Raw genomic sequence first — 144,179 nt, 5'->3', positions numbered from 1 at the left:
GCATGGTAGTAGGAAAATGTTTCTCAAACATGCACACAAGCTCCGCAGCATTTAGTTTGGCGAATGGTATGGAGTCTACGTTGATCTCCTTTTGTGAGATCCATTGCACCAGCTTTGCAAGTTTGTAGATTGTGTTACGGATGTCGAGAGACAAACATCCTTCAATGGCAACTGGTAAAATAAACTGTAAAGTATGTGCAGCAATGATATTAAAGTCCACATTTTATGCAATGATATTAAAGTCCACTATGAACGTACCTGACACATTTTATGCCAATCGTGTGACTTCAAACCGGTAAGCTTTCCTTCTTTAGTAAAATACGTTCGGAGCGAGTGTATTACGCCAGTGGGGGTCCGCAAAGATCGAATGGTCTCTTTTACTTTGCGTTCTTGGGCTCCTGTGAAAATCCATGGTGCTTTAGGGAGTTTTATCGATCCATCAGACGCTATTTGCGGCCAATATTGCTCCATACGATCCACATTTCTAAGGTCAACTCTGGCTCCCAAAGTATCTTTCTTGCCGGTCAGATGGTCCCATAGTAGATTACCCACTTTGTTGAATATGTGCATTGGATCGAACAAGTGATTGATCATGAGTCGGGGCCAGTATGGTAACTCGTACCATAGAGATAGTCTCTTCATCCCTGGAGGCAATCCGTCATCGCACATCTCCTTCTGCTCTAACCATGCTTGTGCAGACATCCTTGGTGGCTCTCTTTCCAAAAAGCCGTCGCGTAACACATGATTCTCTGGAAGATACGCTTGATGACCTTCATAGATTTGCTTCTTCAGTGAGGGCGCCCTACGTGCATTCAGTCTAGGTCCACATGTGACACATGCTCTGTATCCGCTTGTTTGAAGCCCTGCATGTATACACATGATAATAGATCAACTATGGGAAAAAACAAGATTTACAGTGTCTGAGTGAGGAGTGTCAATAGATCACCTGAGCATTCTGTTAGCGCGGGATAGTCATGCATGGTCCACATTAGAATGCCTCTGATCAAAGCATTCCGTCGTCCTGTGTGTCGGCTCATATCCACCACCTCTATGCCAATCCACAATTGTTGTAGCTCTTCCAATAGTGGACGAAGATACACATCCATATTCTCCACTTTATATCGCCCTGGCACAATCAAGCTTAGCCATAGGTGCCCCTTCTTCGTAGTCAACCATGGGGGAATGTTGTAGTTGACGATGACAACGGGCCATACACTGTAAGATGTTGATCTTTGACCAAATGGATTTACGCCATCCATAGCCAGGCCTAAGCGCAAATTTCGAGCTTCCCTGGAAAAATCCGACCATGTTCCATCTATATGTTTCCAGGCTGCGCAATCTGCAAGAATTCGTAGCACACCATCCGAAGATTTATTCTCCTCATGCCATGATGCTAGGGCGGCCATGGACTTACATTCAAAGAAATGCTTGATGAGAGGAAGCAGAGGAAAATGTCGCAAAACCTTTTGTGGAATTTTTGTCCCGTGGAGATCTACTCGATATCTTTCGGAATCACATTTCGGACACTTCTCCATGTCTATGTATTCCCCTCTGAAAAGAATGCAGTCATTAGGACAAGCGTGGGTAGAATTGTAATCCATCCCCAAGTTTCGCAAAATCTTTCTTGCTTCATCTCGGGAATCTGGCATCACATTGTCAGCTGGTAGTATGTGCTCTTTAAGCAATCTACACAACATAAAAATACGATACAGTCGTGTGAAAATCTATCAGATCATTATACATTTAGAGTTTTATTAAAGTAAACTAATTGTAATAGATCACCTGAAAAGCGCTGTGACGCTAGTGTCACTCCATCCAAACTTTGCCTGCATGTTGAGAAGAACCAGGAGTGCTTTCAATCTAGACATACGTGCTCCATTATACAATGGCGTATCGGCTTCACTTTTCATATCATCATAGATAAGCCTTTCTGAATCCATGATCGTCTCGATCATTTCATCAATCTCGGGCTCAAACATTGCCTCGTTGGGAATGTGCTCTGCATGATCATCCCCCGAGCTGTCAGAGGCTACATCTTGTGGCCTCACATATGCTGCTTGACCAAAGCGCCTACGAACACGTCTATTGGGTTGCAAGATTGCTGCTTGTTGGCCAGCGTCAGAGTCCGACGAGTTATAATTGGCAACAACTCGATCTATAATAGATGGATCGAACTCGCCAAATTCGCGAACGTGCTGCAAAGAAACACGTCTTGTCCGTCGCACAGCATGCTTGCATTGATTACAAGGACATACGACCCTCGTTGAGAGATAGGTGTTTCGGTTGGACGGTCCCACATCCTCGTCACTACTCATAATGAGGATAAAAATCTTATAACCTGGACAAAAAATTTAATATTCTATTGGCATTCTTCGTCTTATCTCTCTCTCTCTCTCTCTCTCTCTCTCTCTCTCTCTCTCTCTCTCTCTCTACCTCACATTCTCTAGTCATGTCCAATCCCCGCACACCTCGGTCTAGAGGTGAACGGAGATCAGAACCACCGGGTTATAATCTCGTCTTTATTGGTCAATACCTATATTTGTGGGTACAAGAAATCTACAGACCCACGTCTACATGATACTGCATGTAGTGGACAAAACCCCTTTGCCTCTTCTCTAGCTGTAGCACTTCACAGCATCTTAACATCTTTTCACAGTAGATCTTTTTACTGTTCGTCTAACTCTAAACCCTAAACCGTAAGTAATTCTTGTGTGGACTCGATCTAACGTAAATAAGCATAAATCTAAATAAACGTAAATCTAACTAAAAATAAACCTAAATCTAATTTAACGTAAGTCTACATCTAACCTAATCTTTAACGTCTTTTGGGATAGTTTCTTACGACGTTAAAACTCTCTTCTTCTTTTGTGTGTGTGTGTGTGTGTGTGTGTGTGTGTGTGTGTGTGTGTGTGTGTGTGTGTGTGTGTGTGTGGGTAAACCTAAATAAACCTAAGTCTAATCTAATATAACATAAATCTAAATCTAACGTAAATTATGTTATATTAAAAACAAAGAACTAAACTAACAGGGATTATAAGAACCTTAAAACTTATTTTTCACATAACTCGGCAAGAGTTGGCATTCTCATCACTAAAGATGTGAGAGTTAACTTCCGGCGGTGACGCTACCTCATCTCCATCCACATCTGACGACAGCAATTGGCCCTTTGGACCGTTCTTGCTCTTGTTACTAACTTTGAAGTTGCTGTTGAATGACTAGAGGTTGTCTAGATGGTCATTGTCGGGGATGTAGTGACTCTTGCCGCCCTGAAGATCCATCTTCTTCCCTATCTTCTGAAGACATTTCACCAGTACTTTTGGATCGACCGAGCCCACCATGAGTGAAGGCAGCAATACCCTATATTCCATTGAGGCTTTCTTCACCCGCTTCATGCAGGCATCGCAGTCTATGGAGACCTAAATCTAATCTAATATAACGTAAACCTAAATCTAGCGTAAATAAACGTAAATCTAACTAAAAATAAACCTAAATCTAATCTAATTTAACTTAAATAAACCTAAATCTAATTTAACGTAAGTCTACATCTAACCTAATCTTTAACGTCTTTTCGGATAGTTTCCTACGACGTTATAACTCTCTTCTTCTTGTGTGTGTGTGCGCGTGTGTGGATGTGTGTGCCAATAAAAAGAGATAAATGGTATAAACTTTCTATCACCCATGCCAAGTATGATAGATTGGTTATGCCATTTCCCTCTTGAATAATAGGTCTTGAGTTCAACTCCTCGTCGGCTAGATCTTTAGGTCTTTTAATTTTAATTAGTTTCCTACGACGTTAAATTAGTTTCTCTCTCTTTCTCTCTCAATGTGTGTGCGTTTTTTTGTTTATGCATGTTTTCTCTCTCTTTTCCTCTCTCAATGTGTGCGTTTTTTGTTTATGCATGTTCTCTCTCTTTTCCTCTCTCAATGTGTGCGTTTTTTGTTTATGCATGCTCTCTCTCTCTTTTCCTCTCTCAATGTGTGTGTGCATTCTTTGTTTATGTATGTGTGTGCATTTTTGTTTATATTTGTACTCTCTCTCTCTCTCTCTCTCTCTCTCTCTCTCTCTCTCTCTCTCTCTCTCTCTCTCAAAAACACTATGCGTGTGTGTGTGTGTGTGTGAGAGAGAGAGAGAGAGAGGGAGAGAGAAAGAGGGGAAGGGAACATGAGAGTGAGGAGAGGGAAGGAGCATACCTGGCTCTCCTTCCTCTCCTCGTGTGTGTGTGTGTGTGTGTGTGTGTGTGTGTGTGTGTGTGTGTGTGTGTGGTGAAGAAAGAGAGAGAGAGAGAGAGAGAGGGAGAGCGTTACCTGCTCTTACTTGAGGGCGCCGAAAAACTCAGATCTAAGATCTGAGTTTTTGGGCGCTCTTTGTTATTTTTTTAGCCCAGCCGGCGTCGCTATGAGCGTCGCAAATTTACAAGTAAATTTGCGACGCTCATAGCGACGCCGGAAATTTTTTTTTTGAGCGTCGCTGTGTGAGCATCGCTCATATGAATAGCCTCTTGTAGTGTAGATGGAGACTTATTTGGAGTCACCATAGAAGACTCCCCTCCTAAAGAAAAAAGTATGCATCCTCAAGCTTATGGAGGTTTCGAGCATGTTAAGTGAAGATTTGACCAAGGGTGAAAAGGAGGGATATGTTCAACTCTATGAGTCCTATCCAAATTTGTTTGCGATGGAATACAAGCATTTGCACGGTGCAAAGGGGTTAGAGCACAAGATTGTTCTCAAAGAGGGACATAGGCCTAAAGTGCAGAAGCTAAGAAGACTAGGGGGAATCCAAAAGGAGGCCCTTTGGCAAGAGATCAATAAGTTGTTGGATGCAGGCATCATATACCCTGTGAAAGAGTAAGAGTGGGCCTCACCAGTGGTTATAACCCCTAAAAACAATGGGAAAAGGAGAGTGCGTGTCGACTACAAGCCATTGAATGCAACGACCAAGAGGAATCACTATCCATTGCCATTTCAAGACAAAATCCTAAACCAGGTGGCTAGACACGAGAGTACTCGATTATGGATGTCTTTTCGAGGTATTTTCAAATAGGGATTGCACTCGAAGACCAGTTTAAGACCACATTCATATCTCCATGGGGTTGTTTCACTTATCGCAGGATGCCATTTGGATTGGTGAATGCATATGCCACCTTCCAAGTTGGATGAATAGGGTATTTGGTCCATACTTGGGCTGATTTATCAGGGAATTTATGGATGATATAGGCTACTACAGTTCAAGATTAGAGCGCCTATCAAAGCTGCAGTTATGCTTTCAAAGGCTTGATGAAGAAGGAGGTCAGCTAGACCCCAAGAAGTGCAAGCTAGCACAACCTCGTGCGCAGCTGTTGGGTCATGTGGTGTCACAAAACGATATAGAGTCTGATCCCGAGAAGGTGAAAGCGTTGTTGTTGATGGATCCACCATCAGATGCTCAAGGTTTGGCTTCGTTTGTTCATAAGATAAAGTATTTATCACTTTTCTTTCGGATGTTGTCTTAATATGTGCATCCTCTTCAAAAGAGAACTCAACAGGTGCATGGTTATGAGTGGGATGGGGAAGCTCATGAAGCTTTTGACAGGGTCAAGGAAATTTTGTGTCAGCTACGTGCAGTATGTCCTCCCAATCAAGAGGACGACTTTTATGTGTCTATGATAGTGTGCACACTTGGTATTGGAGCGATTCTACTGCAAAAGGTAGGGAGAAGCTACAAGCCAATATATTTTGAGAGTAGGGTGATTACCCTAGAAGAGTCTAACTACACCGAGGCAGAGCAATAGGTGATGGATCTCGTCTTCGCTGAAGTTTAAAGTGCATTAAATTGTGTGCAAGTTTTTTGTGTTGAGAGCTAATAATCTAGTGCCAGAGGTAGTATTGCATTTGAAGCCAGGAAGGAGGATTATGAAGTGGGTGTTGGAGCTACAAGAGTTTGAGTTTGAGTTCAAGGCAGATCACACGAGTCGGTCTCACTTGGTGGACATTCTTGTCAACAAGACCGTCCATTTACCAACCTATCCAAGGGTAGTGCAAGATGAAGCTAAGGAGGAGCCTGATTTAGAGGGTTCTTTTACAATGTGGTTTGACGGAGCGTATCAAAGGATAGTACAAAAAGCGGGAGGAGGTGTGGTGATACACGACCCACACGGTAAAGCTATGTTTTTGAAGGCGTATGATTTGGAGGATGTCCACACCAATAACGAGGCGAAGTATCTCACTCTGCATTTGGGTTTAAAGTAGTGCATAGAGTTTGCATTTCGAGGTTGGTGGTGAAAAGAGATGCATTGCTAGTCATCAGCAACTTTTAGGCCAATGGTAGGTAAAATGGGATTCTTTGAAGCATTGGTTCTTTTCCATCAAAAAAATGCTGAAGTCTTTTGAGGAGGTTCAATTCAAGCATGTGAGAAGAGAGAAGAACCAAGAGGTGGATCAGTTAGCAAGTAGCAAAGTACAAGTGCATGTTGAAGGTTTATATGTGGCCCCAGCCACTTATGCAAGTAGGGAGACTCTCAAAGAGATTGAAGGGTTTTTGAGTACAAGGAAATGTTCAGAGGGTTTGTCCAAGCTAAAGTGGTGCAAAAGGCCCGCAAATTCACAGTGATAGGTGAAGATCTCATGAACATTGGGTGTGATGGAGTGCGTAGAAGGGTGTCGTGCAAAGAAGAGATAGGAATGGTGTTGGACCAATGCCACAAAGAAAGTGGATATCAGGGCAAAGACCAGGTTCTATTTCGAGTGCTTAGAGTAGGCTTTTGGTGGCCTTCCCTAGTGAAGGATGTACATTACTGGTGCAAGATGTGCCATGAGTGTCAAACTATAGGTGAAAGACGATTGATAGCGTAGTCCCAAGGTGCCATTATCGCACAAAGCGGGGTCTGGATGCCATAGGCCCTCTCCCAAAGTCTAGGAGTGGTAAGAAGTACGTGGTGGCAGCCATTGACTACCTTACAAGATGGGTTGAGGCCAAGGCTGTGAAGGAAGTAAATGCTAATGTGGTGGCTCAGTTTGTGTCTGATAACATTTGTAACCGTTTTGGTGTTCCATGGGTGTTAGTTTTTGATAGGGGGCAGGGGTTTAGAAGAAATCTCATGAATGCATTACTGGAAAATCTAAGATTCAGCATCGGTTTTCCTCGCCCTATCACCCCCAATGCATTGGTCTAGTTGAGAGTGATAATGGGAAAATCGTCGAAATGTTAACAAAGTACATGTACAAGTAGGAAGCCGAGTGGGAACAAATCTAGAGAAGTGTCAGTGGGCATATAGAACATCCTATATAGTAGCTACAAATTTCACTCCATTCGAGCTAGCCTATGGTAAGGAGGCTGTCTTGCCGGTGCATGCGCAATTAGGTGCTTTGAAGGGTATGTGGCGTGTCAATGCCACTCAACAAGGAGTTCTATAGGGTCGGATAGCCAATTTGGAGGCTTTGCAGATGGATAGAGAGGCAGCGGCCGACTACTATGTGAACCAGGGAGAGAAGCGGGTTGCCAAGTTCAATCAGAACCTGCCAGACAAGAAGATAGAAGAAGGAGACTTGGTCATGAAATACAAAAGCTACCTGGATTTCACATTCCAGAAGAAGTTTAAGAAGAAGTGGGGAGGTTCATATAAAGTGCAAAAGGCCTTTCCAAATGGGCCCTATCAGCTGGTAAGAGAAAATGGCAAGCTTCTTAAGAACAGGGTAAACGGTGTGTGGCTCAAATTATACTTTGACAGAAATCTAGTGGCCGAGGTGCATCAGATTGTAGATGAGGGGGGTGGGCAACCCACCTAAAGCATGCGGTGTGCGAGAGAAAGGAGATGAAGCTTTTGTACATAACTTGTACATACAGGTATGGTTTTGCAAATGCTTTCAATCGTCAGTTTGGTATGCTAGTTTTAAGGTTCTATACATATGCTTTTACTCGAACATAAATGTTTGACGAGGGGCATGGGCAATGATGGTGCAACCAAAGTCGGTCCGAGCTAGAAAGTGGTCTATGCCAAGTAAATGCTACAGGCAGGTGCAGTGCAGAAGGCTAGGGCAGGTACCAAAGTCCTCGGCAACCAAAGGATAGCGGAAGTGTATGTTTAAAGCGGTTTTTTAGGCTAAAACAACTCCAAATTGTCTCAACTAGGATAGCAGATGAAGGTGTCCAAAATGCAAAGTCAATGCTCCGGACTGTGGTGTTCAATGTGCTCTAGAAGACAACTTGTAAAACAGATCCCCGGTGCTCAAGATATTTCTTTTCAAAGTTAGAAGGTGTTGCAGATCCCCGATGGGCAAGGCAGCTGGGGACAGTGGTCCAGGTTGATGTTACTGGATACATGCATAGAGCAAAAATTATGGAGCATGTCTATCTTCTTGGATTGCCAATCGGAGCCGTGATTAGCCAGTTATGGTCAGTCGAAGATTTTCAGGGGGCCAGGTCTATGCCCACTTGACCGCATCGGAGGGTATGCCATATGGCAGTTTTATGACGTCCCCAAGGTTCATAATGATAATGTGCATCATGTGGAGCTAGCACAAATCGGCGGCACATCAATCGCATACTCGGCCGATCGAGTACAGCAAAATGAAGTTGGGGGTATTTGGCGGTGGTGAGCTTACAAATGATTTTCTTTTGTCTTTAACGACCCCACTTGGCAACCCCAAGAATCCCGGAACGCGGCCAAGAATGTGTGATTTGAAGTCGGTATAATAAGGCTTTGGCCAGGATTTACGACGTGGGAATCCCCTCTTGATTCAGAATGTGACAGGCAAGGAAAGCAAGGCACAGATTTGAGTTGCAAAGGGGACTTTATATACAAAACAAAAGGTGTTTTGGGGTCTTTTGAAGGTTTGGAGGCTATAGGCCATAAGGCTGCCACGTGGAGCATGTTAATCCCATATGCGGAGAAGGGACCTAGCTTGACGGGATATATGAGCCACGGAGAGCCTCCATAAGAGGTATCGAGAAGAGAAGAGGGAGCTCTCCCTCTAGTTAGCTATGGCGCAAGCCTGCGTGGTGCTGTGCAAGCGGCCCGTAGGCAAAATGTGGTGGTTTTGGTCGGGCGTGCCCACGAGGGGAGTTGACGGGCGATGGAGAGCGCTGTTGTGGTAGCGCTGTTTGATGACGTGGAAGTGCCCGAACGGGCTCATTGTCGTGGCCTTAAGGGCCCCTTTTTTGAAAGCATAGGGGGAGAGCATTAGAGACCTCGCTAATGCCTTCCCAACATGTAAGAGGGCAATCCCATGAGGAATGAGAATGTAGAGGAAAGTGGTCGGCCAGAGCAGCCAGGTACGAATTTGGTCAAGGCAAGGAGCAATCCATGTCCAAGAGGACGAGCCCAAAGGAGCCGCTAGGTGTACAAATCAAAGCCAACCCAGCAAGGGCAAAGGCAAGAAAGGGAAGGCCGAGCACGTCGAGACCAAAAGGGCAAATGAGAAAAGAGGGAGAGAGAAGGCAGGTGGGAGCCGAACATAGTTGGTCAAAGAGAAGCAATGAGCAATACAAGGTTTGAGTAGCCCTAAAGGGGTAAAAAATAAAGTAAAAAAATAAACTAAAAATAAAAATAAAAAAGCCTAGGCAGCAACATCGCTAATGTCCCCCCCTCCAAGTGCAAGAAAAGCAAGAGAGCAGATAAAGCAAAGCGGTTCCCCCCTCTCCAAAGATGCTAAAATAAGATGCCAGATGGACCAATGAAAGGATAATTTCCAAAGTTGAAGTCCCCCCTATAAAAGTCAAATTTTAATCAAATTAGGGGCTTTTTTGGTGTCGTTTGAAGCCCGCAAAGCAGAGTTCTCTGGTAGATCAACCCCTTCATGTTTTTCTTAAAAACGACCATGGTGATGGCAGTGCAAGCTAGTGTACATGCATTTGAAGTGCAATTAAGCCATCTTTGCCCCCTCTTGCTATTGTTTCCCCCTCCCCCCTTCTCTTTCTTTTGCTTTCATGTTTCCCCTCGGTGCCGGTTGTGTGGAAGTGTGTACCCCCCTGGACGGATGGTGTTTTGTGTAAGAGAGTGAGATTGAGTGACTATGAGCATGTGTAATGGTGGAGACATACCGTGGCAGTAGGTGTGCGTTGTGTGGTAAATTTGTGGAGTGTGTGAGCAGTGGAAATTGAGTAGGTGGTGGTCTGCTAGTGTAAAGTGTGTTTTTGAATGTGTTTTTTGAGAGGATAGGGGTGCTCTGGATACCGTGAGCTATAGTAAGGCCCTTGTGTTTGTGTCGGGTGTGTTCCCACATTCCCCCTCTTCAACGGCAACATATGACCATGAAAAATTGCAAGCGTAGGGAAATAATACTAATATTTACCCCTAAAAATTTTCATGGCCATTGCAATCCGTCTCGATGGTCTATAGCGGCATAATGGCTAAATTTTGGCGATTCGGCCTTCCAAGGGCCCAAAGTCAAAAACTTGGCGAGTGTGTCACTTTCGATTGAAAAAATGACAATGGATATCCATGAAAGTTTGCACGAGCAAAGGAAGCACACTAATCCCTACCCTTGCAAATTTCATGGCCATCTCCTTTCGTCTTGACGCTCTAGGATGGCACAATCGCCAAATTTGGGTAATTGGGCCCATCCAAGGACCCAAATGTAGAGTGCGCAGGTGATGGAGAAGGTAGGAAAGAAGACTACACACACACACACCAACACACATCGAGACACACACACACAATTGTTACCCTGCAACAGCCATTCAACGAGCTGCTCTTCTCTTCTTCTCTTTTGAACTATTATCCAAAGTATATTTACAACATAGTATAGTCAGTGCCCAGCCGCCCATAGCACAATGGACATATTCTTTAACATCATATTCTTTAACACTCCCCCTCAAGCTCAGAGTGAGCTTGCATATGATGGATTCCCAATGCTTCACGAAAGTAGCAAAACTTCTCCTTTCCAAGAGCTTTTGTGAATATATCCGCAACTTGATCATTTGTCTTCACATACACCAAATCAATCTCATTTGCCAAAACTTTTTCTCTAATGAAGTGATAATGTACCTCAATGTGTTTAGTGCGAGCATGGTAGACTGGATTCTTTGCCAACATTATGCTGCTAATATTGTCACAATATATAATGACACTGTCAAGATAGTCAAAACCAAAGTCTACCATAAGTACTCTCAACCATGACTCTTCACATGCTGCCAAAGCTGCTCCACGATATTCAGCTTCTGTACTTGATAATGCTACAGTTGATTGCTTCTTGCTACTCCAACTTATCATACCATTGCCAATGGAAAATGCATAACCACTTGTAGATCTTCTATCCATAAAATTTCCTGCCCAATCTGCATCTGTGTAACCATAAAGACAAAGCTTCCCATTCTTTTCATAAAACATTCCATAACTGACAGTGGCTTTCACATATCTCATAATCCGTCTCACTGCATCAAGATGACTTTTACATGGATTTTGCATGAATTGACTCACAACACCCACTGCATAACTCAAATCTCGCCTTGTTATTGTCAAGTAAATAAGGCTTCCAACCATCTTGCGATACATAGTGACATCCTCGATGTAATGTCCATCATCAAACAACTTCACATTTTGATCAAGAGGTGTATCAACCGGTTTACACGTTGTCATTCCATACTTCTCAAGCATATCCAACGCGTATTGTCTTTGTATCATCCAAATTCTTGATAAAGTATTGACAATTTCAATTCCCAAGAAATATCTTAACTCACCAAGGTCCTTCATGTTGAATTCTCTCAACAAACTCTTCTTGACATGCAAAATTTGCTCAGCATGACTTCCAGTGAGAATCAAGTCATCAACATAGATAACAATAACGACGATCTCTCCATCAACATGCTTCAAAAATAATGAGTGATCAGTAGTAGATTGTTTAAATCCAATCTTCTTTAAGAATCTGGTTATCTTTTCACACCAAGCTCTAGATGCTTGCTTCAAACCATACAATGCTTTCTTCAACTTACACACATAATATGGAAACTCTGGATGTTGATAACCCTCTGGCTGTATCATATAAACTTCTTCTTCCAAGTCACCATTCAAGAATGCATTATCCACATCCATTTGCCGTAACTTCCAACCGAACATACTTGCCATTGCTATCACCAATCTGACTGTTGTCATCTTTGCAACTGGACTAAATGTCTCATCATAATCAAGACCTTTTGTTTGTGCATAACCTTTAGCAACAAGCCTTGCTTTGTATCTTTCCACACTACCATCTGACTTGCACTTGACTTTGTATACCCATTTTGAACCAATTGCTTTCTTTCCACTTGGCAAGCGAACCAAATCCCAAGTGTCATTCTGCACAAGAGCATCCATCTCATCATCCATAGCTGACTCCCATTCTGATTTTCCAATTTCCTCTTGAAAACATGTAGGCTCTTTATGTTGCACACGTGAAACCATGTATGCATAATGTGTACGCATGTAACCGTTGTATGTCAATCTATCAACTGGATAACGCACCCTCTCTGATCTTCTCAAGTGTGGTGCACTCTTCTCTTCAACTCTTGCATATGGGGGTACATATTTCTCAATATGCTTATTGCGAGGTGTCCTCAAATGTGGTAAACCATGCTCTTCATCGAGGCTTTCATCTCCAAAACTCTCTTCAACCACTTTCTTCTTGCCTTTCTCGTCTTGCTTCTTATCTCGCAAACGATCGCTCCATGGGTTGACACTTCCTGTACTCTCCTCTGCCATATGTGGTCCTGAAATAGTTCTTGTTGATGGTCCTGGCTTATCAACAACGTGACGCACATTCTCTTGCTCTTCATACTCATCTTCTATCATCACTGGCTTTGGTTTATACCATGGTTCATGCTCACAAAATCTGACATCTCTACTGACATAAACTTGTCTTGTCGTAGGATCATAGCACTTGTAACCTTTCTTTTCAACTGGGTAGCCCAAGAATATACACTTCATTGCCTTTGGCTCCATCTTCTTTCTTGCTTCATTTGGCACATGAGCATACAAACACATCCAAAAAGTTTCATGTAGGAAACTGTTGGCTTGATCCCATAAAGTCTCTCATAAGGTGAAATTTCATGAATGACAGTTGTTGGTGTTCGATTCATAATGTGTACTGATGTATAAACTGCTTCAGCTCAATATGTTAATGGCATATTCATCTCATTCATCACGGCTCTTGCAATCTCTGCTATGACTCTATTCTTTCATTCAGCAACTCCATTTTGTTGTGGTGTGTATCTGCAAGTAATCTGTCTTCTTATGCCTTGTTCACGTAAGTAATCATCAAAACTGTGTGACATGTACTCTCCCCCTCCATCTGTACGTAGGCATTTAATTTGACAACCATTCTCTTTCTCAACCATAACTTTGAACTCCAAAAATACTTCAAATGCCTCCGACTTTGCCTTTAGAAAGTAAACCCATGTCATTCTGTTGTAATCATCCGTAAATGTGATAAAATATCGACAACCATTTGGCGTAGCATGATCACAAGGTCCCCAAATATCTGAATGAACAATTTCCAAAGGACTTTGGCTAATTTTCCCCCTCTTTGGAAATGGTAAACGAGATTGCTTTCCAAATTGACAAGCTTCACAATTATGATCAAAATTCAATCTGCCAAACTTTGGTAATCCACGTACAATTTGATTTGATTGCATATGCTTTAATCTTCTAAAATTTACATGACCAATCCTCTTGTGCCATAACTCTGCCCAATCATCTTGAGTGGCTGATTTGTTTGCATACATACCACTGTGTAAACATGGATCTCCAGCTTCCAATGAGAACAAGCGACCTTCCTTTCTTCCACGTGCCAATATCTTGCCTGGTCTGCCGTTGTGAAACTCCTCTATGAAGCAGCCATAACGATTAAAACGGACTTGCAACCCTTGATCTGTCATCTGTCCAACTGATGTTAAATTCTTTGTGATTGAAGGCATATATAGAACATCTCCCAATGTGTTGTATGTCCCATCTTTTTCTAGCAATGGAACTGAACCAACATGTGTAATCCGATGCATAGTATCATCACCTGTAGCTACAAACTCATCCTCTTCTAACTTCTGTTTTCTGTCAAACCATTCACCATGATATGTCATATGATTTGTGGCACCACTATCTAAATACCAATCATCTGTATGATGTGGCTCCACCATGCTTCCAACAACATGCTCCATAGGAAATAAATGTCCACTCGACCTATTGTCATATATATTTTGATCATGAGGATTGTATCCAACAAAGTTTCCTCCATGTCTGCCATAACCTCGGCCTCTTCCACCACGATCACGATTTTGATTTAGCCTTGTATAACATTCTCTTTCAAAGTGACCATAAATGACACATCTGTTACAATATCCATCTCTTTGAGGATGTACAAATTTTCCACCTCCACGCCCACGAGTTCGGGCTCTCCCCCTGACTCTTTAGCTATAATCGTTGTAACTTTGACTTTGTTGGTTTTGCCATTGACCTCTTCCAACATTGTTTCCACGACCATAGTTTCCTCTTCCACCTCTATTGTTTCCACGACCTCTAGAGTAAAAAACCTGATCTCTGGAATTGTTATTTGATGTAGAAGGACCTAACTTGACTAACTTCACCTCTTCTTGCAAACAAAGGTTTAATAACTCTTCAAAATCAGGCATGTGTCCTCGAACAGATATAGATGTATCCAATGACTTGTATTCCGGTCCCAAACCATTCAATGTCACTGAAACTAAGTCATCATCTGGAACTTCAACATTAATGCTCGCAAGATCTTCCTGTATTTGCTTTATCTCTGTCACATAATCTGATATGGATCTATTTCCTCGCCATACACAATGTAACCTTTGCTTCAAGTGAACTTTTCGTGGTAGTGTATTGGAGCTGTTCATTCTTGCTAGTATCTCCCATGCTTCCTTTGGAGATTGAGCCTTCTTCACATGTGGTATAAAGAAGTCACTAATGTATAGTGAAATTCAATGCATCACTTTCCTTGAATTCTCGATCCACTTCTTGTAAGCTTCTACTCCTGCTTGCCATGTTTTATGTGCTTCAACATTCTCTCTATTTGGTTCCAAACCAACCTCAGGACACTCTTGTTCACCTGTAATATAATCCCATAAACTTTTGCCCATGATAAAGTTCTCCATCCTGTAAGACCATATGTTGTAGTTCTCTCTGGTCAGCTTCTCTCCAACAATCTGTGTGACTTGAGTTGAACTTTCTGCCATCTTCACTCTATCAATTTCTTTCAAAGGATTTTGATAAAATTTCGGCAGAGTTTCGTTTGTATTTGGACAATATCTCAAGTGACAATCTCAACCAAAGTGCTCATAAACACTGACAGAAAATCTCTCACTGCCAAGGGAAAATCCACTGACTCACTTTGCCGCAGACTGACTCAGTACTATGCATAAATACTCTAAAACAATGTCCACATGAACCTGTATGCAAATGCAATCTATACGTTGTCCTGTACCACATATCCATTCGTCCACCTTCTTCCCATAGTCGTAAACGACATATGAGGTCTTTCGCGGGGCTAGTCGGGGGTTCGCTCCAGTACCTATACCACCTTGCCAAGGTATCAAAGCTCCCAAGGCAAGGCTTCAAAAAACCTCACTCGACCCTCACAAAGGCTGCAGTTTTCCAAAATACATTGACCGCATATCCATACATAACCACAAAGTACTCAATCTGACAATATAACCATAACGGACCCACAACAACCAAACATAATCTTCGATAACACAATATCATGATGCGAAAGCTCTATCTCACTCTCCAAAACTTGTGTAAATGCTGAATTCTTCACCTGTAACCTGTAAATCTACTACCGAGTGCAAAACTTGACATCTTCTATGCTTGTGTGAACTGGATGTTTGCTGTAGAAAATTGCAGATTTTGGAAAATCTGAGCATGCCAATGCGTCCGGAACGCCCAAAAACATACAGATAGACTCCTGGATCACTGTATTCCCAGTTCGGGTGAGGGAGTTATGACCAAAAAACCTCTCTTTTTTGCTGTTTTCCAGAGCTGCGGAAACCTATGTATTGACCGTAGCTCCTTAAACTGAGCTCTGATACCACTTTGTAGAGTGCGCAGGTGATGGAGAAGGTAGGAAAGAAGACTACACACACACACCAACACACATCGAAACACACACACACAATCGTTACCCTGCAGCAGCCATTCAACGAGCTACTCTTCTCTTTTGAACTGTTATCCAAAGTATATTTACAACATAGTATAGTCAGTGTCCAGCCGCCCATAGCACAATGGACATATTCTTTAACATTATTCTTTAACACCAAAGCCAAAAAATTGGTGATTGTACCACCCTAGACCGACGAGACAAGAGAGAATGTCCATGAAACTTTGCGGGTTAGGGAAAGAATACTTATCCCTAACCTTGCAAAGTTTCATGATGAGACGAGAGAGAATGGCCATGAAACTTTGCAGGTCTAGGGGAAGAATACTTATCCTTATCCTTGCAAAGTTTCATGGACATCGCAATCCGTCTTGAGGGTCTAGGGTGGCACAATTATCAAACCTTGGTGATTGAAACCTTGGGGAGCCCAAAGCCAAAAAATTAGCAACTGTGCCATTCTGCACCAACGAGATGACAATGGATGGCCATGAAACTTTTCAAGGTTGGGGGAGGTATATTAAAACCTACCCCTAAAAAGTTTCATGGGCATCCCAATCATATCGATGGTTAAAGATGGCACAATCACCAAATTTTAGCGATCGGGTCCTTCAAAAGGCCCAAAGCCAACATTAGGGCCAATTTGGATGAAATAAGGACTGTTTAGGGTTTCTCTATTCTTGATCTAAGGGTCAAGGAGGAGCCACATTTCCAAAAGTATGGCATTTTTGTACACGTGTCAAGATCTCCTTCACTTGATTTTGGAATATTTTACACTGTTTTAGCCATAACTTTTACATATGAACTCCAAATTTAGTGTTCAAATGGTCCATGGGTGGCACTTGATGAGCTCTATCCAATGAGTACCCATGTTGAATAGTTTTGGTAAGATATTCATGGTCTTTTTTAGGCTGCCCCTTTTTAGATCCTTACACAGCCCTTTTTTCATCCAAATTGGCCCTAATGAATTGACGATTGTGTCACCCTTGATTGACGAGATGAGGGTAGATGAAAATGAAACTTTGCAAGGGTAGGGGAAGAATACTAATCCCTACCCTTGCAAAGTTTCATGGGCATCACAATCCGTCTCGATGGTTTAGAGTGGCACAATCGCCAAATTTAGGTGATTGGACCCTTTGAAGGGCCCAAAGTCAAAAAAATGGCGATTGTGCCACCCTAGACCGAGGAGACCGCAACAAATGGCCATTAAAGTTTTTGGGGGGGATGAGGAAAGCACATTTATCTCCACCTATACAATGTTTCATGGACATTGCAATCCGTCTCGACGGTCTAAGATGGCACAGTCACCAAATTTTGGCGATTGAGCGTTTGGTGAGCACAAGAACCAAAAATTGTCGATTATGTCACCTTGGTTCGACGAGACGTGAGCAGATGGCCATGAAAGTGTATGGGGCTAGGTAAGCGTAGGTATCCCTATCCATGCAAAGTTTTGTGGGTATCATAAGCTATTTCGACTGTCTAGGACGGAACAATCGCCAACTTTTGGTTGTTGGACCCAGAGCCAAGAAATTAGAAATGTTTTCCACCCTCGACCTATGAGACGACAACAGATGTCCATGAAACTTTGTAGGGGTGGTGGATGCACACTAATCTCCACCCCTGCAAAGTTTCATGGGCATTGCAATCCATTTTGGCGGTCTAATGCGACCCAATCACCAAACAAAGGCAATTGGGCCTTTCCAAGGGCCCAAAGCAAACAAATCGGCAAGCGGATGGCCATTCAACTTTACGAGGCTAGGGAAAGCATACTATTTTGTGCTCCTACAAATTATCATGGGCATTGCAATACGTCTCGATGGTCTAGGGTGGCATAGTCACCAACTTTTGTCCATTGGGGCCTTCATCAGCCGAAAGCCAAAAAATTGATGATTCTACCACCCTAGACCAACGAGACAGCAATGGATGGCCATGAAACTTTCTAGAGGTGGTAAAAGCATACTAATTTCCAACCCAACATAGTTTCATGGGCATCACAATCCGTATCGACGGTCTAGGGTGACAGAATCGCCAAATTTTGGTGATTAAGCCCTTCAAAGGGCTGGGAAAGCATACTAATCCTTGCCCATGCAAAGTTTCATGGGCATCACAATCCACTTCGATGTTTTAGGGAGGCACAAACACCAAATTTTGGCAATTCGGCCATTCCAAGAGACCAAAGCCAAATAATTAGCGATTGTGTCACCTTGGACCAACGAGACGACAATGGATGGCCATGATGTCGTCTCGTCGATCTAGGGTGGCACAATCGCCAAATTTTGGCCATTGGGCCTTTCCAAGTGCTCATAATAAAAAACGTGGCGGTTGTACCACCCAGGATCTATGAGACAAGAGCGGATGGCCACGAAACTTTGTGGATGTAGGGGAAGCACACTAACTCATGCCCCTTTTAAGTTTCATGGGCATTGCAATTTGTCTCAATTGTGTAGGTTGGCACAATCACCTAATTTTGGTCGATGTGCCCTTGACAAGCCCATAGCCAAACAATTGACGATTTCGCCACCCTAGACAATCGAGATGGCAATGGATGGCCATGAAACCTTTCATGGGCTAGAGAAGCATACTAATCCCCGTCCTGTAAAGTTTTATGGGCAATGCAATCCATCTCGATGGTCTAGGGCTTCATAATCGTCAAGTTTTTGCAATTGGGTCCTTCCAAGGGTGTGGGAAGCATACTAATCCCCACTCCTCCAAAGTTCCATGGGCATTGCAATTCGTCTTGATGGTCTATGGTGGAACAATCGCCAAGTTTGGGCGATTTGGTCCTTCAAAGCGCCCAAAGCCAAAAGATTGACGATTGTGTCACCCTGGATCAATGAGACGACAAGGGATGGCTGTGAAACTTTGCAAGGATAGGGGAAGCACACTAATCCCTACCTGAGAAAAGTTTCATGGCCATTGAGAGTCGTCTTGTCTCTCTAGGGTGGCATAATCACCAAATATTGGGAAATGGGCCCTTCCAAGTGCCAGAAACCAAAAAAATGGCCATGGTGCCACCCTCGATCATCCAGATGGGGATGCCAGGGCCATGCACTAATCCTGGCCCCTTCAAAGTTTTATGATCGTCACAATTTGTCTCCATTGTCTAGGACAACACAATCGGCAAATTTTGACCTTTGGGCCCTTGTCAAGCCCAAAGCCAAAAAATGAAAAAAAATTCCACCTTAGACTAATGAGATGGAAATGGATGGCCATGAAAATTTTTAGGGGCGGAAGAAGCATACTAATCTCCACCTTTGCAAAGTTTAATGGGAATTTCAACCTATCTCAATGGTGTAGAGGAGCACAATTGCCAAATTTTGGCTATTGGGCCCCTCCAAGGATCGAAAGCCAAAACATTGGTGATTGTGTCACCTCAGACTAACGAAAAGAAATCAATATCCATAAAACCTTTGTAGGGGTGGGAGAAGCACAGTAATCCTTCAAAGTCTCATGGGAATCACAATCGGTCTCGATGGTCTAGGGTGGCACAATCGCCAACTTTTGGCCATTCAGCGCTTGGCAAGCCAAAAGCTTAAAAAATGGTGATTGTGTCACCCTAGAACAACAAGACAACAAAGGATGGCCATGATACTTTCCAGAGGCAAGTAAAGCATACTAATCGCCGCCCCCTTAAAGTTTCATGGGCATCACAATCTGTCTCGACGGTTTAGAACAACACAATCACCAAATTTTAGAAATTGCACCCTTTGAAGTGCGGCAAAAGCAGAGTAATCCCCACCCTTGCAAAGTTTCATGGGCATCGCAATCTGTCTTGATGGTCTAGGATGGCACAATCACCAAATTTTGGCAATTCGGTCCTTCTAAGGGCCCAATGCAAAAAAATTAGCGATTGTGTCATCGTGGACCGAGGAGACAACAACGAATGGCTATCAAACTATACAGGAGACGAGGAAGGACACTAGTCCCCACCCTTGCAAAATTTCATGGCCATCCATTGTCATCTCATTGCTCCAAGGTGGAAAAGTTGCCAAACTTTGGTGATTGGAACCTTCCAAATAACCAAAACCAAAAATTGGTGATTGTGCCACCCTGGATTGTCGCGGATGACCATGAAAATCTGTGGGTGCAAGGGAAGCACACTAATCCTTGCCCTTTCAAAGTTTCATTATCATCGCAATCCATTTTGATTGTCTAGGGTGTTACAATCACTAAATTTTGGTCGTTGGGCCCTTGGCGGGTCCAAAGCCAAAATATTGGCAATTTTGCAACCCTGAATCAACGAGACGTTAATGGATGAACATGAAACTTTTCATGGGCAGGGAAGCATACTAATCCTTGTCCTCATAAAGTTTTCTGGGCATTGCTATCTGTCTCGATAGTCTAGGGCGGCATAATCGCCAAATTTTTGCAATCGGGTCACTACAAGGGTGGGGGAAGTATACTAATTCCCACCCTTGCAAAGTTTCACGGGAATTGAAAATCCATCTTGATGGTCTATGGTGGTAGAATCACCAAATTTTGATTTGGCGTTTGCAGCATCCTAACACAACAATTTAGCAATTGTGTCACCCTAGACCGACAAGACAATAACGGATGGCTGTGAAACTTTGCAAGGAGCAGGGGAAGCATAATTATCCCCACCCTTATAAAGTGGCATGGCCATCCACTATTGACACGTCGATCGAGGGTGGCGCAATCAACAAATTTTGGCAACTGGGCCCTTCCAAGTGCCCAAAACCAAAATTTGGCAATTGTTCCACCCTGGATCGTTGAGACGGGAGGTGATGGCCATGAAACTTTGTGAGTGTTGGGGAAGCACACTAATCCTTGCCCCTTCAAAGTTTCATGGTCATTTTGCAATCTATCTCCATTGTCTAGGGTAGCACGATTGGCAAATTTGGGCCGTTGGGCCTTGGCGAGCCCAAAGCCAAAAAAATGGCCATTTTACCATAATGGACTCATGAGACGGCAACAAATGGCCATCAAACTTTGCAAGGGAAAGAGAAGCATACTAATCCGCCCCCTTGCATTTTTTTTTCCAAGAAAAAGATCCTTCTATTAGTTGCTAAAACTGCCCATAGGGCTACAACAACCTCTACTAGAGAGGGCTACAACAAACATAAGGGGGAGACTCTCCCAATGAAAAACAACATATGTACAATGAGGCTAAATCAAGATATGGGAGGAGGTCAAATCCACACAGGTGGGTGGTAGTGCCATCTCAGCACACCATTGACCATGGTGAAGAAAGGCCTAGGGCGCCAAATTCAAAGGAAAGCCTTTCTACGCTCCCGCATGCGATTGGAGCTGCCTTGGAGTCTCTCAAATTGTCCTATGAGAGTGTGGATCATCTCTAGCCAAAGATCTTGAACAGTTTCTACTAGTGGTACAAGGCGAGCCTCAAAGATGCGAAAGCAATGGGCCCGCTAGATGAACCAAAGTGTCAAGCCGTAGATGAGCTCCCAACACTCCTCTCTCTCACTGCGCCACTCTTATGGAGTAACCTCTATAGCAAGGTGGATTGGAGGTCAACCCCCGTGCATCACTATCATTCTGTTGTGGAGGATAGCTCAAATTGAAATGTTGGGCCTATGAGAGTGGACCAAGCATTTTCCCCCAAAGTGTACTACCATGCCATGGAAAGAGTTGGCACTAGACAAAGGACACAAAGCCAAACTTGTTGTGCCAAAGGATAGTCCCAAAGACAATGGCAATGACTCTCCACAGGATGATCACAAGTTGTGCACACTGTCGAGAGACCATTATGTACTAGCCAGCTACCAACTGTTGTAGCTTGATGTGCAACCAGCCATTAGAGCAAAGTGACTCTCCATGGATGTTTGGAGTCCCACAACTTATCCCAAAAATCTGAAAAGAACTTAGGTGTGAGACCCTCCTGCCAAATTTGAGGTGATGCAACAATACGAGCCTCTCTCCGCACTGCTAGTATGTGACGTCCTAGTCAAACAGTGTACTAAAACAAAGGGACACTTGGATGGTCCACTGAGGAGAACGGGCCCCTCCAAAACCACTCTCCAGGATCCCAATGCACTCGTGCCAATGGTCATCACTCCCAAGCCCACAACCTCCAGTGGCCAGTCTCAAGAGCTGCAGGGTTGGGATCTATGATACAAGTACTCCCACAAATGCCCACAACTCGAAGCCTCTTAGAAAATCACTCTGCCACCTATGGCCCCTCTACTAAACTAGGTGTAAGATAACCTCACCATGTAGCTCGAAAAATAGGGAGGGTAAAATATTTGAGCAAGCCTGAACTGTGATGAGAACCTCCAATCGTGTGAAGGCCCCCGTCCATCTAGGTGCTGATGACTCGAGAGGTGTGAGTCACTCAGCAAGAACTGACTCTACGATGTCCTAACACATACTCTGCACCCCTCTCATGCCCTATAGCTGGATGCACTGAAGCTCCTCTGACAAACCTGAAAACTGTAGCCAATCACCTAAAGTGCGTGATGGAGCCTCTGCCATGGGACCCCAAGAAACATGTGGCCTAGTACCAACCAAGTGGCAGGTCGAGTGCTAACCATGGGGTTCCAAACCACGGGCTCTCTCAGGTGCTCCTCTGTGCATGTAAATTGATGTTGCTCCAGGCCTCTTCGCTGCTGCTCCCATGAATGGAGAAGACTCATAGCAAAACGGTCCTCCAATCTCCTGCTCAGGACAACTCTACACATCTCAGTGGAAATCCATCTGGTCGAAGGTCGCCAGAGGCCTCCAACGTGAGGTACTCTAGCACTAAGCCACTATAGCAAAAACTCCTTCCAAGGATCCTCCCATGGAAATAATCCTTTAACAACAAACTTCCCAAGAAGAGCTCTACTCTACTGTGTTCGGTCTATGATCCCCAGCCATCCCTGGGAACACGGAAGAGTGTTGACCTGCCAAGCCACTTTGGCCCGGGCTATCTGAGTGTCACACCCTGACCAAAGGAAGTTCCTAATCAGCCTCTCTACCTCGCTGATGCGGAAACTCAAAAAGATCCAACAAGTGTGTACCACCTAGTAGCCAAAAACACCTGGTTGGCCACTACAACTGTGCCTGCTAGAGAAAGGCGTGCTGAACTCCAATGTAACAACTTTCTCCTGATGGATAGGAGAAGGGGAGAAATCTGCTACTCAGGAGACAAGTTCAAGCCAACCTGACAGCCCAAGTATCAAACTGCATTCCCTGGGGGAATCCATCTGAAGCCCTCACCTGGAAGCCAATCAAGCATAGGAGCACTACCAACCGAGAAAGCCATTATCTTTCTCCAGTTGATCCGTGCGCTTGATGCACAACAAAAGATCTCAAGAGCCTGCTCACACCTGTGAAGGTTGGCCTCCTGGCCCTCCAAGTACAATTCTAAGTCGTCTGCAAACTCAACATTTAGTAGCTCTTCTCCCCAAATAGGGAGCCTAAGCCACGAAGATCAACCTGCTCATTGCCTCAACATAGAACAACAAGAGAAAGGGGTCAAGAGGGAAGCCCTATCTGTCTGAACGTATGAGCATGAAATGATCTTCTCTACCATCTGCCAAAAATACATGACTGTGTACCCATCTGTATAGAGCTGACACACCTCTGATCCATGCATCTGAGAAGCCCATCCTACATGAATCCAAAGACCTGCTCATTGCCTCAACATAGAACAACAAGAGAAAGGGGTCAAGAGGGAAGCCCTATCTGTCTGAACGTATGAGCATGAAATGATCTTCTCTACCATCTGCCAAAAATACATGAATGTGTACCCATCTGTATAGAGCTGACACACCTCTGATCCATGCATCTGAGAAGCCCATCCTGCATAAAGTGCCCTTCAAAAAGTCCCAGTCAACTTTATCATAGGCCTTCTCAAAATCGGGAAGAGGTATCACTAGATCCTCACCACAGAGGCGCGTGAGGGCAGATGCCTCCCTGAAAGTGAAGATGTTGTCGAGGATACTACGCTCCTTGACAAAACCTATTTGTGTCCCATGTATGATGCTCTCTAGATGTGTCTAAAACCTCAAACTCAGAGCCTTGGTGAGAATTTTGTAGGCTGAGTTGAGGATGGTGATAGGCGGCCACTGTGGAATCTCATCCAAGGAGCCACCCTCCTTGGGAATGAGGTAAATTAGGACCTCACTCAATCTGTCAAGCATATCTCTTGTGTGTATAATGTTAAAAAAAAACGCTCTAAAGATCTGAGCCAAGCAAGTCCCAATACTCTAAGAAGAAGTTGGGAGTCAAACCATCCTCACCTGGACAGCTACCAAAGAAGTTCTCTAAGGTCCGCGTGGAGCTCCTCTGAGTGAAGAGTAAACTCAAGCCTCTAGTGCATCTCCTTTGTCACAAGACAAGGCATCTATGACCACACCGTCTTTTTCCAAGCATCTTGACGCTCTGACTGAGGCTCTACTGTCAGCAGGTCATGATAAAATTCGGTGGCAACTGCACACATGCCCTCTGGATCTGAAGCAACTGACCTATCAGACCTCCCCAATTGGCTGATCTTGGCATGCCCATGTAGGGGCCCTACTGTCTCGAAGAAAGCCCCTGTGACTTTGTCACCCACCTGGGTCCACTGAGATGCCTGTCAATGAAAAGCAAACTCCTGGCACCTCTCCTCTATGTTGGCAAGCTCCTGGTGAGCCTGCTGCAAGTGCTCCTCCAATCAAGGATTGTCTAGATGCTACTTGTGCATCCTCTGCAAGGAAGAAACACCCCGTCAGAGTGCTCCTCCTCCTCTCTCACTGGCGACTGTAGACTCTTGGAGAAATAGCCAACTAAGTTGAGCAAGTCTAGAGGCCACACTGTCAGCAGGAGAGTCGTACAAGTCTAAGCCCTCTGTTCAAAGAACCACCACTCGCTCTCTGAGCGCAGAGTCTAAAAGACCCTCTGAGGAACCCAAGAATTGTTCTCCCCCTCCTTTGTCTACCCATCATTGTGAGATCATTGGTGCATGGTCCAAAAAAGAAGTCCTAGCTAGAATGCAAACTGACCCACCCAAGTCACAAAAATGGTCACTAGTGTAGCAGCGATCTATCTGAGATAGATTCACTCCTCCCACTTTGCGGTTTGAATGAGAGAAGTCCAAAGGCTAGCTCGAGGCCTCACAAAGGTAGAGTGCTACCAAACATCAGAAACCCGCATAGTCATACATAACCTCTCCCAAGCTGTCGGATCAACTCCATGCACAGAAGTATGGCTACCTCCAATTCTATCAGACGGGTCCTCCAACATGTTGAAGTCACCCCCAATGCACCATTGCTCTGCCTGCGGCAAAGACTCTACAATATGGGGCTAAAACTCTACACGTGCACCTACCACATTGTGTGCATAGATCTTCAGGAACCTACATGGTAGTCCATTGATCCCTACCTGGCACAATAATCCCTCTGCCCACAATGGCTTGCTCCAAAGAATCTACAATAGTCATACATACCCCACCCTGGATGCCTCCAGGTCCAAATGTAGTGGACCAAAAAGTCTCATAGCGACCACGCAAAAACTAACCACACTGTCTAATGCGACTCTCACAAATATGATGCTCCTATAGCAAAAGAATGTCAATCTCACTAGCCACAAGGAGTCTCTGGCTCCTGACAAAGTCGACCCCGTTGACACTGAAACTAGGGCCCTCCTAAACCCTGAACATTCCATGAGATGATCCTCATAGAGTCAGTGGGAGAAAACAACTACTCCACAACAGCCAACCTCGCTATCTTTCAGGCCGGTTTGGATGGAGAGTAATCGCATCCAAACAACCTCTCGATAAGCATGAAAGACGTGACTGTCCTGCCCATGCCCAAGCTGAGAAGCGTGCAGTCCAAAGGGCTACATACTATGTGTAAGAATCCTCATGTACAAATACATAACAAGGAGGGCTCTGAGCGTCAGCAAACAAGTGCACCATAATGTGCCTGCAACCCACTACATCCGGAGGCATCACACTGAACTTTGGCTAGAGGCCAAAGTGTTTGCACTAGATCTGTCACCCCTAAGTACCCTGTGTGGTGTGAGAACTCAATAGCCTCACTTTGGAGTCAGTCAAGAACTGTGTGCTGGGTCCACTCTATGTGATCCCTATCGCACAACCAGAAGGTGAAACCCACTACTATGTCCAAAGCCTGAATGCCTCTAACTGCAAGAAAGAGGACATCAACTTGAAAGCAAGCCTCCTCTAGGTTAGGAGAAGAGTCACACAGAAATGGAGTGAAATTGTAGTTGAAGAACTCCCAACATCTGTAAATGTCAAAGCCAGTCAAACCTCTAGGGATTGCTGCAAAAGCAGAAGTCTGCATCAAAAAAGGCAACCTCAAGTGGGTTTGTCCTTCTCGAGACAACAAGAGATCGCCTCGCGGTAGACGTGTGTCGAGGCCCGTGAGTCTCAGCAGGAGTGGTGGAGGGGTTGAAAGATGAGACTCTCGGCCCCACCGGGGAGGGGGGATGGGAGGCGGAGGTGGAGGTGGGGGAGGGGGAGGAGGCGGGGGAGGTAGCATCTGGGAGAGGAGGAGGTGGAGGTTGAGTAACTGAAGTGGACAGGGCCTCTCAGCCGGGTTGTTTGGAGGTGATAACAACATACAAGTGCCCACCTAGCCAAGGCGCCCGTTGAGTCCGCCGGCCAAAGTTTTGATGTGGTCACATTATTTTTCCGATGTTTAATACATCAAACCCTGTAAAAGTCTAATGGAAATCGCCTATGTCAAGTCTGAGTCAAAGATGTAATTTTTCCAATGATGTATGTAAAGGTCCATGAGAAGTTGGCCGTCGGCCACTTTAGAAAGCCCTAGGTATATAATACACTAAGGTTAGTGAGAAAGGGAGATCATTTTTTGTGAAGATAAGGGACTACTGCGTTACGTACAGAGAGCTACCTCTTTGCTCCAACTTGTAATCATCGCTTCTATGGCTACGGTAATCCAAATTCAGTTTTGTTTCTTGCATTGTGTTCCTTTTACTCTGCTCTTTCATTCAAGTGTAAGCATTCAAGATTCGGTGAAGGTTTCAAACGCGCTCGTTTAGGCCTTAAATCACTGTTTTGAGTGCTTATATGCGTATTTTATGTTGTTTTGACCCCAGGAGAGGCTTTAGGGACCTAAAAACAACCCTTTAGGATCATTCGTTTACTGTTTTTGCGTACTATGGGACAAACGATCGCGATCGTGTACCTCTCAAGAATGCTGTGGCAGTGATAGGATATGTTCCTGATAGTCCCCTGTAGCTTCCCTTCAAGTTTCGTATGATTCCGATATGATTTGCATGGTGAATGGGCGTGATGACTGTAGAGCTGTGTAGAAGGACATAGGCAGATTACTTGGCTTTCGTGCGTTTGATTTGCTTGTAGAGTTAGTATTTTCATCTCTTCGAGTTCACTTCATTAGGATTGACACCCTAGTGATTTTCCATGCCTCATCCGAGTCGCTTCCCCTGTATCGATAATTTTATGTTGATGCTTGAGAGCTATGATATGGACGTCCGTCGCGGCGACCCGCAAACATTGGCGCCGCTACACAGGCAATGATGGAGCCTGAAGCACGAATTCCACCTCCAGAAACAAAACCAAAAAGTGTTGGATTTGAAATGCCTAAGGCAAAGGTTGTTGAAACATTAACTCAAAGAAACATTGAGCTAGAATCACAAAAGGGTGTGCAAGCAAAGACTGCAACACAAGAAACCAACAACCTAGAAATTCAACTAGATGATCGAGTAGTGGCTAACACCACTAATGATGCAAGGTCAAAATCACAATTTATGGCACCTATCCAGAGATAGATGAGCCATGGCCAAATGAATTGTGGGAAGCAATTAGAAGTGCAAAAGATGGAAGTGCGACTTTCCAATCTGCACCCATAATTGAGGTCAATACAGGGAATGAAGTCTATCAGGGAGACATTCAATCTCTAAATGGATATGCAGGGATGGAAGTTTCAATTGAAAGCAAACCAGAGTCCTTGAAGACCTTACCCTCATACATAGGAGAACATGAGGCAGACTCAGAGACTAGAGTGGTGCCATCTCAGAGGAAACCCATATCCAAGATGATGGATACAAAGAGTATGCAAGAGTTGATGTCAGCTCCAATACAGTGCACCATTACTCTATCTGAACTGCTTAAGATTAGACCACTTGTATGGGATGAAGTAGGCAACAATTTGGGGAAGATGGGATTAAAGATACCTCTTCAAGATCTACCCTCAAATGAACAATCAAACAAAACTCAACAAGAAAGTGCAGATGCTAAACCTGTGCAAATAAACAAGGTGGGGGAATATTGCGAAGGAGAAGAAGGAAACACCACCTTACCTGTGGAATACAAAGGACTTAAAACATTGGTTGTACTTGATAGTGGGGCTGGAGTAGCCATAGCCACAAAAAACGTTTGGGAAAAATGGGGTAGACCAGCGCTTAAGAAAACTAGAATGAAGCTGCAACTTGCAGATGGATACACAGAAAAAGCTCTGGGTATCCTAGAGCAAATTATTGTGACTTCTTGTGGAATTGAATATGAACATACATTTGCAATAGTAGATTTTGGAAAAGGGAACAATTTTGATATCATTTTAGGAAGACCTTTCATGCGTCAACTTAAGATGGTTCAAGATTGGGGCTATGACTATATCTACTTGAGACATAAAAATATCACCACAAAAATAAGAATAAAAGACCATAGCTATAGAGATGTGAATAGAAATCCATTAGAAGAAATTGACTCTTCTATAGTCAATGGGAAAGAGATACCTGCGTGGCTACAAACCAAACAAGAACTTTGGATGTGTGGTGCTTCGAAGTGTGGAAGCTCAGTGAAGGAGGATTGCATCCTAGAAAGATCAATGGACAATGAAGCTTACATACCGGAACCCTTTCCAGAGGAGTTATTTGAGCCATTTGGATGGACTCAAATATTGGCAACCTTGGATGTGTGTGTGAATGAGGTGACCCCGACTAAATTTTGTGATGAGGAAGGGTATGATATAACTCCAGTATTTACGATAAAGGCGTTGAAGGAAGCTAACGAGATTTGTGAGTGTGAAGGCAAAAAATCCAAAAGCAACAAAGAATCTAATGACTTATGTAACATGGATCATGATGGGAAAGCCACCAATCAATGAGCTAGAAGAAACAGTTTACACAAGTTCAAAAATGCCGATTCCTAGCTTTGGAGTGGTAGAAGCTGCACTCAAATTGAGTACCGGGGAGTATAAAGATCCTTTCCACATAATCAACTCCCATCATATCAAAGAGAGCCTGGTCCTGACAGAAAGCTGGAGGAACATCTTCTTTCGACAACAATCAAAAGCTTCAACAACAACAACGGTAAGACTCCATGAAGCTTCTCAAATCCATGCAGAGAAGAAATCGCCAACCATCGTGGAAAAAGGTAAAGCAAAGGTAAACATTGAAGTATATCAACCTCGCCAAACGACTTTACCTTCAACGAGCTTCCATCAAATTTCCCACGAAGCCTCTACATCAAGAGCCACACCATCAACAATGCAATGGAAACCAAAGCAAAAAGTCTATCAACCAAAGTTTCCATCACAAAAAAGCATCCAGAAGAAGCCGAAGAATGTCAACCAAGTGTTGGTATCCAAAGAGCACATCCAAGTCAAAGACCCAGTTTGGATACATGAAACACGGGTTCAACCACAACAACAAAAGGTGACAGGGTGGATAGCATCAAACGAGTCAATCACTGCTCAAGGCTACTTCCAAGGAAACACTAATGTTTGGGCCAAAAAGCCTAAAGTAACAGCCTAGACCTACCCACCTCAACCAACGAGTTCTACAAGGAACAAGACGTGCTGTCAACGGAATACAAAATACTCAGGCAGGAGAAAGAACAACAAAAAAGGACAGAAGAAAAGACCTTCCAAGAAAGAAACACAACAAGTATGGGTACCAAAGTCAAACGTCAACGAAGCCACCCAACAAGGCCAAATGAAGACAAAGAATAGAATGGTTCCCGTCAAGCTACTTGAAGCACAAGGATTCTATGAAGGTAACACCCAAATATGGTTACCCAAAGTAGTTGCTCAACCTAGATCCACTAAGACCAACCAAGTAGCAAAGGACCCCACACAAAGACAATCAACAACAACAAAGAGCCAATGGAGACTAAGCGCAACCAAGGGAGAAACAACCTCAAAATGGATCCCTCATCTTCTACCACAAAAGCAAGGATTTTACAATGGTAATAGCCAAGTATGGATACGAAAGCCTAGTGTCCATCAAGTCAAGGGAGCAACTCATGAAGCAAGAACAAAGTGGGTCGCAAAACCAATGTTGAAAAATTGAGCTCCTCACAAAGAAGAAAAAGTAAAGGTACAACAATGCGGCCTCCTTACGGAACATCCCATGCAACAAAAGAAGCTCGAGGAGTCAAAATATGTCAACCTACTCGACAAAATGGTGGCATCCAAAGACCAACACAATGATAGAGGCCTTAATCTCAAGAACTTATGGCATTGGGTTTCAGGCCATGAACAGGTAAGTCCAAGTCGCCATTAAAAATACATGGCATAAAAGTCAACAGTCGGGCAGCTGAGCCACTAAATGAGCAAGTCATTAGTCCCAAAGCTTCAAGTAATATTATTTGTGGTCTAAGAGTCTTAGCTATTCTAGGTACTGCTCAAGGTGGAGGAGTTGAGCATATTTATGTTGTGTCGCTCATGCTGGTATAGGTGAGCATAAAGAGTCCAAGTCTATGTATTTTAAGTTTGGTAAAGTGAAGAAGAGAGTCCAAAAGACACTCACACACTATGCATAGTGAGGAATGAGTGGAGAAGCTTCTACATCGAAAACCCTTTTTGGAAACGTGCAAGCTATTGAGACGTCCTTTGATGTCACATGTGCTACATTTGTTCCTTGCAGCACCCATCAACTCCATCTTTTACACTACATGATTTTGTTTGAAAACTTCTCATAAGCATATAGAGTGTCCCATAATTGGCACTTACATTAGGCACTCTTCCTTTGTTTCTCCCAAGCACTCACCTTGCATGACAGGTACTTCCAGTCCAAATGCTCAACTCCAATAAGAGCGTATACCAAATGCACTTTTTTCCCACCGGGGTTTTTCCCTTTGTTCATCCAGGTTTTAAGACCCTAATATAGACCTCATCATCAACTTCTTGTATATATTCCTTCTACATCAACAATAAGGAAAGGGCTACCCAAATCAATCAACAACAACTTGGAGCAAAAACAACAAGTCTCCATATGCTTATCAAGAGCATCTTTTATCTTCAAGGGTGACAACAAATCTCCATCCAACAATGGCAAGTCAAAGAATGGCCTACAACATCAAGCAATGAGAAATTTAGCAAGCGAGCTATCCACAACAATCAAAAATAGCTCACACAGTGCTTCAACATTGGTGACCTATTACAAACAACTCAAATTACAGTGGACCTTGAAAGAATATCCATCATAAAGTCAACGCCACAAGGAGGATCATTTCTACATGATCAAACACTTCAACATCCATCTTTACGGTGGCTAAGATTGGCAACCAAGAGGCAAATGCACAACAAGAAAAAACGTTGCCTCGATAATCAAAGCTCAAATCAAGTATCAACAACATGACAGCTATGTGTCACTCAAGGAAGGGGGGAGCGTCATCAACGACAACGAGCTTCCCAAGATGAAGACCAACCTTGAAGACAAAGCTGAAGACAACCCTATGACAAGACTGCACAAGGTCGTGTCAAGGGACGACACGAGCTAGAAAGGGGGGAGTGTTTGGAGGTGATAACAACATACAAGTTCCCACCTAGCCAAGGCGCCCGTTGAGTCAGCCGGCCAAAGTTTTGATGTGGTCACATTATTTTTCCGATGTTTAATACATCAAACCCTGTAAAAGTCTAATGACAATCGCCTATGTCAACTCTGAGTCAAAGATGTAATTTTTCCAATGATGTATGTAAAGGTCCATGAGAAGTTGGCCGCCGGTCACTTTAGAAAGCCCTAGGTATATAATACACTAAGGTTAGTGGGAAAGGGAGATCATTTTTTGTGAAGATAAGGGACTACTGTGTTACGTACAGAGAGCTACCTCTTTGCTCCAACTTGTAATCATCGCTTCTGTGGCTACGATAATCCAAATTCAGTTTTGTTTCTTGCATTGTGTTCCTCTTACTCTGCTCTTTCATTCAAGTGTAAGCATTCAAGATTCGGTGAAGGTTTCAAACGCATCCGTTTAGGCCTTAAATCGCTGTTTTGAGTGTTTATATGCGTATTTTATGTTGTTTTGACCCTAGGAGAGGCTTTAGGGACCTAAAAACAATCCTTTAGGATCATTCGTTTATTGTTTCTGCGTACTGTGGGACGAACAATCGCGATCGTGTACCTCTCTAGAATGCTGTGACAGTGATAGGATATGTTCCTGATAGTCCCCTGTAGCTTCCCTTCAAGTTTTGTGCGATTCCGATATGATTTGCATGGTGAACGGGCGTGATGACTGTAGAGCTATGTAGAAGGACATAGGAAAATTACTTGGCTTTCGTGGGTTTGATTTTCTTGTAGAGTTAGTAGTTGCATCTCTTTGAGTTCACTTCATTAGGATTGACACCCTAGTGATTTTCCATGTCTCATCCGAGTCGCTTCCCCTGTATCGATAATTTTATGTTGATGCTTGAGAGCTATGCTATGGATGTCCGTCGCGGCGACCCGCAAACACGGGTCATCCTAAAGGGGGTCATAACGGCTCCCTGTCGGAACCCAGTGATCCTAAGCTGTAGAAGGTCAGCCACCAGAGGGAGCAATGGGGTGAGACCTCCTCTGTTGGCGGTAGCTAGGAACCTGCTGCCAACCGTTAGTTATCTCATCGTTGGTCTCAGGCAAGGTACAAGCCTGTGCATCCTGTGTGTGTGGCTGCTAGGTATGCTTAGCCTTGGTAGGCTGTGCCTGCATTGTGGATCATGGTCTCCTGCGAGAACATGCCTGAGCCAAATGGCCCATTTGTCTGCAAGTGAAACACATTAATCGGGAGGCCCAAATACTCCACGCTCTAACAGAACCAACCCCCACTCACCCTAGGGAGTAGGATGACATGCGAGAGAGTGTGGGTGTACCGAATGAGAACACGTACTGTGGGGATTCCGACCGCCTTTGCAGCTATAGATTCTACCATGCAAGGTGTCTCTAGGACAGCCCGAATCTATGAGCCTATCCTGGACAAAGGTGGCAGGTAGTCCCTCCTCAAATTGAGAAAGTAGACGGAGATGGGCAGGTTTGCCTCCTCTAACAAAACATCTATAGCTAGATTGAAACCATGCCTCCACTTTTGAAAGTGGGCTCAAACTGCTCTGATGGCCAACGGACTCATTGCAATGACCTTGGATGCCATCTTGAAGGTCTCGAACTCTCTGATAGTAGCCACGTTCCAGGAATTGAACATCCAAGATCTTGCCCACCTTGGCGAGGAGGCGGGTCTGGATAAGATCGCACACCTCTCCTTTGCTGGGTGTGGTGCTGAGAATGTTGCAAATGATGAGAGTCGCGTGCAAAGGCATTCCATCTCTACTGCGAGGCTTGCTTGCTCTATCAGTGAGAGAGCAAGTCGGATGGTGGCCTCTGCAGGGTCGGGAGAGGTGGCTTCCTAAGAGTCCCTCTGAGGTGGATCATGATCCTCCATTAGTGTTTGCAGACATGAAGGAAATGTCTATGATGAGTGGTCACCCTCTACCAACCAAGCAGGATGGAGATGTTGATGAAATTAGCCAAGCCACACCACGGGCTGGGGATGGGGGGGATGCGGTGTGCAAAAAACAGGAGTGCGAGGTTGGGGTGGGCGCTGAGGCAGGATGGGAGGGGGGTTGTGATGTGGCAGGCAGAGGCAGCAATGCTAAGGGCTGATTGTGTGATGTGGTTGATGCACGCTTGTGCTAAATGGAGGCAGCAAGCGGGCAAGACATGGCAGGGCATGCAATGTGAGGGAGGCAGGCTGCACACTAGTGCTGAGTGGAGGGAGTGGGAGGCAGGGTTGGGAGCACGAGGGAGGATGGGGGGGAGGGGAGAGTGATGGCGAGGAAGGGGGGTGTAGATCATACACACGGGAGAAGGCGAGAGCACTAGCGAGCATCCCAAGTGACCCCTGCAAATTTTTATGGGCATCATAATCTATCTTGGTGGCATAGAGCAACACAATTGCCAAATTTTGGCGATTGGGCCCCTCTAAGATCCGAAGCCAAAAAAATTGGTGATTGTGCCACCCTAGACCAACGAGATGACAACAATGGCCATAAAACTATGTAGGGTGGAGGAAGCATACTAATCCTATCCTTGCAAAGTCTCATGGGCATCACAATCGATCTTGATGGTCTATGGGGACAGCACAATCGCCAACATTTAGCCATTGGGCGCTTGCCGAGCCCAAAGCTAAAAAAATTGATGATTGTGCCACCCTAGACCGATGAGATGACAATGGATGGCCATCAAACTTTGTAGAGATGAGGGGAGCACTTTAATACCTACCCCTGCAAAGTTTCATGGACATTGCAATCCGTCTCAACGGTCTAGGGTGACACAATCACAAAATTTAGGAGATTGGGATGTTACTACGACCCAAAGCCAAAAAATTGTCCATCGTGCTACCTTGGACCGACGATACGAGAATGGATGGCCATGAAACTTTGTGGAGGTGGGTGATGCACACTAATCCCTACCTACGCAATGTTTCATGGGAATCGCAAGCCATCTCCATGGTGTAGGGAGAGAAAATTGCCAAGTTTTGGTGATTCTATCCTTGGCGGGTCCAAAGCCAAAAGATTGGCGATTGTGCCATCCTGGATGGAGGAGAGCCTTTGGAGGGGTTGAGGAAGGACATTAATTCTTTCCCTTGCAAAGTTTCATGAGCATTGCAATCCATAAAATGTTATGGATGTGGATGAAGAAGAAGAGGATGATGCGTTAGATTTTGTTGCAAGCGATGATGAAAGCGGCATATGTGGACTTAATAAACGAAGACTGAACCTGCTAAAAAACGATATATTTTGCACATGTTGGAGGATGTGTAGGTTTAGAGGGGGTGGATGTTGTGCCGTGGCACGTGCATAATGTAAAAGTAAGAATATCTACCTCACTCTTAATGTTGTTGATGTGTGGAGTGCTACAATGTACATAGTGTGATATATGTGAAAACGGATGCCATGGTTGCACATGTGTACATACCTTGCCGCGCAAGTGAGGCCAAGGATGTGGCACCGTGGTATGTTTTACCACATTAAAGAATTCTTAATTTGATTGTTTAGGATGGCACATTGCTAAATTTTGGCGATTAGGCCCTTCCAAGGACGGGGGACGCCAAAAATTGGCAATTGTTCCACCTTCAATTTATGTGACAGAAGAGGATGGACATGAAACCTTGTGGGGGTGGAGGAAGCATATTTATCCCTGCCCCTGCAAAGTTTCATGGGCGTCGTAATCTGTCTCAACAGTCTAGGGTGGCACAATCACCAAATTTTGGCTCCTTGGCGAGCAGAACGACCAAAAATTGGTGGTTGTGGCACCTTGGTTCAACAAGGCGTGAGTGGATAGCCATGAAACGTTATGAAAGTAGGGGAAGCACGATAATCCATGTCCCCCTACAAGTTTCATGGGCATTGCAATCCATCTTGGGCGGCACAATCGCCAAATTTTAGAGATTAAGTCCTTTTGAGGACTCAAAGCCTTTCATGGACATCGCAATCCATCTTGGGCGGCACAATCGCCACTTGCAAGTGGCCAATCACCAAAATCTGTCTTCTCTCATTACCCCTAAACTTTCACGGCCATCTGTTGTTTTCTTGTCGGTCCATAGTGGCACAATTGCCAATTGTTTTGGCTTTGAGCGCTTGGAAGGGCCCAACTGCCAAAATTTGGTGATTATGTTTCCCTAAACCGTCGAGACAAATTGCGATGCCCATGAAACTTTGAAAGAGCTAGGATAAGTATTCTTCTTCCACCCTTGCAAAGTTTTATGGCCATTGGTTTTCATCTCGTCGTTCCATGGTGATACAATCTCCATTTTTTGGCTTTGGGCTCGCCAAGGGCCAAATCGTCAAAACTTAGAGATTGTGCCGCCCTAGACCGTTGCAACGCATTGCAATGCCCATAAAAGTTTGGAAGGGTAGGGATAAGTCTGCTTCCCCTACTCTTACAAAGTTTCATGGACATCCGCTCTCATCTCGTTGGTCCACAGTGTCACAATCACCATTTTTTTTGGCTTTGGGCCGTTCGACGTGTTTAATTGCCAAAATTTGGCGATTGTGCCGCCCTAAACCATCGATACAGATTGCAATTTCCATGAAACTTTGCAAGAGCAAGCATTATTGTGCCTCTCTTGCACTGTACATTTTCATGGAAATCCGTTGCCTTCTTGTCGGTCCAAGGTGGCACAATCGCCCTTTTTTTTGCTTTGGACTCACGAAGGGTCCAATCACCAAAGTTTGGTGATTATGCCGCCTTATACCATGGAGACGGATTTTTATCCCCATGAAACTTTGTAGGAGAAAGGACTATGAGCTGTTGATTGTGTGGTATATACTCTTATTGACTAAGTGGTGAGTATTGCCTAGTTATTTCCAACCAATTGTTGCTCAATAGCTTTCAAGTAGATAGGCTATAATTGCTTCTCAGAAATCATTTTACTAGTTATTAATAGATGACTAATAGATAGCTCTAACCAACTAGTGGGTGATAGCCATTTTCTAGGTTTAGAGAGCTAGTAGCACGCAAATGCTACTTGATGCTTGTTAATCAGCTCCCTATAGCTGTTGACTGTGTGTGGTAAATCTTTTCTTGTTCACTATGCAGCAAGTATTTCTAGTTGTTAACAACCAAAAGCTATCCAATAATTTGTTGAAAAGTTTTACTTTGTTTCCAAAAGGTTGACTTCCTTTTTTAATTGTTGCTTGGCATCTTTTTGTAGCAATAGCTGATTGTGTTCCAATCACATGTATGTTCACACCAACAAAGACATCTGGTGGAGATACAATGCAGTCAACGAAGACATCTGGTGGAGATACAATGCAATCAGCAGGATTCACAGCCGGCTCTGATTGTTGGGGAGAATCCCCAGTGAAGTCTTCTTGTAGGCCCTTCAAGAATTCACAGCTACCAGTAATAGGAAAAAGTAGTACCTGTGACGTTGCTGCAGGCTGCTCCACAAGTCCATCTTCTATCAATAAAGATTGTGGAAACACTCTAGAGAACATGTTCGCAGAAGCTAAAAGAAAGAGCCAAGGGTCAGCAAAGCCATCATCCAAGAGGATGAAGAAAACTCTGTTCAGCAAAACTCCTCCAGATGTTAGGAGTGGCAGTGAAATCCCTTGCCCAGATTTTGAAATAGAAAGGCATGCAAAGGATGCTGGCAAAGACCCTACTCTTCCTTGGGAAATCGACCTAACAATGGTTGGTGTTGAAGGCCCTGCTCCTGATACAATTGCTGACGCAAGGCTAAACAGTGAAGTCCTTATTCATCGTGTGAGCATTGATGGTATCGTGCCTGCTCCTGATACAGTCGCTAATGCAAGCCTAAACAGTGAAGTCCCTAATCATCGTGTGAGCATTGATGGTAGTGTTGATGGAAATGTGCCTGCTCCATAGAAAGTTCATCAAGCAAGCCCTTTGGCTGATCACCCTAATACCACCATCCAAGATCATGGTGCTGGTCTATTGTCCCCTAATGCATCTTTGTAAACTTTTTTGTTTCAAGGACGTAATATGTATGCTATTCCAAGATGTTTTTGCAAATATTTTGTTGTTTTTCCTCACAATTAGTCAACTTATGTAGACATTCTTGTGTATGCAATAATTCATAAGGAATTATTATTTTCTCATTCACTATGCAGCAAGTATTTCTAGTTGTTAACAACCAAAAGCTGTCCAATAATTTGTTGAAAAGTTTGCTTTGTTTCCAAAAGGTTGACTTTCTTTTTTAATTGCTGCTTGGCATCTTTTTGTAACAGTAGCTGATTATGTTCCAACCACATGTATGTTCACACCAACAAAGACATCTACTAGAGATACAATGCTGTCAATGAAGACATCTGGTGGAGATACAATGCTGTCAGCAGGATTCACAATCGACTGTAAGTGTTGCGGAGAGTCCCCAGCAAAGCCTTCTTGCATCCCCTTCAAGAATTCCCAGCTACTAGTAATCGGAAAAAGTAGTACTTGTGACGTTGATGCGGGCTGCTCCACACGTCCAAAAGATGGTCTTCAAAGCAAAGGTGAGGTCCGAGAGTTTCTTGCTAAGTTTCAAGTTGTGTACCTCTCTAGCCATGCTATGGCTACATGTTGTTGGCAAAGTATTACAGAGTTTTAGGTGGTGTATGACAGCAGTTAGCCAGTTAATATTATGTTATTAGCTAGCTTCTAGATAGCTATTAAGTAGCTTTGAAGGTACTTCTAGTTTAATCACATTTTCCATTGCAGCTCCAGGGATCTCTGAGACACTTGATGATGTTCCAGAGGCAACGGTTGGAGACATAGAGGACAAGGTAGAACAGGGAAAGCTTGCAAGAGGTGGCAAGCATGGGAAAAGTATGTCTAGGAGGTTGACAAGAAGGTCTATAATTGCACACGGAGCTGACGATGAAGATAGAAATAGCGACACATTGATGCAGAAAGGTATGCCTTAGTAAATTTAGTGTGTCAGCCCACTTACACATGCTTGAGTTTTTTTGTCTTTTTGGAGCACTTATTGATGGCATAGCAACATGCAGAATCTCCTGTCAATAAAGATTCTGGAGAACATGTTGACAGAAACTAAAAGAAAGAGGCAAGGGTCAGCAAAGCAGAAAACTCTGTTCAGCAAAACTCCTCCAGATGTTAGGGGTGGCGGTGAAATCCCTTGCCCAAATGTTGAAATAGAAAGGCATGCAAAGTATGCTGGTGAAGACACTATTCTACCTCTGGTAATTGACCTAACAATGTTTGGTGTTGAAGGACCTGCTCCTGATAGAGTTGCTGATGCAAGCCTAAACAGTGAAGTCCTTGTTCATCATGTGAGCATTGATGGTACCGTGCCTGCTCCTGATACAGTTGTTGATGCAAGCCTAAACAGTGAAGTCCCTACTCATCGTTTGAGCATTGATGGTAGTGTGCCTGCTCCAAAGCAAGTTCATCAAGCAAGCCCTTTGGCTGATCACCCTAATTCCACCAGCCAAGATCATGGTGATAGTCTATTGTCCCCTGATGCATCTTTGTAAAATCTTCTGTTTCAAGGACATAATATGAATGCTATTCCAAGATGTTTTTGTAAATATTTTGTTGTTTTTCCTTGCAATTAGTCAACTTATGTAGACATTCTTGTGTATGCAGTAATTCATAAGGAATTAATGTTGATGCTAGTAGTATGTCCACCGTCAGAAACGAAGCCCAAGTCAAGGCCAAAAGAACTCGTGATAGATCACTCGTGTAAAAGGTGGAGATGGTACATGGCGCTCAAGCGGATGTACCACATTAGATTGGCACACGTGTATGCATCCAACTCATGTTCATGGGCCTTCCTATATTGCAACAATCTGAGCAGGATGCTTGCATCAGTTGAGGAGGATTATCACGTTGTCCCAAAAAGTGTGCAGAATGATCCTCGGGCTCTTATTTTGGATATGAATGGTCTTTTGATTCATAAAGTGGATTTGGAAGAAGATATGTTTTTCCCTACATGGAACCTACAATATGACCAGGTACTGGAGGAGAGGCAAAGAAGGATATACTTCCTTGAGCGGCCTGATGCAAGGCAGTTCTTATTGTGGGCAGCAACTCATTTCAATGTCTTCATTTGGAGCTCAGCCATGGAACATAATTTTGTAAAGAATTTCCATGACTGATTTCCTGGTTTTCAAGGACTCGTAGCAGGGTTCATTGCACAGACTTCCTGTGATGTGCTTCATAATCACAAAATCAAGGGCAAAAAACCCATTTTCTTCAAGCACCTTAATGATTTCTAGAACAAGTGTAATGGTCATTTTGGTCCACACAATAGGCTACTGGTTGATGACAATTTGTACAAGTGTATATTTAATTTTTATAGCAATTGTTGCTTTGTGCCAGCGTTTGGCTTGAAGGCCATTCCTTACACATAAGCTTGCCCCATGGATGTACAAGTACCTGAAGGCAGGGGATAAAACGCAGTTTGTTACCGGAGGAGGAGATGTGTTTGGCACTTGGGGCAGTGAAGAGGACTTGATTGTTAAGGATCTTATAGAGTTGCATGACAGAGAATCCTTGAGTGCTGTCATTGTGTTAGATGGGGTGAAATTGAAAAGAAGACCTCTGAGGAGATTCAATGGGATGCATCTGACAAAGTGGGGGATTGCCCAAAGCAAAAGGAGGCCTACAAGGTTGTGTGGGATACGGTTTTTCATAAATGGCCTATACAGACACGCTTGGGCACATTGGTGGATTGCCTTTGATGTTTGGACAACCTGCTTTTTGTAGCAGCTAGTGGATGTAGCTTTTGTGCAGATTTAGAGAATCCCCTTTGGTCATCCTAATTGTAACACCATAATTTTTTATGGTTCTTGCTCATTGCAAAAATCTGTAATATAATTCATCGCTCAAAGCGACCATGTACTGTTTTTTTTATGAGAAGGTTATTAAGTTCCACTCTTATGTTGAGTACATTATACAAAATCTGGCTTTATGCGACATTGCACTTTTTACTTTCGTGCAAAGCTTATTAAGTTCCGATCTTAAGTTCCAGTACATTAACATCATCTGTTTAGGATTTGCTCAATTTCCATGTTTTGGTGCCATGAGAGTTATATTGATAGAAATAGGACAAATTACTTGTAGATTTGGCAGCGAATGGTAAAAAATTGTACTTGTTAACCCTGCATAACTGACTAGCATTGCATGTAGACCATATGAATAGAATGACAAGATTGGGCCGAGTAGAGCCAGGCACAGATGCAGGAAGGCAGAAGTGCTAGGGATCGAAATGACAGAAATGTGATGCCTGACAGCATGGGTGAGGGCCTGATCTACCTCATTCCCAGGGAGGGTGGCTCCTTGGATGCGATTCGATAGTGGTGCCCCATCACCATCCTCAACTCAACCTACAAAATTCTTGCCAAGGCTCTGAGTTTGAGGATTCAACCACTTCTAGAGAGCCTTATACATGGGACTCAGACAGGTTTTGTCAAGGAACGCAGTATCCTTAACATCTTTACTTTTTGGGAGGCTTCTGCCTTAGCACGGCTCCGTGGTGAGGACCTGACCAAGAGGAAATTCGTGCAGTTGCTACTGACTTTTACTGTGAGTTACTGTCTGTAGAGCCTCAGTCAGAGCGTCAGGATGCATGCAGGGAGTAGGTGTGGGCATAGATGCCTTGCCTTGTGAGACTCTGGAGATGCATCAGAGGCTTGAGCTGCCTCTTCAGCTTGAGGAGTTGCACACAGCTCTTAGTGCACTCCACTGTGGTAACTGTCCTGGTAAGGATGGCTTGACTGCCAGTTTTTTCTTGGAGTACTGGGACTTGCTTGGCCCAGATCTCTATAGTGCTTTTCAGTACTTCTTGCATACAGGAGAGATGTTTGACAGCATGATTGAGGGTCTAATCTACCTCACTCCCAAGGAGGGTCGCTTCTTGATGAGATTAGACAGTGGTGCCCCATCACCATCCCCAACTCAGCCTACAAAATTCTTACCAAGGCTCTGAGTTTGAGGATACAACCACTTCTAGAGAGCCTTATACATGGGACTCAGACAGGTTTTGTCAAAGGAGCGCAGTATCCTTGACAACATCTATACTTTTTGGGAGGCTTCTGCCCTAGCGCGGCTTCCTAGTGAGGATCTGGTGATTCTCGATTTTGACAAGGCTTACGATAGAGTGGACTGGGACTTTCTAGAAGTCACTCTACACAGGATGGGCTTCTCAGATGCTTGGACCAGAGGAGTGTGAGCTTTGTACAGACGGACACACAGTTAGGTACTTTTGTCAGGAGGTAGAGGTGATCGCTTCATGCTCACACGCTCAGTCAAAGAGGGTTTCCCTCTTGTCCCCTTCCTCTTTTTGTTCTATGCTGAGGTGATGAGCAGGTTTTTGGTGTTACAGCAGGTTGGTTTATAGGGCTTAGCACTCCCTAGTCGGGGAGATGAGCTACTGGACGTTGAGATTGTTGATGACTCAGCCTTGTACTTGGATGGCTAGGAGGCCAACCTTCACAGGTGTGAGTAGGATTTTGAGACCTTCTGTTGTGCATCTAGGGCACTGATCAACTGGAGAAAGACAGGGGATTTCTCGGTCGGTAGTGCTCCTGTGCCCGATTGGATGCAGGTGAGGGTTTCAGGTGGATTCCCCCAAGGACTGCAGTTTGGTACTTGGGCTGTCAGGTTGGTTTGGATTTGTCTCTCGAGCAGCAGATGGCTCCCCTCCTCCTGTCTATCAGGAGGAAGTTGTTACATTGGAGCTCCGCACGACTTTCTTTGGCTGGAAAAGTTGTAGTGGCCAACCAGGTGTTGTTGGCTACTATGTGGTACATCACTTCTTGCTGGATCTTCTCGAGTTCTTGTATCAGCCAGGTAGAGAGGCTGATCAGGAACTTCCTTTGGTCAGGGTGGGACACTCAGACAGCCCGGGCCAAAGTGGCTTGGCAGGTCATCACTCTTCCTTCTTCACAGGGAGGGCTTGGGGTCATAGACCCAGCATGGCACAGCAAAGCCCTTCTTGGGAAGTTCATTGTTCGAGGACTTCTTTCAGGTGAGGAGCGGGGGAAGGAGTTCTTGCTACAGTGGCTTCGTGCTAGGGTGCCTCAGGCAACAGGCCCCTAGCAACCTTGGACCAGATGGATCTTCCAAGAGATGCGCAGAGTTGGTTTGAGTAGGAGACTGGAGGACTGCTTGGTTCTGGGCTTGCTTCGATCTTGGGAGCATTTGCGGCGAGGCCTAGAGCAGCAGCATCCTACTTGCACGGAGGAGCGCCTGCGCGAGCCCCTTGTTTGCAACCCCATGGTTAGCACTCAGAGAGGCCACTTGGTTGGTAGTCGGCCTCATGTTTCCTGGGGTCCCATGGCAGCGGGTCCGACACGCTCTCTAGGTGACTGGTTACAGTTTTCAAGCTTGTCATAGGAGCTGTTGGGCTTCCAGCTACTACAGGGCATGAGAGGGGTGCAGAGCATGTGCGAGGACATCTCAGAGGGAGTACCAGCTGAGTGGCTCACAGCTCTCAAGTCAGCAGCACCCAGATGGATGGGAGCCTTCACGCGGCTGGAGGTTCTCATCTCAGTTCAGGCTTGCTCAGAGACTGTTCTCTCCCTGTTTTTTGAGTTACAGGGTGAGGGACATTTACAGCATGTTGGAGCAGATGCGCCGCAGGTGGCAGAGTGCTGCTTTCAGAGGATCCGAGTGGTGGGCATCTGTGGGAGGACTTGTGTCATCGATCCTGACTCGGCTACTCTTGAGATTGGACATTGGAGACTCTGGGCTTGGGAGTGTTGTCCACTGGTACAAGTACAGTGGGATCCTAGAGAATTTCTTTGGAGGGACCCTTTCTCTTCTGCAGACCACCCAAGTGTCCCCTTCTTTCAGTACATTGTTAGATTGGGACGTCACATACTGGCAGCACAGAGAGAGACTCACCCTGTTGTGCAGCACATCATTGGTAGGAGGAGCGTCTCACAGCTGAGTTCTCGGTAGCTTTTTGGGAGAGGTTGTGGGACTTCAGACAGCCGAGACGAGTCACTTTGTTTCAGTGGCTGGTCGCACACAGAGCTACAACAGTTGGGAGTTGGCTTGTGCATAGTGGTCTCTCCGCCGCATGTGCAGCTTGTGACCATCTTGTGGAGAGTCAGCGTCACTGTCTTTGGGACTCTCCCTTGGCACAGCATGTGTGGCTTCGTGTTCTTCAGCTGATGCCTACTCTCTCCACGGCTCGGCAGTACACTTGGGGGGCAGCTGCTTGGTCCACTCTCACGGGCCCGGCACTTCAGTTTGAGCTATCTTCTACCAGTAGAATGATAGTGATGCAGGGGGGTGACCTACACTCCAGCCTGCCACAGAGCTTACTCCACACGAGTGGTGCAGTGAGAGAGAGGAGTGCTGGGAGCTCATCAATGGCCTGACACTCTGGTTCATCTGGCGGGCCCATTGCTTCCGCATCTTTGAGGCTCGTCCTGTACCACCAGCAGATATTGTTCTTGATCTTTGGTTAGAGGTAATCCACACTCTCAGAAGGACAGCTCGAGCAACTTCAGAGTAGCTCCGACCACATGGAGGAGCGCAGAGAGGCCTTCCTTCGACTTTGGCGTCGTGGGCCTTTTTCCACCATGGTCTAGGGTGTACTCAGATGGAACTACCGTCCACCTGTGTGGCTTTTCCCTCCCCCCATTTCCTGATTTAGCCTCAATGTACATATGCTTTTATTTTTTTATTGGGAGAGTCTTCCCATCATGGTTGTTGTAGCCCTCTCTCGCAGAGGTGGTTGTAGCCCTATGGGTTTCATTAACTAATAGAAGGATCTTTTCCTTGGGAAAAAGAAACTAGATCCTGCTTTTGGTTTTTGTGGTCTTTAATATCCACAACACTGCTATCTATTCCAATGGCCCCCAAGGTGAAATGATAGCTCTTTTTGGTAATTTAACAACATGACCGTTCCAAAACCTCGCAAGGGTGATTGTTAAAAACCTATCATGCTCGGCTCACCACCTCGCTCTTGCATTTTCAATCTGCCACGATGTGGCTAGTCTGAATTCCCTTCTCCATAGCTATCTAAAATGTATTATTTGAGTCTCTCTCTCTCTCTCTCTCTCTCTCTCTCTCTCTCTCTCTCTCTCTCTCTCTCTCTCTCTCTCTCTCTCTCTCTCTCTCTCTCTCTCTCACACACACACACACACACACACACACACACACAAGACACACACGCGATATCCACCAATGTTCACCCAAAATTGTTTTAGCACCCAAGGAAAAAAGGAGAGCATTCTTGGTGTTTAGTGAAAACCTTAAGGTTTTTATCGGTTTTCAGATTAAAATCTGCAAAATTTAGTTGGATTCCATCAAGGTAAACCCTACAAACTAGCTGGGAATTTTCAACATTTGTCCTTTACAAATACACTAAAGCCCATTTTAGAGAGAGAGAGAGAGAGAGTGAGTTCCTCTATTGTGTTTTTGATAAAGGGTTCCTCTATTGTGTTTTAATGCTCAACAAGATTCTCATTATATTCTTGGTTATATTGTGAGAGTACATTTTTCATCAAGCAAAGTTGTAGAGAGACAACCTTGATCTCTCTTGGAAAATTTAGGCTTGATGACGCCTCCACGAATGCCTTTGGTGCTTAATGTTGGAATTATATTAGAAGTTTTCATTTGTAAGAGTCTTCTTCTTCTTTTTGGGCGCTAGAGAGAGTTGAGTAGATAATGATTTGTAAGGTCTTTAAGCATCTCAAATGCATTGTTGGTGTCAAAAAGGTCAAATTATTTATTCCATTTACTCAAATCTAATTATGATGAAAATCATGTTGATATAATGGCATTTGCTTCATGAAGAAGTACCTACATCATATAGAAAACCAATCAATTTTTAGAAACACTCTCAATATTGAAATAGATCCATGGATATGTTGTAGTGGAACATTTGTACAATAAATCTTTTTCCCATAATGTAATTGCTACATGTTTCTCTATGATAACATAGCTAGCTCTATAGTTTTATTTATTACAAAAGAAAGATAGCTCCTTCATGGATATGAGAATCCTACAATGGGTTGTTTGGCAAGCTCTTTTCCCTTGTCCTATGCGTCATATGCTCATATTTAGTAGATAACCTAATAAGGGGGTTCATATATTGTGTTTGGGTTATCAATCATTACAAACCCATGATTTGATGAGAGTGCATTTTTCATCTTGCAAAAAACTAAAGAAAGGACCTTGATTCCACTTTCCAAATCTTCGCTTGAGAATGCCACATATACCTTTGAATTACAGTATTGGAATTGTGTTTTGACATTCTTATTTTTTAAGAGTCTTTTATCCATATTTGGTTTCAACGTCGGGTGAGAAAATAGTGATTTTTTAAGGTCTTGGACCATTTCAAATACATTGATGGTGTCGAAAATTTCAAACTATCCATCTCGTGTCTCCAAGTCTAATGACAATGAAAAGGATATTTATAGACAAGGAAATTACTTCATTAAAAAATTACATATATCATTTGACAGGTTTATTTTTCTTGGAAGAAATTTAAAATATGTAGACATATCCTTGGATATTCGTCCAAATATGTATTTTTCTAAGTTTAGTGCAAGTGTTGTTGCTTTCTTCCATTATTGAGACTATAGCAAAGCCTCCTTAATCTTTGGCAAAAGTGATGGCTAGATTCTCTACAAAGTCAACAGCCTATACAATCTTATCCTTGGTGGAAAAGATAGGCAGATATTGCTTGCCCTCTCAACTATCTCCAACAGTGTCTTTCTAGTCCACGTGTAAATAATGTTGTTATAAGCAAACTCCACCAATGGAAAATACTACTACTAAGACTAACTTTAGAGATATTCTACTTCAACAAGGCAAATGACACTGAATTGGTAATCTTTGCCTATCCCTCAATCTGCAGATGAAACAATGAAGAGTATTGAAGTGTAGAACCCACTTCTTTGTCTTCCTTGCTGGTGCAAAATAGTCATGTTTACTAAACTTATCCATATATATTGCACCCACCTAGAGTCTTGTGAAGGTCGATTATAAATTCTATATCCCATACTTGATCTGAAATAGCTAAAGGTTGTAGGAGTCCTGTCTCTTTATGCCTATCATACTTTACACTCTGGCATACCACACAAGTATGCACAAAAACATGCATATTTTTTTGGAGCTAAGGCCAATAGAAGTACCTCTTAATTACATTCTACATTATGAGATTTCGGAGGTCATTTGGAGGGCCTTCTAAGAAATTCTATTTCTTTCTTTAGAAAATGTTCTTAAAATATATTTGCACTTGTTGCGTACGTCCAAAAGGACAACTGAACACTCTAAAAAGTGAACCTAGCTTTTCAAAAATCCTTGAAAACGGTCACTTTTTCATTCAATGCGTGTTCATTTTCATGAAGTACACGACGCTCATTCAATATAGATTTCGTCATCATTGAAATTTAAAAAATCACAAAATTATTAGTTGGTGTTAGAATTTAAAGTTTTTGATACCGCCAAAGCGTCCAAAATGACCAAAAATTTAATTAATGTCTTAACTACTTGCCTCAATCTAACGGCCAAAGAGGGAGCAATTGTCAAAATACCCCCAAAAAGGTGATTTTTTCTCACAGCGTGCGGGGGGCCATCTGGAAAATTCCAAATGGCCCTCCGTGCGCCATGAGGCAAAAAATAAAAAAGTTGGATCACGGCGCGCAGAGGGTCATCTAGAATTCTCCAGACGATCCCTCGCGCGCCATGATCCAAAATCCCCTTTTTAGGGATTTTTTGGTGATTTCTCCCTCTCCAAGTGTCAGATTGAGGCAAGTAGAATAGGCATTTTTTAGGTTTTTGGATGTTCCGGACGTATTGGCGATCTCGTGTTGAGACATGTACCTTGGCGGGAGGAGCTTTACAGAGTGTTGGAAGAGAATCACGAAGGCGCATGTGGTGGCCATTTTGCTCTAAAGATCACCTTGCATAAGATTTTGCAAGAGGGGTATGTATGGCCTAGTTTGCACAAGGATGTTCACCATTGGTGTAGGTCTTGCAATAGGTGTCAAGCATTTGGGAAGAGAGTGTTGAAGCCAGAGCTACGAAAAACCATTATGGCGTTTGATGTGTTTGAAAAGTGGGGAATTGATGCAATAGGCCCGTTACCTATCACAAGCAGGGGCAAAAGCTATATTTTGACGGCAGTGGACTATCTCTCTAGATGGGCAGAGGCTATAGCAGTAAAACAGATCACTGCAAAGGATGTGGCAAAATTTGTGTATGATGAAATATGTTGCAAGTTTGGGGTGCCACTGGAGTTACTTTCAGATAAGGGGCCTGGCTTTAGAGCTAAACTGCTAGATTTTTTATGTGCAAAGATGAAGATTAGGCACCAGCATACCACTCCTTATTACCCGCAGTGTAATGGCTTGAATGAAAGATTCAATGGTGAGTTGGTACAGATTCTTTCGAAAGTGACAGAGCACCAAGGAAAGAATTGGGATTTGGAATTGCCTAGTGCATTATGGGCTTACCGTACTTCGGTGAAGACAGGTACAGGGTTTACTCCATTTCATTTGGTGTATGGAAAGGAAGCACTATTGCCTGTGGAGGTAGAGTTGCCTGCGGTCAAGATGTTAGAGAAGTTGCTTGGGCTGCCTAGTGATGCATTCAAAGAGAGGCTCTTGCAGTTACAAGAGGTCCAGTTGGATAGGATGAGCGCATTGGAGCATTATGGGCAGATGCAGGATAAGGCTTTGACAAAGATAAATGAAAAGGTCAAAAGTAAGGGTATCAAGAAACATGACTTGGTTTTGCGCTACAACAGTAAGCTGGACAACACCTTCCAAAAGAAGTTTCAGATTAAGTGGGAAGGCCCTTTCAAGGTAGTGGAGTGTTTTCCAAATGGTACATATCAGTTGGCTAACCTGGATGGGATTCTACATAAGTCAAGGGTAAATGGATTGCATCTTAAATTATATCATGCTAGGTTAATGATGGTGGAGCAAGATGAGCTGTCTGTGGAGCAAGCAATGTTGGTGAAGGATGAGGAGACCTGTGATGCGGCTGTTTTTCTGCTGTTTTTCTGTGTAATCTTCTCCGGTGAGTGAAGCTTCTTCTCCAATTTGTGATTGTATCTGGTATCTTTTACCCATATTATGTGAGCTGTTTTCCCCATTGGTGTTGGCCCAAGCTCATTTGTATCTAAACATCAGAAATTCTCCTCTTTTGAGCTGAGGTTTTTGGGTGTGTGTGTGTGTGTGTGTGTGTGTGTGTGTGTCTGTGTGGAGTGGGCAAGTGGATAGTCTCTCTCCTCTCACTCCAGAGGTGTGTTCCCTGTTTCGGCCAGGTGTGTTGTGTAAGCCGAGTGGTGCCCCATAGTGTGTGTGTGTGTATCTTCCCGAGAGTGTGTGTCGGGTCGTTATAGAGGCGCTGTGTGTGTTTTCATCCCGTTCACATTCTTTTGGCGCCCCCACGGAGGATCTTCTTCGAGTACCTTCTGCTTCGAGCTTCAAGCTTCAGGATTACAGGTTGCAGGTTGCAGATTAAAAATTACAGGTTACAGGTTACAGGGACAGGTACAGGTAGCTGGAGTACAGTGATATACTAGCAGTGATGTCACTTGCAGTTGTTGTGGGTATGCATCACTTGGCGCCTATTTGAGCGCATTGTCTGTTGGATTGTACGTTACTTGTGGAAACTGCCATTGTACGCATTTGTGGAGCCATACTTGGTTGTATTTGGCAGTCCCAGCCATTTTTGAGACTTGGTCTAGAAGATAGTCATTTCTGAGACTTGACTATATGCGATTTGCATTAGCCTTCGTGTGAGGGTCGATAGCGTGAGGTTTTTATTGAGCTGGGGGATTCTCAAATGTGGAGATCCTTTCGGTGATACAGGTAGCTGGAGCACCCTTTTTGTGACCTCGCCATAGGCTATATACTAGTGAGTCCTACTTGATGCTCGGGTTCTATTGTTGACAGTTTATGCGTACATAGACAGTCTATATTTTGGGTTCCTACTGCTCTACTTCTGGGGAAACTCTGTCGAAATTTTCCCAAGTTATGATGGCTGGTTTTTTGGTATTTTGAGCCATTTATGCTGCTATGCTGCTGAAATTTTGGCAAAATCAGAGGTTGAGTCAGGTGTGCCTTCTTGGGAGCTTCATGGTTGGCTTTAATGGATGATCAAAATGGCCCTCAGTTCACTCCTTTTCATTTAACTCAAAGAATTCAGATTAATGTTCATGTGTCCAGAAAGATCTTTTTCCAGCAGCGCATAGTCTTTATGTTTGGGCCAAGAAGATTGAGAGAGATCCTGGAATGTCCTTTGCCTATTGTCATTCCGATGATCAACTATGAAAACTCATTTGATGTGCATGTGTTTGTTCTCATCTAAAGCTGAGCTCCATTGAAGTTTCTGGGGATTGGGTAGTGAAAAGTTTTGGGTTCTTGCACGTGTGTTTGAAGGGGTTCTCTAGCCATGGCTTTCTCTTATCCGGAGTTTCATGGAAGAAGTGATGAAGATGTGGAGGACTTTCTGGAAAAGATGGAGGTTGCCTGCATTAGCAACCAGATTCATGACCCTACGCAAATGTTACGCCTTCTCCAAATTTGTTTGAAGAGTGATGCACGAGCTTGGTCCAAAGCATTTGAAGAGGAGTTGCGTATGGCTGATCCACCTATAAGATTGAGTTGGGACAATCTAAGGCATGGATTGGAAGTGGAGTTTGTGAAGATAGAAGACCCTGACAAAGTGTGGCAAGAAGTACAGGCTTTGGTGCAAAAGGAAGGTGAGCCAGTAGATGCGTACATACGTAAGTTTTCATTGGCATGGGAGCGAATGTGCAAGGCTTTAGCACCACAGGTACCCCCGCCTGACATGATGAAGAAGGACAGGTTCTTGGCTGGTCTTTGGGAGAATATACGTTGGAGAGTGGAGCTAAAGAAGCCTAGGACATATGAAGATGCACTAGAGGTAGCAAGGAACAAAGAGTGGAAGCTGAGGAAAATGAGCCAGTTAGGGGTGGAGTCTTTGCCAATGAGGTCTGAATTTCAGCCTATAGAGTCTTTACAAGGGCGCATGTCAGGGGTTCATCATGAACCAGTGGTTCCTGTTACTACTCAGGTTATGCCAGCAGTGGTCACTACAGCAGTGCAAGATGATGGCCTAAGGCAAGACATGAGGCAAGTGGTTGATTTGATGAAGAATCTCAGCCTAAACATTCTAGGTCAAGTGGGAAATAATCGAGGTCGAGGGAGGTTTGCAAATCAGCAAGGAGGTGAAGAAAGGCCTAGGAATGGTGCTGGACAAAGCAATGGTAGGTTTTGGAGGCAGACGCCCACATGTTATAATTGTGGAGAGTTGGGTCACATCAGCCCGCAATGTGATAAGCCACCAAGGATGGGGGGAGACATGTATCCATTGCCAAGACAGGTGCTAACTAGGTCAAATGATTATGGCATCGAAATTAAGGGAGAGGAAGGAGCCAGTGGACTGACCCAGGAGGAAAAGGGAAAGAGAAAAGTGCTAAGTGTAGTCACCTTGGAGAAGGCATCAAAGCTAGAGGATACATTGGTGATGCCTATTGGGAAGAGGACCACAGAGGAAAAGGAAGGAAGAAGTGCCCCAGGTCCTAGTAAGAAGAAAGGAAAGAGCCATGAAGGCGAGGATGTCAAGGCCAAGAGGAAAAGGAGAGCTCGTCGAAAGTTTCATGTTTCAGATTTTCCACTAGGGGATGGGCAATTAAGCTATGACTTGAAGGAGGATCTGACGAGCAGGAAGGCAGATGTTACTTTTGGGCAGCTCATAGAAATGGTTCCTAAACTAAAGCGACAGTGGAAGAGGATGGTTAACCCAATGGAGAAAGAGCCAGAGAGAGGTTCAGTGAAGGTGTTGGCAATGGACGAGCTACCAGACATTTGTCCAATAGTAGATGTGTGGCCCAAAAGGAAAAATTTGGGACAAGGTTATGTGGATGGCGGAGCCCAAATATGCGTCATAACACACTCATGCGTTGAGAAGATGGGTCTCACAGTGGCTGGGGTGTCAGGTTTTCGGATCAGATTGGCAAACCATCAAAAAGTAAAATGCTTGGGTGTTGTAAAGAGCTTAGAAGTGGAGGCATATGATGCAAAGGCAGTGGTTGATTTTCATGTGATGCCAGCAGGGTTGGGAGCATATCCTATTATACTGGGCAGACCATGGTTACGTGCAGTGGGAGCTGTTCAAGATTGGCGACATGGTACGATTAGCCTCTATGGAAAGACAGGTACCAAGAAGCTTTATAATATGGACACAAGGAAACGATTAGAGGAGCTTTATGAAGATGAGGATGAGTCTAGTGATGAAGACTCTTCCACGGTGACAGATGAGGATAGTGATAGCACTACCAGCAGTGATGAGGATGCTGATGTTGCATTTCTTTTGATGGACAAAGAAATCCAGGAGATTGGTTTAGTCGCATTTGCGAAGGAAGTTGAAGATGAAAGTGAAGGGCCTTATGAAGTGATTGAAGGGCTGATGCAAACCAAGGTTGAGTTGTCAAAGAAGCAGGAATTGATGACACAAATGATCAGTGGAGACCTCTCAGCTATGGAGAAGGATATATATTTGCATATGCTGGCTAGTTTTCCTGATTTGTTCATTACTTCATATGAAGAGATCAGAGGGTTCAAGGGTGAAGAGATGCATATAGAGCTGAAAGAAGGTGCTAAGCCAGTGCGGCAAAGGCTAAGAAGGATGGGTCAAGAGCAAATGGAAGCCTTGCGGGTAGAGGTGGACAAGTTATTGAAGGCAGGGTTCATAGTTCCAGTGGAGACCACAGAATGGGTGAGTCCAGTTGTAGTCAGTCCAAAGAAGGATGGGAAGTGGAGAATTTGTGTGGATTTTAAACCCTTAAACGCAGCCACTAAGAAGAACCCATATCCTCTTCCATTCATTGATCAGATCTTGGATTCAGTGGCAGGTTATGAGAGGTACAGTGTGTGTGATGGTTTTTCAGGCTATTTTCAATTGAAGATTGCTCTTAAAGACCGCACAAAGACAACTTTTATTACGCCATGGGGCTGCTATTGCTACACAGTATTGCCATTTGGGTTGTCAAATGGACCATCTTTCTATCAAGAAAGAGCAAATTGGGTGTTGGAACCATTCATTGGTAGTTGTGTTAAGGCTTTTATGGATGACTTCTGTGTCTATAGCAGTAGGGCTGAACACCATGAGAAGCTGCAGATGGTATTCGCTCGATATGATGAATGTGGAGGACAACTAAATCCAAAGAAATGTCATCTAGCACAGCCAAGGGTGAAGCTATTGGGCCATATGGTGTCAGAAAATGGTATTGAGGCTGATCCAGATAAGGTGAAGTCTATTATTCTTCTTCCATCACCTATGAGTACGAAGCAATTGGCAACCTTTATACACAAAGTGAAGTACATGGCACGGTTTATTCCATTGTCTTCGCAGCTTCTTTATCCATTACAGCAAGTGGCAAAGCATGATCCATTGCAATGGGATGACAAGTGTGAAGAAGTGTTTCAAGAGGTGAAAGAGGTGTTAGGGGGGTTGTCAGCCATGCAGGCTCCTGATTGGGAGAAAGTTTTTTATGTAAATCCATCAGTAGGGGATGATGCCATTGGAGCCATGCTATTGCAAAAGGGGAAGGGCAGCCATTATATGAGGCCAGTGTATTGTGCAAGCCGAGTGAAGTTGGTAGCGGAGAGAAAGTTATCGGAAGTAGAGCTAGTGATGGCCAGTGTAATATTTGCTTGTCGACGATTTCGTCATTACTTGCTACCACGGCCTTTTGTTTTCTTGACGAGTTATGCCTTTTTGCCACAGTTAATTAATGGTATTAACATGTCAAATGTGGTGAAGAAATGGGTAATTGAGCTGCAAGAGTTTGAGTTCTCTTTTCTAGTGGAAGATAGTACAAGGGCTACCCTAGCTGATTTGTTGACGTACAAGGAGAATCCCCTTATTGTTAAGGAAGAGGTGGTGAGAAAGGTAGTTGAAGAAGTGCCACAGATCAGCAATGCACATGCGTTGTTCTTTGATGGTTCATACAGAAAGAGCCATGATGCATCTTCAGGGGGTATAGCACTTTATGATCCAGAGGGGAAGCTAGTATGCAAGAGAGGGTTCAAATTGGATGCGCATAGTAACAATGAGGCTGAATATGCTACATTGGAAGCCGGATTACACATTTGTTTGAAGCATGGGGTTCGAAGGTTGAGCATAAAAGGTGATGCCTTGTTAGTGGTGAAGCAAGTGTTGGGTGTGTGGAAGAGCAAGAACACCTCATTGAAGGAAATGTGCTTCAGAATTAAAGGCCTGTTAAAAAAGTTTGAAGCATGGAGTATCAGACACATTGAACGTGCTCTAAATGGAGAGGCACATGAAGCAGCTCAAGGCATGATTGGGGAGCTATTTGTGTTGAGGACCACTTTACCTCTTTATCATGGCCGGGAAAGTTTGGCTCAAGAAGAGGAGTTTTTGCTAACAGGAATCGTTCCAAAGAAGATTCAGAAGTCTAAGAAGTATGGCTTTGTGCGTAGAGCATACAGGTACAAATTGATTGGTGATGTCTTATACATGAAAGGGGCTGATCTCGTGTTGAGACGTGTACCTTGGCGGGAGGAGCTTTACAGAGTGTTGGAAGAGAATCACGAAGGCGCATGTGGTGGCCATTTTGCTCTAAAGATCACCTTGCATAAGATTTTGCAAGAGGGGTATGTATGGCCTAGTTTGCACAAGGATGTTCACCATTGGTGTAGGTCTTGCAATAGGTGTCAAGCATTTGGGAAGAGAGTGTTGAAGCCAGAGCTACGAAAAACCATTATGGCGTTTGATGTGTTTGAAAAGTGGGGAATTGATGCAATAGGCCCGTTACCTATCACAAGCAGGGGCAAAAGCTATATTTTGACGGCAGTGGACTATCTCTCTAGATGGGCAGAGGCTATAGCAGTAAAACAGATCACTGCAAAGGATGTGGCAAAATTTGTGTATGATGAAATATGTTGCAAGTTTGGGGTGCCACTGGAGTTACTTTCAGATAAGGGGCCTGGCTTTAGAGCTAAACTGCTAGATTTTTTATGTGCAAAGATGAAGATTAGGCACCAGCATACCACTCCTTATTACCCGCAGTGTAATGGCTTGAATGAAAGATTCAATGGTGAGTTGGTACAGATTCTTTCGAAAGTGACAGAGCACCAAGGAAAGAATTGGGATTTGGAATTGCCTAGTGCATTATGGGCTTACCGTACTTCGGTGAAGACAGGTACAGGGTTTACTCCATTTCATTTGGTGTATGGAAAGGAAGCACTATTGCCTGTGGAGGTAGAGTTGCCTGCGGTCAAGATGTTAGAGAAGTTGCTTGGGCCGCCTAGTGATGCATTCAAAGAGAGGCTCTTGCAGTTACAAGAGGTCCAGTTGGATAGGATGAGCACATTGGAGCATTATGGGCAGATGCAGGATAAGGCTTTGACAAAGATAAATGAAAAGGTCAAAAGTAAGGGTATCAAGAAACATGACTTGGTTTTGCGCTACAACAGTAAGCTGGACAACACCTTCCAAAAGAAGTTTCAAATTAAGTGGGAAGGCCCTTTCAAGATAGTAGAGTGTTTTCCAAATGGCACATATCAGCTGGCTAACCTGGATGGTGTTCTACATAAGTCAAGGGTAAATGGATTGCGTCTTAAATTGTATCATGCTAGATTGATGATGGTGGAGCAAGATGAACTGTCTGTGGAGCAAGCAATGTTGGTGAAGGATGAAGAGACATGTGATGCGGCGAGTCTCATATCGCTCTTTGCTGCTGCTGATCATGAATGATCTAGCAGGCTAGGGGATGGGCAAATTATGTCAGGAGTTTTTTGGAGCAAGGGATTGCGCATATGTACATACACATGCATGGTGCATCAAATAAAGGATTGCCCATTTTCCATAGCCAGGTGGTTACGTGGGGCCCACATGTGTACAGGTAGGACAGCATGTACATAGTGCATCGATTTTCACTATTACCAATACCAGTGTGTTTTTTCTACAATAACGAGGAGTTGGTAGCGCGTAAAACTTCTCGAGGAAGCTATCCGCGGGCCGACGACGTGAGGTCAGCAGGTGCGTCAGATGGCATCTAGTGGCGTCAGGAGGGCGAACGAGGTCAATATTTGCACGCGGATGAGGACCGACACAACGTGGGTGTTTGCTTGTGAGAATTATGCAGAAAGGTCATCATGAGGACCTTTTTTTGGGGCCACTTCACGTGATGGCGAGGCGCATTATTGGAAAAAAGCTGAGTGCCAGGTGTGCGAATGATGCAAAAAGGTGACAACTATGCACTGCGAGGTCAGTTTTTGGCATGTTCGGGGTCCGTTTGAGGTCATCTAAAAGGCCAAGGGTGCCCAACTAATAAATCTAAGTGCGGGAACTGAAAAAACTGAGAGAAGACCAGAAAAAACGTGGAGAAGAGAGGAGGAACAGCCGCAGGTGTGTTTTTTGGGTTTTTGGAGCCTGTTTTGGCCGTAAACTGCTCATCCGATGTCGGATTTGAGCACTTTGACATTGTAGACTGGGGTTTTGGGCCGTTCCGGACGCGATGGCGCTGTCCATTTTGCCAAATTCCTCACTCTTTTCCTGCTGTTTTTCTGTGTAAGTTTCTCCTATGAGCGAAGTTTCTGCTCCAGTTTGTGATTGTATCTGGTATCTTTTACCCAGATTGTGTGAGCTATTTGCCCCATTGGTGTTGGCCCAAGATCATTTGTATCTAAACATCAGAAGTTCTCCTCTTTTGAGCTGAGTTTTTTGGGTGTGTGTGTGTGTGTGTGTGTGTGTGTGTGTGTCTGTGTGGAGTGGGCAAGTGGATAGTCTCTCTCCTCTCACTCCAGAGGTGTGTTCCCTGTCTCGGCCAGGTGTGTTGTGTAAGCCGAGTGGTGCCCCATAGCGTGTGTGTGTGTATCATTCCAAGAGTGTGTGTCGGGTCGTTATAGAGGCGCTGTGTGTGTTTTCATCCCGCTCACATTCTTTTGGCGCCCCCACGGAGGATCTTCTTCGAGTACCTTCAGCTTCGAGCTTTGAGCTTCGGGGTTATAGGTTGCAGATTACAGATTACAGATTACAGGTTACAGGTTACGGTTACAGGTACAGGTACAGGTACAGGTACAGGTGATTCACACAGGTACAGGTAGCTGGAGTACAGTGATGTCACTTGCAGTTGTTGTGGGAATGCATCACTTGGCGCCTATTTGAGCGCATTGTCTGTTGGATTGTACGTTACTTGTGGAAACTGCCATTGTACGCCTTTGTGGAGCCATATATGGTTTTATTTGGCAGTCCCAGCCATTTTTGAGACTTGGTCTGGAAGATAGTCATTTCTGAGACTTGACTATACGCGATTTGCATTAGCTTTCGTGTGAGGGTCGATAGCGTGAGGTTTTTATTGAGCTGGGGGATTCTCAAATGTGGAGATCCTTTCGGTGATACAGGTAGCTGGAGCACCCTTTTTGTGACCTCGCCATAGGCTATATACTAGTGAGTCCTACTTGATGCTCGGGTTCTATTGTTGACAGTTTATGCGTACATAGACAGTCTATATTTTGGGTTCCTACTGCTCTACTTCTGGGGAAACTCTGTCGAAATTTTCCCAAGTTATGATGGCTGGTTTTTTGGTATTTTGAGCCATTTATGCTGTTATGCTGCTGAAATTTTGGCAAAATCAGAGGTTGAGTCAGGTGTGCCTTCTTGGGAGCTTCATGGTTGGCTTTAATGGATGATCAAAATGGCCCTCAGTTCACTCCTTTTCATTTAACTCAAAGAATTCAGATTAATGTTCATGTGTCCAGAAAGATCTTTTTCCAGCAGCGCATAGTCTTTATGTTTGGGCCAAGAAGATTGAGAGAGATCCTGGAATGTCCTTTGCCTATTGTCATTCCGATGATCAACTATGAAAACTCATTTGATGTGCATGTGTTTGTTCTCATCTAAAGCTGAGCTCCATTGAAGTTTCTGGGGATTGGGTAGTGAAAAGTTTTGGGTTCTTGCACGTGTGTTTGAAGGGGTTCTCTAGCCATGGCTTTCTCTTATCCGGAGTTTCATGGAAGAAGTGATGAAGATGTGGAGGACTTTCTGGAAAAGATGGAGGTTGCCTGCATTAGCAACCAGATTCATGACCCTACGCAAATGTTACGCCTTCTCCAAATTTGTTTGAAGAGTGATGCACGAGCTTGGTCCAAAGCATTTGAAGAGGAGTTGCGTATGGCTGATCCACCTATAAGATTGAGTTGGGACAATCTAAGGCATGGATTGGAAGTGGAGTTTGTGAAGATAGAAGACCCTGACAAAGTGTGGCAAGAAGTACAGGCTTTGGTGCAAAAGGAAGGTGAGCCAGTAGATGCGTACATACGTAAGTTTTCATTGGCATGGGAGCGAATGTGCAAGGCTTTAGCACCACAGGTACCCCCGCCTGACATGATGAAGAAGGACAGGTTCTTGGCTGGTCTTTGGGAGAATATACGTTGGAGAGTGGAGCTAAAGAAGCCTAGGACATATGAAGATGCACTAGAGGTAGCAAGGAACAAAGAGTGGAAGCTGAGGAAAATGAGCCAGTTAGGGGTGGAGTCTTTGCCAATGAGGTCTGAATTTCAGCCTATAGAGTCTTTACAAGGGCGCATGTCAGGGGTTCATCATGAACCAGTGGTTCCTGTTACTACTCAGGTTATGCCAGCAGTGGTCACTACAGCAGTGCAAGATGATGGCCTAAGGCAAGACATGAGGCAAGTGGTTGATTTGATGAAGAATCTCAGCCTAAACATTCTAGGTCAAGTGGGAAATAATCGAGGTCGAGGGAGGTTTGCAAATCAGCAAGGAGGTGAAGAAAGGCCTAGGAATGGTGCTGGACAAAGCAATGGTAGGTTTTGGAGGCAGACGCCCACATGTTATAATTGTGGAGAGTTGGGTCACATCAGCCCGCAATGTGATAAGCCACCAAGGATGGGGGGAGACATGTATCCATTGCCAAGACAGGTGCTAACTAGGTCAAATGATTATGGCATCGAAATTAAGGGAGAGGAAGGAACCAGTGGACTGACCCAGGAGGAAAAGGGAAAGAGAAAAGTGCTAAGTGTAGTCACCTTGGAGAAGGCATCAAAGCTAGAGGATACATTGGTGATGCCTATTGGGAAGAGGACCACAGAGGAAAAGGAAGGAAGAAGTGCCCCAGGTCCTAGTAAGAAGAAAGGAAAGAGCCATGAAGGCGAGGATGTCAAGGCCAAGAGGAAAAGGAGAGCTCGTCGAAAGTTTCATGTTTCAGATTTTCCACTAGGGGATGGGCAATTAAGCTATGACTTGAAGGAGGATCTGACGAGCAGGAAGGCAGATGTTACTTTTGGGCAGCTCATAGAAATGGTTCCTAAACTAAAGCGACAGTGGAAGAGGATGGTTAACCCAATGGAGAAAGAGCCAGAGAGAGGTTCAGTGAAGGTGTTGGCAATGGACGAGCTACCAGACATTTGTCCAATAGTAGATGTGTGGCACAAAAGGAAAAATTTGGGACAAGGTTATGTGGATGGCGGAGCCCAAATATGCGTCATAACACACTCATGCGTTGAGAAGATGGGTCTCACAGTGGCTGGGGTGTCAGGTTTTCGGATCAGATTGGCAAACCATCAAAAAGTAAAATGCTTGGGTGTTGTAAAGAGCTTAGAAGTGGAGGCATATGATGCAAAGGCAGTGGTTGATTTTCATGTGATGCCAGCAGGGTTGGGAGCATATCCTATTATACTGGGCAGACCATGGTTACGTGCAGTGGGAGCTGTTCAAGATTGGCGACATGGTACGATTAGCCTCTATGGAAAGACAGGTACCAAGAAGCTTTATAATATGGACACAAGGAAACGATTAGAGGAGCTTTATGAAGATGAGGATGAGTCTAGTGATGAAGACTCTTCCACGGTGACAGATGAGGATAGTGATAGCACTACCAGCAGTGATGAGGATGCTGATGTTGCATTTCTTTTGATGGACAAAGAAATCCAGGAGATTGGTTTAGTCGCATTTGCGAAGGAAGTTGAAGATGAAAGTGAAGGGCCTTATGAAGTGATTGAAGGGCTGATGCAAACCAAGGTTGAGTTGTCAAAGAAGCAGGAATTGATGACACAAATGATCAGTGGAGACCTCTCAGCTATGGAGAAGGATATATATTTGCATATGCTGGCTAGTTTTCCTGATTTGTTCATTACTTCATATGAAGAGATCAGAGGGTTCAAGGGTGAAGAGATGCATATAGAGCTGAAAGAAGGTGCTAAGCCAGTGCGGCAAAGGCTAAGAAGGATGGGTCAAGAGCAAATGGAAGCCTTGCGGGTAGAGGTGGACAAGTTATTGAAGGCAGGGTTCATAGTTCCAGTGGAGACCACAGAATGGGTGAGTCCAGTTGTAGTCAGTCCAAAGAAGGATGGGAAGTGGAGAATTTGTGTGGATTTTAAACCCTTAAACGCAGCCACTAAGAAGAACCCATATCCTCTTCCATTCATTGATCAGATCTTGGATTCAGTGGCAGGTTATGAGAGGTACAGTGTGTGTGATGGTTTTTCAGGCTATTTTCAATTGAAGATTGCTCTTAAAGACCGCACAAAGACAACTTTTATTACGCCATGGGGCTGCTATTGCTACACAGTATTGCCATTTGGGTTGTCAAATGGACCATCTTTCTATCAAGAAAGAGCAAATTGGGTGTTGGAACCATTCATTGGTAGTTGTGTTAAGGCTTTTATGGATGACTTCTGTGTCTATAGCAGTAGGGCTGAACACCATGAGAAGCTGCAGATGGTATTCGCTCGATATGATGAATGTGGAGGACAACTAAATCCAAAGAAATGTCATCTAGCACAGCCAAGGGTGAAGCTATTGGGCCATATGGTGTCAGAAAATGGTATTGAGGCTGATCCAGATAAGGTGAAGTCTATTATTCTTCTTCCATCACCTATGAGTACGAAGCAATTGGCAACCTTTATACACAAAGTGAAGTACATGGCACGGTTTATTCCATTGTCTTCGCAGCTTCTTTATCCATTACAGCAAGTGGCAAAGCATGATCCATTGCAATGGGATGACAAGTGTGAAGAAGTGTTTCAAGAGGTGAAAGAGGTGTTAGGGGGGTTGTCAGCCATGCAGGCTCCTGATTGGGAGAAAGTTTTTTATGTAAATCCATCAGTAGGGGATGATGCCATTGGAGCCATGCTATTGCAAAAGGGGAAGGGCAGCCATTATATGAGGCCAGTGTATTGTGCAAGCCGAGTGAAGTTGGTAGCGGAGAGAAAGTTATCGGAAGTAGAGCTAGTGATGGCCAGTGTAATATTTGCTTGTCGACGATTTCGTCATTACTTGCTACCACGGCCTTTTGTTTTCTTGACGAGTTATGCCTTTTTGCCACAGTTAATTAATGGTATTAACATGTCAAATGTGGTGAAGAAATGGGTAATTGAGCTGCAAGAGTTTGAGTTCTCTTTTCTAGTGGAAGATAGTACAAGGGCTACCCTAGCTGATTTGTTGACGTACAAGGAGAATCCCCTTATTGTTAAGGAAGAGGTGGTGAGAAAGGTAGTTGAAGAAGTGCCACAGATCAGCAATGCACATGCGTTGTTCTTTGATGGTTCATACAGAAAGAGCCATGATGCATCTTCAGGGGGTATAGCACTTTATGATCCAGAGGGGAAGCTAGTATGCAAGAGAGGGTTCAAATTGGATGCGCATAGTAACAATGAGGCTGAATATGCTACATTGGAAGCCAGATTACACATTTGTTTGAAGCATGGGGTTCGAAGGTTGAGCATAAAAGGTGATGCCTTGTTAGTGGTGAAGCAAGTGTTGGGTGTGTGGAAGAGCAAGAACACCTCATTGAAGGAAATGTGCTTCAGAATTAAAGGCCTGTTAAAAAAGTTTGAAGCATGGAGTATCAGACACATTGAACGTGCTCTAAATGGAGAGGCACATGAAGCAGCTCAAGGCATGATTGGGGAGCTATTTGTGTTGAGGACCACTTTACCTCTTTATCATGGCCGGGAAAGTTTGGCTCAAGAAGAGGAGTTTTTGCTAACAGGAATCGTTCCAAAGAAGATTCAGAAGTCTAAGAAGTATGGCTTTGTGCGTAGAGCATACAGGTACAAATTGATTGGTGATGTCTTATACATGAAAGGGGCTGATCTCGTGTTGAGACGTGTACCTTGGCGGGAGGAGCTTTACAGAGTGTTGGAAGAGAATCACGAAGGCGCATGTGGTGGCCATTTTGCTCTAAAGATCACCTTGCATAAGATTTTGCAAGAGGGGTATGTATGGCCTAGTTTGCACAAGGATGTTCACCATTGGTGTAGGTCTTGCAATAGGTGTCAAGCATTTGGGAAGAGAGTGTTGAAGCCAGAGCTACGAAAAACCATTATGGCGTTTGATGTGTTTGAAAAGTGGGGAATTGATGCAATAGGCCCGTTACCTATCACAAGCAGGGGCAAAAGCTATATTTTGACGGCAGTGGACTATCTCTCTAGATGGGCAGAGGCTATAGCAGTAAAACAGATCACTGCAAAGGATGTGGCAAAATTTGTGTATGATGAAATATGTTGCAAGTTTGGGGTGCCACTGGAGTTACTTTCAGATAAGGGGCCTGGCTTTAGAGCTAAACTGCTAGATTTTTTATGTGCAAAGATGAAGATTAGGCACCAGCATACCACTCCTTATTACCCGCAGTGTAATGGCTTGAATGAAAGATTCAATGGTGAGTTGGTACAGATTCTTTCGAAAGTGACAGAGCACCAAGGAAAGAATTGGGATTTGGAATTGCCTAGTGCATTATGGGCTTACCGTACTTCGGTGAAGACAGGTACAGGGTTTACTCCATTTCATTTGGTGTATGGAAAGGAAGCACTATTGCCTGTGGAGGTAGAGTTGCCTGCGGTCAAGATGTTAGAGAAGTTGCTTGGGCCGCCTAGTGATGCATTCAAAGAGAGGCTCTTGCAGTTACAAGAGGTCCAGTTGGATAGGATGGGCACATTGGAGCATTATGGGCAGATGCAGGATAAGGCTTTGACAAAGATAAATGAAAAGGTCAAAAGTAAGGGTATCAAGAAACATGACTTGGTTTTGCGCTACAACAGTAAGCTGGACAACACCTTCCAAAAGAAGTTTCAAATTAAGTGGGAAGGCCCTTTCAAGATAGTAGAGTGTTTTCCAAATGGCACATATCAGCTGGCTAACCTGGATGGTGTTCTACATAAGTCAAGGGTAAATGGATTGCGTCTTAAATTGTATCATGCTAGATTGATGATGGTGGAGCAAGATGAACTGTCTGTGGAGCAAGCAATGTTGGTGAAGGATGAAGAGACATGTGATGCGGCGAGTCTCATATCGCTCTTTGCTGCTGCTGATCATGAATGATCTAGCAGGCTAGGGGATGGGCAAATTATGTCAGGAGTTTTTTGGAGCAAGGGATTGCGCATATGTACATACACATGCATGGTGCATCAAATAAAGGATTGCCCATTTTCCATAGCCAGGTGGTTACGTGGGGCCCACATGTGTACAGGTAGGACAGCATGTACATAGTGCATCGATTTTCACTATTACCAATACCAGTGTGTTTTTTCTACAATAACGAGGAGTTGGTAGCGCGTAAAACTTCTCGAGGAAGCTATCCGCGGGCCGACGACGTGAGGTCAGCAGGTGCGTCAGATGGCATCTAGTGGCGTCAGGAGGGCGAACGAGGTCAATATTTGCACGCGGATGAGGACCGACACAACGTGGGTGTTTGCTTGTGAGAATTATGCAGAAAGGTCATCATGAGGACCTTTTTTTGGGGCCACTTCACGTGATGGCGAGGCGCATTATTGGAAAAAAGCTGAGTGCCAGGTGTGCGAATGATGCAAAAAGGTGACAACTATGCACTGCGAGGTCAGTTTTTGGCATGTTCGGGGTCCGTTTGAGGTCATCTAAAAGGCCAAGGGTGCCCAACTAATAAATCTAAGTGTGGGAACTGAAAAAACTGAGAGAAGACCAGAAAAAACGTGGAGAAGAGAGGAGGAACAGCCGCAGGTGTGTTTTTTGGGTTTTTGGAGCCTGTTTTGGCCGTAAACTGCTCATCCGATGTCGGATTTGAGCACTTTGACATTATAGACTGGGGTTTTGGGCCGTTCCGGACGCGATGGCGCTGTCCATTTTGCCAAATTCCTCACTGTTTTCCTGCTGTTTTTCTGTGTAAGTTTCTCCTATGAGCGAAGTTTCTGCTCCAGTTTGTGATTGTATCTGGTATCTTTTACCCAGATTGTGTGAGCTATTTGCCCCATTGGTGTTGGCCCAAGATCATTTGTATCTAAACATCAGAAGTTCTCCTCTTTTGAGCTGAGTTTTTTGGGTGTGTGTGTGTGTGTGTGTGTGTGTGTGTGTGTCTGTGTGGAGTGGGCAAGTGGATAGTCTCTCTCCTCTCACTCCAGAGGTGTGTTCCCTGTCTCGGCCAGGTGTGTTGTGTAAGCCGAGTGGTGCCCCATAGCGTGTGTGTGTATCATTCCAAGAGTGTGTGTCGGGTCGTTATAGAGGCGTTGTGTGTGTTTTCATCCCGCTCACAACGTCCTCCCGGGCTTAGTCGCCAGCTGCTCCAGCACACGCCTGCTCATTTTCTCCGATTTCAGTGAGCTTTGGCAAGCGTTCGCAGGGCGACAAATATTTTGGGACAGCTCGTAGAGCTAGGTTTGCTCAGAATTTTTATTTGGGCTCATTTCAGCCTCCGTTTCCACTACAGGCAGTACTCCATAGGCTATTTTGTCATTTTGTGCAAAATTTTTGTCAGTGCCGTTTTCTGCATAACAGGTGCCTTATAGTCTTCTACGGTTTGTGCTATATAGCACAGGTTGTTCCCGCTCCATTTCTCCTATTTTCGGGCAGTTTTCACATCAGGTGCAACATTTACCATGGCTGACAACAACAACATAGATGTGTTCAAGATGTTTGCTGTTGAGGACAGGTTGGATGGGGACAACTACCCTATGTGGGCTTATATGATGCAGCATGTTCTTGTGTCAAAGGGTGTCTGGAACATTGTGCATGGCATTGATATACGTCCTGGTTCTGAGGATGTAGGCGATGTTGAGGATGTTGTAGGTCTTGCTGCAAGGCTATTAGAGTTGTTTTGCCTAGGGCACAACAAGCTCGTTGGGATGTTAAGATTGCACAGGCTCATGCATTCATTGCGTTGTCTGTGAAGCGCACCGTTGTTCCTCACATCCGTTTAGCAAAATCTGCAAAACAGGCTTGGGATATTCTAGCAGCTATTTATGCAAGCCGCAATGAGGCTAAAACTGCTTTGCTGCGTAAAGAGCTGGAGTCAAAGATTATGCATGAGGAAGATGATATGGACACTTTCCTTGCTAGTGTCAAGGATATCAATGAGCAACTTATTTCTGCAGATGAAGTTATTTCAGACAGTTCCCTTGTGCATATTGTTCTTGATGCCTTACCAGACTTTTGCTAGTACTTGGAGACTTATAACCCAAGGAAATCCAGAAGTTATCAAGTTTGATGCATTATGCACATTGCTGTTGCAAGAGTCACTTTCCAGAAAAAACAGGACTAGGCCGCGTGCAGTTGAACAAGCTTTTATTGCTTCTCAAAGAAAGGGTGGTAACAGCAATGCAGCCACTTCTTATGGTTCTGCTGCGAGTGGCAAAAATTCTGTTCCTAATGCTTCTGCTGGCAGAAATTCGTCTGGAAATTCTCGTGATAAGGGCAAAAAGAAGATGTGTTGCCATTATTGTAAAGCCAATAATCACTTGATCAAGTCGTGTCCTAAGTTGAAGACCAAAGAGGCTAAGAAGAAAGAGGGTGGTTCCACTACAAATGTAGCCATTGTTGATTCTTCTATGAAAGGAGACTCTGTTGCTGATGTTGATGCAGAATGGGCTTTTACAATCCTGTTGCCCATGATGCATGCTTGTCAATTGCTGCAGATTCACATGTGTGGTATTTCGATAGTGGTGCTACAAAGCACATTATCTCACATCGTGAATTGTTTACCTCTCTCGAGTCTGTCCCTCGTGGGAATTCAGTCACTTGTGCCAGCAACGCCTCTTATCCAGTTCAGGGAGTTGGAAAGATTGTGCTCACTACTGCTAATGGTAGTTCCTTCACACTTGTTGATGCACTTTATGTCCTTGGGATCAAGAAGAATCTCTTGTCTGTATCCGCACTTGCTAGACTTGGACTTGTAGTCAAGTTTGTGGATGACAGATGTACAGTTCATGATCTCAGTTTTGGTGATGAAATTGTTGCATCTGGGCTTTTGTGCCGTGGACTGTATAAGCTCACTTTGTATGACAAGTGTGGACAAAATTTTGCAAATGTTGTTGCAGATTCAAGGGCTATTTCAGATGCAAAACTTTGGCATGCACGTTTTGATCATCTGAATTTGGCCAGTTTGCTGCGTTTCCAGAAATCTGATATGGTTGCTTCTTTGCCGCCTCTTGAAGCACCTGTCAAACATGTTTGTGAAGGTTGTATTTTGGGTAAGATGCAGCGTTCTAAATTTCCAAAGGATGGTTCAGCTCGGGCCACATGCAGGTTGGAGCTTGTGCATAGTGATGTTTGTGGGCCCATGCAAACTCCGTCCTTGGGCAATTACCTGTACTTCGTGACTTTCATTGATGATTACTCCAGGCATGCATGGGTATTTCCTCTTGAAGCGAAGTTCGAAGTTTTTATGTGCTTCAAACAATTCTTGGCTATGGCTGAAAATGTCTCGAAATGTACTATGGGCACCCTCCGTTCCGATCAAGGGGGGGAGTATATGTCTCATGAATTTAATGCATTTCTGGCTAGTCATGGGATAAAACACCAATGTACAATGCCTTATACACCTCATCAAAATGGTGTTGCTGAGAGGAATAATACGTCACTGACGGAAATGGCACGATGTATGGTCAAAAGGCAAGCTTTACCGCATTCTTTTTGGCTTGAGGCCATCATGTGTGCCACTTATGTACTAAACAGGTGTCCTACAAAAGCTTTGCAGTATATTACTCCATATGAAGCATGGCATGATAGAAAGCCTTCTATTGAGCACATGCGTGTTTTTGGTTGTTTGGCATATGCTTTGGTGCCACAAGTGCAGTGCAGAAAATTGGATGATAAGGCTGTCAAATGTATTTTTGTTGGTTATAGTGCTGAAAGCAAAGGTTACAGGTTGTATCATCCGCAAACAAAACGTATTCTGGTTTCTTGGGATGTAGTGTTTGTGGAAGATTCTGTTCAACCCTTACTGTCATGTACTAGAGACAGTAATGTAAGCTCACAGGACATTTATGACACTTTGTTGCCTCTTTTCAGTGGTGGAAATACGAATGTAAGTTCCAATGAGGCAAATGTGCAGCCTATGGGGGTTTCTGAAAATGTTTTAGATCAGCCTATTACTGATGCAGATGTACATGATGTACTTGATGAGGAAAGGGCTGAAAATGAGCACGCTAGAGGTATGCCAAAATGGCTGGTGCACACTTTGCGTGACAGTAAATTGGATGCACCTTTGTTTAGTCATACTCGTTCAGGCTCTCGCCATGCATCTTATGCATCAGATTGTTATGCTTTGGCTGTGTCTAGCTTACATGATGTTGAGGATCCTCTCTCTTTTGATGAATCACAGAATTCAGAAAATTGGATGGCTGCCATGCAATCAGAATATGATGCACTTATAGAAAATGACACATGGACTTTATGTGATTTGCCTCCTGGCAAAAAGGCCATTGGTACGAAGTGGGTTACAAGTTGAAACGCAAGCCGGATGGTTAGATCGATCGCCATAAGGCTCAACTTGCTGCAAAAGGTTATGCACAGCAAAAAGGCATAGATTATAAAGAGAATTTTTCTCCCACTTCTCGTATGACTACTGTACATTTTCTATGTGCATTGGCATCTCACTTTGGTTGGGATGTACATCAATCAGATATTGTTACTACTTTCTTGAATGGTGACATATTTGAGGAAGCTTATGTAACGCAGCCTCGCGGTTTTGTCATAAAAGGACAAGAGGACAAAGTGTGCAGATGTAAGAAGGCTTTGTATGGGTTGAAGCAATCTCCTCGTGCTTGGTATGAGAAAGCTGACACTCATTTGGTTAAACGAGGCTTTCGTAACAGTCCAACAGAAAGCACATTGTATGTAAAGCGTGAGGGTGATGTACTTCTCATTGTGGTTCTTTATGTTGATGATTTGCTGATCACTGGACCAAATGAGAGACATATTGTTGAATTTAAGGTTGATTTGAATGCTACTTTCAAGATGAAAGATTTGGGGTTGTTGCATCATTACTTGGGTATACAGTTTAAGCAATGTGATGGTGGTATTGCCTTGTGTCAGAAAAGTTACATAGAGACATTGCTATGTAAGTTTGGACTTGAGGATTGCAAACCTATTGCCACTCCCATGGAAACAGGTTTGAAGTTAACTCTACATGATGCTGGCGATCCTGCTGATGTCACTCTTTATCAAACTGTTGTTGGCTGCCTCATTTATGTATGCAACACGAGGCCAGATATTCAGTTTGCAGTCTCACAAGTCATCAGATTTATGCATAGCCCAGGGTCTAAGCATTGACAGGCTGTCAAGAGGATTTTCTGCTACCTTAGTGGCACTTTACATCTTGGCTTGTTTTATCCCAAGGGGGGATCATTGCCGCCAAACTTACATGCTTTTTCGAACTCAGATTGGGCTGGTTGTTTTGACATTCGAGTGGCCACAAGTGGTTTTTGTTTCATGCTTGGCAGTTCATGTATATCACGGTTGAGCAAGAAGCAACCTACTGTGGCCACTTCGAGTTGTGAGGCTCAGTACAGGGCAGTATTCACAGCTACGGTTGAGTGTGTATGGCTCAGACGTCTTATGGCTGATTTGGGTGTTGGACAGGACACTGCCAACACTATCTACACTGATAGTCAGAGCGCATTGGCAGTTGCGAGGAACCCAATTTTTCATGCTCGCACAAAGCACATTGAGGTGTATTACCACTATGTCAGGGAGAGGCTCTCAGCAGGAGAGATTAGCTTGGCTTATGTGCCAACACAGGACAACCTTGCAGATCTTTTCACAAAGGCATTGTCTCGTGAGAAGCTTGAAGGTTTCCGCAAAGCTTTGGGCTTACTCCCCTTTGTGGACTAATCATGTCCTTAGGGCATGGCACTTCCCTTTACTCATGTGCCAGCTCTCGTTCACGGCATCACTCCAGGGGGGATTTGTTGCCATATACATGTGGTAGTGATGTGTGTGAACACACTAGGACCGCCGGGGCATTTTTTCCCTCTTTAAGAGGTTTTTTCCCCCGTACATTGTATATATACCCATCACTCTACGGCTATCTATCTTTCCATTACACACTAAGTAACACACTCTCTATTGTGTGCCTTGAGCTTCCTTCGTCTTCTCCAAGCTGTGTGCGTTTCTCTGCAACCCTAATTCCAACAAGTCATTGAAATGAGCGTCGCCTGTCTCATGAAAAAAACATTCGTATTGAATGAAAAGACGTCCGTTTTCAAGGACCACTGACACCTTTTTTATATTTTTATTAATATCAATCTATTTTTCTACGTAAGATAAGCACTTCTTTCATTGGAGGAGCAATTTTTCCTCTCTTCTAAAAGGCCCTCCAAAAGACCTTCAAATTTTCCTAATGCCTCAAAGAACTTGCTACACACAACTTTTCCTTCATCATCAAATATCTATCCTTGAGACCTAGGAGATCAAATATGGGAAACTTAGCATACCACATAAATATAAAGAAGAGAAATTTCTTCAAAGGCTACATAAGTGTATAAGCTAAGGGTAAGCCCCTAACAATTAGTCCACTAGACTTGACTTGAACATAAGAAAGGGGTTGGTCAATCTCTTCTTCTTTTTTTTTGGGAAGGGGGGGGGGGGGGGGGTTTTACAAAAGAAGGGAACTAGTGTCTCATAAGAGTAGCTATCCATGTGAAGCAACATTCTTATCCTCAACTTGTGAGACAATAGTTGTGTGGACACAATAGGTAACAACACCTCTTTGTATCAGGTCCAGGTTGAGTTTCTATCTAGTGCACGATTTCCAACTATCTATCTTAGTTCAAACTATGCTATTGTGAAAAAAACTATCAATTCTTTTTTTTTACTGCAATAGGATTCTCTCTTTGATTCATCTTGTTAAGGAAGAGAAGGTGGGCTAAATAATGAAATTGAAGAGATGGCCCCCGCTTCTCTTACAGCTACGACACCACTTTCGCCATCAAATTTCCCTCAGATTAGACAAGAGTATGTAAGACCACTTCGATGGGGACACCATCCCGAATTCATAATCTCCAGAGACCTGCCTTATCTAAGGGAAAGACCAGATCAACACAAGGGCGCTTGCAAAGGGAGCCCAATTCTCGAATAGGCTGCCAGTGAACATCCAAGCACTGATCAAGTGGTTGTGAGATGAGCTGTCAATGATTTCCATGACGGACCAGTAGGAGCAGCGTCAAAAATAAGAGTCCCATGGCAAGCGACAATCGGCCGAGCAGAAAGGGGCAACGAAAGCATCCATCATGAGAAGGCAAGGTTGTAGCAAGCCCACGTCGGATCCCGTACACACTGCCCACGAAATCTGCAAGTAGTAACAAGGCCTCTGACCAGGATACTGAGGGACCAATGTCCCATCAAGCCCAATCAACGCGAGTCCGCTCACCAAGCTATTGCCTCTTGGTCCATGACATATGTGCTCCAAATCAAGGGCTACGTCTCAAGCTCCTCTAACCTTCCAAGTCTTGTGGTCCGCAGAGGTGCTCCTCTCACTGAGAGGCCGATAGAGAGTGAACGCCTTGAACCCACCTAGAGCTTGCACCCATGCAGCACGAAAATCATGTTTCTTCTTCTTCTAGGGTAGAGGGGCCGGTTGTGGTGCGCCGCCGCATTGAAAAGACACATGAACCCCTAATTTTAATATGTTTGGGGACCAAGAGAGCACAAAAAAGTGGAGTTGAAATGATTAGTTCATTTGAAATAAAGCCTTTTCATTGGCCAGGGCGTGGGTTCAAGATGTTGTGGTTGCAGTTTACCTCTTTTGGTCCCCATTGGTGTTCTTATTCATGCCAATTTTTGATACACTTGATTTCGAAAATCACGTTGCGACAACCGACTCTCAAACCCGATCAATCCCAAATTATTTTTTCTGAAAGCTTGTGAAAAGGCGATTAAATTGAGCTACTCAACGCAAAAAAATGAGCTCGAAGAAGAGAGATTCAAGCTCCCCAAGTTACTCGTCCCCCTACTGGCTGGCTCCTCTACCCTACCAGTAGGCTCCACGGCTTTTGGCACGTTGCAGAGTTTGCAAGCCAATAAGGAATCACATAACAACAGATACCCACCGCTGTGAAGATTAAGACGGGCCCTATGCCTCTGCATTATCCCTAGTGAACGCCTCGGTGGTTTGAGTACAAGGCTGTGGCGGGCCTCTGGTGGACTTGCTACGCTTTTCCAGAGCTAAGAAAAGGAAACCAGAATACTTTTTTTTTTTTTGCAAAACTCACAATTTAAAGTGGATAGTATTAAGAACATCAGAAATTTACACCAACCTCGGGCTCAGCACCAACCTCGAACTCAGACCGAGCCTTGAGGGTCATAGGACTACAAGTTTTCTGCTTGACAGAGAGACCACAACTACTCCTAGGCTTTACTTATTACAAGATGCCATGTATTATTCTAGACCAATCCTCTGAGGCTTGTTTGCCTCCGATCATGTGGATCATCACTCTGCTCTCTTGTATAATTTCACAAAAGCTTGCCACAGCCAAATCCCCTCAAACACGCGGCGGTTCCTTGCTTGTCAAATATGGTGAAAGAAGTAGTACCTGATTATTTGAGTGCAAACAAGAAGAGCAGGACTTCTCAACCTGTTACTACCAAAGAGCAGATCATTCTTGAAGAACTTAATTTTCCATGTCCTTTGAATCCACTTGCATATTTTCCCAGCCATGCCATTGATTGCCTGGCATCCCATGAAAAGGTGATCTAGGTTTTCACTGGCTATTCTGCACCCCGAGCAACGATCGGACCCGATTCCTCTTTCTTGTATCCTCGCGCCTGTCAGTAGACCACCCACCATCACTTTCCACAAAGATATCTTCATATACTGAGGCCACCTTGGCTTCCATATGTTCTCCATGACTCCCTCCCACCGTTTTTCCGTCCATGAAACCGGAATACTTTCTATTGGTGAAATTTTTTCCCTCTTGATAAATAGGCCATGACTGCAATACTCGTCAAATAGATCTATTCATATTATTCCTACATCTTTAAAATTCTCCTCTCTCTCGTTAGATGGTGGAAGGAGAAGGCCAACCTTCTTCAAATGTTCCTCAACGAAGGCATGCAATGGAAGAAGGAGAAAGAGGACCTGTACGTAGAGATACAAGCACTTAAGGCGGATTCACAAGCACTCAAAGAAGAGGTCTCGGTCCTCAAGCGAGAACTTGCTGATAGAGCAAGCAATAAACTAGAGGAAGGTGAATTCCAACCGTCGTTGATAGAGGAAATTAAGGTCATCAAGGAACCAGTACGGATTATCAAAGAGGAAGAGAAACAGAATGGAGCAAAGGTGTCTTCGTGGGTGGATGTAATCACAAAGACACAGAAGAAAGCGGATGAGGCCGAGAAATGAATAGAAGTCGCTAAGAAAGGGAAAGGGAAAGAAACCACATCTATCCCCACTCCTAGAATCATCAACGTGACTTTAGAAGAAGAGCAGCAAAGGAAGACTAGAGCTTTGCACATACGAATAACCGGTCTAAAAGACCGAGATGATGTGGAAGAGGAAGTCAAAGAACTTCTCTGCATGATGGGTAGTGAGGCTACTCATACAAAGGCATGGAGGATAGGGAAGAAGACAAAAGGAAATGTGGAGACTTCAAAAGAAAGAGCTCTAATCATGCGCTTCCCATCCATGAAGGCAAAGAAGGACTTCTTGAAAAAGCGACCAACACTAAAAAAAACGGGCATATTCCTTGGAGATGACCTCACACTCACACAGCTTGCTCATATGAAAGAAGTTATGCCCGAGATAATGACAGCTGAAGACGAGGGGAAAGTTGCCTTCTATAGGGATGGACGAGTGGTTATTCTAGAGAAGCACCCCGCATGACGGTGCGAGACCTGTAGGACAACACTCATAGTGGCTACATGGAACTGTAATGGATCTTTGTGCCTCGCTGTAGGGGCATTGGAGGATAATTTCTCAAGGAGAGACATCATTTTCTACTCTAAGACGCATCAGGCCCCATGGTGGCAGTCCATGGCCCATGTGCTATGTGGCTTGCGGGCAAATGAAAGCATGGAATATGTAGAAAAATCTCTACAGGCTGCCAAAGATAAAGAGGCTTTCTTACATTACCCAGCCATTATGGAGGGTCTTAATCCGATAATAGACGATACTAATCTTACCAGTGTGATACATGGCTCTATGTGGGATGGGACACCTTGCCTTAGCCTCCCATGTTGACAATCCTTGAATAGCCCTAAGTAGTAAATACTGCATAGTAAGGGTAATAGTATACTGCTTTATAGGACCCCAAAGGAGACTTAACGCTAGTCCCGTAAAAAATCAGCCACTTTTATGGCTTTTGAAGACTTTTGTGAAAAATTTGTCAACATTATGTTAATTATCTAAATAGAAAATGATTTCAAGAAATTATGACCAACACTCAATATGAGTTGATAAAAAATAGTACAAAGCCAAATGAAGGTCTAAAGGTGTCTTTCCATTGCCATCTTCTACAACTAATTTGTGCGCATGGACAAAAAAAATTTATTTCTGCTAAAAGTAAATCAAATAATTGTTAAGCAGACCCAAACTTCTTTGAAAAATCCCTCAATAAGTATGTGGTAGATGTACCAAGATTTTTAAACCTATATACAAAGACTGCCGACATTTTTTACTTCTCCAAGTTAAGTGTTGAAGTGCAGTTTTACGTAAAATTTACTAATTTTAGAAAAGTAAATTTTTTAATTTTTAAGCTTTTCATGTAATTTGTGTATTTAAAAACCTTTTTCATATCTTGAACCCATAATTAAGAAGTTTCATGAATTTTTGATGTCATGTACAAAAGTCATGTTTCATTTACTAGAATCTTGATGTGAGCCATTTTTGTGGCTTTAGCCAGTTTTGTGGCTCATTACAAGTCTAGTGTTAAAGTCTTACTTTGGACCGAAGGGAGCTTGGTATTAGATTGAAGGAAGCTCTGCTTCGATTAAATTAAATAAAACCGTCCACTTGCAATGCATTTATTAAGCCTTGCTTTGGACTGAAGGGAGCTGCTCTTAAACTGAGTGAAGCTCTGCTTCGATTAAATTGACTCGCTGCACTGCATATGTCGGTGGGGATTTCTAGCTCAATGAACCCCAAAGTAATTATCTCGCGCATTAACAGTAGGGCCGGCAATAGCGTTAGAAAAGCACTAGTCGAGCTCACAGCATCAATTGCAACTAAGCTGATGCAGCTCTTGAAAGGCAGGCACCTAATAATCCTAAAAGTTATCGTATTGTGCAATCGTAGTAGGGAAGGGTTATAAAGAGTGCCTAGAATACGAGGAATTTTAAAGACACAGTAACGGAAAACTATAATCAAATTCTCTTTTATCCGTCCCCGCACCTTTTATCAAAATTAACGTAGTTGTGTATAAGCCTGAAGCAATGGCATAGTGAACTAAATCCCCAAGACCAATCGTTAAAAATAATGAATTATTGTTGTTGTTAACAGCATCTAACCAACCAGGTAACCACAAGCTCCAACTGCATTACATTACTTGCCGGACTATCTTAGAAGATGAAAGCATGTCAAAACCATATGAAGCTTTACTATGAGCCAATTGGATCCACTGAGCAAATATAGATTCAATTAGAATCTGTCTTTCCGGAGTCCTAAAGAAAAGGCCAATATGACGTCATTGTAAACAGAAAGACCTAATGTATGAAACCCCAGAAAGAAGCTAGCCTAACTTAAGTAATATATTATTGCTTCTTTGTGCTCTAGCATTTTTGCTAAGACATTATCTCTATTTTGCTTAAAATCATAATCTTTGAAAAAACAGATGCTCCGTTTTAGCTCTTGCCATAATAAACCCGGCAATGTATTAGTGATGTGTACATAGGCGCGCGGCTTGGGCTGTAATATCCTGTGCTATGAAAGCATAAGCGGGTAGGAAATACATATATTGCGCGACGAGGGAAGTGATGACCTTCAAAACAGCTAAAGCGAGTCCCAATTGAAAGTGAAGGGAATTTTTCATCGTATCGTAAAGTCCCTTGTGTCCACATCCCAACCTGCCTCCTGGGGAAATAGAAGCATCTAAAATTTCCTTCATGCTATATCCAATACCTTTGTTAGTCATGTACTACTGCCAGCAATTACAAACACAACGGCTAGTGCCATGTAGTGATAAGCAATATCAGTTAACCACAAACTTTGAGTATGCAAATGTTAACTTAAAAAAGTTAGAATAGCTGTTTCCACCCTGCACAGTGCTATTGAACAAATGAGTGTTGGAGTCGAGATTTTGTGCATAAACGCTCCACTGACCCGAAAAAAACGGTCCTAATCCCTCGGGATGCAAAGCGATAGTTAATAAGTTGTTCCATCTAACATGTCTGCCTTCGCTTCGAGAATAGCTACATAAACCAAATCACCTATCCAAGCCTTTGAACTCACTTCAAAGAATCCCGAAAGGTGGTGATTAAGCCGAGATTTAGTCTTTTTGGTCCGAAAAATGAGCGTTGGCTAATGTCTACGGGCTTGAAACTCTGCGTAGATGAAATGGCTGCTATGGATTGAATATGCGGATTATCGAAGCCACGAACAGGATAGGGACAATGTATGCGAAAACGATGTGTAGTACAAGGCCAGGCACAACGAGAGTCAGCTAACAAGTTTACTTCGGTCCGTAACCTTATGCTTGGTTGGGTCATCCCTTGACCTACAACCCAGTGGCCCTGTTCAGCACAAGGCCTCGTTAGTGAGCGCCAACTCGGGGATAGAGCCCGCTTTTTTGCCCATTCGCGCCAGGCCCTACAATCGATAATCGTAGGCCACTTTGGCTACGAAATGAAACGATGCAAAGGCTAGACAATCAATGATCCGATAACCTTACCCATATTACGCTAATAGGCAAGGACTGTGGGCCTTCAAGATCGCTCTGCTCTAGCTTACCTTTGAACAAGCCAGCAATGCACTCAAGGAAAAGCGAGTCATTGTAGATAGGTAGAGAAGGGCTTTGCCCTTTCGGTTAATTTCGAAGTAGCGAAAAAGAAATTGTCAAAAAAGAACGGCAAGAATCTTTGTCTTACATTCGACAACGCCATCCTTTATTTAATCTAGTCACTTTAAAGTTCATTTTGCTTCGCTTGCGTGAAAAGTTTAACCATAAACTTATAATTTAAGTCTTTACTATGAAATAAAGACAACAATCCCAAATCAAAAAAAGAAAGGGTCGTAGATTCAATCAATAAGGATCTAGAGGCCAATTGGGTCCATTCAAGCTCGAAGGGTCACGCCTTAGAGAAAGAATGGTATAGTTTGGGCATAAAAGTGAATTTCATATAAAACTGCAATTAAAAACCCGGATGTCCGCACAACTAAGAATAGGTGACTTGCTTAAATCTAAAGAACCACGTAAAGACAAGTATGATGGCATAAAAACTAGTGCAGTTCCCTTTACAAAGTCCCTCCAGTTTACGATATGCCAGTTCCAAAGGGAAATACTTCCTTTTCGAACCCTCAACACAGCCCAAGGATTGGGTGTTTTTTTTTCTTTTCTGTCGTTTTTCAAAGTTTATGATTTTGCCTTGCATTTTAAAAATTATTCCACTATACCATTACAATGCGTTGTGATTGGCTCGGTATGGCGAAAAAGGGGAACCAACAATAGCACTACGACTATGAGGTCAGGCCCAATGATTTCTCTATTTATCATTAAGGAAAGCAAGCAAGCCATTTCCTATTTGCTATTTCCCTCCTAGTACGTCAATATACGCATCACCTAGAGGACAATCCCCCTTCTCTATTTTAGATGATGATATATGGGAGTTTTCCAGAAATGGCGACATTATTATCTTGGGGGATTTCAATGCTAGGACCGCCCATCACCAGACAATATTCTATGATACCTCAGAGGAGTTGATGCAGAGCTTGATATTACAGAAATGGGCATGTCTAGATTATCACAAGATGAGTGTGTTGAGGAGCACACTAAATATGGCAGATACTTGATTGGTATGGGGACTGCACATGGATTGGCCATTTTGAATGGCCTACAGAGATTCCCTACAGCTCTTGGTTTTACATGCTTTCCACCACATCGGCATGGCGCTAGTACAATGGATTATGTTATGGCTCCGCCAAGACTCATTCCTTCCTTTCAAAATTTTGTGGTGGAAAATAGGCCGGTTGGGGTAGCAGTCGATCATGCTATCTTGTCTTTCACTCTATCGTTCCAGTTCAACACAGCTCCATTGGGAGAGGCCTCCACACATACTCGGTATACCTTCACGAGGGAGACGGATCACGTGTACGTTGATGAGATATACAAGCGCTATGCACTCGAGAGCCAAGACGACCACTAGATGAGCTCACCCAGATTCTGACAGAGACGCTACATGATGCAGCATCAGAGGCATATCCCCACAGCCAGCCTACACGCAGACGATTTTGAAGCATGCCTCAGAACAATTGGTATGATGAGGAGTGTAGAGAGACAAGGATCAAATTACAGAGAGAGGTGCTCATGGGTACTACTACACATTGACAGTCACGGATTATCTTCCGCCGCCTAGTGCGACGAAAGAAGAGGGCTTACCTATCTCAATTAGAGTGTGATCTGTATCAGTTGTTTATGAGTCAGGACTCTAGTGAGGCATGGAGGCTTTTCAATGAGCACTCTCCACCACCAGCCATCACTTCCACAGAGACCTGGGGGCAATATGCTACATCTCTCTATACAGCATCGGGGCAGCCACCTTTGCCTGACCCTCCAGAGGCATGCCTAGAAATATGTACTTTCTTTACGGCTGAAAGGTTAGGGAAAGCCATTGACAAGATGAAGACAGGAAGAGCACAAGATCATGATGGTCTGGTAGCAGAGCACGCTTGCAGAGCCTCTTGCTATGATGTTTAATTGGCCATGTATGAGGGTTTCCCTGAGACTTGGAGTATGTCCACTATTGTGTCTTATCTTCAAGTCGGAAGATCCTATGCTTCCCCGGAATTGCCGAACCATCATGGTTGGTCACACTCTGGCTAGGCTATATGCATCAATTCTTGAGCATGAGCGGAGTGGATGGGCAAAGAGAGAGGGGATACGAGCAACAGGACAGGGAGAATTCAGGAGAGGTTTCTCCACTCTTGACCAGATTTTGACACTCAAGCCCATTATTGAGGAGGGTAGACACCATGGCAGGAGGATATATTGTAGCTTTGTGGATTTCCGCAAAGCCTTTGATATAGTGCCACAAGCCAGACTCATACGCAGATTGCAAGGCATGGGGATGGAGCTTTATACAGGAGAGTGGTAGGACAGGTACGCACTACTCAGGGCATGTCCAACATGGTTCACTCCACCATTAGGGTGAAGCAGGGTCATCCCCTGTCTCTGACTCTCTTTGGGATACATGTAGATGAGTTTTCAGATTATGTACATACAAAGGGTGATAGAGGTGCTGAGCTTGCAAGGAGGGGATGCAACGTCATTTGGATGCGTCGCATGTATTTGCACGGGACAGTGGATTGTCTGTGAACCTTGGTAAGACCAAGGTAATGGTGTTTAACACCACGGCGCAATGGGTAAGGAGGTCCGCCCCCACTTTTACATATGGTCAAGAGACTATGGAGTATGCAGATACATACACTTATCTTGGGGAGGTTTCCAGTGGTCCACTATTTTCCCTGAGACGTGCAGCAGATACGCGATTGACCAGAGCCTATGCAGCATTGGGGAGACTTGAGAGAATATGTTCGTAGGTTCAGTTTTAGGAACCTCGGACAAAGCTTTGGCTCTTTGACACTTTGATCACTTCGGCCATGTTGTACGGAGTGGAGATATGGGGCCCCTCAGTTGATCATCATAGCAGAGCTGGCAGTACTGATGGATAGAGATGTATGGAGAAGCCCTTGGTGTCTATGATTTCTCGGATGATTAGGGCCAAGGACTCAGTACCACATGACATTGTTAGGGCGGAGCTCGCTGCTCCTCCATTGGTAGTTGAGACACTCACTTGATCAATTTCATTTATGCATAGCACTTGGGTTCTCCCTAGAGACATATATGCTTGATTAGCACTAGACTCTTCGCGACAGCTGGCATTACAAGGAGGTAGATCATGTTGGTATGCAGAGATCACATCTTGGTTCCAGCTACATGGCTTTAGTATGGACCAGCTATCCCCATTTCAGTACTCTTTGGATACACCCTCCATCTCCCTCACTAGGGCAGAGATTACCAAGCTCATTAGACAGGACTCGATTCAATTGGATACGAAAAGGACATGGATACGACCTACACATGAGCTAGGTACGAAGATGACTTTCTATAGAGAGCATCTTCTCCAACTCACGGAGGATGGTTTTGTGATCAAACTAGGATACATCGATACTCATCTGTCCCACGGGATACGATGTACTATTGGTCAGATACGCACATCCTCACATCAAATAAAGATCGAAACAGGTAGATTTAAAGGAGTACCCATTGAGTCCAAGATTTGTCAGGACTGCCACATAGAGCCAGAGACAAAGCTACATTACATGTCACTGCCCAGTATACTATGAGATACGAGGCCACTCTTACTGTCTATTCAGAGAGGGTTTTGGGCCACTTTCTAGAGTCGTGAGATACCAAGATCAGAGATGCCTCGGATTATACTTACTAAAGATTTGCAAACACAGAGAGGACCTCTTGAAGAGGGGCACAATGAGAGAGATCGAGAGACGGCGAAAGTTTACAGAATTCTTTCAGTCACAGATAGAGGAGTTCGAGCAGCCCCCATAGCATAACAACACCAGAGGCACCAGAGGCATACTGCTTGATCAAGCAATAGAGTTAGGACGGTCCCGTCGCCCACAGATGAGGGGACCCTCTCGACATCGACGCACATTGCAATAGAGGATCCATACCATACTGGCGCGATATAGGAGCCGTCCCGGATACTAATGTATATATATATGATGCCTCGACTGTCATAGAGCTCCATTGTATGAGCTCACCCTTTGTATTCCCCTTTGTATCAGCTTTCACCCCAATACCATGAGGGACATGAGGTGTTGCTTACTATTCGCCCATGGATTGTTCAAACGACACATGCATAAGCTACAACACGACTGGAGGTCATTGTTTGAGCAAATCTTCTTGTACAAGAGATAGACACAGCGCGGATCAAAGCATTGTTCGAGCAAATGCCAACCATTTTTCACGCCTTAATCAATGGCGTTGCAGCTACCCACTCCTACCCACTATTTTCTTTTCAGTTCTTTGTACTTTTTGTACCCAGACCTGGTATTAGATTCACCACATGTAACCTTTTGGTCTCATAGGTCATTTTGGCCTTTTGAAGACGTTAATATTACATTTCATTTCATTTCTCTCTCTCTCTCTCTCTCTCTCTCTCACACACACACACACACACACACACACACACACGCAAATAAATAAATTAAGCTTTTCTCCACATCTATTTCTTAATCTCCAGAGTGTCTATTGAGCTCTTGCTTGACTCGTAATTGCAATAAGACAAGCTTTATTTCCTGTTTTTGACTTGGAATGGCAATGATACAAACCATTATAAGTCGTTATGGCTCAGGAGGTTTTCTGTACATTTTTCTTTCCGTATATACAAGCTGGTCAGAGATCATTTACATGGTTAAAGGATGTAAGTGTAATACAATCCCTCAAAGGGTTCGAGTGTGTAAATGTGTCGTTGAAAAGTGCTTCCAGACTCGTACTCAGGCAAAGGCTTTAGATCTCAACAACATCTTGCCAGCTGATCAATTGATTACTGCAACCCTATCAACTTTCTTTGTCCTCATCATTATTCTGAAACTGTGTCACTGGTTTTGCTAAAATGGTCTCAATATCTAATTCTGACGGTAGAAGCCTCAAAAGCGGCAAAGGAAGTAGAGATGTGGCATTACAAATGATTAAAAGTAACGCCAAGTTGTCAAAATTCTGACTTGCGACTCCGAGAAACTGAGTAAGCCAAGCTCCCAACAGACCACCACAAACACCTCCTCCATTTGAAATCGACATGAGTGTCGCAAAAAGTGTGGCTTCCACACCTGGTGGACAGATTCTGGCAGCCAGTACAAGAATAGGCATAAAGGAGACCTGCAAAAGCAATCCTGAAATTGAGGAGCCTTGTTGGAAGTTCTAAGCAAACAAATTACCAAAAGATCCAATTTAGTGGCAACTTAGTGTCATTCAGAAACTTGATACACTCAACCACAAGACTATTGAAAGATTGTGTCGAGCCTCCCCTAAGGCCAGGTCATGTCCATGCGAGAGGCCACTACAAGAGCAGAAATCATAGTAGAGAAGACATGATGCCCAGCTCAATTAGGGTAACAAGCCCAGCTTCTCAGATGAAGCCTTTTGTCGAAAAAAAACCAGATACTAGCAATGACTTTCAGAAGGCACCCCATGCCATACAGATCCTCCTGGAAAATATTTCTGACAGAAAACCCCAATTAGTTTCCCCTTGAATTGCAGTGCTCAAAGGTCCTAGCAGCGGGCTCCACTCAGTAAGCAGATGCACAACTGAAGTTCTCCATTTTCCACAAAAAGGCTGTATTCTTATTATATACCTTCACACGTTCTGAATGGACAAGTGTAATATTTTGCTTCAAAAAAGTGCTTCTCACATAAAACAAACAACGCTCATTGCTTCTGCACCCCTCCCCCCCTTCCACTGCCATTCTCCGCACCCCTCCCCCCCTTCCACTTCCATTCCCCCCACCCCTTCCACGCCTTGTCATATCTCCGCACCCCTCCCCATCCTGCCACTTCCATTCCCCCACCCCTCCCCCCCTTCCTCTTTGTGTCCTCCTGTTGCATCCTCTCACCGTCGAGTGTCGGCAGGGGCTCCTCGGATTCGTCGGCGGAATTCGCCCCAGGAACATTTTTCGCCTCCACTTGCAGTAGCAGACACAGATGGAAGCTCGTGCTCCGCCTCAAAGGGACTCCAATGAAGCCCCATCGCCCGACCCTGCCGAGCCCACCATTCAACTTGCTCTGGCGCCAACAGAGCAAGCGAGCCTTGCAACAAAGGTGGAGCAACTTTAGGCCACCTCTGTTATCTACAAGATCATTGGCAGTCTACCTAGCAGAGGCAAGGTGCATGACCACCTCCAAGCTGTCTCCTAGCATAGGTGGGAAAGATCACTAACATACAGCTTCTCGGGCGAGGGTACTACCAGATTGAGTTTGAGACTCTTGAGATGGCTGACAAGGTCATTTCAATGAGCCCGCTGGCCATCCGAGCAGTCAAAGCTCATTTCCGACAATGGCGCCATGGTTTTGACCCAGCTTCAGATGCTCATGCCAAGGAAGCAAATCTACCCATTTCGGTTTGCTTTCCTAGCCTGAGGGGAGAGCACCTCCCACTTCTTTCCAGGATTGGTGTCGAGATCGGGACAGTCTTGGAGACCCCACGCATGGCAGCTTCAGTTGCTGCCAAGGCTGCAGGTATTCCCACAGTATGCATTTTGGTTCGAAACACCCACACGCTCCCAAAGGTAGTCCTTCCACCTAGGGTGAGTGGCAAGTGGCTCCGGCAGAGGGTAGAGTATTCGGGACTCGTGAACCAGTGCTTCATTTGCAAACAAATAGGCCAGTTAGCGAAGGCCTCTCCTCGCAGGAGATGTCAACCAGCATCGCATGCTCAGCTCAGTCCCCCAAAGTTGAACATGCACAGCTGACAGGTACCCAGGACACACATGCTGACACCTCATCAGAGGCTACTAACCAGCCAGCTGATGGCTGGCAACAGGTGCACGGCCACCATCGACAGGGGAGGGCTCACCACAACGCCCCCTAGTAGCCACCCTCCTGCAAGCCATCAGCATTGGGTTACGAAAAGCAACCCTTTTGACCCTTCGCAACAAGATTCCCGTGAGGAGTCACCCTCTACCTCAGCCTCACCGCCGCCTCCCCCCCCCCCCCCCCCGCGGCTGGGCCCTCAGCTTCACCACCCAACCCATCCCGCACTCCTCTGACGGAGGGGATTAAACACTCATCTGCAACTCAATGCTCTCTTGGTAGTGCTTTCGCTACGACCTGAAAGGCTCGGGAGGGACAACCCTCCTTGAGGAGGCCACTTCTGGTACACGTCTCTCCTTTTGCGTTAGCCCCTCGAGGGCCAACCGTGGGACTTCTTTAACTACAACTTCACCTGATTCCTCGGCGACCCATCTCCCGACCTTGAGGTAGCTTGTTTTCAAGTACAAGTTCTCTTTCTAGCCACCAGAGGCACCGAGGCTTCCGATACAGCGCTAGGCTTCTCCTTCCCATTGTGTGGCAAGGATCACACAGAGTGGACTTTGCACACAGTCCTTGACTTGCCCCAAGTTCAGGTTTTAGAGTTCTCACACCACACAGGGGCCTGGGGGTGACTGATTTGATACAGACACTTTGGCCGCTAGCCAAGTTTAGTGTGACACCACAGGATGCAGCTGGATGTAGACACATTGTGGTTCACTTCTTTGCTGACACTCAAGAGTACCCCTTGCTATGTATATGTACATGAGGACTCTTGGACACCGGATGTAGCCCTACAAATTGCACAGTCTGCTTGGGCCTGAGTGGGACAGTCACTATAGACACGTCTATCTCAGGGTCGCTCGGATGCGGACTACTCCCCATCCAAGCCAGCCTCGAAGATAGCAAGGTTGGCTGCTGTCGCTGTCGCAACATCGGCATTTTCTCATTGATCCCATAAGGATTGTCTCATGGAATGTGCTGGGTTTAGGTGGACCAAAGTTTCAACGTCAAGAGGGATCGCTTGCGTTAAGAGCTTCAAAGATACCTTGTGGGTTGGAGGAGCACACACAGCAGGCTCGACAAGAGCTGATCACCATTGAGGAGCGGTATCATGAGTTTGCCTTCCATCATCAGGCATCTCAAAGGATCTGAGTGGGTGACAGAGTTACTAAGGAGTTCTTTGAGACTGTGGGTCCTCGCTATGCGAACACCAATGTTTGTCAGTTGAGGAGACCTGATGAGTTAGCTGCTATAGAGCCTAGGGATATGCGTGCAGTTGCTACTGACTTTTATGGTGAGTTGCTTTCTGCTGAGCCACAGTCAGAGCGCTAGGATGCATACAGAGATCAGGTTTGGACGCAAATGCCTTGCCTAGTTTTCGAGAAGATGCGTTGTGGAGTGCAAACGACAATGAAAATGAATGCCCCTATAGCCTTGCACCGATCACACAGTCGGAAAGAACAACAGCTGCACCGTCGAATTCACCTGTGTTAACCACTTGTAAAGCTTGGAGAAAAACAGCTTTAGTGGAAACCACACTTGGAATTAGAAGAATTAGAGAACATGAGGGCTCGCGTAGATGTCCGTAGAGCATCCATATGCTTGATTCCGATAAGGAATGAGCAAATTACAAGCATTTGAAGTTCGGGGGTTTTCAAAAAGCTCCAAGAAAGAGGTCTTTGGAAAGTGTCTGCAGGTGTGCAGAAAAATGCAGCTATTAAAGGGGGATTTTTTGGCTCTTATCCCAAGGGATTTTCTCTCCCCTCTTAGCCGACTTCATTTCCCCCTTTCGGCACCTTTTTATTGGTCCATTTTGAGCCTTTTTTGGGTAAAAAATGGGCTGTCGGCCACTTTTTGACCAAGGCAAGTGGGGGGAGACAGTGTCCGGGGACCAAAAAGTGGGCAAGGCGCCTGTCCACGCAGTGGGAACACAAATTGGGCGCCCCCTCCTCTCCCCAAAGTCCACGAGCCCTCTCAAGCAAGGCCAAGAAGCTCTATTAACTCCTTTGATACACCCTTAGGGAGTACCCACTTCCTCCCTTATACCCTCTCATTTTTACATGCTTCCCCCCATGTGGGGTTATTCCATTGCCACTTGGCATGCTCTCCCCAACTTCCCCAGTCCAAACCTGAAATTTCTGTTTTGCCTCCAACCTGAGCCATTTTCTCGGAGACGTTGCGGGTGACCCCCACCACCAAATATAGCGCCGTAAAGCATGGCTTGGAGCTCATTACCCCGGCTAACTCCAGAAATTTCTAAACATACCATTGCTAAAAAAAACCATCAAGTCGGCCCACTTGCAGTCTTTCCACGTGCATCCGCCGCCACTTTTTAAGTGAAAAACCATCCACTTCGAGTGCGTGTAACTCATGATGTTGGAGTCCGATTTGCAAGCTATCAAGCACGGCTAGGAATGCTCCTTAAAAACTATTTTTTGAAAACTCGACCATCCCAAAACTCAACCAACAGCTTGACAAAAATCAAGCCTTTGTACATAAATTCTACAAGAGCACTCCAAAAACTCAAAGCATTATGTACATCTATGTACTCGGGGCTAGTGAGCAAGCTTTTTAGCATGGATTAGCAACTTCATTTCCACCCAAAAAATGCTTGACAACGTCAAGAGACTAGAGAAGCCTCTCCAGCTGGAAGAGCTCTACAAGGCCCTCGGGGCGCTCCCCCGAGGTAGCTGCCTAGGGGAGGATGGTTTGACTCCCAATTTTTTCTAAGAGTAATGGCAGTTGCTTGGTCTGGATCTTTGTAGCGCTTACCAGCACATTCTATACATTGGTGAGATACCTGACAACATGAGTGAGGGTCTAATATACCTTATTCCGATGGGAGGCTCCTTAGATGAGATTTGACAGTGGCGGCCCATCACCATGCTCAACTCAGCCTACAAAATCTTAGCAAAGCCTCTAAGTTTATGAGGATCCAACCGCTACTTGAGAGCATTATACATGAGACCCAGACAAGTTTTGTCAAGTAGCACAATATCCTTGACAACATCTTTAGCTTTTGAGAGGCGTCTGCCCTCGCACGTCTCTGAGGAGAGGATCTTGTGGTACTCCTTGATTTTGAGAAGGCATACGACAGAGTTGACTCGGATTTCCTCAAAAGCATTCTACGCAAGATGTTTCAGATGCTTGGATCAGAAGAGTGTCAACTCTCTACAGATGTGCTCACAGTTGGGCTTGGGTTTGCTGAAACAGCATACTGTATGAATATGGGCGCTAGTAGTTCTTCAATAGTAACTCAAGCGTCTTCACATTCACAGTTTATGCAACCAAAGGAGGAGGATTGCCGTTCAATCTTATTTGAAACTTGGCAAGATTGTGATAAAATACTAAAAACCTGCCAACAAGGCAGATTGCCCAGCGCTGAGAACGGTTATGAATTCGTTTCACAACTGCAGCCTGCGCAAATAAACAATCAAGTGCTCTTGGCGCAGGGAGGGAGAGGGGAACACTTCATGCTCACACGGTTACCCTCTTGCCCCCTTACTTTTTCTCCTCTATGATAAGGCGATGAGCAGATTTTTGACTTCACATGAGGTGGTTTGCATGGTTTACAGCTTCCTATTAGGGGAGACGAGCTGCTGTCACAAGACGGGCACCACGTGCAAATAGAAAAGAACAGACTGAACAGACTTTTAGCACTTCAATAACAACTGAGCTGAGAGAGAGAGACAACACGCGACACGGAGTGGCGGAATTCCACCCCAGAGAGTACTGGCCCCAAACCTTGGCGCCCCTTTCGGTATTTCTTTATATTGCATCAACACAGTTACAAGCCGGTACTCCAGACTCTACACCTCAAAGAAGCATGCTAAAGAATAAGCACTAGCCTCATATTTAAAGGCCCTAGGCCCCAAAAGCAGTTTTACATGAAAAGTCTTCAAACTCAAAAGCTTCTGTCCAAAAGCAATGCCAAAAAGCTGTGAGCGTAAATCATGGAATTCTGTACAACTACCACGTCAGCAATCATTACAAAACGCGGAAATCCGTACAGTGTGCCACGTCATCATGTCAACGCAATTTTCGGAAATCCGTACAATCTACCACGTCAGCAGGCCAACGTGAATTGCATGTTCATCTTTTGCTGCTTCTTCCTCTTCACTTAGGGTTTAGGCCCCTCGGCCGTGATCTGCAAGTTGGCTCCATTCTTCAAGGCTTGACACGTCAGCAGTTTGTGACATCCCCCCTTCTTGAAAGAAAGTAATCGTCCGCGATTACAGCATATCTGCAAAACAACACAAGTTAGCTCAAAAATTTCCGAGGGACATTTCGAGGGACAATCGGTTCGCTCTTTTTGTTAAGGAGTTAGCTTCTCCTTTCGGCTCTTTTGATCAAGGAGTTGGCTTCTCCTTTCATTCAGATCGGAACTCTTGATATTCTGGCGTAATAAAATTAGCCATCACACCCAGACCGCACTGATCTTCCATGGGTGTCTTGATGCACTAAAATTACATACCCAGGCAATCTCATCCAATTAGGAATATTCAGTGGTTGGCACATCACAATGCAACACAAATGCTTACATATGCATGTTACAAGACATAGAAACATAAAGCCACCGATGAACACTCCCCCCGCAAATAACCATCCAGGTCCGGGCCATGAGCTGTTCAATGACTCCCTCATCACTCCTCCCGCAAATAACCTAAAAAGGTCCGGGCCATGAGATATAGAGGCCTTTTACAACCAAACGCCCCCCAGACCACAGCCTGCGTCGTTTGGCAGTGCTGAGAGTAACCACTGCTCAGACTTCTTAATACTCCTCCCACATAACCATCCAGGTCCGGGCCGGGAGTCACAACAACAATACTCCCCCGTAAATAACCGCAAGGGTCCGGGCTATGAGTAAAAACAGCACTTTTGAATCATTCAATACTCCCCCCGCAAATAACCACAAGGATCCGACCATGAGTATGAACAAGCATTCTCAAACATTATTTCTCACTACTCCACCCGGGAGTAAAATCACCAATCATTGAAACCAGTATTAAAACCAGAGTCAAACAATTCAAATCGGCACCAAGACAGGTTCAATACAGATACCATCCATTTCAAACATCAAACAAGTTCCAAAACAGATTTCAAACTTAAAAAGCAATCTCGACATCAGTCGAGCTCAAAAAGTCAACCGACTTTCCATCCTGAAACCTCCACCAAAAAATTAGGGTTAGGTTCATTCCATAGGGTCATAGCCGAGCACAGCATGGTCCATCAGCTCTTGGACAGACAGTGTTTTCTTTGGCGGCGATGGTAGTCCCAGGATAGCAATCGCACTGGACCTCCAAGGTCATCTGCTCGTAAAGAGACATCTACTAGGAGATGTCGAGAAATTTCAAGATATAATCTGCTAGGGTTTCCTATGCAAGCATTTCAGGATACCCCACTCTACCAAAAGCTGCATTCTGAAGGAAGATGTGAGAAACCATATAACTTCGAGCAAAATAATTTTCTTGAAATCTTGCCGAGTCCTTGGGGTGTACGGCTTGGTAGCTATAGACATCAACATCTGCATGGCACTTCTTCTGAGAAAAACAGTGACTCAAAACAAATCTGGATCCTTCTCTTGCAAGTGATCTTTATGGCTTATGTCCTGCAAGACATGAGCGGTGAAAACGGGAGCGCACCCGATGCGCGATGAAAGGTGGGAGTGGCTAGTAAGTCCGGGGTCGGAGCACGAAGCTAAAATTTCCAATGGAAGTGCGATCTTGCTCTGTCTACTCTTTGGTAGGACCAATATACTTTCAGAAAAGCACATGCCTAATGCTCTGATACCACTGTCACAAGACGGGCACCACGTGCCAATAGAAAAGAACAGACTGAACAGACTTTTAGCACTTCAATAAGAACTGAACTGAGAGAGAGAGAGACAACACGCGACACGAAGTGGCGGAATTCCACCCCAGAGAGTATTGACCCAAACCTTGGCGCCCCTTTCGGTATTTCTTTATATTGCATCAACACAGTTACAAGCCGGTACTCCAGACTCTACACCTTCTCCAGGAAGCATGCTAAAGAATGAGCCCTAGCCTTATATTTAAAGGCACTAGGCCCCAAAAGCAGTTTTACATGAAAGGCCTGTCATCATGTCAACGCAATTTTTGGAAATCCGTACAATCTGCCATGTCAGCAGGCCAACGTGAATTGAGGGTCCATCTTCTGCTGCTTCTACCGCTTCACTTAGGGTTTAGGCAAGTTGGCTCCATTCTTCAGGGCTTGACACGTCAGCAGTTTGTGACAACTCATGCATGTACTTGGAGGGCCACGATGCCAATTAGCAACGGTGTGAGTAGGCTCTTGAAGTGTTTCATTGTGCATCGGGAGCATTGATCAACTGGAGGAAGACAATGGCTTTCTCGTTTGACAGGCTTAGGTCTTGAGAGGAGCTGCGGAGTGGCCTGGAGCAACACCAGCCCACATGCACGGAGGAGCCCTTCAGGCAGTCTCTTTTTTGGAACCCCATGGTTAGCACATAGCGAGGCCACTTGGTTGGTAGCAGGGCTCATGTTTCTTGGGATCCCATGGCAGAGGGTCCAGTCCGCACTTTTGGAGACGGGCTACAGTCTTAAAGCCTTGCCGAGGAGATTCAAAGTATCCAGCTATGAGGCATTAGGGAGGTGCAGAGGATGTGTCAAGATATTACAGAGGCTATACCTGCGAAGTGGCACACCCCTCTAGAGACAACCCCCTCTAAGTGGATGGAGGCCTTCACGCGATTGGAAGTTCTCGTTGCACTTAGGGCTTGCTCAGAATTAGTACCATGTATGTTTTTTGAGGTTCAACGAGAGAGTCTTCTTCACAGAGTCTCAGTAGAGGCACCACAGGTTGCCGCATGCTGTTTTCAAAGGATCCAAGTTATGGGCATCTGTGGGAGGACTTGTGTCATAGATCCCGACCCGGCAGATCTTGAGTCAAGGCATTGATGACTTTGGGCTTGGAGGAGCCACCCTTTGGTACGAGTGCAATGGGATGCGGGAGAGTGGTTCTGGCAAGATTTTTTCTCTGCAGTCGATCACCCAAGGACTCCCTTCTTCCAGTACACAGCTCGCTTGGGGCACCACATACTCGTAGCACGGAGCGAGGCTCGGCACTTCACTAGCAAGAGGAGGGTCTCACAGCCGAGTTCTTGTCAGAGTTTTGGGAGTGGTTGTGGGACAACAGACACTGTAACAAACTTGGACTCTCCAAGTCAAGATTCTATCGCAACACAACAGAGATTCACATCAAAACAGTTCACCATTCACAATTGATTTGACACGGCCCGGTGGAGTTCCGTGCCTAGAGATATTGGCCCCAAAGGTTGGCGCCCCTTTCGGTATTTCTTTTTGTATTAATCTGTGTTCAGAGTACAAGAGAGTGGGAGGGTTCTCACTCTCACACTTTGCATCCAGATGCTCTGAGAAGTGAGGCCCTGCCCACTAATTTATAGGATACAAGGGATGCCCAAAAGCAGAGCCCCAAAAGCAGAGCCCCAAAAGCAGAAAGTGAAAAGCCTTCAAAAAATAAAGCAACTATCCCCAAAAGCTGCCAATTTTCAGCCAGTGCAAAATCAGGAATTCCGTACGTTTTGCCACGTCATCAACTCCGTAAAAAGCGGGATTTCCATACACTGTGCCACGTCACCCTGTCAACGCGTTTTGCGGCGGAAATTCCGGAAGTCCATACGATATGCCACGTTAGCATGTCAACGCATATTGCGGGTCCACGTCAAAGTGTGTGTATGTGAGGCAGTGCCACGTCACCAGTTTGTGACATACCCCCCTCTTGAAAGCATTGTAATCGCCCTCGATTACGCCTACAAAATAGACAGAGGCCATAACCTGTCTTAGCACACACTGACTGTAGTATCGACGCACTAGGAACAACACATCTAGCACATGTACCAATAGACAGTCACATCACAGGCCATCACTTGACATCACTTGACAAATCACATTCAAAAATCATTCCAAATCTCAAACCATGATTAATCGGCAACGTATTTAGCAATCTCATCTAGATCCAATCGGGACCTCACAAATGCCCGATTATTTAATCCTTATTACAATCATGTCTATAGAGATTTATGAGACCGAAATGATGCAGTCATTTTGTCTTTCACTTCCTGCACTCAAACAAATCAATCAGTATCATTTTCGGGAATTCCAAATCATAAAGTCATACAGCAGAATACTGTCAGCTCAACATTATCCCTGAAACCCAAAGAGACATAAGTGACTCTATATCAAATCTAAGTATCGAGGCAATCTGTCAACAAAGGAGTGGAGTGTCTCCCCTCTTGTGCATACCCACTGCACTAGGTTTGCTCATGCTGAAATCGGGGTTCTATCGGAGCAGACTATGCTAAACCAAATGCTTCAAGGTAAAGGTTCACAATCTAAGGAGTATCTGCCAGGTCCTCCTGCTCCATCCACTTCGCATCCAATGCGGGATAGTTCTTGAATTTAACCAAGAACCGCCTTATCACTTTACCTTTTATCTTTCTATCTTTATGTATTAGTATCTGTTCTGGAACGAGTATCTCCTCGCTTTCCTCCACTTCAGGTTGCTCATCTGGCTCCCCATCATCGGGCACATCGCCTTTGTAAGGACTCTATAGACTCACATGAAAAGCATTGTGAATTCTCCAAGTATCAGGCAGCTTCAATCTAAAGGAGACATCATTTATCTTTTCTTTTATCTGGAAGGGTCCATAGTATCTCATGCTAAGCTTTGGAAAAAGCCGCTCCTTTCCCTTTTTCTTTCTTAGGCGTGCCTTCTCAAAACGTAAGAGCACCCAATCGTTCTCCTTTAATTTCAAATCGCGACGGTGTCGATCTACTGCCTTTTTGTGTCTACCTTGAGATTTCTCTAAAGCCTCCCGGACCAAGTCCAAGTCCCTCGTGAACTGGTTGGCTTCAAAAAAAAAAATCTTATCTTTCGTGCTTAGGAAGGGTGGAACCTTCGTAGCACGTTCAATAATCTCAAATGGCGCCTTCCCCGTCGAAGACTGGATCGTGTTATTGTAGGCAAGTTCCACCAAGGGCAAAACCTTTCTCCATGTAGTCTTCTGATCCAAAGAAGAAGACTTCAACAAATTCAGTACCACAGAATTTGCAATCTCAGATTGCTCATCTGTCTGCGGGTGTCTGCGGGTGGAAAGATGACGAGAACTGCAACCGTGTGCCAATGTTCTCCCAAATAGCCTTCCAAAACAAACTCGTGAATCGGAGATCTCTGTCGGAGACAATTGTCTCAAGCATGCCATGTAATCTGAATATTTGGGCAATGAACAGTCTCGCTAAATGATCCGGCTTGACTGTTTTCTTCACTGGAATGAAATGAGCTTGCTTGCTAAATCTGTCAATAACAATCCAGATACCATCATGCCCACTCTGTCTTCAGGAGATCAAAAAAATGAAATACATAGCAATACTTTCCCAAGGGCGGGTGGAAATGGGTAAAGGCTATAACAATCCCTGTGTTTTATGCCTGTCAAACTTGACCTTCTGGCTTACAAAGCAACTGCGTACAAAATCGTACACGTCCTTCTTGAGTCTCGGCCAAAAGAAGTATCTCTCTACACCTTTCAAGGTGGTATCAATGCCGCGGTGACCCGTAAATGGTGGACAGTAACATTCGGTTAAAACCTTTTCCCTCAACGGCTGTGTAACGCACAACCTCGTTTTCTTCATCAAGTAGTCATCCCCAATGGAATATCCCGCTACTACCTCCCTATTCTGTATTCGACCGAATACATCTGCAAAATCTCGATCTGTGGCGTAGTGATCGACCATATCCTCGAAGCTTCTATGATGAATCGCGGAAATAGCCAAGACCAACAACTTCCGGGACAAAGAATCTACCACCAAGTTCTTTTGTCCTTGCACATAGACAATCTGGAAGTGAAATTGTGACAAGATGTTGGCCCACCGCATCTGCTTTTCCGATAGTTGCTTCTGTGACAAGAAGTAGCATAAACTCTGATGATCAGTGAAGACCGTAAAATCGGCTCCGAGTAGGTAATGTCGCCACTGAGTAAGAGCATGGATAACCGCCCAAAGCTCTTTCTCATATATCTGTGCTGTCAATTCCGGCCTTGAAAACAATCGGCTCTCATAGGCAATGACATGGCCTTCTTGCATTAAGACCGCACCCAGACTACCACCACAAGCATCACAATATACTTCAAATGACTTCTGCAAATCCGGCAAAGTCAAAATTGGTCCTGGAGTCAATTTCTCTTTCAATGTTTGAAAGGTAGTCACCACTGTGGGTCCCCACGAGAAAGGAACTCCTTTCTGTGTCAAGATATGCAAAGGGGAAGCAATCTCTGCGAGGTTTCTAATGAACCGCCGGTAGTAAGAACATAAGCCCAAGAAGCTTCTAACTTCATGGACATTCTTCAAATCGGGCCAATCGCGTATAGTCTCAATCTTGGCCGGGTCCATTTGTACTCCTGCTGCTGAGACGATGTGTCCCAAAAACTGTGTCCCGGGTAAGAAAAATTCACTCTTCTTGGCATTGATCACCAACTTGTGATCTTACAATGCCTGAAAGGCCTATATTAGATGATGTCTACGTTCTGCCTTATCCTTGGAGAAGACAATAATGTCATCAAAGAAAGTGCCAACAAAAGATCTGTACTCTCTGAAAATCCTATCCATCATTCGGTTAAAGGTCGTTGGAGCATTGGTAAGGCCAAAAAGCATCACCAAATATTTAAATAAACCGAAGGTCGTCCGAAAAGCTGTCTTGTAGACATCTCCCAGCGCGATTCGGATCTAATGATGTCCGCTCTTCAAATCGATCATGCTGCAAGAGGATCCCTGTAGTCGGTCAAGAATATCATCGATCCTAGGAAGAGGAAATCTGTTCTTGATGGTGATTTTATTGAGAGCTCTATAATCAATGCACATTCTCCAAACCGTCTTTCTTCAAAACTAACAACACCGGAGAGCAGTAAGGTGAAGTACTTGGCTTTCAATTGGTTCATAATCTCTTCGTTCTGTGCTCGGCTGGATAAGACCCTTTTCCAAAACGTCTTTCACTTGGTTCATAATCTCTTCATTCGATAAGGTGGCCGGTTCGGTGGAGTGCTTCCAGGTATCAAATCAATAGTATGATCCTCAGAACGAGATAGTGGCAACTCGCCTGGCAAGCCCTCAGAAAAGCAACCGGCATGAGTGTGGAGAAAATCTTGGCGTTCTTTTTCGACGTCAAAACATATTCGAGCTTCAATCATCATTCAATTCTCTCCAGAAAATCGAGTAAAGAAACTGAATTTCATCAAGTACAATCTCTGTGCCCTTCATTTCTCAAAGTCGCTTTCTCACCCCAATAGTCAACCACGGCGTTGTTCTTGTGGTACCAAGGGATTTCGAGGAGGACGTCACAACCTCTTAAGGGCATTACGTAGAGTCCCCTGACATTGCAAACGAAGTTTGTCAATGATCGGTGTAATGGCAACATCCCGTTCGGGTGCCGCTAGAACTGCCTCCGCCTGTGGCGGCTGGCCTCAACCTGTCAGGCATAATTTCAAATAGAGCCACCAAAAGAAGTTGGCCTTGGCTCCTCCATCAAAGAAAATGAGGGCTTCCTGACCTTTCACTTTGCCCTAAGTGCAACAAAGTTTTGTACTTCCGTTCATCTGATTCGGTTCAGGTCCCACGCAATGTGGTACCAATTCTGTTTTCATCTGCCTTTTCTGCCACGTTCCTCTGCTGCTCTAGAACTCTCTGGCCTGTCTTCAATCTGTTCTTGCTGTGCCTTTTTGGGGCACTTTGCGGAGATTTCCAAATTCCCCGCAACCAAAACACTTTCCCTCTTTGAGATAGATAGCCCTTTCTCTAAGAGTCTGTCTGGGACGTGTATCTTTCTTTTCTTTGTCCTGGGAACTCTTTCTCTTTCTACTTTCGTTGTGAGAGGTCTGTTGGGTCCTCTGAGTCAAGATCACATCAGTGGGGGTAGTTAGATTGCTCGAGTGTATGGCAAAACCCCGTTTCGCATGACCCATCAATTCTTGAATAGAATTCGACTTCTGTTCCAAGCAGTAGTCTCGGATCTGTGTAAGAAGTCCGCAGCAAAACCGCTCAATTTGCTCCTTAAACAAGATCTTCGTAAATGAAGAGGTGGGTAGAAAAGAGTTCCAAAATCTCTCGCAATAAGCGTTCAAAGCATCTCCCTTGGTCATCCGAAAAGGTTCGTATATCTCATTCATACTCTCGAGTCAGCCAAGAAGCGCCATTTAACTGGCGCTTCCTTTCTCAGTAGAAGTGTGTACCACCATGTTTGAGCATTTCCCTTGAAGAAAGAGGTAGCTCTCCGAATCTTGGAGTGCTCTGAGTAATGCCCTCCCGAGAAAACTATGTCAAATTGTTGTATGAAGGCCAAAGCCTTCGAAGGAGGGCCTGTCCTTCACAATCGAAGTGTAACCCTACTAAAAGGGGCTCTCATTTTCACTTAAAAGCTTAGGAATTGACTGTCAGGAGCCGGTTTTTGCTGTCTCTCTCTTTTGCTTATGCTTACTTTTCTGCAGCTTCTATGGAAGCTTGAGCCACTCATAGGATAAGGTTCCTCCTCGGGCTAACATACAGCTGAACACTGGCTTCTCCTTGGTTGGAATGATCTCCATGGGCTGAACTAAGCCAGGCCTGATTTGTTTTTCCTTGATATCTAGATCTGCGGGCTGCTGCAGTAACAAACCTGAAAGTTAATCCTGAGTTAACAAAGTGCAGATATGGTGAGCTGAATGAGTGCCAATGTGATGATGTATGTGATGGAAGTCTTGTCCAAGCAAGTTTCTTTCATTTTGTTGTTTTCTTTCTTGCAAACAAAGGACTGTTGATGAGGTAAAGTTGCGATCATTTTTTATGTGGTCGATGTGTTTTTGGACGGATACCACATTTAATGATTGAATTATGTAATGACTACCCTCTAGCAAATTGAATGGCTCATTCAAGTTCTTCCATCTTCGGATCGTTCAGAGACGCTCAAGCTCTTTGAGCACTGCAGGGTCAGTCCGACTGTGGGTGTTGAGTATTGGGCTTAGAATGTGCAAATTGATAGGGTCCTTGATGTGTGATAGTGCAGTGTAGGCCAAACCGTGGGCTTGTATGAGTGTCTCCTGAAATAAAAGAATACGGCATGAAAGAGATAGCTTTGCTTTCGCAGAGGCAATCAAGAGTATTTACAAAAAGAGACAAAGCAAATGCTGTCAGGCAAGAAAACAGTCAATAACCATCACAGTGAAGAACAAGAAGAAAACTGCTCCTGTTGTCATGTGCAGTAAAGACTATAGAATCATGACTATGAAAATGGTGCACATTGCTGCTGTAGTTTATAACAAACCTGTCCAAGAACAGTCAAAATCAACGTGTCCCCCATTGCAAACCATTCATTGCTAATGCCCAGTTGCTTATTGGCTCCAGTAACAAGTAAGAGCTGTACAATATACAAGCAGCGGTGTGTTAAGGGAAAAAACTAGGAAAACACCAGAACGCTGCTCAATTCTAAATGTCTCATAATCATGTAGCACCTGTGTAAGCGACAGCCCACAACCGATAATTGTTGTCCAAAAGAATATGTTTCTCAGGGGGACAATTTTTAGAAATCCATTATAGAGTCCGACCCCTGCAAGCGATGCAATTGAAGTGACAAGGCGCACTCTACCCAAAAATTCGGGCTGAAAACCAAGTTTGTTGGTCCTGTTTCCAAACGCGTACAGTCAGTGATGGCATTACAAATATACAAAAAAAAATTGATGTCATGTTTACTTACGAAAAGAAGAACATTGCAGTATCTGACGTTGGTGTTGCCTGCCAGAGAAAGATAAACACAGTTGGAAGGAAAATGGCAGGTTCTTTTATCGTCCTCCACAAAAAAAGCGCCTGGTCTTTCGCATGCTCTGCAGCAACTGCAATCATAACAGGTAGTCTCCTTTCTTTGATAGTAGTTTCCCGCACCTTTTGTGTGCATGGCTTCTCATTGACAAAAATTGCAACAGCAGAGGTCAAAAGAGGAAGAAGGGATGTAATTGCAAAAACAAACCTGCAGCAAACCCAGAAAAGAGGAATAATGTACCACATTAGGAGGCCTGACAAGGGTGCAGTAAGGGGTCTGAACTCAAACCTATAGGTCTTTTACTAAACACAACCTGACAATCCAAAGACAAATGCTCTAATAAAAAACCGGTAATTAGAAGATTTTTACTGCATGTTCTTTCTGAGGGCAGATAACATTATGACCTCCCGCCTACATAGATATACACTTTCGCCACCACCTTTTTTTTTTTTTTAATCCATCTCCCCTTTAAGTTCTCACCCATGCCCTTGTCCCTCCCTGCCTACCTCGAAATGCCCTCCAGCACTTCCCACCCCTTCCACAATTTTTCCAAGTTCCCTCCAATTGATCATTTTTTCTAAACCAAATTTTCCTAATTTCCTTCAGAAGGCCAAAATGACGTACGAGACCACAAAGTTACAACATGGTGGAATCTAGTACAATGTGGGGGTACAAAAAGATAAAGATAAAAAGTGGGGTGCTGAAATACCTACTAGATGATAAGTGTGTGTGTGTGTGTGTGTTTGGGGGGGGGGGGGGGGGGCTCATACAATATTTGATACAAAGGCTGATACAAGGCTCAGACAAAAGTGGTACAAGGGCAGATACAAGAGTGAGCACGATATACAATCCTCATCAAGATCATAAGAAGTCCATCATTGGTCATTGGCGGATCTCATCAATCTCCTCCATGGTCAGTAGTCTGACCGGGCATCGTGCATATCAGGTCAGGGTGACCCGAATCCGCTGATGTAGTCTCCACCGATGCTGTGTAACCCTCCTCAGCCGTGGGCGCCTGGATCTCCCGAGCTCAGTCGCTCAGACAAAAGTGGTACAAGGGCAGATACAAGAGTGAGCACGATATACAATCCTCATCAAGATCATAGGAAGTCCATCATTGGTCATTGGCGGATCTCATCAATCTCCTCCATGGTCAGTAGTCTGACCGGGCATCGTGCATATCAGGTCAGGGTCACCCGAATCCGCTGATGTAGTCTCCACCGATGCTGTGTAACCCTCCTCAGCCGTGGGCGCCTGGATCTCCCGAGCTCAGTCGCTCGGTCGATCAGTGTGCCTCTAGCGTCAGGAGAGTATGAGCTCTGCTGTGGTCGCTGCACCTCTGGCTGCACAATATCCGCTCTACAGAAGAAGTCTGTGATCCGTCTCTAAGACTGGCTAGCCTCTCCTCTCAACAAGCTCTCTCTATGTCTTCGTAGCTCCAGCAAGAACAATCCCAGACATCTTTGGTCCTCATATCCCATGACTCTAGAAAGCGGTCCAAAACCCTCTCTACACAAGCAATGGAAGCAACCTCGTATCTCATAGTAAACTGGGCAATGGCATACATAGAGCAACTCTATCTCAGTCTCTGTATGACATAGGGGGCATGTCCTGGCCTTTGCTGACAATCCGATGTATCTGCTAGTCTCCACCCGAAGCTGGTGTGAAGATGTGTCTGCCAATAGCACACCGTTTTCCGTGAGATAAGTGGGTGTCCATGTATGTGGACCTCACCACAAAACCATCCTCAGTGAGCTGGAGAAGATGCTCCCTATAGAAAGTCATCTTCGAGCCCAACTCTTGTCTTGGCTAAATCCAAGTCCTCCTGGTATCCAGCTGAGTCATGTCCTTGCGAATGAGCCTGGTGACCTCGGACTGTGTAAGAGTCAGAGAGGGGGCATCCAATGAGTATCGGAAGGGGGGTAGTATGTCCATGCTGAATCCATGTAGCTCAAACCATGATGTCATCTCTCCATACCAGCATGTCGTGTCTCCCTGCAAAGTTAACTGTCGAGAGGACTCAAGTGCTAAGCGGGTATATCTGTCACTAGGAAAATCCCACAGACAATGTATAAAGGAGACTGATATGGTAAGCGCAAGCCATGCAATCATAGAGACCAAAGGCTTTTCCATACCTCCCCATCCATCAGAGGCTAGAGCGACTTTCCTCCCGTGGTGGTCCAAGGAAGGCCCCCATATTTGAAGTCCGTATAGCAATGTAGAAGCCACTAGAATGTCAAAAAGCCAGAGCCTCGTCCGAGGCTCCTGAAACTGGTTCTGTGAACACATCTCTCCAATCCACCCAATATGCATCCACCCAATGTTGCATAGGCTTTGGTCAATCTAGTCTCTGCTACTCTCCTCAATGAAAATATAGGCCTAGTAAAGATCACCCCCAGATAAGTGTAAGCATCTGTATACTCCATTGTCTCATGACAGTATGTGAATGCCGGTGCTGATCTCCTAATCCATTGTGGGGTGGTGTTAAACACCATAACCTTGGTTTTGCCAAGGTTGACAGACAAACCACTATAATGAGCAAAACCTATGCAATGCATCCAAATGACGTTGCATCCCCTCTGGAGAGTCAGAAATCAACACAATAGTGGAATCCATGTCCCTACCAACTGGGCACCTCTATCACCATCTCTCTCAATGTAGTCTAAAACCTCATCCACATACATACCAAATAGTGTACAAGATAGTGGGCATCCGTGTTTCACCCCGATAAAGGAGTGAACTAAAGTAGATAGCCCCTCTGACGTGCGCACTGTGTATATGTCGCACTACTGACCTGTATAGTGCCATGATCCCCCAAATCAACTCTATGGGCACTCCCATCTCCTGCAGCCTACGCATCAATCTAGCCCTTGGTACTGTGTCAAATGCTTTGCAAAAGTCCACAAATCTGCAATAAATCCATCTCCCATGTGCCCTGCCCTCCTCAATAATGGCTCTGAGTGTCAGAATGTGATCAAGAGTAAAAACCTCTCTTGAACCCTGCCTGCCCTGCAGCTCGTACACTCTCTTGTTCTGCCCATCTACTCAGTTGTTGCTGCTCAAGAATAGATGCGTACAACCATGCCAATGTGTGTCCAATCATGATAGTGTGGTAGTTCCCATGCTCCATAGGGCCTCCTGACTAGAAGATAGGCACAATAGTGGATAAGCTCCAAGTATGAGGCGGGCCCTCACACATGGCACGGTTAAACATCGTCGCTACAAGCTTTGCAAGCAAATCCCTCACATGCATAAAATGCTCTGCTACCAAACCATCATGATCATATGCTCTCCCAGTCCTCATCTTATCAATGGTCTTCTTCACCATCTCAGCGGTGAAAAAAGCACATGTGTGTGGGCATGACTCAATGGGGTCGGGAAGAGGTAGTTGTCCAGGCACTGTGTACAAGGATGATGCATACTGGCCCCAAGCCTCTGTAGAAGTGATGGCAAGAGGAGTGGAGTGCTCATGGAAGAGTTTCCATGCCTCACTTGAGTCCTGACTCAAGAATTGCTAATATAGATCCTGCTCTAATAGTGCCAGAAATGCCCTCTTCTTCCGTCGCACCAGGCGTCGGAAGGCAACCTATGATTTTCTGTGAGGTCCTGGATACTAGAGATAAAGCTAGGCTGTGCCATAACATAATCCACTGTACTAGCTCCATGTCTGTGTGGGAAGCATGTAAACCGCCTGCTGTTGGAAACCTCTGTAGGCCATTCAAAATGGCCAATCCATGTGCAGAAGCCATGTCTATCAAGTGTTGTCCATACTCAGTATGCTCCACATCTTGTGACAGTCTAGATAGGCCCATCTCTGCAACATCGAGCTCCCTCAACATCTCCTCTGAAGTATAATAAAATATTGTTTGTTGCTGAGCAGTCCTAGCATTGAAGTCACCCAAGATGATAATGTCACCATCTCTGAAAACTCCAGCAAAGGGGGACTGTTGTTCTCTAGGTGGTGCATAGACAGATGTACTAGGAGGAAAGTAGCATATGGCAATGTACAGGTATCTGCCTGTCTCAGCTCGCAATCTCACCCACATGTACCTAGCCTCCTCATCTCTGCGGGTAATATGTATCAATGGTTGCAACTCCTCCCTGAATAAAATTGCCACTCCCCCTGAGCCCCGTGCTCTGTGCTTTGATCGAGTCTCCTCTCTGCAAGCTGTCTCCCGTCTGTATCCGCTAACCTGTGGCATAGACTGTCCATGGGCCTCGTGCATCTCTGAGTAGAAGATGATGTTCCTCCCGGTGAAACTATCCTCAAAAGCACCCACATCAAGACGTAGAGACCCATTACAGTTCTAGGTGGCAAGTTTGAGTGTGGTCCCATAGGTCTCGTGCCGTCATGCAGAGCGCTTCCCATAATGACCACTCTCCCATCTCTATAAAATGCCACCTTTCCTTTCTCCCTGACGGTCCTTATCTCTGGCATGACTTCTTTCATATGAACAATCTATGAGACTGTGAGGTTATCCCAATTTCTTTAGTGTAGGACGCTTCTTCAAGGAGTCTTTTTTCGCTTCCATGGAGGGGAAACGAAGGATCAATGCTCTCCTTTGAAGTCTCCCCGTTCCCTTCTTCCCCTTCTCTTTTCTTCCCCACTCTCCATGCCTTAAGTGTGTGTGGACTCACCACCCATCATATGTAGGAGATCTTTGACCTCGCCTTCCACATCATCACGGTCTTTTAGGCCAGTTACACGTACATGCAAAGCTCTAGTCTTCCTTCTTTGCTCTTCCTCTAGGGTCATGTTAATGATTATGGGAATGGGAATGGCTGTTGGTTCTTTCCCCTTCGCTTTCATTGGCGACTTCTATCCACTTTTCGGCTTCATCTACCTTCTTTTGTGTTTTCGTGATTGCATCCACCCATGATGACGTCGTTGCTTCGTGTTGCTTCTCTTCCTCCTTGATTTTTCAAACTTTTTCTTTGATGTCATTGAGTTCGTTTATCACAGAGGGCTGGATTTCTCCCTCCTCTAGTTCCCTCCCCACTCTAGCTTCCGCAAGCTAACGTTTGGGGGTTGAGACCTCTTCCTGAAGCGCTTGGACTTCAGCCCATAGGTCTTCCTTCTCTTTCTTCCATTGCGAGCCTTCATTGAAGACCATTTGGATGAGGTTGGCCTTCTCTTTCCACCACCCTTTCATTTCGGTCTTCCGAATTCTTTCATCTCTTTCTCCACATGTGTTATCCTTTTGTTGGTGACCATGAATGTTGCCTTTGTCACAGCCGGTGGGGATTTGCACAAAGGTGAGCTGACCTTGTTCTCCATTTTTGAATTTGTTGAACAATAGATTTAGCAGCTCATTCGTTCTTCCTCTCCTCCTAATGTGCACTGTGTTTGCTTATTGTAAGCAGGTCCTGTGCTTAGGGTAAAAATAACAATGGCTGAAGACCTGCTGTGTGTTGTATCTGCAGGCAGTTCTGTTGCATGTTACCCCAATCACACACTCCCTGTGATAGCTGGTACTTGTGTAACAGGTTGCGAATAGGGCCAACAGCCTCTATTGTGCATGTAAAGGATGCCACGCAAGGCAGCGATTTGTGCGGGTTGTTGGACTGCACTAAAGAGACACAGGCCTGTTGCAAATTGTCGTGGAAGGCTGCAGCTGGGTGTGTTGTTACTACAGGTAGGCACGTCAATTTCTGCAGGTGCTGAACGTGCCGAAACTGCAGAGGTGAGGCAGTAGTAGCTAGCAGCGCAGGGTAGGTGCTATCTGCTGCAGATCCCTGGGCAGAATGACAGCCAGAGCAGGTCGCACAGAGGGTTGCACTCACAGCGACAGCAAGCCATTAGGGTTGCACAACAGCTACAAAGGTCTCTTTAGGGTTGCGCAACTGCAAGAAACGGGGCCTGTTAGGGTTTCGCCACTGCACGAAACACAGCCTATTAGGGTTTCACCATTGCAGGCAACAACCCGCTAGAGAGAGAGAGAGAGAGAGAGAGAGAGAGAGAGAGAGAGATGACACGGCACGGCGGTGCCCCTTGCGGTATTTCTTTATTATTGCTTCACAAAGGTACAACTCCCCGAGGGTCCAGTTCTCTCTCAGACTCTGCGTACAGATGCTCTCTAGAGATTGGCCCCAAGGGCACTTATAAATAGTACAACGGATGCCCCAAAAGCATCACACCCACAGGCACTTGGTCCCAAAAGCATGCACAAACTGCCAGTTTTTCAGCCATTGTTAACACAAACTTCTGACATGTCAGGCCATTGAAGACCCAAAGGGTTAGGACTCCATGAGCGTAGCCCTAGCCAACCTACAGATTACGATCAAGGGGCCTAAACCCTAGTTGAAGCAGAAGAAGGATTTCCCAACTTGTAGATCATCGCCGAGTGACCCAAATAATAAATTGGGTTGGGATTAAAAATCCTAACCGCCCAACAACTTATGGAACCGGCCAGGATTCTTTGCGGAAAACTTCGGAGAGCTCGCTGCTGTTGTCCCACCCCCACCCCTGCGTTGCGCCCCCCCCCCCCCCCCCCCCCCCCCCCCCCGCGCGCTTCACCCTCTCACTCAAGCCCTGCCCCGGCGCTGCTCCCTCGCCCCACCCCCCCTTGCGCTGCCCCTCCCGCTGGCAGCCAACCTGCCCGCCCGCTCATCCCCCTCCCCCCCAATGGCTTGGGTTTCTGCTGACGCCTCGGCTTTGATGGCTTGACCTTCACCGTCGGAGCTCTCTCAGAAACCGTTGTCATCTGGTCCTCTTCATCCGCAGCATTTACAACAGTAGCCACAGATTGAGGCTCACGCTCCGCCCCAGAGGGACTCTACAGATGTCCCCTCGCCCGACCCTTCAGAGCACCATCCGACTTGCTCTCTCGCCGACAAAGCAAGCGAGCCTAGCCGCAGAGGTGGAGTGCCTCCAAGCCACCTCCATCATCTGCAAGATCATCGGCGCCCGACCTAGCAAAGGAGAGGTGCGTGATCTCCTCCAAGCCTGCCTTTAGCAAAGGTGGGCAAGATCCTCGACGTTCAGCTTCTCGGGCATGGCTATTACCAGATAGAGTTTCAGACTCTCGAGATGGCGTACAAGGTCATTGCAATGAGCCGCATGGCCATCCGAGCAGTTCGAGCTCATTTTCAACAATGGCGCCATGGTTTCGACCCAGCTACCGACGTTCTTGTCAACAAGGCAGACCTTCCCATCTCAGTCTGCTTCCCCAGCCTGAGGAGAGAGTACCTTCCACTCCTATCCACGATAGGCTCAGAGATTGGGACTGTCCTGGAGACACCTCGCACGGCAGCCTCTGTAGCTGCCAAGGCAGCTGGCATTCCCACAGTATGTGTTTTGGTTCGGGACACCCACATCCTCCCGAAGGTCATTCTACTACCTTGGGTGAGTGGTGGTTGGCTCCGCTAGACCGTGGAGTATTCGAGCCTCCCAATCAGTGTTTCATTTGTGATGAGCCTCCCCACCGCCTCCTTCCTCCTCCCCACCTCCCCCCTCTTCTTCTGCCGCTCCCCCCCCCCCCCCCCCCAACTCCTTTATCTCCCACTAGCCCCTCTACTACCACATCTCCTCCTGCAGCCCATCCATGGGGTAGGACCTTCCTCGGTTGCTAAAAGATCTCTTGGCAGCGCTTTTGTAACAAGTCGCTTGGCGAGAGAGGGACAGCCTTTCTTGCGAACCCCCCTTCTGGTGCAGAAGTCTCCCTTTGCAGCAGTTCGTGGGTAGAATGGAAGCCAGAGCAAATCGCACAGAGGGTTGCACTCACAGCGACTGCAGGCCATTAGGGTTACACAACAGCTACAAAGGTCTCTTTAGGGTTGCGCAACTGCAAGAAACGGGGCCTGTTAGGGTTTCGCCACTGCAAGAAACACAACCTATTAGGGTTTCGCCATTGCAGGCAACAGGCAGCTAGAGAGAGAGAGAGAGAGAGAGAGAGAGAGAGAGAGAGAGAGAGAGAGAGAGAGAGAGAGAGAGAGCACGGTGGTGTCCCTTCCGGTATTTCTTTATTATTGCTTCACAAAGGTACAACTCCCCGAGGGTACTGTTCTCTCTCAGACTCTACGTGCAGATGCTCTCTAGAGATTGGCCTTAAGGGCACTTATTAACAGTACAACGGATGCCCCAAAAGAATCACACCCACAAGCACTTGGTCCCAAAAGCATGCACAAACTGCCAGTTTTTCAGCCATTGTTAACACAAACTTCTGACATGGCAGGCCACTGAAGACCCAAAGGGTTAGGACTCCATGAGCGTAGCCCTAGCCAAGCTACAAATTACGATCAAGGGGCCTAAACCCTAGTTGAAGCAAAAGAAGGATTTCCCAACTTGTAGATCATCGCCGAGTGATCCAAATAATAAATTGGGTTGGGATTAAAAATCCTAACCGCCCAACAACTTATGGAACCGGCTGGGATCTTTGCAGAAAACTTCGTAGAGCTCGCTGCAGTTGTCTCCCCCCCCCCCCCGGGTGTTACCTCGCGCTGCCCCCTAGCTACAAACCCCCCCCCCCCCCCCCCCTTCCCCCCCCTTCGCACCCTCGCACTCCATCCCCCTCGCTCCAACCCGACCCCTGTGCTGCTCCCTCGCCCCACCCCTCCTTGCATTGCCCCTCCCGCTGGTTGCCATCTTGCCCGCCCACTCGCTGCCACCCCCCCTCCCCCACAATGGCTTGGGTTTCTGTTCGTGCCTCGACTTTGATGGCTTGACCTTCACCATCGGAGCTCTCTCAGAAACCGTCTTCGTCTGGTCCTCTTCATCCGCAGCATTTACAACAGTAGCCACACATGGAGGCTCATGCTCCGCCCCAGAGGGACTCTCCGGATGCCCCCTCGCCCGACCTTGCAAAGCCCACCATCTAACTTGCTCTCTCGGCGACAGAGCAAGCGAGCCTAGCCGCAGAGGTGGAGCACCTCCAAGCGACCTCCGTTATCTGCAAGATCATTGGCACCCGACCTATCAAAGGAGAGGTGCGTGATCTCCTCCAAGCCTGCCTTTTAGCAAAGGTGGGCAAGATCCTCGACATTCAGCTTCTCGGGCATGGCTATTACCAGATAGAGTTTCAGACTCTCGAGATGGCGTCCAAGGTCATTGCGATTAGCCCCTTGGCCAAAAGAGCAGTTCGATCTTATTTTCGACAGTGGCACCAATGTTTCAACCCAGATACCGACGTTCTTGTTGACAAGGCAGACCTTCCCATCTCAATCTGCTTCCCCGGCCTGAGGAGGGAGTATCTTCCGCTCCTATCTAAGATAGACTCAAAGATTGGGACTGTCCTGGAGAGACCTCGCACGGCAGCCTCTGTAGCTGCCAAGGCAGTTGGCATTCCCACAGTACGTGTTATGTTCGAGACACCCACACCCTCCCGAAGGTCATTCCACTACCTCGGGTGAGTGGTGGTTGGCTCCGCCAGAGCGTGGAGTATTCGAGCCTCCCGAATCCGTTTCATTTGTCGGCTCTCGAAACAGTGTTTCATTTGCGATGAGCCCCCCCCCCCCCCCCCCCCCCCCCCCCCCCCCCCCCCCGGGCCTCCTTCCTCCTCCCCGCCTCGCTCCTCTCCTTCTGCCGCTCCCCGCCCCCCCACTCCTTCATCTCCCACTAGCCCGCCTGCTAAAACATCTCCTCCCACTCCTACCCCGCAGCATAGTTACCCAGAACATGAAGGTCCGGAACGGGACGAGAACGGAGAGGAGGAGGGGAGCCGGAATGGTCGACTAAAGCAAGGCTTGAATTACCTCCATTCAGCTTAGTCCCAAATCAACTCCTAAACAATCCCAAAACTGTCCCCAAATTTGCCCCAAACCTGCCCTCAAACTGCCCCAAATATGTCTCCCAAACAACCCCAAATCTTCCCCCAAATGCCTACTTTTGCCCGTTCCCCCTCGTTCCGCAACACCGTTCCGGTTACACCCCGTTCCGGAATAGTGTTCCATTCCCTACTCCGTTTCGGGAATGGAACTCGTTCAGAACGCCATTTCGGAACGTTTGGGTTGTGTTCCGCCTGTTCCCTGTTGCACTGCCCCGCAGCCCACACATGTGGTAGGACCTTTCTCGGCTACTAGGAGATCTCTTGGTAGCGCTTTTGCCACAAGTCGCTTGGCGAGAGAGGGACAGCCTTTCTTGCAAACCCCCCTTCTGGTGCACACGTCTCCCTTTGCAGCAATTCCTCGTGGACTGAGGAGCTTCGACATTCGTCGTAGGTGGGATTGCTTCGCCTACGACTTCACACGTTTTCTCGGCGACCCTTCACCAGACTTTGAGGCAGCTTATTTCCGAGTTCATGTACTGTTCCTTGCAACTAGAGGGATAGAGGCCTTGGACTCAGTGGTTGGCTTCTCTTTTCCCATATGTGACAGGGACCAATCGGAGTGGACTCTGGACTCGGTGATGGAGTGGCTGCAGGCATAGGCCCTCGAGTTCTCTCACCACATGGGAGACCTCGGGGTTACAGACCTAGTACAAACTTTGTGGCCGTTGGCCAAGTTCTCAGTGACACCTCCAGACTTGGCACGATGTAGACACATTGTGGTACACTTCTTTACTGACACGCAGAGCCCACCATGCTATGTATACATACATGAGGACTCTTGGACAGAGAAGGTTGCCCTGTGCACGGCACGCTCTTCTTGGGCCTCGGCTAGACATTCTTTGCAATCAGGTCTATCTCGTGGATGCTCAGATGCAGATTATTCCCCATCCAAGCCAGTCTCGAAGATAGCACGGTTAGCTCCTACTACAGCATCAATTCTTTCTCGTCTCCATGAGGATTGTCTCATGGAACGTGCAGAGGTTAGGTGGGCCCCAGTTTCCGCGCCAGCGGGGTCAATTGCGTCAAGAGCTGCAGCAATGCCTTGTGGATAGAGAGATTCATCTTCTTATGCTGCAGTAGTATCACAAGACGGGCACCACGGGCCAATAGGAAAGAACAGACTGAACAGACTTTTAGCACTTCATTAACAATTGAACTAAGAGAGAGAGAGAGAGAGAGACAACGCGCGACACGGGGTGGCGGAATTCCACCCCAGAGAGTACTGGCCCCAAACCTTGGCGCCCCTTTCGGTATTTCTTTATATTGCATCAACACAGTACAAGCCGGTACTCCAGACTCTGCACCTTCTCTAGGAAGCATGCTAGAGAATGAGCCCTAACCTCATATTTAAAGGCCCTAGGCCCCAAAAGCAGTTTACAGTAAAAAGACTTCAAACTCAAAAGCATATGATCCAAAAGCAAAGCCAAAAAGCTGCCAGCGTAAATCATGGAAATCGGTACAGTCCTGCCACGTCAGCATTGCCAGCGCAAAAAGCGGAAATCCGTACAGTTCTACCACGTCAACAATCAGCGGAATTTTCAAAAATCCGTATAATCTGCCACGTCACCAATCCGGCGGAAATGTGCAGCTTTCTGCTTCTGTTGCTTCTGCTTCTTCTAGGGTTTAGGCCCCTCGGCCGCCATCTACAAGTTGGCTCCATTCTACAAGGCTTTGACACGTCATCAGTTTGTCACATCTCCCGTTCTTGAAAGAGAGTAATCGTCCACGATTACAGTATATCTACAAAACAGCTCAAGTTAGCTCAAAAATTTCCGAGAGACAATCAGTTTGCTCTTTTTGTGCAGGAGTTAGCTTCTCTTTTGATCAAGGAGTTAGCTCCTCCTTTCGTCCAGATTGGAACTCTTGATATTCCGGCGTAGTAAAATTAGCCATCACACCTAGACCGTACTGATCTTCCACGGGTGTCTTGATGCACTAAAATTACATACCCAGGCAATCTCATCCAATTAGGAATATTCAGTGGTTGGCACATCACAATGCAAAACAAATGCTCACATATGTTAAGACATAAAAACATAAAGTCGCCGATGAACACTCCTCCCGCATAACCTAACAAGGTCAGGGCCGGGAGATTCAAGGACTCCCTCATCACTCCTCCCACATAACCTAAAAAGTCCGAGCCGGGAGATATAGAGGCCTTTTACAACCAAACGCCTCCCAGCCGGCAACCTGCGTCGTTTGGAAGTGCTGAGAGTAACCACTGCTCAGACTTCTTAATACTCCTCCCGCATAACCATTCACAGCAATCTATTTTTTAAGCATACAACCAAACGCTCCCCAGACACCCCGTCTGCGTCGTTTGGAGGTTCAAACAATAGCAAAACAACATTTCTCACTACTCCACCTAGGAGTAAAATCACCAATCATTGAAACCAGTATTAAAACCAGAGTCAAACTTTTCAAATCGGCACCAAGACAAGTTCAAAACAGATACCATCCAATCCAAACAAATTTCAAACAATACTTTCTAGCTATAAAGAAAAAAAAACAAGTAGAGAGTTCATTTGAGGTTTTGTTCGGACAACCGAACTTTGAGGACGACTGGCTTGTCCTTTTGCATCACGGTGATGGTTCGGTTCCGAACCCGGAGAGTCGCATCATTCTTGTCGTGCCAAGGCATGCCCAAGAGAACGTCGCAATTGCCCAACTTCATGATGTGGAAATTAGCTTTTCCATGATAATTTTGAATAGTCACTGGAAGAGCACCAATGAGCGGTACCACTTTCTGAGTTTTCCCTGTGGCTAGCTCAGCTTCAATTTCTCCACCCTCTGCATCATAATCAAAGTCCAGCTGCTTTAAGAATTCTAGATGGATGAAGTTCTCTGAAGCTCCGGGGTCAAAGAAAATAAGGGCTTTGAAGCCATCGACTTTGCCATATGCTCGACACAATTCATTTGTACTCTCAAGGCGTATGCCATAAATATCAGGAACTAGTCCAATAGCGGGTCTAGCTCTCTTAGCAGGAGATGGCGCTAGGGTTTTGTCGACCGTAGGTGCGGACGTGGGCTCCTCTGGTCTATCAGTGTGCTTGGGACAATTAGAATGATTATGCCCTGTTTGAAAGCATCCAAAGCATCTACCTTCTTGTAGTAAGGTGTCTCGTTGTTGAGGCGTCAAACGAGGCCTTTGTGGTTGACTTTCACGAGACTCTCGAGACTTTGTTCTTTGTTGGCGAGAGTTGTGGTTCGTGGCCAGAGATTCTTCTGTGGTAAACTCTAGCTTTCCCTTCATCAGTTTGTAGCCGACCGCGGCATGGTCCATAAGTTCTTGCATAGTAGAGACTTGCTTGGATAGACAATATTCCTGCAATGGTGATGGTAGTCCAATGGTATATCGCTCGCAATGGGCCTCCAAGGGAACAGATCTAAAGAAGGACATCGGAAGGTACACGTCGAGAAACCTTTAGTTATATTCGTCCATGGTTTCGGTGGCAAGCATTTTCAAGTTGCCCCACTCTACCAAAATCCGGACTTCAAACATAGAAGTCATGTAACTACGTGCAAAAACTGTCTTGAAAGCTTGCCAGGTCCTTGGAGCATGCGGTTGTGTCGCGATTGAACTCCACCATTGCATAGCATTATCTCTAAGAAAACCCGCTGCTCGAGAAATCTTGGATTCTTTTGTATAGTTCCCCAAAGCATAGATGTTGTTGAATTGTTGTAGGAACTGCAATGCTTTCTTGCGATCTTTCACTCCGGAAAAGTTGAGAAAATTGATTTTCGTGCCGCCATCTTTGAAATCTTTGGGTTGGTTAGGCGCATATCTCGAGTATGGATAATAAGGGTATCCATATGGGCTCCAACCATGGTAGCTTGGTGGCGGTGGTGGTGGAGGTGGGGGCAATGGCGGTGGCAAAGGCGGTTGCACTGGATCAGGGTCAGATGGCTGCACCAAATTCCTGAAGACTCCCCCAATCGGAACAGACGGCTGAGAAGGTTTCCGGTTGGAAGCTCTCGTACTTTTTGGTACCGGAGAAGGAGGTACCACCTAGGGCATCAAAGGGGGTAACATGGAGTTCAAAAATTGTTGAAAACTTTGCAGCATCGGAAGATTCTGCTGAGGATGCCGCGAAAGAATGTCGTGAAGCTCGTTGAGCAGAAGCTGCAAATATTCTGTTGAATCCATGAATTCCAAATCTTGAGTTCTTTATGGCTTATGCCCTGTAAGACACAGCGATGAAGACAAGAGCGCACCCGATGCGCGATGAAGTAAGGGTGGAAGTGGCTAACAAGTCCGGTGTCGGAGGAGGCCGAAGATACCTCAAATCAAATTCCAATAGCTTTGTCTGCTCTTTGGTAGGACCGGTATGCTTTCAGAAAAGCACACGCCTGATGCTATGATACCACTGTCACAAGACGGGCACCACGTGCAAACAGAAAAGAACAGATTGAACAGACTTTTAGCACTTCATTAACAATTGAGCTGAGAGAGAGAGAGAGAGAGAGAGAGAGAGAGAGACGACACGCAACATGGAGTGGCATAAATTCCACCCCAGAGAGTATTGGCCCCAAACCTTGGCACCCCTTTCGGTATTTCTTTATATTGCATCAACACAGTACAAGCCGGTACTCTAGACTCTGCACCCTCTTCAGGAAGCATGCCAAAGAGTGAGCCCTAACCTCATATTTAGAGGCCCTAGGCCCCAAAAGCAGTTTACAGTAAAAAGCCTTCAAACTCAAAAGCATCTGGTCCAAAAGCAAAGCCAAAAAGCTGACAACGTAAATCACGGAAATCTGTACAGTCCTGCCACATCAGCATTGCCAGCGTAAAAAGCAAAAATCCGTACAGTTCTGCCACGTCAACAATCAGCAGAATTTTCAAAAATCCGTACAATCTGCCATGTCAGCAGCCCGGCGGAAATGTGATGCTTTCTTCTTCTGTTACTTCTGTTGCTTCTGCTTCTTCAAGGGTTTAGGCCCCTCGGCTGGCATTTGCAAGTTGGCTCCATTCTACAGGGCTTTGACACGTCCTCAGTTTGTTACAAGTAGCATCATCTTTGTGAGAGCCACATAGACGATAAGGTCAGCTTTTGCGTGGGTGATATGAGACATTTTGGTCAGCTGCATTTGGACTTGGCCATATCTAGGGAGAGGTATGTATGACTATTGTGGACTCTTGGCAGCAGGCCATTGTGGGCAAAGGTATTATTGTGACTGGCAAGGCTTAGTGGATTACTATGCAGGTTCACGGCTGCCTCTTGGGCTTCCTGAACATCTATGCGCCCAATATGTCAAGTGCGCGTACAGAGTTTTGGTCTCACATTGTAGAGTCTCTGCCACATGCCGAGCAATGGTGCATTGGGGGTCACTTCAACATGCTAGAGGACCCCTCTGACAGGATTGGCGGTAGCCATGCTACTGTACACGCATCTAAGTTGGCAGCTTGGGAGAGGCTATGTATGACTTTGAGCGTTTCAGCTTTGTAAGGATGCTGAGTTTGCAGACGACTCAGCTTTGTACTTGGAAGGCCAAGAGGCCAACCTGCACAGGTGTGAGCAAGATCTCGAGACATTTTGTTGTGCATCAGGCGCACTGATCAACTGGAGATTGGCAGTGCTCCTACGCCTGATTGGCTGTCGGGTAAGGGTTTTAGATGGATTCCCCCAGGGACTGCAGTACTCTACTACTTTTAGGTTGGCCTGGACTTATTGTCTCCTGAGCAGCACATTGCTCCCCTCCTCCTGTCCATCAAGAGGAAGTTGCTACATTGGATCTTTTCGAGCTCCTCCATCAGCTAGATAGAGAGGCTGATTGGGAACTTTCTTTGGTCAGCGCATGACACTCAGATAGCCCATGCCAAAGTAGCCTAGCAAGTCATAACTCTACCTTGTTCTCAAGGGGGGTTGGGGATCATAGACCCAGCACAGCAGAGCAAAGCCCTTCTTGGGATGTTTGTTGTCAGAGGACTGCTTCCAGGGGAGGAGCCCTGGAAGGAGTTTTTGCTTCAGCGGCTTACAGCTCGAGTGCCTCAGGCACGAGGCCCTTGGAGACCTTCCACCAGATGGATCTTTACAGAGATGCACAGAGTTGGTTTGAGCAGGAGACTGGAGAATCGTTTTGTTGTGAGCCTGCTTCGCTCTTGGGAGCAACTGTGGAGAGGCCTGAAGCAGCACCAATCCACCTACACGGAGGGGCGCTTGAGACATCCCCTTGTTTGGAACCCCAAGGTCAGCACTCAGAAAGGACACTTAGTTGGTGGTAGGCCTCATGTCTCTTGGGGTCCCATGGCAGAGGACCCAACACGCACTCTAGGTGACTCGCTTCAGTTTTCACGTTTGCCAGGGAGTTACAAAACATCCAGCTGTAGGGCATGAGAGGGGTGCAGAGCATGTGTCAGGACAACACAAAGGCAGTACCAACTGAGCGGCTCACACCTCTAGAGACAGCATCTCCCAGATGGATGGGGGCCTTCACATGACTAGAGGTCCTTATCGCAGTTCGAGCTTGCTCTGAGATTGTACCCTCCATGTTCCTCGAGATACAAGGCGAGGGTCGACTACACAAAGTCTCGATAAAGCCTCCACATGTTGCAGAGTGTTGTTTTCAGAGGATCCGAGTAGTGGGCATCTGGGTGACGATCTGTGTCATCGACCCTGAACCAGCAGCTCTTGAGACAGGCCATTGGAGGCTTTGGGCTTGGGAGAGTTGTCCACTAGCACAAGTGCAATGGGATCCTGGAGAGTGGTTTTGGAGGGACCCCTTCTCCTCAGCCGACCATCCAAGGGTCCGTTTCTTTCAGTACACTATTCAATGGGACATCACATATTGGCAACACAGAGAGAGGCTCGTCCTACTGCAGCACCTCATTGGCAGGAGGAGGGTCTCACAGCTCAGTTCTTGTCAGCCTTTTGGGCGAGGTTGTGGCACGCCAGACAGCCGCGACGAGTCACTTTGTTTCAGTGGCTAGTTGCACATAGAGCTACAGCAGTGGGGAGCTGGCTAGTACATAGTGGCCTTTCGGCAACATGCGCATCTTGTGACCATCCTTTGGAGAGTCAGCATCATTGTCTATGGGACTGCCCTATGGCACAACAGGTTTGGCTTTGAGTCATTCGGCTGATGCCAGCTCTTTCCATAGCACAACGGTACACTTGGGGGGCAGCTGCTTGGTCCACTCTCACGGGCCCTGCACTACAGCTTGAGCTATCCTCCACCAGTAGGATGATAGTGATACAGGGGGGACGACCTACACTCCAACCTGCTACAGAGCTTACCCCAGAGGGGTGGTGCACTGAGAGAGGTGTGTTGGGAGCTTGTCTCTGGCCTGACACTCTGGTTCATTTGGCGGGCCAGCTGCTTCCACATCTCCGAGGCTCGTCTTGTGCCACCAGCGGCAACTCTTCAAGATTTCTGGCTGGAGTTGATCCATACTCTCAGGGGGCAATTCGAGAGACTTCAAGGCAGCACCGACCGCATGCGGGAGCGCAGAGAGGAGTTCCTTCGACTGTGGCACCCTGGGCCTTTCTTCACCATGGTCCGGGGTGAGCTTAGATGGCACTAGTGTCCACTTGTGTGGCTTTTCCCTCCTCCCATCTCTTGATTTAGCCCTCATTATACATATGCTTTTTTTTCATTAGGAGAGCCTCCCCTTATGGTTGATGTAGCCCTCTCTAGTAGAGGTGGTTGTAAAATAAAAATAAAGCGCGCGCACACACACACACTACCCAATTTGCATAGAAGTTGATGATGTGGCATGCTGTATGGACAGCCCCGTGATTCGTGGCAGAGCATGATGATGCGGCAATGTGTACGGACCAGTCCGCAGGGCGAGTGCTTTTGAACAAGATGCTTTTAGACTTTTTTTTTCTCATGAAATACGTGTTGTGGTCTCTCTCTCTCTCTCTCTCTCTCTCTCTCTCTCTCTCTCTCTCTCTCTCTCTCTCTCTGTGGCATTCTACGTGGAGTAGCAAAGCAGAGCCACAGAGTTGTACCCGTTGAAGTAATATAAAGAAATACCGAAAGGGGCACCATCGTTTGGAGCCATTGCAGTCTGGGAGTGGAACTCCGCCACTCCATATCTTGTGTGGATAATCTCTGTCTTTTCGTTCAATGCTAAACGTCTGTCTTAGAATGTTCTTTTCAGTTGGCATGTGGGACAGAATCTCCCAGTTCTCCATAGCTTTCAATAGTACTTGAATTACCATGCTACCGCCTCTGTTGCCTCAGGTTGTTCCTCCTCTTCCGGCATCAGAAAGCACAAGGGCTTCAAATCAACAACCTACTCAGTCTTCGATTCGGATCAGGGGAGTTTTCAGGAATATGGTTCAATCTGTTGACGTGTACCCAGTGCAACCGCCTCCTCCACCTCCATTGCCACCACCTCTCCCACCTCCACCCGGATACAATGGTTGGAATCTGTATGGTTTCCCCTATTATTATCCACATCTTGGGGTTGCACCAAATCAACCAAAGGGTTCAAGGATGGGGGAACTACAGTACCATTTTTCACTTTTTCTGGTTCAACTCCTGGTACCTCCCCAACGCTCAACCTACAGGCACAGCGTTTAAATAAATCCCAAAAAAAACATTTGTGAAATCAAAAGCTCAGATGTCAAGTCCTTTAAACTCTCAAAAAGTTCCTTGCTACAGAAGTGTGCTATTTTTTAGTTGGCTGTTTACCCCTTACCTTGTCTTGAAACTTTCAAAATTCTTCAGATCCAACATACATTACAAGTGTTTCTAAAGCTTTGACCAAGAAAAAAAAAGAAACATTAAATAGCTACAAAGATTGACCTTTCCAAGTAAAATTCCAAATTCCTTATGATATATGTTTCCTAGACAGCACTATGCAAACAAATAGTCATCACAAGAAACATCGGAAATTATTTGTTTCACCTTACGCCATATTTCTCAATTAGAGAACCACTGAAGTAAGCACTCACAATGCCTCCTGCTGCAGAAGAACCCCAACAAAGAGACTGTATAGAACCTGATGTACTCTGGGATTCACCACGAGCCCTCTCCACAGCCATAGAATCAACCACCTGAGCAATAGAAAGACGCAGAGTACAGAATAGCATGCAATCAACACATAGTATAGAATGATAACTCATCACAAGAGCCTACTCCAGAGAGGCCTGCAACATACCACATCCGAAAATGCCACAGAGAGAGAACTCGAGAGGATTGCTACTATGGCACCATACTTGTTGTCCACAAACATGGCCATTATAGCCCAAGAAATAGCACCAAGAAGGCCACATGCCACAAGATAAGACCTCCTTCTATAGCCAAAAAGTGGAAGCCCATCACTGTCAAGGCAAAACGAGATGAGAAGGGATGCTGACAAATTTTCCAAGATAATACCACTAGAATCACGAACCTTATGAAGCCATACAGTGGTTTTATTAGCCAAGGAGCAGCTGATACGCCAGATATAATGGCAGTCTGAAACCAAATAAAGGGCACGGGATCATTTGGTGTTAAATGGTGTTGCACACGGGAAAATTGAAGTTCTTAACATTGCTCACCTCCGCTGGATCTAAATGAAGATCATCCTTCAAGAAAAAGTTCACAGCAAGCTTCGAAAGCCCCAGGACACCTTGTACAAAATAAACCATTGCAATAGCTATTGTGTCTGGTGACAACTGGACACCGAAAAGCTTTCTTCCTTGTTCATTTGCCAATTTTTGTTTTGACTCAGCTTCAACACCATCACCATGAAAGCCTCCCTCAACATCATCCTCAGTTTTTTCCTCAGCTCTCATGAATTGTTGACCTTGTGCTGGTGAGATGAGAGATAAATTAAGAGCCATCAAGAACCCACTCTTATAATACTGCCAAGTTGGCACAAACAAAAGTTTAAAGGGAACGACTAGAAATTTTGCAAAAGCAATTATCCATAGTATGCGGTGTAAACCAGGGGTCCCAATGCCGACATTCTGCCCAGTCTTGTCCTTTTATAGGCAAGGAGAAATTTTCAAAAAGTAGTTCCTACCATGAAGCTCTGATTCATGATACTGACAACAAGTGCCTTTCCTACCTCCAAAAGGTGAAAGTTCAAACAGGTGGTTGAATGCTGACACACAAGGTAGGCATCTGCACTCTAAAGAGTAGAGGCTGAACAGATTAGTATTCTATGGTGTTGAGCTCAAGAAGCAGCCTTAGGCTCTGATATTAACTAGTAGTAGGGGGTGACCATGGAGAGAACACCAAAACCAGGGAGAGTTGCATGCACAGTTTAGAGCATGAAAAAATGCTTTAGAAAAGGTGGAACTGTTTAGATTTCTGCATGCTGTCTCTTACATGGTAGAAAGATATTCTGGACCTCCCATACTCTGTACTTCAAGTAGGCACACATTAACTTAATTGACAATTCACCAACTGAATCAGCTCACTCAGCAGGAAAGCCACAATCATGGCTCTAAACGTGAACTCAAGTGATTCTAGGTTATGATAAAGGGACCATGTCGTGATGATGTGGCCATCATGCTTCACTCTTCAGTGCTACTTGAAGAAGACGGAAGCAATGGCTAACTCAAATTGGCAATAGAACACCATGTTGCACAACTCAGACAAGCTGAATACTAAAATGCTTGTGCATAGTCTCAAATTCCATAGTTTTCTTCTTCAATAGACTAGCTATAGAAATCTCCAATGAAGTGCCCAACGTTTACATCAAATCAAAATTAATGCCTTTTCACGATGTGGCACAGAAAGCACTCAATTTGTAACCACCTTCTTCCTCAGCAAAAGGGGTGCAATCACCACAAACACAGGTTGTATAGTTAAAATAACAAGGGGGAAGTCAAGGTATGTCATCTCATGCTCCCTCTTCACCGATCATGCTTTACTGCCTACAAATCTGCATCAGCTCTTGTGCTGGATGAAGATGACTGGAATGATAAACAATCACAAGTTCCCTGCATTGGCCAGCATTGGGAAGGCCATCCACTTGTGCCACGCCTGCTTCTCAACAACTCTATTGCTGCCTCTAGTTTGAGCTGGCTATGTTCAAGGGTTCCTTTGTATCCATCTGGGAACATGACCACTTGAGTCCGTGCGTACTTGTTTCACTATGTGTTATCTCTGTGTGCGCCTTTCGTTTTCGATTTCCAAGGAGACGGCTAATATTAGCCTTCGCTTTTTTATGGAATGCGCTCATCGTGCTCTGCGTGAGTCCTTCAATCACCATCCCTATGACTACGACCCCTTCTATATCCTCTCTGTCATGCTCTCTTCGTCTTTCATACCTTCTCTCATGTCGATCATGTCCAAGGGCGGTCCAAGGAGAGTGCCTTGACTTTGCATCTGCTGAAAACTACCCAGCGCTTCCTTGTTACAGCCCCATGTTGGGGTTTCGTGCAATTAGCACAGTCCAAGAACATCCCAGACAAAAAGCTCATCCAAACTTTTTGTGCTTTCATGAGGACGCCACATTTGGCATGCATATTGATCAAAGCATTACCAAGCATGACATGTTTCTCCAACAGCCCGTGACTAGTTCCAGTCTCTATTTCATCAATCGTTGTCACTGCCAGCATATCGATTGTACCTGCCCCTGCAATCATCATGCCGTATGTGAGTCCTTCAATCACCATCTCCATGGCTACGATCCCTTCTATATTCATCCTCTCTGTCATAGTCTCTTCATCTCTCATGCCTTTTCTCATGTTGATCATGTCGAAGGAGAGGCCCTAATTTTGCATCTGCTGAAAACAGCCCAGCACTTCCTTGTTACAACCATGTTGGGCATATCCTACGATTGGCACATTCCAAAAACAACATCCCAGATCATCAAATGCTTTTTGAGCTTTCATGAGGATGCCACATTTGGCATGCATATCGACCAAAGAATTGTCAAGCCTTTCGGCGGCACCTATGGCTTCAGGCAAGGATCAGTCGACTCCCTTTGCATCCGGAGATGCGGGAAGGGATCACAACGAAGATTCAAGCAAGGAGTATGGCCCGCCTCGGCCTACTCAAGCGGAGCGTCGAGAGATGGAGCGTCGTCAATTGATCGGCGACGCAACAAAGATGATGCTTTAATTTTGCCAAGGACCCGAAGATGGCAAAATATATGATGCATGAATTGCTCAACTTTTTGACGTGCAAAGCAAAGCTAAAAAGCACGGCAAAAAGCAGAAGAGAGGCACTGACTTCCCAGGCTATTCGGGTCGTCAGTCGACATTTGAAAAGGGAAAGAAACAGAAGAAGCGTGTTCAATTTTAAGGAGTACCCAGTTCTTCTTCCTCTTCTTCTTCTAGTAGTTCTTCTAGCTCATCTGACTCGAGCGAAGAAGACCGCAAAGGCAAAAAAGCGAAGCAAGAAACAACGCTTCGGAAAGGGCAAGAAAAAGACAAAGAAGTCTAAATCTCGCCCAGTGAGAGACAGTTCTACAGAGGACTCGTCTACAGACAGTTTAGACTCTGACCACAGCAACTTTTATGCAAAGAAGAAGAACTTTTATAAAGCCAACCAGTATGACTTTCTGGAAGACAAAAGCAAGAAAGTCCGAGAGTTTAAGGAAGGTGGACACAGTCAATCAAATTTGACACGTTTTCGGCATATAGAGATTCTTCGAAGGCTTTGTCTTTTGTACAGCAGTTTGACATCATTTTCACGGGAGGACATTACTCAAAGCACTCTAAGATTCGGCGAGATGCCTCTTACCTTAAGGGGAATGCTCAAACTTGGTGGTCCACGCTTCTATTAAACAAGACTGCGCCAATTAAATGGATGAAATTCAAGAGCCTTTTTATTTCTTCATGGCTGACTTGAGAGTATGAACGCGACATACGAACTGCTTGGAACCATCTTCGGATGACCAAGAAGGACATAGTGGACGCTTCTTGCGAGAGATTCTGGAGCTCTTTTCTACCCGCCTCTTCATTTAAGAAGATCTCGTTCAAGAAACAGATTGAGCGGTTTACCTTGGGTCTTCCTACAGAGATCCGAGCTCACTGCTTGGAACAAAAGACAGCTTCCATTCAAGAGTTGATGAGCTATGCGAAACGGGGTTTTGCCATTCACTCTGGCAATCTGACCTACCCCGCCAATGAGATCATGACACAGAGCCGGACAGATTTTAACAAATGAAAGTAGAAAGAGAAAGAGCAACCCAGAAAAGAAAGATGCACGACCCAAGCTTACTCCTCAGGAGAGAGCTCGCTTCATCAGGGAAGGAAAGTGCTTTGGATGCGGGGAATCTGGACATATCTCCGCGAAGTTCCCTAAAAGGCACAGAAAAAACAGAATGACAAGGACGACGAAAGGCCTGAGAGTTCAAGAGCAACCGAGGAACGTGGAAGAAAAGGCAGATAAAAAGCAGGACTGGACCACATTGCGTGGGGCCTGAACCGAATCAAATGAATGAAAGTACAAATTTTGTCGTTTTTAGGGCAAAAGGAAAGATCAGGAAGCTCTTTTGAAGGAGCCAAGGCCTACTTCTTGAATTGGCGCCTCCATTTGGAATTACGCCCGACAAGCTGAGGCCACAGGCGGAGGTAGTTCGAGTGGCACCCGGACAGGATGTTGCCATTACACCAAGCATTGGCAAACTTCGTTTGCAATGACAGGGGTGTTTAGGGCACGCGGAGTTTACGTAATTTCCTTGGAAGGTTGTGACATTCTACTCGAAATCCCTTGGTACCACAACAACAACGCCATGTTTGCCTACTAGGCCAAGAATGCGACTTTGACAAATGAAGGGCTCAGAGATTATACTTGATGAACTTCAGTTTCTTTACTCACTTTTTTCGAAGAGAACTCAACGATGGATAAAGATCGAATATGTTTTTGACCTGAACAAAAGAACGCCAAGATTTTCTCCACGCTCATGACCGATCGCTTCTCAGAGGGCCTGCTAGGTGAAGAGATTTTGAACCAAGTGAAAGACCTCTTGGAAAAGGGTCTTGTCCAGCCTAGTACTTCACCGTATTGCTCTCCAGTGTTGTTGGTTTTGAAGAAAGACGGATCTTGGAGAATGTGCATCGATTATAGAGCTCTCAACAAAATCACCATCAAGAACAGATTTCCGATTCCTAGGATTGATGATATACTCGACAGATTACAGGGATCCTCGTGCTTTAGCAGGATTGATTTGAAGAGTGGATATCATCAGATCCAAATCGCGGCGGGAGGCGTCTACAAGACAGCCTTTCGGACAACTTTTGGATTATTTGAGTTTTTGGTGATGCCTTTTGGCTTAACCAATGCTCTTGCGACATTTAACCGGATGATGGACATGATTTTTCAAGAGTACAGGCTATTTGTTGACACTTTCTTTGACAATATCATTGTTTTCTCCAAGAATGAGGCAGAACATAGAGATCATCGGCTTCAGGTCTTTCAGGCATTACGAGATCACAAGTTAGTGATTAAATACAAAGAAAAGTGAGTTTTTCCTACCAGAGATACACTTTTTGAGACACATTGTGTCGCCAGCAGCAGGAGTGCAGATGGATCCGGCCAAGATAGACACTATCCGTGGTTGGCCCGATTTGAAGAATGTCCATGAAGTTAGGAGCTTCTTGGGATTGTGTTCGTCTAAAGGCAGTTCATTAGAAAGTTTGCAGAGGTTGCTTCCCCTTTGCATATCTTGACACAGAAAGGAGTCCCTTTCGCATGGGGACCCAAAGAGGTGATTGCCTTTCAAACTTTGAAAGAGAAATTGACTATGGGACCAGTTTTGACTTTGTCGGACCTGTAGAAGTCGTTTGAAGTATATTGTGATACTTGTGGTCGTAGTCTGGATGCGGTCTTAATGCAACAAGGCCATGTCATTGCTTACGAGAGCCGATTGTTCTCAAGGCCAGAATTGACAGCACAGATTTATGAGAAAGAGCTTTTGGCGGTTATCCATGCTCTTACTCAGAGGCGAAATTACCTTCTCGGAGCCGATTTTACGGTTTTCACAGATGATGGGAGTTTACGCTACTTCTTGTCACAGAAGCAGCTATGGGAAAAAGCAGATGCGGTGGGCAAAACTTCTTGTCACGGTTTACTTCCGGATTGTCCATGTGCAGGGACAGAAGAAATTGGTGGCAAATACTTGTCCCAAAAACCGTTGGTTCTGGCTATTTCTGCGATACATCATAGGAACTTCGAGGATATGGTCGATTAGTACGCCACAGAACAGATTTTGCAGATGTATTCAGTTGAATACAGAAAGAGGAGATAGTAGCGGATTATTCCATTCGAGATGGCTACTTGATGAAAAAAACCATGTTATGCGTTACTCAGCCGTTGAGGGAAAAGGTTCTAACCGAATGCCACTGTCCGTCTTTTACGGGTCACGGTGGCATTGGTAGAGAGATACGTCTTTTGGTCGAGACTCAAGAAGGATGTGGACAAGTTTGTGCAGTTGCTTGGTATGCCAGAAGGTCAAGTTTGACAGGCATAAAGCATAGGGATTGTTACAACCTTTTACCCATACCCACCCGCCCTGGGAAAGCATTGCAATGGATTTCATCTCCCGAGTACACAGCGTGGGCATGATTGTTTATTGCCCACGTCTTCAGATTACATGGCATGCCTGAGACAATTGTCTCCGACAGGACCCCACGTTCACGAGTTTGTTTTGGACGGTTATTTGGAAGAACATAGGTACGCGGTTGCAGTTCTCGTTTCACCCGCAGACTGACGGGCAATCAGATAATGCTAATTCGGTGGTACTCGATTTCTTAAAGTCTTCTTGGTTGGATCAGAAGACTACTCGGGAAAGGTTTTTACCTTTGGTGTAGTATGCCTACAGAAACACGTTCGACTCTTTGATGGGGAAGATGCCATTTGAGATTTTTGGATTTGCTATGAAGGTTCTACCCTTCCTTAGCACAAAAGATAAGATTTTTCTTTGAAGCCGACCAATTCACGAGGGGCTTGGTCAGGAAGGCTTTGCAAAAATTTCAGGAAAGACAGAAAAATGTAGCAGATCGCCATCATCGCGATTTGAAATTGAAGGAGAATGATTGGGTGCTCTTACATTATGGGAAGGCACGCTCGAGAAAGAAAACAAAAGGGAAAGGAGCGGCTTCTTTGTAAGCTTAGCATGACATAGTGTGGACCTTTCCAGGTTTTCCAAAAAGATAAATGATATCTCCTTTGGACTGAAGCTGCCATAATACTTGGAGGATTTACATTGTTTTTCATGTGAGTCTCTTGAAGCCTTTTGAAGGCGATGTGCCTCTTGATAAACAACCCGAAATGGACGAAAACGAGCAGATACTCGTTCCAGAACAGACATTGGCACAGAAAGAAAGAAAGAAAGAAGGTAAAGCGAACTGACGGTTCTTGGATTAATTCAAGACCTACTTCGCCTTGGATGCGAAGCGAATGGAGGAGGAAGACCTAGCACATATTCCTCGGAATGAGAATCTTTACCTTGAAGCTTTTGGTTTAGCATAGTCTATTCCAAATGGAACCCAGAATTCAGCTTGGCCGGAGATCTGGTGCAGTGGGTTTGCACAAGAGGGGAGTTACTCTGCTCCTTTGTCAACAGATGCCTCGATTTTTCGAATACTAGAGTCACTGATGTCTCTTTGAGCTTCAGGGATACTGAGAGCTGACATTATTCTGCTGGATGACATTAAGAAATGAAATTTCGGAATATGAAACTGACTTGTTCTTGACTTGTTTTTAAGTGCTGGAACTGATAAACGAAATGACTACAGCATTTTGGTCTAAATGATCTCGAATAGACATGGTGTCACAAAGTGATGACGTGTCTGTCCGAGAGCATGCGGGAAACCCTAGGCCTGACTACTGTTGAAAACCCTAATTCTGCAAACCCTAACCCTAAAACCTGCAAACCCTAAAATCTGCCAAAAACCCTAGCCCTAACCTAACCCTAAAACTTGTCCTAAATCCTAACCCTAACCCTAGCAGCAGAGGACAGATTTCCGGATAATGCGTTGGCATGATGACGTGGCAGCACCCGGATTTTGCGGCGCTTTTCCAGTTGAGCGACGGATTTGGCTGCCTTTTCTCCACGCAAATTGCTAAGGAGAGAGAGAGAGAGAGAGAGAGGATGGTTAGATCTTCACTTAACATGCTAGATATCTCCTCTACACTTAAACCATGAGCTTGAGGTTGCATATCTTCTTCTTTTGGAGAGTCCTCTATGGTGACTCCGAACAGATCCGCATCTATTTGCAGCATCTTGTCTTGGCTCCCCTCTTCCTCAATATCAGTGTAGCCCTCATCTTAGGCCGTCTCGGTCTTGTACTCGTAGCTTGTTGTGTTGTCTTCATCTTTATCCACCATAGGATGAGAACTGCTCTCCTTGGTCTTCAAATCTAGCACAATCTATCCCCCTTTCTCTTTGTCAGGCAAAGTAAACACTTTGCTCTCCCAGTCCTTAGCACCTATTGCCAAAATCCATGGCCTACTGAAGATGATTGGATAAGCATTATCTCCTAACTTCATCACAAAAAATCTATCAAGCACTCTATTCCCATCACCTTGACTTTCACATCCTGTGCCACACCCAAACACCTAGCTTTGGCACGGTTGGTCATCCTCATGCGCCCATTCAACTTGGCTATTGCCTTAACTCCTATCTCTCGCATGGTTGCTTCCATCATGACACAAACCTGCACTCCACCATCTATACAATCATGCACATGCATCCTCGTCTTGATGATAGCATCCACCAATGGAAGAACATCAGCTAGGGCTACCTACCCTCAAGGCCTTGTTCTGCACCGTATGCACATTGTCCTTAGCTCTTGGCAGCCTCGTGCTAGCACTCGTAGACCACCAACAACTAACCAAAAGTAATGTTTGCTTTTTTATTTTGAACATCACTTACCAAGTCATACTCTGGGTAGCCACGTCCTAGCTGGAAATTCGCTTGCTTGATTTTGTGGATTCTTCTCCTTTGCTAGTCTCAGGCTGCTCTCTACCTTTGTACACTTTCTCTTTACCCTTGCAAGCTTTGGTTTCACACTCCATCTCTGTTTCCCTTTCTACCCTTGCCCATTTATTGGCCAGAACTTTGACATTCTGCTTAACTACCTCTATATTATTCACCCTTGGGACTTCACCTCCATTTGGCGTAGCCGGTTGAACAGGATTCTCCAGTTCTTGCTCTCTTGGATCATTGAATTTCCCTTTACCTGGTTGGAGCCAATATCTCTAGGCACGGAATATCTCTAGGCACGGAACTCCGTCGGGCCAGTGTTGAATCAATTGTAAACTGTGAACTGTTTTGAAGTGGTTATTTGGTGTTGTCGTGGTAGATTCTTGACTTGGAGTGTCCAAGTTTATTACACCATTCCACCTTATTATGGCTTGATTGCACCGTGTGGTGATGCACGGACATAGTACATTCACAACAGACACGGTGCATGCTTGAGATAGAGAGCTTGAGAGAGGCTTCGCTTCTTGAGGCCAAGGGAGAGAGAGTTTGAAGCCTTGAAAGTTGAGGGCAAGCCCAAGAGAGAGAGCTTGAGAGCTTAAGGCCCGAGCATGAGGATAGAGCTTGAGAGCAAGGAAGAGAGAGAGAGCCTTGAGGCTTGTTGCATTTGTGAAGGAAAGGGGTGAGGGGGGAGCAGTTTATAAGGAAACACATACACCCAAAATCTGCTCCTTTATGCTTTCTTACCATTGCTGCCGTTCCAGGACGTTCCGAGACGATCCAGTCTCGTTCCCCCCTGCTATTCCAGTGATGCCTAGTCTGTCGGAACGCCCTGCCGTTCCGGGCACCTGCAACCGGTAGGGACGTTCCCCGGTAACTATCGTCTCCTTCTCCTGTTTCTTTTCACGCTTTGCCTGCACATTAGAAATGAGAGGTAAAGAATGAATAACTTCCTCACCACAAATGATAATGGGAGAGTCACTTTTGGCATTTAGAGTGAGAGTATTGTATGCCCAATCAATGAGAGGATTATGCTCACGAAACCATCTAATGCCCAAAATCATATCACATCCTGAAAGAGGAAAACTACAAATTTTCTAGGGAAGGAAGCTTGCTGAACAGTGAATAACACATCAAGGCACTCTCGTGTAATGAGAGTCCATACCCGAGAGCGAAGCCCGACACCTCGAGAGGAGTTGTGTGGCTAACCTCCAAGCGGGCTCTTTCTACAAAAGAGGCACCAATCACATCATGCATACTGCCTGAATCAAACAAGATCACCATGCGTTGACCATTCACATGACCATAACACTTCATGAGAGACTCATCAACTAGATGATCATGAGAAACTTGGGATGTCACAAAGTGATGACGTGGCGGACAGCAGAAACCCTAATTTCTGCCAGAAACCCTAAAATTCCTGCAAACCCTAATTTTTGCCAAAAACCCTAAATTCTGAAAATCGCGGAGGCGGATTATTAAAATTTTTTATTTTTATTTTTTTTATTTTCTTTTTTGGGAAATGATGAGCGACGCGAATTTTGCTTTTGCTTTTTTTTTATAAAAAAAAAAGAAAAGACTCTCTAAGAGAGAGAGAGAACTGATGCTTTTGATTTTAAAAGCTTTTGGGGCTCTGCTTTTGGGCATCCCTTGTAACCTTTAAATTAGTGGTGAGGACCTCACTTCTCAGAGCATCTAGACGCAGAGTCTGAGAGTGAAACCCTAACCGCTCTCTTGTACTTTGATGATTGATTAATATAAAAAGAAATACCGAAAGGGGCGCCAGTCTTTGGGGCCAATATCTCTAGGCACGGAACTCCGCCGGGCCAGTGCAAATCTATTGTGATCTGTGAATTGTTTTGAAGTGGTTATTTGGTGCTGTCGCGGTTGATTCTTGACTTGGAGTGTCCAAGTCTGTTACAGTGGTATCAGAGCACAGCCGATTTCTCTTCTACGGGAAATCCGATCCCCGAATTTTTTTTTCCGCGGCACCTATGGCTTCAGGCAATGATCAGTCGACTCCCTCTGCATTTGGAGATGCGGGCTGGGATCACAACGAAGATTCAGACAGAGAGTATGGCCCGCCTCGGCCTACTCAGGCGGAGCAAAGAGAGATGGAGCGTCGTCAATTGATTGGCAATGCAACAAAGATGATGCTCAATTTTGCCAAGGACCCGAAGATGGCAAAATATATGAACCAGACCTCTTTGGAAGAGGTACAGATGGAGTGGCAAAGAACCACAACACCACTCCCGAAACCCGCTCTCAAGAAACCTTCTGCCTCCAAGAAAATATACGGAGCAGGAACTCGAGAACGTGGTTGATGCACGGATTGCTCAGCTTTTCGACGTGCAAAAGAAAGGCAATGACTTCCCGGGATATTTGGGTCGTCGGTTGACATTTGACAAGGCAAAGAAACGGAAGAAGCGTGTTCGATTTGAAGGAGTACCCAGTTCTTCTTCTTCTTCTTCTGACAGTTCTTCTAGCTCCTCGGATTCAAGCGAAGAAGACAGAAAAAGCAAAAAGCGAAGCAAGACACAAAGCTTCGGAAAGGGCAAGAAAAAGGCAAAGAAGGCTACATCTCGCCCAGAGACTGACAGTTCTATTGAGGACTCGTCTACAGACAGCTCAGATTCCGATGACGGAAAGTTTTATGCGAACAAGAAGAATTTTTACAAAGCCAACCAGTATGACTTTCTCGAAGATAAATGCAAGAAAGTCCGAGAGTTTAAGGAAGGTGGCCACTCGATCAAGTTTGATACTTTTGAGGATACTCAGATGCTTCGAAGGCTTTGTCTTTTATACAACAGTTTGACATCACTTTCGCGGGAGGACGCTATTCAGAGCACTCCAAGGTTCGGAGAGCTGCCTCTTACTCTAAGGGGAATGCTCGTACTTGGTGGTCCACGTTTCTATTAAGCAAGACTGTGCCAGTTACATGGCTGAAATTCAAGAGGCTTTTTATTTCTTCTTGGTTGACTCAAGAGTTTGAGCGAGATATACGAGCTGCTTGGAACCATCTCCGGATGACCAAGAGCGATACAGTGAATTCTTATTGTGAAAGATTCTGGAGCTCTTTTCTACCCACCTCTTCATTCAAGAAGATCTCGTTCAGAGAACAGATTGAGCGGTTTACCTTGGGTCTACCTACAGAGATCCGAGATCACTGCTTGGAACAGAAGTCAGCTTCTATTCAGGAGTTGATGAGTCATGCGAAGCGGGGCTTTGCCATTCACTCGGGCAGTCTGACCTACCCCACAGATGAGGCCATGACACAACGAGCCGAACAGACTTCTGGGAATGAAAGTAGAATGAAAAAGAGCAACCCAGAGAAAAAAAAGGATGCACGACCCACACTTACTCCTGAGGAGAGAGCTAGCTTCATCAGAGAGGGGAAGTGCTTTGGATGCGGGAACATGGACATATCTCCGCAGAGTGCCCTGATAAGGCACAGAAAGAACAGAATGATAAAGACGACGACAGGTCTAAGAGTTTGAGAGCAGCTGAGGAATGTGGCAAAAAAGGCAGATAGAAAAGTAGAACTGGTACCACATGGCGTGGGACTTGCACCGAATCAAATGAATGAAAGTACAAACTTTGCCGCTTTTTTTTGGGGCAAAGTGAAGGATCAGGAAGCTCTTTTGAAGGAGCCAAGGCCAACTTCTTTTCACTTGGAATTGGCGGCTCGATTTGGAACTATGCCCGACAGACTGATGCCACAGGCGGAGGTAGTTCGATTGGCACCCGAATGGGATGTTGCCATTACACCGAGCATTGGCAAACTTCGTTTGCAATGACAGGGGTGTTCGGGGCACGTGAGTGACGTTCTACTCGGGATCCCTTGGTACCACAAGAACTACGCCGTGGTTGACTACCGGGCCGAGAAAGCGACTTTGATAAATGAAGGGCTTAGAGATTGTACTTGATGAACTTCAGTTTTCTTACTCATTCTTTTGGGAGAACTGAACGATGGATAAAGGTTGAATATGTTTTGACCTGAAGAAAAGAACGCCAAGATTTTTTTTTCTCCACGCTCATGCCGATTGCTTTTGAGAGGGCCTGAAGATCATACCATTGATCTGATATCTGGAAGCACGCCACCGAATCGGCCACCTTATCGTGTGAGCCGAGTACAGAATGAAAAGATTATGAACTCAGTGAAAGACCTCTTGGAAAAGGGTCTTGTCCAGCCTAGTACTTCACCGTATTGCTCTCCAGTGTTGTTGGTTTTGAAGAAAGACGGATCTTGGAGAATGTGCATCGATTATAGCACTCTCAACGAAATCACCATCAAGAACAGATTTCCGATTCTTAGGATCGATGATATACTCGACAAGTTACAGGGATCCTCGTGCTTTAGCAGGATTGACTTGAAGAGTGGATATCCTCAGATCAGGATAGCACCAAGAGATGTCTACAAGACAGCTTTTCGGACGACTTTTGGGTTATTTGAGTTTTTGGTGATGCCTTTTGGCTTAACCAATGCTCCTGCGACATTTAATCGGATGATGGATAGGATTTTTCGAGAGTACAGGCTATTTGTTGACACTTTCTTTGACGACATCATTGTTTTCTCCAAGAATGAGGCAGAACACAGAGATCATCTGCTTCAAGTCTTTCAGGCATTACGAGATCACACATTAGTGATTAATGCTACGAAAAGTGAATTTTTCCTACCAGAGATACATTTTTTGGGACACATTGTGTCAACAGCAGGAGTGCAAATGAACCCGGCCAAGATAGAGACTATCCGTGATTGGCCCGATTTGAGGAATGTCCATGAAGTTAGAAGCTTCTTGGGACTGTGTTCGTACTACAGGCGGTTCATACGAAAGTTTGCAGAGGTTGCTTCCCCTTTGCATACCTTGACACAAAAAGGAGTACCTTTTTTCGTGGGGACCCACAGAGGTGACTGCCTTTCGGACATTGAAAGAAAAATTGACTACGAGACCTATTTTGACTTTGCCGGAATTGCAGAAGTCATTTGAAGTATATTGTGATGCTTGTGGTCGTAGTCTGGGTGCGGTCTTGCTGCAAGAAGGCCATGTCATAGCTTACGAGAGCCGTTTGTTCTCTAGGCCGGAGATGACAGCACAGATCTATGGGAAAGAGCTTTTGGCGGTTATCCATGCTCTTACTCAGTGGCGGCATTACCTACTCGGAGCGGATTTTTCTGTCTTTACAGACCATCAGAGTTTGCGCTACTTCTTGTCACAGAAGCAGCTTTCGGAAAAGCAGATGCGGTGGGTGAACATCTTGTCACAGTTCCACTTCCAGATTGTCCATGTGCAGGGACAGAAGAATGTGGTGGCAGATGCTTTGTCTCGGAAACCGTTGGTTCTGGCTATTTCCGCGATACATCATAGGAGCTTCGAGGATATGGTCGATCAGTATGCCACAGATACAGGTTTTGCAGATATTTTCACACGGATACGGGATGGGGAGACAGTAGCTGGATACACCCTTCGGGAAGGCTACTTGATGAAGAAGACTATGTTGTGAGTTACACAGCCGTTGAGGGAAAAGGTTATGACTGATTGCCACTGTCCACCTTTTACGGGTCATCGCGGCATTGCTACCACCATGAAAGGGGTAGAGAGAGATTTCTTTTGGCGGCGACTGAAGAAGGATGTGGAAGAGTTTGTGCGCAGTTGCTTGGTATGCCAGAAGGTCAAGTTTGACAGGCATAAGGCACAGGGATTGTTACAGACTTTACCCATACCCACCCGCCCCTGGGAAAATATTGAAATGGATTTCATTTTTTGATCTCCCGAGAATACAGAATGATCACGATGATTTTCCGATTACATGGCACGCCTGAGACGATTGTCTCCGACAGAGACCCCAGATTTATGAGTTTGTTTTGGAAGGCAACTTGGGAGAACATTGGCACGCGGTTGCAGTTCTCGTCATCGTTCCACTTGCAGACTGACGGGCAATCTGAGATTGCCAATTTAGTGATTTTAGATTTATTGAAGTCTTGTATCTCGCATAAGAAGACTCAATGGGAAAAGAACTTACCTTTGGTGGAATTTGCCTACAATAACACGATACACTCTTCGACGGGGAAGACGCCATGAGAGATTGTTGAAACTGCTGCGAAGGTTCCATCCTTCCTGAGCACGAAAGATTAGAAATTTGAAGCGGATGAATATTCGCGAGACTTGGATACGGCTTTTGCCAAGGTTCGCGAGACTTTGCAGGAGTCTCAAGAACGACAGAAAAAGGCAGCGGATCGCCATCATCGCGACTGGAAACTGAAGGAGGATGATTGGGTGCTCTTACTTTTGAGAAGGCACGCCTAAGAAAGAAAAAGGGAAAGGAGAGGCTTTTTCCAAAGCTTAGTATGTGATACTACGGACCTTTCCAGATTACTGACAAGATAAATGATGTCTCCTTCCGATTGAAACTGCCAGATACTTGGAGGATTCACAATGCATTGCATGTGAGTCTCTTGAAACCTGTTAAGGGTGATGTGCCTGATGATGGGGAGCCCGATGAGCAACCCAAAGTGGAAGAAAAGGAGGAGATCCTTGTTCTTGAACAGATTTTGGCACATAATGATACGAAGAAAGGTAAAGTCCGAAGGCGGGTTCTTGGTTTAGTTCAAGAACTTTCCTGCATTTGATGCGAAGTGGATGGAGGAGGAGGACCTAGCAGATACTCCTCGGATTGTGAAACTTTACCTCGATGTTTTGGTTTAGCATAATCTACTCCAAACGGAACCCAGAAACTCAGCTTGGCCGAAGATCTGGTGCAGTGGGATGCACAAGAGGGGAGTTACTCCGCTCCTTTGTCAACAGATGCCTCGATTTTGATACTAAAGTCACTGATGTCTCTTTGAGCTTCAGGGATACTGAGAGCTGACAGTATTCTGCTGGATGACTTTATGAAATGGAATTCCTGATAATGATACTGATTTGTTCTCGACTTCTTGTGAGTGCAGGAACTGATGCCGAAATGACTGCAGCATTTTGGTCTGATTGATCTCGAATAGACATGGTTGCAATAGGGGTTAGTCAATCGGACATTGATGAGGTCCCGATTGGACCTAGATGTGATTGCTAGCTACATTGCCGATAAATCATGGTCTAAGATCCGAATGAATGTTGAATGTCATGTGATGTCCTGTGATGTCTGGTGATGTCCTGTGATGTCATGTGATGTGACTGTCGATTTTGTACATGTGCTAGATGTGTGTTCCTAGTACGTAGGTACTAACAGTCAGTGTCTGCTAAGACGGTTTATGGCTTTTGTCGGTTTTGGAGGCGTAATCGCGGTCGATTACAATGCTTTCAAGAGGGGGGTATGTCACAAAGTGATGACGTGGCGGACAGCAGAAACCCTAATTTCTGCCAGAAACCCTAAAATTCCTGCAAACCCTAATTTTTGCCAAAAACCCTAAATTCCGAAAATTGCGGAGGCGGATTATTAAAATAAATTTTAAAAAAAAAAATGGAAAATGATGAGCGACGCGAATTTTGCTTTTGCTTTTTTTTTTTAAAAAAAAAGAAAAGACTCTCTAAGAGAGAGAGAACTGATGCTTTTGATTTTAAAAGCTTTTGGGGCTCTGCTTTTGGGCATCCCTTGTAACCTTTAAATTAGTGGTGAGGACCTCACTTCTCAGAGCATCTAGACGCAGAGTCTGAGAGTGAAACCCTAACCGCTCTCTTGTACTTTGATGATTGATTAATATAAAAAGAAATACCGAAAGGGGCGCCAGTCTTTGGGGCCAATATCTCTAGGCACGGAACTCCGCCGGGCCAGTGCAAATCTATTGTGATCTGTGAATTGTTTTGAAGTGGTTATTTGGTGCTGTCGCGGTTGATTCTTGACTTGGAGTGTCCAAGTCTGTTACATGGACATTAACAGAGCATGTGGATTCTGTGGGTTCTCTAGCTTCGTTGGATTCATTCTTAGGACATGTCTTCTTTATATGACCCTTGACGTGACATTGATAACGTCTACCTTCCTTAGAATAAATGACTTGTTCTTCTGGCTTGATGTATCCTCCTTTGATTCCTTGTGCGGCTTTTTCATCTGGGGTGAGCTTAGGTTTTAGCAGGTGCTTTAGCTTTACCCTTAGATTCATTTTGAGACTTCTTTTCCAAAGGATTAGAGGAAGATTGGCTAGAAGAGTTACCGTTCTTACCATTCTTACAGTTCTATGGGTTCCGAGGAGTCTGAGAGATATTGTGCGAAGACTTGGTCTCCTTGAGCTTTCCTTTGTTGTGCTTCATCTCCTGTGCAAGAGCAATCGCTACCGCCTTGTTGAGATCTAAGGGGTCGAGGACTTCGACATCGAACCTGATATTCTCGTCCAACCCGAAAATAAAAGCCTCTTTACGCTTCGCATCCGATTTGCGTAATTGGGTGCCAAGTTGCAAAACACGATTAGAAAAAGACGACTCGGGTACCATTTTGCTTGAGATTGCGCCAATCTTCCTTTAACCGCGCTAGGTACTAAGGTGGAATGAACCGCGCCTTGAGCTTGTCTTCGAAGTCGGCCCAATTGAAAGAAAGGGGCACGCCTTCCTCAGCTTCCTCTAGGTGCACGGCCAACTGTGTCTCTTGCCACGCTTGATACCAATTAATGGCATCACCGGCAAGATACATAACTGCCGAAAAACTTTGCTATTTCCTGTTTTCTTAGTTGTCGCAAAGTAAGCATTAAATTGATGCAACCAAGAATGAAAAACATTAGCATCCATCTTACCATCATACTTACTAAACGTCAACTTCTCAGTGACAGGGTTGTTGAAATCCGTTTCTCGACTTGTGCTACCTGATGAATCGCCTACGTCCTTGAGTGGCTCGGATTTCGAGGTGAGTACCTATAGGACCAACTCTTGCATGCGTTGGTCTCTCTGTGCCTCACGTTCTAATTCCAAGGCCGCTCGTTTGTCTTCGGCTGCTATGTGTTGGGCTTCACGTGCTTGCTCACGCTCAAGCTCAATAGCTGTCTTTCTTTCTTCGGCAGCAAAGCGTGCTTGCTCACGCTCATGCTCCAAGGCTACCCTTCTTTCTTCGCGCTCGCAATCCAAGTCTGCCTTTCTTTCTTCGCGCTCGCGATCCAAGGCAATGCGCTGCGCCTCTTGTTGTAGCATCATGTCCATCATCGACTTGACCAAAGCCTCCATAGGATTTGGTGCAACCAGTGGCGTAGATGAGGAAGGGGAAGAGTCGGAAAAAAATGCTCCTGGTGGGAAAAATTCTTCGTCACCACCTCCATGCTCGTCACCTTCACGCAAAGTATCCATTCCGCTTCCGGTGGTGACCATACACTGAGATCTTGGGTACTTAAGTTCGCGAGGAACTTGGGTTCTTGAGGTTCTTAGGTTCTTGAGTTCTTGAGGTTCTTGGGTTCTTTAGCTTGCAATCGGTGTTTGAGAAGGCTTTTCTCTTACCCGAGCTCGACTCTTCCCTATGGGCGCACCCCTTGGCAGCATTGCGCTCACACCAAAGTTGCTTTTTCCCACCTCATGTCCATTGGTCGGCCGCTAAGTACACGGTCCACTCTCAATGAGTGAAAAGAGGAACAAAGGGAGGCTAGACAAGCCCTTCTTTCTTGGGTTACCCGTCACTCTTCAAAAACACGATTAGGAATCGACACGCCCAAATGGACTTGGGTTACGTGCAACTGTCACAAAAATACGGAAGCATAAACTGACTTTTAATTGTACTTCAAATACTCAAGAGAATTGGAGAGAGAGAGGAAAAGCTTGACACTTCATTGGGGACCAGAAGATGGGTTGGTCCCCCTCCATAAAGAGAATATCTTTATTACTAAGGGAGAATCTTTACAAGCACAAGAACGGCGCGAAAGCCCGTCCTCTATTCTTTCTTTGCCTTTTTCTCCTTCTGACTGAGAGAGTAGAAGAACTGCTCTCTGACTACTGAGAGGATCTATCCTCTTCTGCGAGATTTTGGGAAGCTCTCGTAGGGGAGAGTCTACCTTCCACAAAACTCATCGGAAGCTCTCACGAATGAGGGTCTATCTTCCGCTAACTGTGCCACTTTGGACGTAATCATTCCTGCAATCAACCAACCACAAAAACATGCAAAACACACACACACACACACACACGCTTGCTGTAATTTTCTGCACATAACCAGAAATTGTTACCTGAGCGCGTTCCAATGCCAAAATGTAGAGTAAGTAGTGGGGAATGAGATTCTATTAAGACTTTGCTGAAATTCACCCTAATACAAGTGATTAGGGGCTGAAAACAGGGAATTTGTAGCAGCTAGACAAGGGAGAAAGAGAGTTTTCTACTACTTTACGCGATGAAACTTCTCCCAAAGCTGCATGCAACCATGAGAGGCCTTGTTCTAGGTGATGGGTGCTCAGAGGCTCCACATACATCACAAGGTGCTGCTCTCAAGCTTCAATGGAGAGCTTCACTGCATAGAGGATGGTCAACTTGGAGGGAGGGGTAGTGCACTACCAACCCGGCAAGAGGGGGAGGGACTGCTCTCTTATAGCCTCCCAGAAGAGGGGGCGCTAGCATGAAGAGAGGGAGTGAGGGAGAGAGAGAGAAAGATTGCATCAGAAAGTGTGCCAAGTGGCACACTTACTTTAAAAAAAATTTAACCATTCAACTTTTGACTTTAAAAATCATATGCTAGTTAATGAAATGTGCAATTAAGTGCACAACTGCACACAGATGTAACAAATGAAAACGTTATCTACTCCCTAGCGCATTGCCGTACCAACAATGCTCTGGCATTACCTATTCGCACTTGTCCGGCCATTTGGTCCAACGCAAATCTTTTTAAGAATACTTTTAACTAACTTATCCTAAGGCCGTAAAATAATCAGGCCTTAGGGTTATTATTCTAAGGACCCCATCTCATTCCTATGCTTGCACTAGCGCGCGTAATTTTCTGAGCCTGAAATCTGAAGCTACTATCTACCCCTTTATTGAAGACCCGATTTCCCAATCACTAGGGCTTCACGGTATTTTTCTGCTAGGGTCTCCCTGAGGTGGTCTAGCCCAAACTTGGGCGCACCTGAGGCCCCAGAAACTGCTAGATCTATTCTGATGTGCACACAACTAATTAGATAATTCTTTTCTCGTAAATAAATTAATTATTTACAAAGTCTGACATAGTTACAACAACCGCAACAAGAAAAAGAAAAAATCTTGTGGTCCTTTCCTTCAGTGATACAGAACATTGCCAAAGCTCCGATACCAATGTAAGGTACAGCAGAAGTGAATGTTGACTTTGCTCAAGATGAGTGCTCCGAACTATGCTCAAGGGTTCCTTTTACTTACGGAAGGGAGAGCCTTCCGTTCCTTTACTGAGAGGCAATGATCACAAACAAAGTGAATGCTACAGTGAATGAAGGTGTTGAGACAGAGAGAGAGAGAGAAAAGAATACAACACCAGATGGTTCTCAAACCCTCCTCCCAAGGGCCCCCCCTCTCTATGGTGAGAGAGGTCTATGCTATAGATTGCACAAATCTGGTACAATGGTCTAGATGCAATGGACTTGATGACGATGTCGACAACAATGATGGCCACGACAAAGACGGGCTGACATTTGAAAACGCTAGGGCTGAAATGCTGAAATCTGCGAACTTCTAACTTCTTGCTGAATACTGACACTGTGTTGGCGAGGACGGCGATGGCGACGACGCGTTGAAAACGTAGATGCTGAAATCTGTGGACAGCAACTGAATCTGAAAATGCTGCATGACTCGACGAAACGGCGAGGATCTGCTGCGGGTAGGTGAGATCTGCGAGGCTAAGGGCTGAATCTGCGATATCTAGTGCTGAAAACTGAAAACGCTGATGTGCTGGGTTGATCTGATGCCGAAATTTGCAAACACTAGGCTGGATCTGCAAATTGAAAACGCCACGCTGATCTGTAGGGAAACTGCATTCCAAAAACGCTATCTGCTCTGTTAACTGAAAACGCTAGGGCCTCCTGCCGGTGTTGCTGAGAAGGTGCACTGCAAGTTGCTGGAACTTCTTCTGCCTCTTCTGCCAGAAAGTGCTAGCGCTAGGTTTCTTTTATACTGCCTTTAGCAAATTTGCCCTACTCACTTTTCCAACAAAAGTCACTTATTAAATAGTAAGTGAAAAATAAGTAAATTGGAAAAATGGGTTCTATGCACTGTAAAATGCTCATGATGGGTATTGAATGTCATGCTGATGATCATGCTGTGTCCAACCAGAGGATATGCAACTACTCTAAGTGCCTGGACATGCACGGCCTACGCACAAGCTCACAAAGGTGCCAGAACACTTCCTAAGCTCACCTGAAACCTAGACCTCAGATAGCTTGTCCACATGCACATAGGGTTAGATGTGCACGTGACATTTCAAGGGAGAGAGTCAGTGACTGACCAAACGAATGTAGTGATTAGATACGTCTATGACCTAAACGCAAAAACCCTAACCCTAAAACCTGTCACGCCTACCACATGTCCTTCAAGAGTAGATCAGTATGGTCATGATCACTAATCATGGGGTTCCAGCAAAGGACTATCATTACCATCAAGAAGCCACGTCATCCCTCATAAACAAGCAACTAGATTGCTCCCAACAATAGTTGCCTCTAATCACTCAAAATAGCACCATCAATATCTACACTATGAGGGTAACACCTCGCTAGGTCTCAATGTGCTTGCACTAAAATAAGCATCAAGGTAGCGTGTCCGCGACCATTGCAATAATGAAGATGCTAGCCCTTGCCTTCAGCTGATCCAATCAATCTCTATCCTCTCACGAATCCATGGCCTGTCTAATCTTGAATATAAGATTTCCAAATCATAAATTGACAATCGATCACCTAAAGCCATCCTTGGGCTCTTCAAGTAAGGTCTCTTTGCATAACAAACCAAACACAACGCATACGATAGGAAAAACACGGCATACTAACTAGACCTATACTTAATGAGAGAGAGTAGACAATAAATGGAGATCCTTTCCTACCTAAAACCCTTAAGTGCCTCAGTACTTCCTACTGTGTATCTGAATATGCTTCTCATTGTGCAAAGGCAGGAATGGGTGGCAGTAAGAGGCCATTCATGGCATTCATGGATAGACTTCAGAACCATCTGATGGACCACCAAGAGATGTTCCTTCAAAACATTGTTTTATTATATGAGAGAGCAAGAGAGAGGAGCTGTCACAAACTGCTGACGTGTCAAAGCCATGAAGAATGGAGCCAACTTGCAGATCCCGGCCGAGGGGCCTAAACCCTAAGAAGAACAAGTAACAGAAGAAGAAGTCCTACCAACTTATGGGGACCCCGCCTGATGGGGCCCCAGTGACATAAAGGAATTAAAATAAAGCAGGACCCACACACACCTCAAGACTTGCGACAAAACTGATGATGTGGCAGCTATATGAACACTCCGGATTTTCTGCTAGCTGATGACATGGTAGACTGTACCGATTTTCGCATTTTGTGCTTACTGCTGACGTGGCAATTGTAAGGAATTCCTTGATTTACGCTGGCAGCTTTTTGGCATTGCTTTTGGACCAGAAGCTTTTGAGTTTGAAGGCTTTTCATGAAAACTGCTTTTGGGGCCTAGGGCCTTTACAAATGAGGACATGGGCTCATTCTCGGGCATGCTTCCTGGAGATGGTGCAGAGTCTCGAGTACCGGCTTGTATTGTGTTGATGCAATATAAAAAAAAACCGAATGGGGCACCAAGGTTTGGGGACAATACTCTCTGGGGTGGAATTCCGCCACTCCGTGTCGCGTGTCATCTCTTTTTCAGTTCAGTTGTTATTGAAGTGCTAAAAGTCTGTTCAGTATGTTCTTTTCTGTTGGCACATGGTGCCCGTCTTGTGACAGGAGCCCGATCCTGCATGAAGAGAAAGGGTATATGGCTATTGTTAAAAAAGAAAATGGAAGGCTCCTGCAACTAGTGAAATTTAAGGTCTTTACTCTTTGGCTCCTCGACTCTTGGCCAGATGGTGTATAAAAGATAATGAAAAAGAAAATCTTGAACATACCGTTTAGTGTAGTAAAAGTCTCTAGAAGCAAGTAAGATAGTTGATAAAAATAACGTAATATGACCGTGCTTCTTGCATTCAGAGAAGGGATGTCCAATTGTTAATTAACCCCGGAAGAAGAATTGAGACTGATATATTTACTCCTGATGAGGACTTCAATTGGTGTTTCTTTACATCAATTGTATGATCTTTTGATTAACTACTTCAATAGCACAAAACCCTGATGTGAAAAAAACACAATACCGTACTCTTAGCTTTGCCCGCATAACATCCCACCTAAAGTTTTTTAAACACCTGTTGTTTCTCTCTACTTGTCAAAAACCTCAACCTACGTCTCCACCCCTCATAAACACCAGCTTGAGTGTGTAGGTGGAATCCCTATCCTTTAGAAACTTGCATGGAAAACAAAAGCACAGGGACACCCCCAATTGCTTGTATAAACTAATATGACCTGCGTGCAAACACACACTTACTCACTCTTGCCCATGTTATGGTGGCACATGTGCATACACACACATGTTCATGTTTGCAAATTATGCATGAGCCTAAAAGGAAAAAAGAGAACCGCGCATGTAGACATCTGTGCGCATCATACGCAGTTAACCCTAATGGTACCTGCAAAATCCTGCAAGGTCGACATCTTGTGATCCCGAGAAGCACTGATGGAGGAAAGTCTACGCTTCAGAGAGAGACGAGCGGAAGAGGAAAGTGTGAATGAAGGTTGCTGACATGAACGCTGAGTGCAGTTGCAGAGGCGATGATGGCTGCTGCTGCGGCGACAATAGCGATGGTGAGGATGCTGAAGAGCTGCACAACATGAAAGGAGGTAAGCAATGGTTGCCATGCAATTGGAGAGCCGGGCCGAGATGGCCTGTTAGATAGTTTGCAGACCTCGAGCTCAAATTGAGCTGAGGAAGCAAAACTCAGACGCCCGGCAATGGAGGCGAGAGAAATGACAAATGGCCGCGGTCTGATCATTGCGTTTGATTCAACAGGCTTACCTCAGGCTGCAGCACTCTCACTCACTCGAATCACCATCTATTTTCACCATAAGCAGAGGACTTCCAAGGGGCACAATAAAATCACCGACATCATCTTGGTCGTCCAATGGAATTTGCAAACTTAAAGGGTTTTTTCGGGTGGTATCTTAGAAGATACCTTGTTAGATTTCAAGAGGGAAAGTGTGGGTAGGGTCGTGTGAGGGTGGAAATGGTGCCATCTCGCAGGAAGGAATGTGACGTAGCTAGTTGAATGAGCGAGGTGAGGGAGCGAAGAATGGGTAGTTGTTGGAGGAGGCGTTGCCACGTGAGTGAGTAGGTTTGCCATCCATTTTTTTTTATTCAGAGTCTCGCAGATTGGGCACGAAGGCGCTCGTGTTGTACGGGTTAAAGCGGTTGACTAAGCCTTGCCTCGATCATCGTGAGTTCCATTAGTAGCTGCTGCGTTGGGTGCTGGAAGGAGGCTGTCAGTGCTTATAGATGAAATATTTTCACATTATTGGGAGGATTTGTGAGGAAGTAGGTAAGTTGAGGAGGCACACAAAAGCGCGCTTATAAAATTGAGGAGGCACACAAAAGAATGCTTATGATCGTGCAATATCGAACACCTATGCTCCCCTATTACAATGTGAGAAGCTTCATTGAGTCCCAAGGCACCAAGCTTGCAACACAAAGCCAGGGGATCTCTCAGTGTGGGACGTCCCCTAGCATGCAATTAACTGATTGTGCCAACAGGAGCTCGATTGCAATCAAAAACTCTCCGACGGGTCGTTGCAACGAACCCTCAACCCAGGAGACTGTTGCACCTGCACACCCTCAACCTTGTTTCGCAGTGATCCCTTGTTAAAGGAGAAATGAATACTTTTCATAAGTTAACCGAAAGTGAATACTTACCTAAGCTCATAAGTTAAGGGTTTGTTTGTTGTGGGCATGAGACAGGTTGATGTTCAGTTCTTTGTTTACAAACAAAATGCGTTGTGCTCTAGAACCTTCTAATTTGTCAGGCAATTGCACATTCATACCTCTCTCTCTCTCTCTCTCTCTCTCTCTCTCTCTCTCTCTCTCTCTCTCTCTCTCTCTCTCTCTCTCTCTCTCTCTCTCTCTCTCTCTCTCTCTCTCTCTCTCTCTCTCTCTCTCTCTCTCTCAACAGTAACCCTAGCACACAATCACCGACATCGTCCTCTTCCCCCAGTCTCCCCCTGGGCGAGAAGCTGCCCTATGGGGAGGTGTTAAGCCATAGCTATGCCCTTCAAACCAAGCTAAGGTCTGTTGCAACCTATGGTGTGACTTGGTGTCCCTAGTGTGACCTGTTGCGACCTACTACCCTACAACAACACCCTTAACGACCTGCACGGCAGCAATTTCTGTGACCTACAAAACACCTATAACTCCCAACAAGGGCGTTTGTGATCCGACCTCAAGAAGGGCATTTTCCTCAAGAAGTTTGCCTTTGCACTCATGGCTACCCGGGCCTCGTCCTGCGATAATCTCAATTTTGTCGGTGTCATGGCAACACCTCCGAAGGGGGACAACATCACTCGCGTTCAAACCGAAGTCAAAATACTCCACAAGGAGAATGTTGAGTTGACGTAGAGGCTTGCAACCCTCAAGGATCCTCTTGCCACAGTGGAAAACCACAAGGAGGAACTGAAAGAGATGGAAATCAATTTTACAAAGGCAAAAGAGAAAGTAAAGACACCCTCATAAAGGAGTTCGAAAACCAAGTACAAGAGGTAATCCCTCGCAAGGTCAAAGACGGGGTGGCATTCAAAAACGACAAGAGGTTATCGCTCTCAATGTTCGCATTAGTGGGCTTCCAAGCAATTGGAAAGGGGAAGGGGACCTCAAGTTTCACGAGTCTTTTGCCTGCATCCAATCCGTAATCCACATGGTACAATGGAATCCAACAATAATCAAATCTCTGCACATGAGCATCGTACCAATCATGCAATCCTCACGTTCAAAACCAAGGCGGACCGAATCAAACTCCTTGAGCAATCGAGGCTTCTCACGGACACCAAAATGTGGTTTGTAGAAGATCTCACACCCACTCAACTCAAGCAGAAGATTACAGAACTCCAAAAGATGCGACAAGCGTGTGCAGGAGGGAAATGGGCAGTCTATTGCGGAGGTAAAGCCATTATTCAAGAGTTCCGAACTCCCAAACCGGCTTCCTCCTCACCCCCCTCTCCATAGGTTTTGTTCATCCTATCTTACCCCCCCACCCCCCCGACCCTTAGTCCTTAATTGAGATGTGTCCTACAACCCCCCACATTTTGCAGAATCTGTTGTAATGTTTTTTTGTTTTCGGTCCCATAGGTCCTATTTGACCTTTGTGTATGATAATTCAATCTCTCTCTCTCTCTCTCTCTCTCTCTCTCTCTCTCTCTCTCTCTCTCTCTCTCTCTCTCTCTCTCTCTCTCTCTCTCTCTCTCTCTCTCTCTCTCTCTCGCTCTCTCTCTGAGGATCAGTTGTCTCACTCCCATTGAGTTGTGAACACATAGAATATGTGTGTCCGTGTGTGTGCATGCATAGAAGAAGCAAGAAGGACGGTTACAAAGGACTACATTGCAGAGGTTTGATTGAGGGTGGAAAACTTCCCAACAAGGCTGTAGCCTTGGTTGCAACCCTCTTAGGCTGCGAGGCAAGCCGCACAGTGTAAGTGTACAAAGCTACTATGAGCTGCAAAGGAAGTGGTAGGGTGTAGGGCACAAGGGCGCAAAGATACTATGACGAAGGCCTGAGGATGGGGCGAAAGTTGAGGTGCATGCCAGTTGCAAAAGGAGAAGGGTGTTAGTAATCGCAGGCGCGATGGCAGGTGCAAGCATGCAGACCTTGAGGGGGGCTACTTCAATTTTTGAAATCTTCGTAAGATTCCACGTAATCAAACTGAAAAATGCAATTTTGAAGGGAATCTCAAGGGATTCTACTTTTTTGTAAGTGTTAGACATTCCCACTTTATTGAAGTAGAAGCTCTACATTGTTTTCACCTTGGTCCCCTATGTGGAGCCGACGCCAAGGGAAGGCTCACCAAATGCGAAGGGAGGCCCTTTTCAGCTTTGCATTCAGATGCACCTTTGCATTTAGCTTGGAAGCCTTACAAAGGACGTCGACATGGGTTGGAGAATTCGCCAGGACATTACTAGTCAAGAGCTCCTGCGGGGAGGAGGGAAGCGCAAAGTCACGCACTGGGGGGGGGATGCAAGGACGAGAAGATTGTTAATCAAGGGTCATTGGAGAAATGGAATCTTCATAGAAATTATTTTATTTTTTAGTATGCAATTAGGGCTCTATAATGCAAGTAGGTGTCCCCAATGATACGAAGTTGCTCAAAATCTTAGAAGTTTAAGTCAAGACGTAGGTGATGAAATCCCCTCGGGATGTGAGGAGAAAATTGATTCAAAGCGATATTTATAGTAACCTTAGCTACGACAAGATGGCGACTGTGGTGATAGAGAGAGATAGTGAGAGATAGAGATGCCTATAGTGCATTCTCTAGAGGAAATTCCATATACATGGAGGTTCTACTCTTGTGTGTGGCGACCCTTGGAGTCAGGGTGTGTGCATATCTTCCTTGTCATAATGCTAGCTTCCCAAGTCCGAGTGCTCAAGTGCCACAAGTGCCGCTCCAAATTGCTACACCACTCTCCCAGAGTGCTCTCCCAAAAATACTTCCTAAAATGCTTTTACTTTTGATAGTGACCTCTCAGTGCCCTTTTATAGGTGCAGGCTGCATTAGTTTATGATAATCTGTTTAGGTTAGGACCCTAATGAGGAGAGATAAAGCAACGAGTTGGGTCCCAGATGGTTGACCCGTGCTTTGTCTTAGGAAAATTTTTAAAATGATATCTCCTAGGTGGGCCTTTGTGATCGTCACCTAGAGAGAGGTGGCAATATACAATGGGTTTTTATACAAGACTTTTGGCTTGAAACCGGAAAATAATAATACCCTACGGATGTTACTGTGGAGATGCCTCGTGGACGAGATGCCGGTGAATGGCGGGCCTTGCTGGTGCGTCGGTGTAGCCCATTCGCCAGTTTCGGGGCCGGCCGGGGCATGCCTTCAACGTCACTTCTTGATTTGGTGTCGCTATCGCGTGACTTGATCGTCTTTCTCCTTTTGTGTTGGGTGTCGATTGTCGAGCTTCTTTTGTTTTTACTTTTTGTGTGTGCGTATGGCGTGCATGTACTGTTGGCCTGAATGTCTGTGTGCACGTAGGTGTGCTATGTGAGTGTATAAATGCGTGTGTGGGTGTAGGTGCGTTATGTGAGCGTGTGTATGTGCATTTGTGTATGGAGAGAGAGTGAGAGATGGTTGAGAGAGACCGAGGGGGGTAAGTGGGTGTGTGTATGGGGTTGTGTGTGTGTGTGTGGGAACGAGAGAGAGGGGAATATTTTTTATATTTTTAATAATTTTATGCAGCTCGGCCGGCTTCACAGATAGCATGAGTGAGAGAGAGCGTGAGCGAGGAGAGAGAGGATGATGGCGAGAGGTTGAGGGGGGTGAGAGGGTTTGGGGAGTGTGTGTGTGTGTGTGTGTGTGAATCATGAGAGAGAGAGAGAGAGAGAGCTACTACACTGGCTGCTTACACACACACACACACAGACCGTGAGTGAAAGCTAGACACAGAGAGAGAGAGAGAGAGAGAGAGAGAGAGAGAGAGAGCGAGTTGTGTGTGTGTGTGAGAGGGGGAGATGGGATGTGTGTGAATAATGGAAGAGAGAGGGCAACTTTTGTCCGGCCTGTGGCGGCCACACACACACACACACACAGATGGCGAACGGTGGGGAGAGAGGGATGGAGGGGGTGAGGGAGTTGGGGTGTGTTTGTGTATGGGCGTGTGTGTGTGTGTGTGTGTGTGTGTCTGTGTGTATGTTGGGGAAAACGAGAGAGAGAGAGTTTGATTTGATTCTGTGCCATGCTGGCTGTTATGTACGCCAAGAACGAGGGAGAGAGTGAGAGAGAGGGAGGGAGAGAGAGAGAGAATGAGAGATGGGGAGAGCGAGCGATGGAGGGGGTGTGGGACGGGTGTCTAACCTCACTCCTATCTTATTGTAGATGTAGCGAGAACCACAAATAAATTGTCAATCCATGGGACGAAGCTGACTTGAATAGTGCATAGAGGCTACAAGAGGTTGT

The 144,179-nt window shown here is 45.2% G+C and overlaps 2 protein-coding genes across 4 annotated transcripts; one reads left to right on the top strand and one right to left on the bottom strand.

The window, feature by feature from the left end:
- Positions 1 to 38,915: 38,915 nt before the first annotated feature.
- Positions 38,916 to 39,194, top strand: LOC147447534 (uncharacterized). The gene has a single exon (XM_086524356.1). The coding sequence runs from the start codon at positions 38,916 to 38,918 to the stop codon at positions 39,192 to 39,194; it is 279 nt and encodes a 92-aa protein (XP_086380482.1).
- Positions 39,195 to 80,392: 41,198 nt separating this feature from the next.
- Positions 80,393 to 139,138, bottom strand: LOC147447533 (Major facilitator superfamily protein). 3 transcript variants are annotated; one of them, XM_086523284.1, is made up of 10 exons: positions 139,043 to 139,138; positions 138,657 to 138,848; positions 115,738 to 115,991; positions 115,590 to 115,654; positions 115,356 to 115,518; positions 115,103 to 115,251; positions 96,420 to 96,689; positions 96,178 to 96,346; positions 95,991 to 96,083; positions 80,393 to 80,996 (listed from the first exon to the last, which is right to left on the bottom strand). In XM_086523284.1, the coding sequence occupies exons 2-10, from the start codon at positions 138,679 to 138,681 to the stop codon at positions 80,679 to 80,681; spliced, it is 1,506 nt and encodes a 501-aa protein (XP_086379410.1). In that variant the 5' UTR covers positions 138,682 to 138,848; positions 139,043 to 139,138; the 3' UTR covers positions 80,393 to 80,678. The 3 variants fall into 3 exon arrangements, with proteins under 3 accessions (XP_086379410.1, XP_086379409.1, XP_086379408.1); XM_086523283.1 differs by having other exon boundaries at positions 138,933 to 139,065; XM_086523282.1 differs by lacking the exon at positions 139,043 to 139,138 and having other exon boundaries at positions 138,657 to 139,018.
- Positions 139,139 to 144,179: the final 5,041 nt, after the last annotated feature.

The sequence above is a fragment of the Adiantum capillus-veneris genome, chromosome 11, assembly GCF_014529385.1.
Source record: "Adiantum capillus-veneris isolate H3 chromosome 11, ASM1452938v2, whole genome shotgun sequence".
NCBI classification, from domain to species: Eukaryota; Viridiplantae; Streptophyta; class Polypodiopsida; order Polypodiales; family Pteridaceae; genus Adiantum; species Adiantum capillus-veneris.
Note: the sequence above shows the minus strand (reverse complement) of the source record. Positions and strands in the feature narration are given on the sequence as shown.

Bases quoted from the DNA above. Each gene is read 5' to 3' on its own strand.
- LOC147447534 (XM_086524356.1), top strand. From the start codon at position 38,916: ATGTTTGGTGTTGAAGGACCTGCTCCTGATAGAGTTGCTGATGCAAGC.
- LOC147447533 (XM_086523282.1), bottom strand. From the start codon at position 138,885: ATGGCAACCATTGCTTACCTCCTTTCATGTTGTGCAGCTCTTCAGCAT. The intron at 96,347-96,419 runs GTAAGTAAACAT...GTTTGGAAACAG, and splicing joins ACTGCAATGTTCTTCTTTTC to GACCAACAAACTTGGTTTTC. The intron at 96,084-96,177 runs GTGCTACATGAT...TATATTGTACAG, and splicing joins GTGGGCTGTCGCTTACACAG to CTCTTACTTGTTACTGGAGC.